The following is a 103,875-nucleotide window of genomic DNA, read 5'->3' on the forward strand; positions in this document are numbered from 1 at the left end:
GCTAAAAGATCATTACCTAAGCTTTCTATAGTGGGGTCAAACGTCCTGATTGGTCAAGTAGTTTTCGCGCTATGGCCGTTTAAAAAATGTCCCGATTTATGTGACTCACCCTGTATGTAAATATCCTAAACCAAGATGAACAAACGAACAAACTTTACTGAAATGTAGAGTAGCTATGCTGTTGTATTAAAATGTAAAACAAAAAGTTTTAGTTGATTTTTTATTTAATTCTTTTTGATATAAAAAAATACCTAAAACAAGGATGCCTTATGAATACGAAAATATAAATAATAACAATAATATTAACTTATTTCATCAATATCAGATACCTTATAAAATTAAGATTCACTTAGCTTTTTTATCTTTTACAAGTTTTAGCGCATTTTTTTGGTGTTTAACTTTAGAATAATGTCCAAAAATGACAACCAAGTGTATGTGCATTATAAAGCACATAAGAAAATCACATATAATTCTGTTAAAGTAACTATATACTCATAACAACTATTTAAATTCACCATTACATTTCATATGAAATATTTGACAATGTATCTTTTTATTTTTATCACTAACTTGAATAATAATATTATTAAATAAATGTGAATGAATATTTTATGCTTAATCATACATATCCTTGTAGAACTCAGAATAAACCTGATAATAAAAATGCATTTTTAACTAATTTGGGGGGGGGGGGGGTGGTGGTGAATGTCAATATCCCGTAAACTATACAAAGTCACCAGTTTCTGTTTTCTTCTGCTTTTCTTGTGTCATCAAAGTGCCTATCGAGCATTAAAAACCCCTTCTCAACTAATCTTAAAACAAAATTGACATTTTAGGTAGAGGGGGGGGGGGGGGATGAATCCCGATGCCTACTCTGCAGAGCCTGTATCTGCGGGGCACACCCAGAGCAGTACCCAATATAACCTAACCTAAACTAAAGTATCAAACAAACAAAAAACAACTCCCTCATTATTTTCATTTTTTTTATTATGATGGAGAGAGGGTAAAACTTCTTTCCCATTTTATCAAGCTGATTTGTTTATACAAAAAATGCTCTTAAAGGTCAGAATCTAGCCATAATTAAACTTTTTAATATCTTTAATATGAATGCATTTATATTCCTGATTATATTTCTCCATTTCTTCTGAGGTCATCTTAGCAATATGGTCTGGAGTAATATCTGTTATGTCAACCTAGTAATAGTAATAATTTTATTAGTTATCTTTACAATATGGTCTGGAGTAATATCAGTTATATTAACCTAGTAATAGTAATAATTTTATTAGTAATCTTTATAATATGGTCTGGAGTAATATCTGTTATATTAAACTAGTAATAGTAATAATTATTGTAGTTATCTTTAAAATATGGTCTGCAGTAATATCTGTTATATCAACCTAGTAATAGTAATAATTATATTAGTAATCTTTATAATATAGTCTGGAGTAATATCTGTTATATTAACCTAGTAATAGTAATAATTATATTAGTAATCTTTATAATATGGTCTGGAGTAATATATGTTATATCAACCTTGTAATAGTAATAATTATATTATTAATCTTTATAATATGGTCTGGAGTAATATCAGTTATATCAACCTAGTAATAGTAATAAGGGGGGGGGAAGTTTGTACACTTATAGGAAATGAAATTCAGTATCAAAGTTTGGGAGGGACGTGTTGGCTTGTTTTTAAAGTTATCAACCTAATTCTTTTTGTAAAATCTCTTATATGACTGGATGAACACGGAAAACTTTGAAAATTGAATTTTGGTACTTTCCTTCAAGGGGCCAGTGGAGCAAAAGACCCCCCAAAACACTAAAAATATGAGTTCTGAGCTTATTTTTAGAGATATCAACCTAATTTTTTAAATGTAAACTTTTTAAAAATAACTGAACTTAGTAACCATTACACATTTCATTTTGGGACTTTCCTTCTAGGGGCTTGTGGAGCAAGAGACCCCCCAAAACTAAGAAAAGGGGCTCTGAGCTTATTTTTGAAGATATCAACCTGATTTTTTTTCAAAGAAAACTTTTTAAAAATAACTGAACTAAGTAACTACTACACATTTCATTTTGGGACTTTCCTTGTTGGGGCTTGTGGAGCAAGAGACCCCCCAAAACTAAGAAAAGGAGTTCTGAGCTTTTTTTTAGAGATATCAACCTGATTTTTTTCAAAGAAAACTTTTTAAAAATAATTGAACTTAGTAACCATTACACATTTCATTTTGGGACTTTCCTTCTAGGGGCTTGTGGAGCAAGAGACCCCCCAAAACTAAGAACAGGAGTTCTGAGCTTTTTTTTGAAGATATCAACCTGATTTTTTTAAAGAAAACTCTTTTAAAATAACTGAACTACCTAAGTAACCATTACACATTTCATTTTGGGACTTTTCTTCTAGGGGCTTGTGGAGCAAGAGACCCCCCAAAACTAAGAACAGGAGTTCTGAGCTTATTTTTGAAGATATCAACCTAATTTTTTTATAGAAAACTTTTATAAAATAACTGATCTAAGTGACCATAACACATTTCATTTTAGAACTTTCTTTTTAGGGGATTGTGGAGCAAGAGACCCCCCAAAACACTGAAAATATGAGTTCTGAGCTTTTTTTTTATAGATATCAACCTTATTTTTTCAAAGAAAACTTTTTTAATGTAATTGAACTAAGTACCTAACTGTTACACATTTCATTTTGGGACGCTCCTTCCAGAGGCTTGTGGAGCAAAAGACTCCCCAAAACTAAAAATATTAGTTCTGAGTTTTTTTTAAAGATATCAACCAGATTTTTTATAAGAAAACTTTTTAAAATAACTGAACTAAGTAACCATTACACACTCTTGATTACCACTACATTATTGATATCTTTAAAAATAAGCTCAGAACTCATATTTTCAGTGTTTTGGAGGTCTTTTGCCCAACCAGCTCCCAGTAGGAAAGACCCAAAATGAAATGTGTAATGGTTACTTAGTCAACCTGATTTTTTTAAGAAAACTTTTTTAGACAGAACCGTACTAAGTAACCATTACACATTTCATTTTGGGACTTTCCTCCTAGCAGCTTGTGGAGCAAAAGATCCCCCTAAACACTAAAAATATGAGTTCTGAGCTTATTTTTTAAAGATATCAACCTGATTTTTAGCAAATCTGTTGTGGCTACGTAGTTCAGTTAAATGAAAAAAGTTTTCCTTAATAAATCAGCTTACCTAATATCTTTAAAAATAAGCTCAGAACTAATATTTATGGTTTTCAGGGGTCTTTTCCTTTACTAGCCCCTAGAAAGAAAGTCCCAAAATTAAATCTGTAAAGGTTACTTAGTTCGGTTATTTTAAAAAAGTTCCTTTAAAAAATCAGGTTGATATCTTTAGAAATAAGCTTAAAACTCCTATTTTTAGTTTTGGGGGGTCTTTTGCTCCACAAGCCCTTAGAAGGAAAGTCCCAAAATGAAATGTGTTCTGGTCACTTAGATCAGTTATTTTTAAAAAGTTTTCTTTTAAAAAATTCAGGATGATATCTTTAAAAATAAGCTCAGAACTCCTATTTTTAGTTTTGGGGGGTCTTTTGCTCCACAAGCCGTTAGAAGGAAAGTCCAAAAACGAAATGTGTTATGGTCACTTAGATCAGTTATTTTAAAAAAAGTATTCTTTGAAAAAAATCAGGTTGATATCTTCAAAAAATAAGCTCAGAACTTCTATTTTTAGTTTTTGGGGGTCATTTGCTCCACAAGGCCCTTAGAAGGAAAGTCCAAAAATGAAATGTGTAATGGTTACTTAGTTCAGTTATTTTTAAAAAGTTTTCTTTAAAAAAATCAGGTTGATATCTTCAAAATAAGCTCAGAACTCCTATTCTTAGTTTTGGGGGATCTCTTGCTCCACAAGACTCTAGAAGGAAAGTCCCAAAATGAAATGTGTAATGGTTACTAAGTTCAGTTACTTTTAAAAAGTTTTCATTGAAAAAAATCAGGTTGATATCTTCAAAAATAAGCTCAGAATTCCTGTTCTTAGTTTTGGGGGGTCTCTTGCTCCACAAGCCCCTAGAAGGAAAGTCCCAAAATGAAATGTGTATTAGTTACTTAGTTCAGTTATTTTTAAAAAGTTTTCTTTGAAAAAAATCAGGTTGATATCTTCAAAAATAAGCTCAGAACTCCTTCTCTTAGTTTTGGGGGGTCTCTTGCTCCACAAGCCCCTAGAAGAAAAGTCCCAAAATGAAATGTGTAATGGTTACTAAGTTCAGTTACTTTTAAAAAGTTTTCATTGAAAAAAATCAGGTTGATATCTTCAAAAATAAGCTCAGAACTCCTGTTCTTAGTTTTGGGGGGCCTCTTGCTCCACAAGCCCCTAGAAGGAAAGTCCCAAAATGAAATGTGTATTAGTTACTTAGTTCAGTTATTTTTAAAAAGTTTTCTTTGAAAAAAATCAGGTTGATATCTTCAAAAATAAGCTCAGAACTCCTTCTCTTAGTTTTGGGGGGTCTCTTGCTCCACAAGCCCCTAGAAGAAAAGTCCCAAAATGAAATGTGTAATGGTTACTAAGTTCAGTTACTTTTAAAAAGTTTTCATTGAAAAAAATCAGGTTGATATCTTCAAAAATAAGCTCAGAACTCCTGTTCTTAGTTTTGGGGGGCCTCTTGCTCCACAAGCCCCTAGAAGGAAAGTCCCAAAATGAAATGTGTATTAGTTACTTAGTTCAGTTATTTTTAAAAAGTTTTCTTTGAAAAAAATCAGGTTGATATCTTCAAAAATAAGCTCAGAACTCCTCTTCTTAGTTTTGGGGGGTCTCTTGCTCCACAAGCCCCTAGAAGGAAAGTCCCAAAATGAAATGTGTAATGGTTACTAAGTTCAGTTATTTTTAAAAAGTTTTCATTTAAAAAATTAGGTTGATATCTCTAAAAATAAGCTCAGAACTCATATTTTTAGTGTTTTGGGGGGTCTTTTGCTCCACTAGCCTCTTGAAGGAAAGTACCAAAATTCAATTTTCAAAGTTTTCCGTGTACATCCAGTCATATAAGAGATTTTACAAAAAGAATTAGGTTGATAACTTTAAAAACAAGCCCATACGTCCCTCCCAAACTTTGATACTGAATTTCATTTCCTATAAGTGTACAAACTTCCCCCCCCCTTATATTAGTAATCTTTATAATAAGGTCTGGAGTAATCAGGGCTGTGCAAAACCCGGGTTTTTTAAAAATACCCCGGGGTCGTGGAAAATAGGGGTTTTACCCGGGTTTTAGGGGGTTTCTTGGGGTATTTTGGGTTTTTATAGTTTTTATACTGTAAAAGCTTGAATAATATATTAAATATAATATATGTACAGGGTGAGTCAGAAAAAACTGAGTTTTTCGATTTTCAGAAACAACCAGAAGGAATACAGAAAAAATAATTATATATCCTTGTTCTTTGTACAAAAGCACATCAAACTTGTAAAAGGTGTTTTTCATTATCTCTAAAAATGCGGCCTCTATGATAGGTGTATGGTTTCAAAAAATGCCTTGTGTGAAAAATGTTGATCAAGAAAAATTAAGATAACTCATCTATTTTGTATTAAAAAATTTAAAAATTTCAATATTTATTTAGAAAAAGTTCTAAGAAAAGTACTTTAATGAGTTTTAAAGGTGAAATGCTTTTTGGCGCCTCACAAAAGCATTTTTAGAATACTGCAATTTGTCATTTTTTCATATTTCTTGATTGTGATGCATGTGGTTTAAAAGAATCTTCTATAATAATGTAGCTTATAGTAAAAAGAAGAAAAAACCTTTTTATTTGACAAAAAAATCTCTTAAGATAAAAAAGTTATCAAGATTTGAATTTTTAAAATGAAAATGCCGTTTAGAAACCCTACCCTATCTAAATGAAGTTATTATGATGTATTATAACACACAAGTATAATTTGTCAAAAGGGGCGGATATTTTGAAGATTAAATCCAGTCTTGCACCAAATTTAGAGGAAATTAAGGGAAGAGGGTAGGAATTTAGGTAACAAGATGAAATATTTCGGGTCATGAGCTGGTTTTCCGGTCATGGAGAATTAAATCTTAACAATAGATTACAACAAAACGTTTGATTTATAATGTGATAATTTAATTCAAATAAATTGTATTTTTAAGATGTTAAATATTTACAATTTGGGCTGCACTTTTTCGGGTCCTTTTGGGCAGATTTGGGCACCCCCCGTTTGGGGGGGGGGGGGGGTGAGAAAAAGGGGAAGAGGGTGAAAAAAGAGATTAACTTGGATATTATTAAAAAAACCAAAAAAACTGTTTTTTATAAAAAAAAAAATCGGTTTAAACCAAAAAAACAAACTGATTTGTTCTTTTTTTTTAAAAACAGTTTTTTTTTACCATCTCTGCTTTCAAAGCAAACTTTTAATAAATATTCTAGAGAAAACCAGAGACACTTTACTACAATCAGACAGACATAGTAAGGGAAGCTTTTAAATAAAAATTTTACCTCTTCTCCACAGACCATGACCGTGGGTATATCATCTTCATCACCAGATTCTTCCATCACCTCAACTACATCCTCATCCTTGGCAATATAAAACTTCAATCTTTTGCAAGAACATTTGAAAAATAATTGCTAAGTTTAGCCAAATGCCAAATATGTGCATTAAGTGTCATAATCCAGCTTATACCTACCAAAAATTAATTAATCCGAAAAAAAACAGGAAATCTATACGTGATTTTCATCTGTCGTTGGGTGGTAACACTCAGTAGAATTAAAGACCTTTTTATCTGCCCCCAATTATTATTATATAAGATATTTCTGGTCATAATGATTAAGAATACTCAGAACACTGTCTATGTGTCTATACCTTATCTTGATTAGCAAATGTTTGAGCAAGGAGCATGGCATCTCTTTCAACTGTATCTTGATCTTCAGGGTCACTCTCATCGCTTCTAAAAAAATATCATAGTTATTACACTTTTTAAAGACCCTTTTCTTACTTTGGAAAAATATTGAATTCTAAATTATACAGAAAAAAGATTTAAGGCTAAACAAAGCTTTCATATCATATAGTTTACATTACCCTCTCGTCCAATTTGGGAAATTTCAAAACCATAGCTACAACCGAAAGTTATTTTTCAATTCAATTCATTGTAGTTCTAAAAAGAAAAGGTTTGGATACCTTTGTAAGAAGGGAAAACAAGTTAGTCATAAAATGGCGCCGCCTAGCGAAATTTTCAACGCATTTTTTTGGTGATTTCTCTTGAGAGGGTTGTGGTACCCTCCTCTAAAATATCTATAAGCCTCCCTAGGACCTATGCAAAGCTACACAGTAAATGAGAACAATATATGTAAAGCGGTTAGCGATATCCTTCTGTATAGACAGAAAGAGATCCTGTTACTTTTATATAAGAATTTCATCTTTATGTTAGAATTGCGCTATTGATCCTTTGCAATCTATTGATTCTTCACTGACACAGCTGAAGCCTGACCTGGCATCACTATCACTGTCCTCCTGTCCAGGAACCAAGCTGGTTGCCTGCTGGGTGTTCCTACGCTCGTGTTTCAACAGCAGGTTGTTGATCTCGTCGTCAAGCATGTTAGAATCATCATTTAGGTCATCCTCCATAATACCAGTACTGAAAATAGTATGAATTATAATTTTTTTTATGCTAAGAATAACAGTTCTGTACTTTTATCTGGAATTAAACTTGTCAAATTTTAGAGTGTAATAATACGATGTTTTAAGCTACAAAATGAAAGAACTGCTCACGTCAAACCCATACATCTAGATTATAGGATGAAAATCATTTATTTTTTCTCCATTGTCCTATTCCTGTATTCCAGGATCTTGGTTCTTACCTGATTGATGGACCGCCCAAACCAGCAATAGCGGCATCTGCGCCAAAAGCATTTTCCTCTGTATTCAAATTTTAATCAATCAATAATTATAAAATTCTGTACAGTGTACAGTTTTTAAAATTATAGAAATGTTTTAAAAATTAAATTTTAGTAATATTTGGGATAAGGGGCGGGGGGGGGGGGAGTTTATAGTACACTTATAGGAAATGAAAATTCAGTATTAAATTTTGCCCTGGCATATTGGGCTTGTTTTTATAGTTATCAACCTAATTCTTTTTGTAAACTCTCATATATGAATGGATCTACCTGTAAAACTTTGAAAATTTAATTGTGGGCTTTCCTTTTAGGGGCTAGTGGGGCAAAAGACCCCTCCAAACACTAAAATTTTAAGTACTGAACTTATTTTTAAAGATATTGAGCTGATTTTTTTTATTGGAAACTAATTTCACATTACTGAAATAAGTAGTAACTACAGATTTTATTTACGCACTATCCTTCTAGCGGATATTGGGGTAAACCCCCCCCCCCAAATTCAAAATTGATAAGTTTTGAGCTTTCAAGCCCCTAGAAGTGAAGTGCAAAAATGTAATATGAGGTGGATAATCAACTCTTTTATGTAACTAAAGGGTCTATTTAAAAAATCAGCTCGATATCTTAAAAAATAACCTCATAACTTAAAATTATAGTGTTTTTCAATATTTTCATTTGATAGATTAATGCCTGCTTTTTTCTCCACAGTACTTTCTGATATCCATTGAGGAACTTCTTTTTTCTTTTCCTAAGAAATAAAATTAATCAATATGATTCTATTTACTTCAAAACATTGATGAATCACTATCACTGAGAAGTTTTCTTAATAATATATTTATTTCTAATAAAAAACAGGGACAAGGGACCAGGATTCTGACAAACAATTCTATATGAAAATTCCCCTCCCTATCTTACCCACTTTCCTTTAGTTACAGCCACAAAAAAATCCATATTTTCAGCTATTGGAATAAATTTTGTAAATTAACAAACATTTATGGATTATAGGTATCTAAAGTGAAAATCAGGTAAAGACACGTTTGGTAGATCATGCGAGCTTTACAGATTAATACTGCATCACAAGCAAATAATAGCTTCACTATGAACTCAATTTAATAAAGCAAAGCACAATTTCGTAATTACAGTTCTAACTGTAGGAGAAACACTATATTATATTTATATGGAATTACCGATTTTTACTTAAAACTATGTAATATTACATTGTGAAATATTAAGGATAAAAAAAAAAATTCTGAATTAATATTTAAATGACTCAATTAGAAGTATTCTGAAATATTAATGCCTAAAATCTCGCAACTATTATGCATAAAACTCATCCAAATCAACTCTTTCTGAGGTTGTCATTGTTTAAAGTTGGTATTTCCCCAAAAACAAATTTTTGTTCCCTCTTCAACTCATAAAATCGTTTTTTGTTTTATTTTGGTGGGAAAAGTTACTCAATAACTCACTATAGACTATAGCCTTTTTTTGAGAGTAAGAACTTTCAAGCGGATGTAGAGAAAAAAATTAATAGGTGGACATAAAATGCAGAGTAAATGCTCAATTCTCATAAGAATCGACACAAAAATAATAAATGAGGAGTAGATTCTAATGGATTAGCTGATTCTTCACAGTAAATTTGCCTTCTATTTTTCATAGCAGCCGAGAATTTACGGATTGACATCTTTAATTGAAGAGTAGATTTACAACAAACAAGGATGACAACATCCATAAAAGCGAAGCACTGAAACAGTAGGACAAACGGACATTAACACTTAATTAGTGTCAGAACTGAATAATCAGAATATAAATGTATAAGAGTCGAAGCAAAGTTGTAAGTAAATTTGATGAAAAACTGCTTTATACAGGATTATGTTTATGGACATACTTACATTTTTAGGACTTGATTATAGAGTTGCTTCGCTAATATCATTATACTTTGTTGTCCCAGGAATCAATTTACCAAAAATCAGATCAATCGGATGATTTTATCACATAAAAATTTGTTGTTAAAAAAGTAAAAAAATCAACATATTTAAAATGGACGTACGGAGATTATGGTAATGATTATAGAGTTGCTACGCTTTCTAAATCGTACCTAATTACTAAAGGAATCACCATGCAAAATTTGAAATCGATAGGACAATTCTAACATGCCTAAATTAACGAAAAAAGCTATCCGTTACGGACGGACGGACGGACCGACCCTAATTATAGAAAAGCTTCGCTTTTAAAAAGTACAGAAAATGTGATTGAATTGCATAATTATGACTCATCCTAAAATACCCATGCATTGATTTCTAGGGACACTTCTGGCTCTTTAACTGGGGGTAGTTCGACAGACAGAAATTCGCCGTCTGAATCATTGTTTGTGTACAACATCAATTAAAACGAAGCTTAACGAATTAGTAATACAAACTAATAAAAAACAATAACTAAGGTAATATATAACATTATTTAGAAGTTTGAATAAAAATTGCGTAAAAATCTGTCTTTAAATTAATAAAAATGGTGGTTTTTATGGAAATATTTAAATTTTAAGACTTAGAGATTCCTTGCTTTTTACATTACAAGTAATGGTCCTAGGTTTCAATATTTTAAGAATCAAGTGAAAAGGGTGATTACAATACATAAAATATTGTTTTACAAAGAGTAAAAATTCTCTGTTAAAAAAGGTAAATGATTATAGAGTTGCTACACTTTGTGCTTAAGTTACAAATGTCTATCCGTTACGGACGAAAGACCTTGATTACAGCTATGTTTTTTTTTTAAATCAAGAAGAACCACACATACTGACAGTGTTGGTTTATAGTTGCTGCTGCTCTTCGTCACCAAAATTGACTTTTTTTATTAACTTCAATTTCAAATTTTATTTCCTTAAAAAAGGTTTTCTTCCGTTCTTGCCCAAATATATTTTTAACGAGACTATTATTGAAGAAAACTGATGTCTTTTGAAATGAAAACCGGATGAACTAACAGACGGGAGCGGATGTCCGAAGAGTCCTATTTGTTTAGGCTTTGTTAGGCGATTGAAAAAAACTGAAAGAACCATGCTTTTAGCAGTATTATAGCCTATGTTATAGTTTTTATAAACATACTTAAACGGACGGATGGACAGACAAACGGATGGACGATGTTCAAAAAGTGATTCAAAAAGTGAAAGAACCATTCTTTTAGCCCTACTATACCCAAAGTTAGATTTTTTTGCTAACTTAGAAAGTCTGTTGAATTTTTGAAACACTACCTACAGTAACTAGTAAGCAGAGCGACCACACGCACACACTAGTGCAGTCACGCATATTGCGACTAGAAATGATAGAACCGGTTCTAGTAATACTACGTAATATTTAGTCAAGCCACTAGCGTAACAGTGAGAAAAGTTAAACATTCAAAATAAAACTCTTATCAGTTCAGTAATATTTAAGTATTTGTTATTATACTATCTTTTGTTAAAATGAATGATTTTAAATGTAAGGCGCAGAAGAAAATTATTAATGTAGAAAGTTTTAGTGATAAGACTAAGCTTATCATTCTTACTATATAGGCAATTAATATATCAATTTATTTTGATATGAAATTCTTGTGACATATTTAGTAAATGTTAATAATATTAAGTTAATTATTGTGAACTTAGCTGCTAGAGAGCAAAGAACTTTGTCTACAGGAGGGGGGAACATTTTACACCTCCCTTCCCCCAAGTTAGAAATAAACCAAATATTGCAGATTAGAATTTTCAACCCAGTGCAGTGGTAAATTTAACAAGGGGGGGGGGGGGGGTGGAGGTATCTAACCCCTTCCCCTTTTAGTATGAAATGTGAATTCACCTTATCTATAATACAAAGTAGCTTGATGTCTGTCCGTCATGAGCTTAAGATCTCGGTAACCGATTGGATTCTACTCTTCAGGGAATATGTCTACTGGTCCTTTAGTGGTTTTAGGCTAATTTCTTGGGGGGGGGGGGGGGCACCCCCAACTCCCCCAAAAACAAAAAATCCCTGACAATTTTTTGTAAGGCAGGTTATTTTTAAACATTGGTTCTTCAGCACCACTACTACGGTTTTTTTAAGAAGGTAATTATAACAGAGTGGTGCTGCATCACCACCACAACAGTTTTTTTTAATTACCTCTTGGGACAAAGCCCCTAGAGTCTTTGTCGAAGACGCTAGTATGTAAACAAGAATGACAACATCCAAAAGTAGCGAAGCTCAAAAATTATTAAATTATGAAATTTACTATAAAGCAGTGTCATACAATAAACAAAAATAAATAAGTTGACAAAATAGGGAAATTACTAAAATTTCAGCCTTCCATCCTAAAGAGAAGTTCAGAAAATCACAAAAACTTGAAAATCTAGGAATTGATCTAGCACCCCAAATGACAGACAGATGAACAAAACAATGTATAGACTAGATGGGCATATGTAATGGAAATCTTCACGAAAAATTTCAACTATCATTCTTGAATAGGAGCCGAGAAAATCACGTTTCCCCCAGGGCGTTACGGACTGACTGACGGACAAAGTGAATTATAGAGTGGCTTCGCTACTAAAAAAGAAGTACTATACCACCCCCAAATAGGGAGTAAAATTAAAAATTAAGTGAGTGAAACGGGGGGGGGGGGGGGGGGGTAAGTCTAATAGGTATATTTCAAAATATTATACCACCCCCCCCCCCCCCTAAAGACTTTAAAACCTGTTGAAACCTGTTAAAACCTCGCTGAAAATTGAAGGCGAATCCTATACTGCTTTGCGTATGTAAATCCAGTTTTTACACGTATGGATTGACTTACAGACGGCCATGCCATATTTACAGAGTAGACGCGCTATCAAAAACATCAAACAGCGCAGCTATTTAAAATTATCAGCAAAGTACCAAGGACGTCCGGGGGGGGGGGGGGTGAAAGGGGTGATTACCCCCACCCAAAAAAAAAAAATTTGGTAGTGCACAACCTCAAAATTATTTAAGGGGGTTTTTGGCTATTTGTATATTTTTCATAGTTTTTTCCCATATCCTCATCCTCCATTTCCCATATTCTCTTAACCTGCCAGTTTAAAATTCTCACCTGTTTAAGCGTATCTTCTCCAAAAGTGATGTTGACCGTTTGGTTGACCTCTCCGAAGCCGCCCTTCCTCTTATCCGTCCAGTTACCATCATTGACATCGCCACTGGCAGGTCCATGTGACCGAGCTTAGCAAAAATAATATGTTTATTTAGTGACTGAGCACCTACTCTACAACTCACTATGTCCGTCCGTGTATGTTATGCTATATTTGTGATTAATATTCTGTTGGGGAAATATAGTTGTTCAGAATTTCTATTCCTTAACACATCTGCTTGGCTGTTCTTTTGCTTGCTTCTCGCTTTTTATGTATGTTGTCATCCTTGTTTATTAGATTATTATAAATAAAGAAAAAAGACAAAATAACTACTTTCAATTGGGTCTTTGAATATCAGCCAATAGCATCGTAAATTATTAACACATCCAAGTCGCTACAAAAGAGCAGAAACAATTTGCTAGCAGACGATAAAAGTTCCCAAGACAGGGGCCAGGACGTTGTCTGGGTTACACATCTATACTCAATACATTTATTGTTTACCTGATTGCTGGCCAGGCATACCTGGCCTGGATATGTCAACAGGATCTGGCTCCAGAGCTTCTGGTGCCAGCCTAATGTCCTCAACGGCCCGCAGGATGTCAAATAACTTCTCCATCTAGCAGTTGGGGTTGATCATAAAATGAAATATCCACAGTATTTGGACCCCTTGCGAAAACAAGAGGAGGGGTGTTTAGAGCTCGATATGTACTTTCATGGAGAGAACTAGATTCATTGTTGGTAGTCAATCTAAATTTCTTTTCTTAAAGATATCTTAAAGGACAATTGAGAGCCCTCTCTTTCATATAACGCTGGAAAATTCTATTTTTGATACAGAGGTTATTTTTATGAGAAACTGGCCTGGTCATTGAATGTTGCCATAAGCTTGCGCGACTCTTTCTTAGGCATAGCACTCTCATCTTCGTCCACAGGCGCGCTACCAAGAGCAGGATCTTTAGCAAAATTATTCAAAAACTCATTTAGTGTAGGGAATAGAAAAAAAAGACATTCCCCCTTTTGCATATCGACCATAAACGAACCTTTTGAAGAAAATAGGTTAGGTTAGGTAAAGGTTATGGCTGCCGCATATGGTTTCAACCCCTTAGTGAAAGGTCTTTACAATGCAATGGTTAAAAATTTTTATTTGAAAATAAGTGACAGGGTTAGATAATAAGTAAACGTAAATTTTTTTTACAAATTTTCTTTTTTAAATCTGTGATTTATCTATAAGTTGGATTTATGTACTAATTTAGCAAATTTATAGAAAATAATAAAGGGGGGTGGGGGGGGGGGGGGGGGGCGAAAGTGACACTTTTTGAAACCAAAACTAAAAGTCAAAGGAACTCAACTAAAAAAAGAGTTACAGGTCTGACATTTTGCATGGCAGTTGCTTTATAGGGGTACAATATGGAACTGTGAAGAAACGGCGGCGCAACCGCCGAAAACCGCCGAGAAAAGGCAAAAAAATTTCGGCGGGAGACGGCGGTTTTCGGCGGTTGCGCCGCCGTTTCTTCACAGTTCCATATTGTACCCCTATAAAGCAACTGCCATGCAAAATCTCAGACCTGTAACTCTTTTTTTAGTTGAGTTCCTTTGTTGACCTCTAGTTTTGGTTTCAAAAAGTGTCACTTTCGCCCCCCCCCCCCCCCTTTGCTATTGATCTCTCCCTGCCTGCAAAAGGTACATTTAAACTCGCCACTCATGGGGTCAAAAAGCTGGTCTGCCTCTAGGTCTAAAATTACAAAAGTGGTAATTAAGTTTATTATCATCATAAATTAGCGTTACTGACTTATCCCACGAAGTCCATGTTGGGTTTAAAACAAATAGAACTGGACTTTACAGAAAGAAATAAAGGGAAAAAGGCAGAAATAAATGGTTTACCAGCTTCAAAGGCAGGATTGTTCAAAGGTGTAATGCTTGTATAACTATATCAAAGATAAATACCGACCTGAGAATGTTTTGTTACAGTTTGTACATTTGAAACTAGATCTTGCAGTCGCATCTCTTTCCTCTACCTAGGATAATATAAAATTTGAAATTTTCTGGGACGTTACTGTGCGAGGCGTGCAGAATATTTTTTACACTACTCCCACTAAATTTATTAACTCCCCTTTTTTTTTGTGAGTTGAGTAGAGGTGATAAATTATCCATATATTACAAGCCTACCCTTTAGAGGTCGTTGTTTTATTCATTTAGACTTTGCGTAAAGTTTTTGGGGACCATGGCTTTTGGTATGATTTCTTATAAAAAAGGTGAAATGTTGACTAATTAGGTTCTCCTTTCAGGGTTTTAAAATATATTATTGTTTATAGAGTAGTTAGATCCTAACAGAAAAATATCTGCTGGTTTCATTTTAAAATCAACCATAGATAAACGAGTTTTCGGTGCTTTCCCTCAGACATATTACATAACCACCTAACAACTTATTTTCAATCTAGGGAATTTTCTAGTCACTACGGGGCCCTACCCCCAATGAGATACTATCTACTTTCTAAACCTCTACTTAACCTATCATAACCTAAAATAAGTATTATCTATGCGTTTGTTTGTGGTCCAGGTGAATTAAGAGGTAAACGGCAAAGTATTTTGTTACCTCCATTTTTTTCCTCATCATATCCAACTTGTATTTGACAATGTTGACAAATATCTTGTAATTTATAAAGTAACAATTTACTTTCACAGCTTTACCATCCTCGCCTAAAATATATAAAATTTTTGGGGGCTTTGTATTCGAAGACTTTAATTTAGATATGAAACACATCCAACAACCCTTGGATCCATACAAAGCTTCAATAATAACCAGGGAATTAAGGAATTTGGACGGTAAATTGATGTAGAGTACAATCCCAATGATGAAAAAACAAAATTACCCCGACTTCCCTTGTTTGTAGAACATTGGGTAGCACCAGTGATATTTCCAGTCCAATGTCTCCTCCCTACCTGGTAAATTTAGTTCCTAACCTGTCTCAATCTTCATCTTAACTTGTATGAATCTGTCAGACTTGAGTGTTGCCAACTTTGCACGCAACACTTTCTTGTCAAACTTGAGCAGAGCACAAAGGTCGTCCTCTCTCAAACACGGGTATTTTACCAACATGTCTGTTTGCATTTGGGTCATCATAATTTGTAATTGAATAAAATATTTTCCCTTGAAGTGCCTACCGATCTTGTAAAAATAAATAAAATAACGGGGACGATAAGTTTAATTATTTTGTACCTCTGCGGATGGACCCCTAACCCTGCAGAGTTACCAGTTCTCCAAATATAACTTTACCTAACCCACTAGAAACTTAACCCTTACCCCCCCTGTCTTATTTTCAATTTGTTTCCAATTAAGCGTGGGGGGTAGAAGGATTTTGGCCGATAAGCACTTTGAGAAAACCGCCCCAAAAAATGTATTGAAGAAACCTTAAAGAAGCTCTTCTAAAAACAGAGAAATTAATTGCCACAACATTTCTAAAAAATTTAGCAATGTTAATGTTATATTGATAAACAATGCGAACTGTCCCTTAGTATCTATTACATACACAAGAGTGACTTGTGGAGTAGTTTTGCCGATTAAATTTTAAAAATATTAGCTGTAGTTTCATGATTTTGAGAAAATCAATTAGGGATTAAATATATAATATTATTCTAAAAGTTTAATATTTTTTTTCAAAAATATAAATATGAAGATTCCTATAATTAAAGAATATTCCAATTCATAGAAGCCACGGACAACCAACCTAAACAAAATATTACGTTTTTTTTATTCAAAAAAATTGTGCCTATTATTTTAAAGAGTTATTTCTTTAGGTTGAAATATGTCGCCCAAAAATTTCTTTGCTCTTATAACATAAATGAATTGCATGTAAAAAAAAATTTCGTCTACTAGAAGTTCCTTTAATTTGGACAGATTAATTCGTCTGACAGCCTATCTAGGCTGATAAATCTATAGTTTAGAGATAAGAAATTAGAGTAGAAATTTTTATCTTTAGTCAACATTAGTTTATTTTACCTAACATTGGAAATATGTTATTACCTTGACAGCTGTTTTAGGCTGCTTGGCACTTCAGTTAATAGTGGCTGAGCGGTTGTCATCTTGGCAGCTTTATACTTTTCTTTAAGCTGTTAACAAATGGCTTTCAATTTGAAGTAACTGTTTATCATAACATTTTTGTTCATGAAAGTCTACATTTCATTTCAATTATCTATCACATTTTAAAGGTTACATTTTATTTCTGAAATTTAATTTCAATTGTATAATACATCATTTTTTAGGAATTTGAAAAATATTATTTTTTTTGCAAGTGTTAGTTAGCCACAGAGGGTTAAAAAGACTCTTTGGTAATTAAAACTATATTAGATTATGCTTATAAGGTTTTTAAAGGAAAAAGATTCGAGAATAATGTACAAAAACGTCCATTGTGTACTGTGTAGGTATGCCAATCAAAAGATAAGACATTTAGCGTTTTTAGAAAAAACAATAGCCTAATCAAATAATATTCTTTATTTATTTCAGTTTTATCTTTTGGATAATGATATCTATTACAAAAACATTGCAGTAATATCCTGTGTAAAACTTTATGTATTTTGTTTCAGAAAATATTAAACAACAAGAGATAAGAAAATGAGTGCAGATGTTATTGTTGAAGGTGAAAACAATCCAATTCTTGTTTCCGATTTGGAGGACTGCAACAAAATTATACAGGTACAGGCTTTTTTCTCAAGCAAGGGAATATACAGTAAATTATTTGGATTAACTAAATAAAAGATAGAAAATAAAATTTCACAAGTTCAACAAAAATCAAATAATAGCTGAGAAGTATTAAATCAAACATTTGTCTCAATTATCTATAATCTAACCTTCAGCTAATCCAAGTCTTTTTCCTTATTTTCTGTAAGGATAAAATATGAGAAAATAATAATTACTTAGTGGCAGTTTCATTTTGAATCTTTTTAGCATATTTATTTTGCCACTATACCTCTTAACATTAATTTAAATTGATGATATAATTAATGTTAAGGAAATATTTGATGAAGCAGAAGCTGATAAAGACAATTCTGCTGTTGGCCTGGACTGTGAAGGTGTGGCTCTGGGTGTCCACGGAAAGTTAACACTGGTTCAGTTAAGCTCTTGGCAAGGAAATATTTATCTCTTTGATGTGCTAAAAAAGAAAGAATTGTTATCAGAAGACAGCTTGCTTACAGAACTTTTGAAGTCTGACAAAATCACAAAGGAATGGAATATTTAATATTGCTAAAACTCAATCAGTTGGTTTACTTTAATTGGTTTGAAAAAAAAATGGAATTTAGAAATGTATATTTTTTTCAGCCTATCTACATCATCTGTGAAAACAATGAATAAGTAGTTTATAAACAAGAAATCAATATTCAGAAAAAAAATTTAAAGAATAGGATTGTATTTAATAGTCTTTTTCTTAAATAATATTAAATATTTGGAGTTAAGTAATCCATTTGTTAAAACAGGTTCTTCATGCACCCCACAATGACAACCTGGCCCTGTATTTCCAACATGGAATTAATCTAAACAGAGTTTATGACACACAGTTGGCACATTCCTTAATTTGTCTAGAGAAAGGAGAAGAAGTCAGGCAAACTTCCTACCAAGATATGTGCAAAAGCCAGAATCTAGAACTGTCGCAAGAATCATTAGAAAAGAATAATATCTACAAGAAATACCCTAAAATCTGGGAAGAACGTCCTCTGAAAAGAAAGATGAAAGTAATTGCCGCAGATGATGTCAAACATTCATTGTCCATTATGAAGAAACAATTGGCAGAGAAGAAAGATGGAGAGAGTGTCATAGATGCCAAGTTATTTGAGTTGGCATGCCAAAATGAAATCTTTTATGCAATTAATCAACAAACAATAAGACAAAATTCTGAAATTGTAAAGTTGAGGAAAGCTAATGAGAAGGAGTTTCAAGAGAAAGATAAGATATTTAAAACTAAAGATAAACAAATGAAAACCAAAAGAGATGAATATGTTAGTTTGACAGAACCAAACGAAAACAGGACACAAAAATTAAGGGAAGGAAATCAAGCCCCTAAGGAACTTTCAGAGTGGCAAATCAAAATTCAGGATTTAAGTAAGGCAATAGCTTCAAAGACTGTAAAGGAAATTTCAATTAATACAAAAGATATCACTGATGAAATTGAAAAGGAAAAAACAACACTCAAAGCTAAGCATGAAGCAATGATGAAGAAAAAGGATGAGAAAATTAAGTATCTAGATGACACAATAAGTGACTTAAATGAAAAGGTGAAACATCTGAAACTCATTTCCAATAGTACGAGTAAAGAAACTTGAAGTATTAAAATATGTAATTTTACAAAATCTGTATTAATTTGTATGTGTTAAATAATTTTGTTTTGAATTAATAAAGTGTTTAAATTTTTAATTTGAATATTATAGTACATTAATATCTGAGAGAGGTTGAATAAGACGTATTAAAAAAAAGTCAGCGTTTAAATCAATCTACTAAATTCTTGATTATATATATCATTCAAGCTCAATGCATCTTTCATCAAGTTGCCAACTAAAAATCAAAACAAGTACATTTTTCTAATACTTTTCTAATTTTTAAACCTTCTATTAAATCTAACGAGTGATCTTTATAATAAAGTAATAGGATGTGTGTTTGTCTGTCTGTCTGTCTGTTTGTACCGAAAGATCTCGCTGACCGCTGAAACGATCGGGTTCTCCTTAACAGGGTTAATTCTTATAGGTCCCGGGAAGGTAAATAACTTATTAACTATTTTGTGGGAGATTGAAAAAAAAACAATTTTACGTGTCCCTAGAGGCCTCTAGGGGCGTATCCGCTAGTATTTAAAGATCCTGTCATTTAAAGACATGAAAGGTACAAATCTTATTTTCTTTTTTATTACTTAATGAAAAAATATTTTTATTTGATTTAAAGTTGGCAACTCAGCAAAATCCAGATGGCGGCATTTAACCAAATAGAATAAGAATTTAACTAGAATTAAAACGGTTTATAAAACCCAGGTCTGTGTTAATTAAAAAACTTGAAGCATGATATAATAATGGTGCCAATAGAATCCATTTTCTATTTCAATATTTGCAGTAGCAGGTAAAAGCTGGCAAACCTGATCCTCCAGACAGTCTGAGATTGGTTCTAACTGCTTGAAGTTCACCTAAATTAAATAATCCATAACCTTGAAAGAAAACCAGGCGTAATAATTGAGATACCTAATAATAATCAATCATAATTACAGACCTTTTATATACGTGTAGTTATAATATTTGTTTAAAATTACTAAAAATATACTCTACAAGTTCCTCTTAATTTTAATTATTTCTATATATCTTCATATTTTTTCTTATTACCTAATTTTCATATTAAATTTTACCTTTGTAATTTTGGGGAATAAATGTGACCATTCAGTAAGCTGGTACAATTCAAACTCAACTTTATCCAAATCAAGAATTTTTAAGGTTGAGCTGAAAGCTTTAAGAAGGCCAGCACCTGTATCAAGCTGACAATTATGAAGTTCCAATATTTTCACATTTATATTAGGCTTAACGTGACTTATTTTATTGAGAATTCCACTGATTGAAAGATGCACAAGTTCTGTACAGTTGTTGATAATCTAAAAACATTAACATTTTTTAATAAATCGTGACATGTAAGGGATTAGGTATTTATTACCATTTCCCTTTCTAATTATGATTTAAAGTCTTTTATTTTTTTTATTTTATTTTTTCATTTACAAGTTTATTAAATTACAGGAAAAAAATTGCAAAGAGGTTAAAAATTGGCAAACTCCCTTATTAGGTAAGTTTTTCTGATTATATCACTTTTGAAGTATAAAGAAGCACATATTTTAAGCCCCTGTTTATCCTTATCCCCAGGGGTTAATTTCCATTCGGGACACTTCTATGCCCGTGCCTTCGGCATCTCGGGTCTAACAAAACTGGTTTTAATCTTATATTTGTACATTTTTATATCCACGGAAAGCTGCCAGTGCATATATTACATGATGCGATAAACTAACTTTTAACATACTTAAACTATTTTCCAATTTGCTATCAAGCGTAAAATGTTGATGTTACACCTGATGAATATTTATGAAACCATCTCCAAATCCACTTGCACACAGCATTAGTTCTCTACAATTTTACAGATATTTGGCTAAGTTTATTTTTAAGAAAAACTTTTCAGGGATCATAAGAGATAAGACATTGGCCGATTTATTGATTGTGTATCTCCAATGACGATACACAAAATTACCCCTTTTGTACATTACAATTTGTAGTTAAAACGTTTAAAACCCTCAACTTAATGAATCAACCAATCAAAATTCAATAATAGTCCCGAAAGTCGTTAAGCAAACAAATAAAAAAACATTATAAAAACTTTGGGGACTAGTGTAATAAACAGCTTATTGTCCCCTTCATTCCTGGAATCTTTTAGATGTAGGTAATTCTTAAAATAAATTATAGTATTTGCAAATAGCAAAGTCAAAGAAAACAAAAGTTACGCTTTTAATATTGAGAATTTATAACGACTTTTGTTAATATTCCAATTTTATCTGTACCTAATGCAGAATGGTTGGTCTTTAAGAGCAGCAAAGTTAATTACACTTTCACTAGTTATATGAAGAACTTTTAAATTGTGCCAGCTATGAGCAATAATATTACATAGCCCTCCACTTTCTACAAGTTTTTTATTTGTATCATAACATTTAATCATTTTAATTTTGGGAAGTTACATTTTAAAGTTTGCAGGTTGCATAACTCATCATTTGCAAACTCAAGACTTTGCAATTTACTGAAAAAATATTTATGTGAGTTTAGTTTTTTTATGCTTTATATAACACTAAGGGCTAAGAGTTCCTTGAAACCCCTCCCCCAATTGTATTTTTAAAATGTTTTTTTTTTGGGGGGAGGGGGAGGTAATTTTCTAGGGGCGATTTTTCCTTGGTAGGATTGTGGTACCCTACCAAAAAAGTTGTAAACCTTCCCAGGACCCATGGGAAACAACACTGAAAAAGAGAAACATATCGGTTCAGTGGTTAGTGAGATCCTTCGGAACACACAGACACACAAATACAGATGCTGTTACTTTATTATCAGGATAAAACTCATGAGTAAGACTTTGTACCTAATAGGTTTTAAAGATATTTTTGCATTTTATTACAAAAAAGCATAAACTCACATTCCTGTGACAATAAAGTAGAACATTTGCTATGTCTAGTTTACAGTTGTGAATACTCAGTCTCTTCACATTTGTAAAAACTTCACTTTTAATAATTTGTCAATCAAATAAAACATCATTTATTTTGGCTTAACAAAATTAGGATTATGAAGTATGCAATATTTTTAAGATGCTAGCCTATGATATAAGTAGCAAGTTGTATTTTTTAAATAAATACTGAACCGATTAGGTTCTCCTTTAAAAGAAGCTTCAAATATGTCTTAAGATGGTTTTAAGCATTTTTATTTTTAGATTTAAGTCTAAAATTTTTTAGGCTATTTTGTTTCATTCCCTACCCCCTTCTAATACACCCCCAATCCCCCGATATATACATAGGCAATTTTGTATTTTAAATATGAACCCCAAAAAACAATGAAAACATTAATAATAACTTATTTATGATTGACAAACCTAAATCTGTTAAAACTTTGGAATGAGCCAACATCTTCGACATAATTTAACTTGACACATTCAAGATTACCAGAAGTACAGTTCTTACATGGAACCATATGATTTTGAGTTCTTATTCTCAAATGGAATAATAGTTTTTGTTATCCTTATATAAAAGTAACAGGGTGTCTATCTGTCTCTTTATACTGTATACCGATATGGTTCTCCTTTATAATGTGGCTTTTCATAGGTCATAGGAGGGAGGGTGTCAACACCCTCCCAAGAGAAATGGACCAAAGAATAAAAGACCCTACACCAAAAACAATTTAGTTTCTGTACAAAATACAAAGGGGGGAGGCGGATGTGCCACTTTTTGAAACCAAAACTAAAAGTCAACAAAGGAACTCAACTAAAAAAAGAGTTACAGGTCTGAGATTGTGCATGACAGTTGCTTTATAGAGGTACAATATGGAACTTGAAGAAACGGCGGCGCAACCGCCGAAAACCGCCGTTTCCCGCCGAATTTTTTTTGCAATTTCTCGGCGGTTTTCGGCGGATGCGCCGCCGTTTCTTCACAGTTCCATATTGTACCTCTATAAAGCAACTGCCATGCAAAATCTCAGACCTGTAACTCTTTTTTTAGTTGAGTTCCTTTGACTTTTAGTTTTGGTTTCAAAAAGTGGCACATCCGCCTCCCCCCTTTAAAAAGGGGGGTAGGGATGTCGACTTCCCTAGAGGCCGCTAGTTTTTAACAAGTATAAAGAAAAATTTATGCTTTTTTATTTCTTTTCTTTTTTAGGTAGTTTTGTTTAAGAATAAAAATAAAATGTCCAAAATCAAATAGTAAACCTTTAATATATTTGCAACGCCCAGACAATTGTAACAAGATAAAGTTTTTAAATTGTTCAAGCTTTCTCCATCAGAGCAGATTATGCTAAAAATAAAAAAACATAATTCAATAAAACTACCTAACTACCTTGTCTTATCGTAATTTAAAGCTATTTTTGAAACACCGAAAACCCAGCTCCCCAATATTATAATTTTTGAACAAAAATTCAGTGGGGCAATCTCCCACATTTGTACCTGTTATTGGCCAAGCTGATATTGCTAGGTTGGCAGTGAGTTAATAATCCTCTAATATTGACAGGGTATATAGTCTCATCCTCTCCATATTTCCCTGTAAACAAAGTTAGTTAATAATCCTCCAATATTGACAAGGTATAGTCTCATCTTCATATTTCCCTGTAAACAAAGTTGGTTAATCCTCCTCCAATATTGACAGGGTATATAGTCTCATCTTCATATTTCCCTGTATACAAAGTTAGTTAATAATCCTCCAATATTGACAGGGTATATAGTCTCATCCTCTCCATATTTCCCTGTAAACAAAGTTGGTTAATAATCCTCCAATATTGACAAGGTATAGTCTCATCTTCATATTTCCCTGTAAACAAAGTTAGTTAATAATCCTCCAATATTGACAGGGTTTTTAGTCTCATCTTCTCCATATTTCCCTGTAAAGTTAATAATCCTCCAATATTGACAGGCTATACACTGTATAGTATACAGTATCATCTTCATATTTCCCTGTAAACAAAGTTAGTTAATAATCCTCCAATATCGACAGGGTCATATTTGGGGGTCTTTAATATGATGTGTTTTCCCCCAAAATTCTTGAAAAAATCAACTTAAATTACCAATCTTTTTTCAATTAACAAAAACAAAATAAAAAATATATAACACTACCTATTTTAAGTTCTTTTAGGTTCAACCATTCAGGTTGTCTGATTATAGTATAAAAGCATTATAGTATTATTCTTATGATATTCCAATAAATATTTATTACTAGCGGCTAAGCCACTAAAGGGCTCTTGAAGAATTGGCACAAACAGAATACTTTCAATTTTAGGTTTCAATTGTCCTAATAAAATAGGTAAGAGGTTTTTTTCCAGAAAGGATGGAGCTTTACTGTAAAGACATCCTGTTACTTTTATAAAAGAATTATTCTTAAGGATCTGACGTAAAAACCAATAACACAATACAAGAACATAAATAAAACGAATCGAAATGTCGAATTTATTTCTGTTGCTAATTTTGTATTATTGAAAAAGTTGCATATCTTATTAAAATTAATTGGATTGAAAGGTGGCTATAAATAACACAATGCTTTATATCATTCCTGTTTTCTAAGTAATTTAGGATCTCCTTTTGAAAATATGGATAGAAAGTGATGCTTTTTATTCTTGTAGCAAATTTATCTATCAACCAGGCATAAGGTTCTGTAATAGAGCAACTTACATCATTCTTCTAGTCAGGGATAAGGGAAATAATAAGATTAAAAAAACAAGGATGATAATAATCATAAAACAAAACTTCATAAAGTTATTTCATAAAGTTCGAAGTTATGCGACAATCAGAAAAGATATTTATAATCAAAAGATGAAAATCGCAAAATTGCTCTCATAAGTACATACTACATACTACATAGTCCCCTTTACAAGCAGACCTACCAAGAGGGGGGGAAGTTTTGACACATTTGCGTTAACAGTGAGTATAGGCTTTTTCTTTGGACTGAGAGGATAGGTTATTAGGGATAAAATCATTCTCATATGATAAATTTTCCCAAGTTTTAAGCTTTTTTGGTTAGGTCTCCAGGTTCAGGAGCTGCAGTCTTCCAGGTTCAGGGGCTGCAGGCCTCCAGGTGGTCTCCAGACAGGCAAAAATGAAATTTTTTTTTAAAGAGTTAGAGGTCAACTTATAAAACAAAATATGCGTATTTTTGAATGATATTTCCATATCTAAAGATAAAAGATGCATATTTTCTTTTATAAGTTGAACTCTAATTCTTCAACAAAAATTTTTTTTTTTTATTTTTACCTGTCCAGATACCACCTGGAGACCTGCAGATCCTGAACGTATAGGCTTATCCAAAAAATCTTAAAACTTGGGAAAATTTATCATATGAGAATGATTTTATCCCTAATAACCTATCCTCTTAGACCAAAGATAAAGCCTATATTCACTGTTTCCGCAAATGTGTCAAAACTTCCCCCCCTCTTATTGACAGACAGATAAATCATCAATAATTAACGCTTCGCTTCTAAGAAACAAATGGATTAAAACTGCATTTTTTTTAGCAAGGATAGGCGTGTGGAAGATTAATTAAATTCCCATTCCTGGTGATGACAGCCAACTTGAATATGAAAATATTTATCTGAGTTGATAATAAATTGTGGAATATCCAGTTGTTTATTTGTTGGATCACTTGTCCAATCACAGAGGCCAGGATCAAAAGTCCATTCCTGGAGAATTATATGAAATTAGACTTATTTTGATGGTTCTAAATGCAGTTTTATAACTTGTTTAGATTTTTTTGGACTGGAGTCCCACACTCCTTTAGCAAAACTTGTAGGCACACGCATCCTCACAAAAAAATAACATATTGTGTGACCTTTAAACCGATATGATTCTCCTTTATAAATTTTTTAGTAGGTCCGGGGAAGGTTTATAACTATATTGAGGCAAAGAAAAGATATACCTCAAAGAAATACCCCTTCTTCCCCCCTACCACTTCCTTCTAAAGGCCAGTATGGGCGTATCCGCTAACGTATTTACAAAACAAAGTATTATGTTGATAACATGCCCTTTTTGATCTTGATATGGGATTAAAATTGACGAAAACTAATTGATTGTTTTACCAAGTCCTCTAGTAAAAATAAATAAGTAATTTATATTCCTGAAAATGTTGTTCTAGGTAGCTGATGTGATTATACAGACTCCAACAAACTTCTCTTGATTATTATTACAGTGTGCATACACAATACACATGGCAAAAAAAGAAGCAAAATAGAAATCTTAAACTTAATTATAATTTTCCGTTACTAAAAGACTATAGGTAAACGAACAAGATCAAGTGATTTTAAGCAACTTCCAGCAGTTATATCAAGCCTTAGCTAGTTCAAGTTTAATCACATTCAAAGAAAAAAATGAATTTGGCGCTATAGATCATCAATTGCTCAAACAAAAACTATATTTATAGGGATGGTAATAAATTTTTAGTTATATAACAGTCTAAACTCAACAAAACGTTTGATAGTAGTTCAACAACAATTCATAAAACAATAATCTAAAGGCAATTTTACGATGATTTTTAACAAATCTTAATCCTTAACGGCACCATATTGCAATTGTTATATTTATGAATTATAGATTTAATAATAAGCACATGTACCCTACCTTAGATTTTGTTTGTCCTGGTGGTCCAAGTACTTTATAATGCCTGATATTACCAACTCTGGTAGATTATCCAAGGTGTTCATTATTGTGTCAATCTAAATAAAAGTACATTACAAAACACCTTAAGTTAAATAATAGTGGAGCCTGCAAGAGTTAAATAGCTGCACACCTATCAATCGTTGACGCCATAAACCAACCTCATTGGTTCTAAGATTTGTAAAGTACTTACAGTTTTAATTTTATTTCGAAGGGACATTCAAACGGATGTGCAGTGGACGTCCGTAGATTTATACGACTTATTTTGAAAAATTAAAACTATTAGAACCTTTCTTCTAGCCCTAATATAGCCAATGCATGTTAGTTTTTTTTTAACATACTTGGACGGACAGACGTACTGGACGGGCGGCGGACGTCCTTGGTGTCCTTTATTAATTACTAGCAGCTGCGCCCCTAGCATCTAGAGGCTCTATATTCGAAGGGGAGAAAAATAGCCTAAAACCCTACCCAGACTTATTATTAAAAAATCAAATAGCCTAAAACCATCTCAGAGCCTATAAGAAGCTTCACTGTAAAGAAGAACCACGTCTGTTCAGCAATTAGCGAGATCCTTCACTACAGACAAATAAAAGCTTATTACTTTATATTATAGGATAATTATGCTCAGAGTTTACAGAGACCATCAATTTAGATGTCCCAATGGACAAATAAATGACGAGACAGCACTATTTTTTTAAATCAATTTGTGGAAAAAGTGAAAACTGTGTTTTTTCAATAAGACATAAAAATAAGGGTCAATGAGAAAACAAGGTGTACTTGAGACTGGCTTAACAAATCTAGAGAAATGGAGGAATAATCATAAAAGAACCTAAACCTTCCTTAAATCCTTATATTCAATTTATTACAAAAATAAGGGAAGGGTGGCAAGGGTCTGCGCTATGCACTAAAAGAGAAACACCGATGTTTCTTTAGTCCATTTCAATCTTACCTTCTTTAACTGCTCTATAACAAAACATATTAGTACATTTTATTCATCTGAAATATTTAATATGATAAACTAATAATAAGCCTATGTGCAATGACAATAAGTTTGGACTAAATCATAAGAAGAAATTAAATATAGTTTGACATAATCCTAGGTTGTCTTTCCAATGTTATACGGATTGATTTGGGCTATTCCCCTCAAAGCCTTGTTGAGCATGAAACCCCCTTCTCCCCTTAATTTTGTATAAAAAAACTTCCACCCATTCTAGATTTTATTTTACCTTTTTTTAAAAAAAAGGGACTGGGGGGTTCGGTGCTCGACAAACACTTTGTGGGCACCTAGAAGTGAGGTACGGCACTTAATTTGTTACATTAAAAAATATCATTAAGTTATTAATGTTTTTAGGTTAAAAATGTAGACAAATCGGAGGCCACACCCCATTATATTCCATTAAAAAAAATACTAATGATAGCTAAGTATAGAATAAGATAAATTAAATTTGAATATATTTATTAATAATGTGAGATGCAATGATATAGTTGTATAGAAGAATAGATAGATAGATAGATACAAAGGAGCACTTATCTAAAAAAAATGGTGGCCAAAGTGATTACAGATTTTCCCGCCAAATCTAAGTGTTATAAAGGGTGTCCAAAATATTGAATATCCCATTAATTTTTGTTTGGGGCAATTTTTAAATAAAGTTATACCTAGGTATCTATAACATTACTAAAAGCCACCTATTGAATCTGTGTATTTGTCGATTTTGAAAAAGATTGTCATTTAACCGAGGAAAACTTTTAATCAGAGATTATATAATCCGTAATACAGTTAGGATGTTGAAAGTTTTTTCCTTCTCATTGTAAATATCTTATTTTTATGTATATAAGAGTAAAACTGTTTTCAACGACTTGTTGTACACAATTACGGTTTCAAACTTTCTCTATATAAATAGAGAATGAAAAAATAGTAATATTACATCTTCACTGAAAACATACCTAATTAGGGCTTGAATAACAAATGGGTAGTTTACTATTTTGGAAAACTGTTTTATTTTCAACAACCTAACTGTAATTTCATAATTAGAAATTATAAAGAAAATAGGTTTGTTAAAGTTAAACTTAAAACAATCAATCGAAAGGAAAATTTAATCTCTTATCCACCAAATAAAACTAAACTTTTAAAAATTACAATGAATTATTTTTCTAATTACAACCTTATGATTAAGTATAACAAATGGACGTTTTTGGAAACTCAAAATAAAAATATATAGGTAACATTTTATCCAATGTGGAAAATTTTCTCAAGAAAGAAAAGCTTTGAAAAAAAAGAAACTGATAACGAAATCTATATATTTAAGTATATATCACATTAAAAATCTGACTTTAAATTAAGAGAGTAATAAAGACTTAAAAATTTTAGATGAATTAATGATTTTTATCTATTAAAATGGAATAAAACTAAAAAGTTAAAATTGATATTATTCTTATAAAAACATCTAGATAAAGAAAGAAGCAAGTCAGGGGTGTATATTCTGCACAAGATTCATTTTTTCCCCAGCTACTTTCCCCCCCCCCCTCCTAGTTTTTTTTCCAGCAAGAAAGGGGGAAAAATGGAAAAATACTTTTAGGACTCTATTTTACAAATTCAAATTATCCCCCCTCCCCCATATTCCTAGTTTTTTTTACCAAGGATATTTTCAGTTATCTTAATTTTTACATTTTTTCCCCCAACCACCTTTTCTTTATTCCTCCCTCCCCCTGTAGCAGGGTCAACCATGCAGAATATACACCCCTGAAGCAAGGCCTATGTAATATATTCTACTATGAGTCTAGCTAGATAATGATGCAAACTAAAACACACAACAAATTTACCTGCTACAAACAAGCATACCAATGTACAAAGTCAAATATAAGCGAAAATATCTAATGATTGATGGAAGGGTGGGTTTTATTTAACCTACCAAAAAACATCTAGGAGAATAAATCAAATAATTAAATGAATAGATACACAGTTTTATCACTAATTCAATTAATAAGATACATAAATATAATTAGATAATTACACGAATATGATATTTCTAATAAAAGAATTGAATCCTCTTACATTTTAAAGATTTTGTCGATAATTCTATAAAAATAAACATCTATTTGATCAAACTATTACAGTAAATTCCAGCATTTGTTTATTTTAGTTTAATTATTAAAGCCTTTAGTTTTTTATTATAATGAAGTAATTAAAGTTTTCCATTAGTATTTATTAACATTGATTTATTTAATCTTTAAAAATAAGTTCTGTCAATTTTATAATCAGATCTAAAACAACATTATGTATTTAGGAATTCAAAGAAGGAATAAAAACTTTTACTTGGAAAATTGTATATGATTTTTTTTGATAACATAACTCAATCTATTTTGCAATTTAATTTCCAACTTTTCTCTTAGGTAAAATAGCAATAAAACGAATAAAGCATTTAATGTATAGTGATTATGAGTGAAATAAATGTACAATCTTCAATGATTGGATAACGCTTAATAAATATTAAATATGTAAATATGATTATTGTTCTTAAAAATATATTATAACTCTTAATTGTATATTTGGATCTATTTAAACTTTCAAGTTAAATCAAATGTAAAAATCAAATCCTACAATATTAAGAGTGAATCAACCAACTGTAGGAAAAAATATTGAAAAGAACAAGACAAACAAAAAAAAAGACACCATTTCAAAATTTATTTACTATGAAATAATTTATTTTTAGTAAGCCTTGTTCTACTGTTTTTTAATACAAGTCCCTGTTCCTTTAAAAATTGTTAAACCATTCAAAAATAAAAGCATTAGCCGTATAAATATAAAATAAAATGGATGATGGCGTATGACAGGGGTGTATAACTGTATTCTCTGTTTTGATATCTAAGTTCAGAGGAAAGGATTATGTGGATTTGGAGCCGGGGTCATGTTCTGAGTGAACACGGGAACATTGTTCCAAGGATTTCCTAAAACATTTTTGAAAAATTATCATATTACCAGGGATCTAAAGGGATAAGACAATTAACGATTAAGAGATGTGTCCTGTATATACCCAATGATGATACACAAAATAACCCCTATTGTAGATTAAAATTAATGGTTTAAAGGTTTACACACAGCTAGTTTAAACCAACCAATCAGGATTTAATAAAAGTACCCAAAGTTTTTCAGCCAAACTTATTTAAAAACTATTGGAAACGGTTTAATTTACAGTCCAATTTACCCTCCATCCCAGGATTTTACTGATAAAAAATCTAATCCAAATTAATGTTCTTACAAACCGTAATAAGCATAATATTAATTCAAAGGTATAAACAAAATTGCACTTAAACTTGTTGCATAATTGCATAAATACAGAATTTTGTTTTAAGGGCATACTTACATTTTTTACATTAAAGCTGATTCGCTTAAAACATTGTACCTAAATCGTACCTATTACAGGAATCATCATCCAAAGATTGAAATCGATAAGATAATCTAACATGCCTAAATTAACGAAAAAAGCTAAATATTACGTACGGATGGACGTATTTACGTACAAATCCAAAGTATGGAAAGCTTTGATTTTAATAAGTAATTGCATCTACCTGATTTATTATTAAAAGGTTTGGGCGCAGCTGCAAACAGATCGTTGTTGTTTTCTAAAATATAAAGATTAATATACATAAGTATTTTTCAAAACAAGGATGTTCAAGGATTCGCATATTACACTATTTACTTTCATCTCATTAAATTCTTAGATCTACTGCAGTTCACGGTAAAATGTACTGAAAGTATATATTATGTTCACCCAAAATTTTAACCGACAAAGAGGCCTACTAATTATCTGGAACTAGCGGCTTCGCCCCTAGCCTCTAGGGGCTTTGCCCTAAGAGGTTTGATCAACCTAATTTTTCATATTTTAGATTTAAAAAGAAAAAGTAAAAAAAAAAATTTTGGGGGGGGTTATTTTTTATTTTTTTTTTGGGGGGGGGGGGGGTTGGGGGTTTCCCATCCCCCAAGAAAATAGCTTAAAACCATCACAGGACGAGTAGGTATATTCCCTGAAGAGTAGAGCCCAATCGGTTCAGTGGTTACTGAGATCTTAAGCTTCAGACGGACAGACAGACGGACAGACGGACAGACAGACAGACAGACATCGTTCTACTTTGTATTATAGATAGCCACTGTTTCAGTTTAGAGTTATCTCGCAGCGCACATATATGCGCGAAAAAGACTTATTTACGCATGTTTTCTTCAGATAACCTTTTCCTGTGCATCATTGGATATTGCATTTTCCAGATTATATATTGGCCTTTTTATGCTACTCATTACGATGTGCGGGCATAACATGTACGTTAAGCCGTTTGGCCGCTAACAGCGAAACGGCTAATAATCATTCATATATTTTTGGAGATAATCCTTACCAGAAACATTTTACCTACAGTGAACTGCAGTAGATCCAAGAATTTACTAAGATAAAAATAAAGAGTCTTTAAGATACCAGGCAATTTTTACTATCTCTAGTACCTAAAACTTATAAAATATTGACTATTCTTAAATGATTATGAACCTTACTTTTACATAAGATTTCAAAATCAAAAGTAATGGTGTAAAGTAAATACTGTTTATTACTTTTTTATTGCATCTTTGCTATTTTCTACTTTATTTACTTATACTTGTTTATATAAACAATATTTTACAACATTTACATTGCAACTTTGGCCTTTCTGACATTTTATCCAAATATAAAAATTTAGTAAAATAATATCTAAGCAATACTGAAAAAAAAGATCTAATAATTTAACATTTACATCTAAAACAGAAAAATCTAAACGGATATTTATTCAACAATACATATCTTATATTTTTTTATAATACGAAATAACTAGGCTGCATGTGTGTGTGTGTACTATTAGGATAAAGTATGAAGTTTCTTGTGTAATTCTACCCACATCTTCATAACATCCATGCTGTTTTGTGCATATTTATAATACTAAATCTTGAACCTTTTATAAACTGCGGAAATCAATAGGTATTATATTTGACGTAAATAATTAAAATATCCCATTCATTATGACATCAAGAAGCAAAGCTCCTATCCTATCACACTTTGTCGCACGCCATTACGGCTTTTAGTTTATGATTTTATAGGCTGCTATTAAAGGTATGGAATCTTGCAAATGAGCATGAAAGCTTTATATTATTTTGTTTATTTGTAATACAAAAATATTGTTTTTGGCTTCTATTTACGATAGAAAGCTCATTTTTGCAGTTGAGTATATCCTTAATCCTTATATAAAAATAACAGTATATGTTTTTGTGTACCGTAGAATCTCACTAACCGCTAAAACCAGGGTGTCGGAGCCGTTTAATTTTGATGCGGCTCCGGCTCCTACCTTAAAATTAATATATCAACTTTTGTTCATTATTGAAATTGATAAAATAAAATAAATAATATAAAATATTTTGCTTTTATTTGATTAAAGCTATATAAAAGTAGAAGGATGTGTGTCTATTTGTTAAGTAACAATAGTTTTTCAGTTTATTATATGGAAATAAACCGTAGCCAAATTATATTATTACTTTAAAAAATCACTTTTTGGCTAATCTGGAGCCGGAGCCGTTTTTAACGAAAAATACGGCTCCGGATCAGGCTCCACCAAAAATGTTGCTGCTCCCGGCTCCGGAACTCTGGCTAAAACGAAATGGTTCTCCTTTACAACGTAGTTGTTCATAGGTCCTGGGAAGGTTTAAACTACTTTGGGGAGGGTACCACACAGAGATGGAAAAAAAACAGGTTTTTTTAAAAAAGATCAAACCAGTTTGGTTTTTTTGGTTTAAACCAGGTTTTTTTTTTTTTTGGATAAAAAACAGGTTTTTTTTGGTTTTTTAAAATAATATCCAAATTATAGGCCTGCCCCCTCCCCCTTTTTCTCACCCCCGAAACGGGAGGTGCCGAAATCTGCCCAAAAGGACCCGAAAAATGGCAGCCCAAAACCGCCCGCCCAAAAGTGCCCGCCCGATTTGACAACCCTGACTGACAGTTATTTACTGTATTATTTACGTTATGAAAAAATATAACTGGAAAGATAGGCCTTTACATAAATATTAAAAAAAAACATTTAAACCATCCCACCTTGTTTTTTTTGGTTTTTTAAAGCTTTTTTTTTGTTTAAACCACTTGATTAAAACCACTTGTTTTTTTATGCCATCTCTGGTACCACCCTTCGCAACTAAAGAAATATTACTCCCTTCAAACTAAGGGGGGGGGGGGGTTAATGCAACCATCTCGTAATCAGTGAGCAAATGACACTTAGAATTCGAATTTCGATCTGAACTTTTGCATGAGTAATCCTTGGTAGGTCTATTTTCCCTAAATCGAAGAAAAAATTGGAAAATTAACGGCTAGCGGCTAAGCCGTTCAGCCGTTTTTTGCCTATTTTCAGGGTAAATCCATCATCAATTACGTAGGAATAAACTTTTTAAAACATATTTTTGGTTTAATTCATGTTAAATGATAGCAATAACCAATTTTAAAACTTCTAGTACCAACAGCTACCGTCTAGAACCGTTTGATAGCGTTTTGGAGTAGAAAAGAGTATTATGTTGAGAGAGGTTTCGTGACTAATTTGCAATATAGATATCAAACAAATGGCAAAACAGATGAGCCGCCAGCCGTTACTTTTTCAACTTTTTGTTCGATTTAGGGAAAATAGATCTACCAAGGATTACTCATGCAAAATTATAGATGGAAATTCAAATTCTAAGTGCCATTTGCTCACTGATTACGAGATGGTTGCATTAACCCCCCCCCCCTTTTATTCTTAAAAAATTGTATGTTAAAAATGAAAATCAATTCTACAAATGTAATCAAAATAGTATAGTATTAAAGGAATCTGATTAAAACGAATTTTTCAAAAGAAATATAAACACCATGAATGGTTGAAACAAGAAATTAATTAATATTATTTTCTGAAAAAAAAATAATTAAATTCTGCACTAAAATCCAAGTACTTTGATAATGAATAAATAACAAGGATGACAACATCCATAAGTAGCGAAACCTAAAAATATGGATGGACATAGGGAAAAAATGAACTATAAAGCAGTGTAATACAAATTAAACATCAAAATAAAATGAATCACGAAACCTTTTATGATTTATTATGTGAAAATCTAGGAATCGATCTAGCAACATGACAAATATGAAAATCTTAAAGAAACCTTTGTGAAAATATGTAAAATTTCAGCCGTCTATCTGGACTACGAGTTGAATAAAACATTGAACACTTAAAAACTAGGAATCGATCTAGCACCCCAATCAATAAGCAAATCTCAATGATAGAAGTATTCAGAATTTGAACTTATTTGATCTCTGAATCTTTCAGCCGTCTATCTAGAATAGTTGTGAAAATCATGAAAACTTAAAAATCTAGGATGAAAATTTCATGCGTCTATCTTGAAAAGGAGCTGAGAAAATACTTTTCCCCAAAAACGTTTCAGACGGACATATCAAACTAAAAAGCGTTTACGCCCCAAGAGGCATAGAATAGGGGGAGATGTCGAACAACCATTTAATTTTTTTGGCTGAGGGTGATGTAAATTTTTCTGGGGGGGCTATTACTCTTGGAAGGTTTCCCAAAAATAGTTAAACAAAAACTTCATACGCTACATTATACACATATAAAAGACAGGCGTTCTGTTGTTTGTACAAAAGGATTTCTCTCTGGTAAGAACAAAATTTTCTTGTTATATTTTAATCAATTAAGTAACACTCAAAAAAACGCGCGGCTAGAGCTATACTACACAACAAGAACAAACTTTTCATTAGAATAATTTCGCTTTATTCAAACATTCTCAATTATAATCGTTTGAGAGTTTAGCAATAAAATAATATATCTATCTACCTAATTAAAGATTAGTTAAAAATAAGTATATTCTATAGGTCTTTATGGAGTGCTTTACTACACAATACAATACAACAAAATACTAAACATAACATTAAAATATTAACTTATGCTATAGCTATGTATAAAAAAAAACGCTAAGCATATAATTTTTAAAATGGCATTTCATTTGAACAGCTATAGGGTTAAGATCTTTAAAAATAATAGGAGGTTTGAAGCTTTCTTGTAAAGTACTGAACCTACCCCCCCCCCTTATTTTGAAAATAAATTCAAATTAAGGAGTGTTAGTTTTTTGTTTGTTCATTATTTTAAGTAAGGTTAGGTTTATATTAGTTATTGGGTAGACTTACAGGGTACAGGAATAGGCCCTGCAGGGCTTATACAATAAAAAAAACACTTATATTCAATAAATATGTAAAAAAAAGGGGAGAGGCCAGGTTATCAGCACTGAATAGGCACTTTATTTGAAAGACCGAATATATTTAATAGTATAAAAGAAAGATAGTATTCCCCTAATTATTTATCGTAGAACTTAACCATATGTTGGTTCCTATTTAACTTACCACAGATGGACAGTCCTAGAATGACCAAGGGAAAGCTAGAGTAGGAAGGGAAACAAAAATATAATAATAATAATATATACAAATTGGGTATTTTAACCACTGATAACTAAATCTTATTAGCGTTGAAAGAATTATATAAGTGCAAAAACATTCAAAATTAAAATTGATGTTGAGTAAACTATTTTGCTGTAAGATTAATTTGCAAATTTTATGTATAAATGATGTATTTGTTTCTTAAAATATATCAACATTAAAAAGAGAGCAAAGGGAACATAAAAAGCATTATCATTCAAAAGTGCCATAAACATTGATTCATTAGTGTGTAAAAGCAAAGAAATAATATGTACAATCCTTAGTCCAATAGTTAGGCGTCATATATTTTTCATTATGAATAAGAGAAAGAAAATGTACGACGCGACAACGGAGTATCTTAATAATGTAAAACTTATGTTAGATAATAAAACACAGATAATGAATTAGCAAAATCAAAAAGGTAGGTGACATCTAGAAAAATAAAAAATGTGGAATGATTATCATATATAACGTATTAAATTATAAATAATATAGCAGAAAAAATATAAGTTTACCTGAGAAATTTGCACCTGCCAGTCCAAACCCATTGCCCGCACCCGCTGACGGCGATGTGCCAAACGGATTGGTGGAAGCTGCCGCCGATGAACTACCGCCAACAGCCGCCCAAATATCACCGCCACCTCCTGCTGTAGGTTGCAAAGTGTTACTATTTGCTTGCAACGACGGCTGTTGGTTCCAACCACCGTTGCTTCCGGCGATTGTCCAACTAGATGTGTTATTGGCAGCTGCGGAAGCTGAGCTGCTTCCGTTAGCCGAGGCCCACAGAGATCCAACACCAGCGGCAGAACTATTTGGGCTAGTGCTGACATTCCATGCGTTGTTTCCAGCGGCGGTGGCCCATGGGGCAGCAGCCGCAGTGACGCCCGAACTAGTACTGCTAGCCGCGGAGCCCCAAGCACCTATCGCCGGACTGAGGCGACCCATTTGGTGTTGTGTATCACTAGCGGCGGAAGACAGGTCGGCAAAAAGGCTGCCACTTGCGCCGTTAGATTGTCCGCTACCGCCAAATAAAGAATCCGCCACCTAATGTTTATGTAAAAGGTGCTAGGTTGAGAGATATAAAAGTGTGTGTGTGTGGTAATTTTTGTGTATGTGTAACATTTCCTATTTTTTTTAAAGTCTACTATGGCAACTAACTTTAAATCTTTTTGTTTCAAATGTGTATAAATGTAATTAAAATTATTACTGTAAAATATCGTTATTTGTAAGAGTTGCACAATTAAAAACCACACTAAAACTGCACATAGGATGGAAGCTCTTACTATTTATAAGCTTTCATTAATAACCTTAATAATAACAAGGATGACAACATGCATGAAAGTGGAGCTCAACAAATCAAAACGCCAGAAAAACAAACATTACCGTTAAAATAGATTAGCAACGCATTCAACATCCAACAACATTTCAAAAATAAGAATCTATCCCTAAATAACTTCAATACAGGATTCTTAAAATGGACAAACTTACATTTCAAGACTTAATTATGCTTCCCTCATAACATTATACCTAATGAAAAAAAATCAGACAAATAGGATGATTTTATTTTAAAATTACTTTTTTTAATCATCATGTTTAAAATGGACAAACGGGCTTTTGGTAAAAAGAGTTGTTACTAGGGATGGGAATCCGTCGAAATTTTGGGCCGGATTCGGATTCCGGATTCTGAAGGAATCCGTCAAAAAAAGTGACGGATTCTTGCGGATTCCGGATTCGGATTCTAGCAGTAATTTAAAAGGCCGTCCGTCACAGAGGGATAGCTTTTTTCGTTAATTTATCACTATGTTACTTGGTTGAAGCCTTGATTTGTTTAAAGTGTTGACTTCCAGCATAACTAAAACATTTACATCACATTAGTAAATTTAAAAATTTAAGTGCTACGTATGTCCTAAAAATGTGCTTGGTATTTTCTAACCTATTTAAATTAAATTTAGCCTACCAATTTAGAATCCGGAATCCGCTATAAAAAACGGATTCCGGATCCGGATTCGGATTCCGATATTGGCCGAAAATTGGGCGGATTCCGGATCCGGGTTCCCATCACTAGTTGTTACAGCAATTTTCATACCAAGTTTAAAATCAATTAGAATATTCTAACATGCCCAAATTGAGGTCAAGAGGTATCCTTTATGGACTTAGCTATTTGAACCGAGAGTAGTATTTCATAATTGTGCTATACTTACAAATTAGGATATTCTGGAAATATTGGATCATGGAAAGAAAACAAAGTAGCGGGTTTTATCGTATTTTACAGTAGCTCTCCTATTTCCTAACACTGCGGGGCAAACATTTACATAACCTACCCTGACCCAACAAAACCTAACGAAAGCTACTGTGAAAATACGAAGAAACGCGCTACTTCGTTTTCTTTCCATGAACCGGAATATTTGGCGTAAATACTAGTAAATTATGTGCGCTAATAATCTCAAGCATGCATCCCTGCTGTGGTTGTGGGTGTTGTTGTGGCTGTTGTGTAGCTGGAGGTATGTCTGCTGGACCTACAAATATCATGTTATCCTCTACAGGGTACATCAATAATGATGAAAAACAAAAAAACCTTCTGAGCTGTATGTTTAAATTATTTATTATAAAAAGAACCAAAAATTTTTGAGCCAACGAATAAGATAATATAATTTGATTAATATATCATAATTATTTTATTCCAGGGCAATATATTATGCATGGGTTACCCTGCTAAAGATGGGAGGGGAGAATTAAAATATGTGAGAAGGGGGAAAAAACATTTCCCCCATCCTTGGGAAAAAAACTATAAAAATATGTGGGAGGGGTAAAAAAGGAACAAGATCAGGAGTTCTGGAAACATTTTATATTTTTCCCTTGATGAAAAAGCTAGGGGGGGGGGGGGGAATGAAATATTTTACAGCCAGGGGAAAATAATGAAACTTGTGCAGAATATACACCCCTGTTTTATTCACTGAAAGTATGCTTGTTTGATGAAATTAATTAAAATAATTTTGCTTATGCTTCTGCATTATAAAAAAATATTTTTAATAAAGGGAGAGGTCATTTTCTAGTAAATCCCGTAAAGGTGTGTGTTATAAGGCCTAAAAATAGTAGTAGAACGATAAGGTGCTCTAGATATATGTATTCCCTATTGAATAGAACAATAGGGAAATTTTTTTTTTTTTTTTGATAACCGTACCTGGATTATCTAAAAAAAAATATTAAATTTCTATCAAACGCTTTGTTTGGCTCAAACTGACAAAAATTAAAAAAAAATATAATTATAATAATAATGTTTTCTATAGGTACACGGTAAAGGTTAAGAACAATCTATACCATTAAACAAAGGAAGAAGTCATTCTTTACAGGTTGATTTATTATAATTATATTTTTTTTATTTGTGTCAGTTTGAGCCAAACAAAGCGTTTGATAGAAATTTCAAGATATTCCAGGTACGGTTATCAAAAAAAAAAAAAAAAATTTCTTCCCTATTGTTCTATTCAATAGGAAATACAAATATATAGAGCACCTTATCGTTCTACTACTATTTTTAGGCCTTATAACACACACTTTTACGGGATTTACTAGAAAATGACCTCTCCCTTTGTGCGTAATTATAGCATAATGATGAAAAACAGAATTACCCCTTCTTTATAAATTTCTTAATTAAATCTTTTGTATTGTGCAACCAAAACCTGGTGTTTTAATATATATAACAAGGATGGATACGTCCATAGATAATACATATGCTTAGATATATGCATAGATTTAAAGGGATAAGACAATGGCCAATAAATTGATGTTTATCCCAATGATGACTCACAAAATTTTTCCTTCTGGAGATTACAGTTAGTGGTTGAAACGTTTGGACACTCAATCAAAAGTCAATGAAAAAAAATCTTCAAAATTGTTAAGTCAACTTTGGGGACCAGTATAAAAACCAGCCCAATGTCCCCTCCCTCCATGGATTTATGGATTTTTAGTGATATGACCAGGGTTGGCATTATAAAAACCACTTGGTTTAAACCAACAAGTTGGGGATGGTTTTTAAAAAATATTTATACAAAGGCCCATCTTTCCAGTTATATCTTTTTATAATGTAAATAATACAGTAAATAAGTGTCAAAAACCTAAATAATATTTGAAAAATTCACATTCACATTTCATATCACATATCAATCGTATTCATGTAAAATTGAACTTTTAATAAAGCAAAATTTTTAAAATATTGAAAATAATTCTAAATAAAACATCACATTTTATTCTCTGAAAGTATCAGGATGTCTATCCAGCTATACTCGAAATATTTCTCCTTTACAGTTAGGCTTTTTATAGGTCCAGCAAAAGTTTATAACTTTTTTTTTTTTTTGGGGGGGGGGGGGTGTTCTTTACCCTCAAAAAAGAAATCATTCCAAGAAAAAAAACACTTATCCCTCATTTTTAAACTCTTTCTTATTAAAACTAAAATTTAAAGTAAAGGGTTGACTTAACCCACCCATCAAATTGGTTTCCCCAATAATTCTTCAAAATTGTTATCTCTACTCTTTTCCTTGAAATTGGAGTTTATTTCCTCACTCAACTTAATATTGGTTTTCAAGAAATTGAAAATTATTTATTGACTTTTTTTTCAAAATATAAAATTGGATTTTTTTTTGAAACTTAATATTTTTATTTCTATGAATTTCATTCAGAGAATCAAGAAAGCATGCAAAAGAAGTATTATTAGCTATGTATAGCATTTGGATACTTCTGACAAACTCTAATCGGTTGGTAGTGGTACAAACATAAAGTGTCCAAACTTTTGAATCTACAGCAAGACTTTTGTTTATCTCACTTAGAGCTGTGTTATTGACTTATGTCTTATCCCTTAAGATCCCTGCACTCAAATTTATAGATAAACAAGTTATTTTTTCAATAAAATCTTACTTTGAATATTAGCTGACTTGAATAATTCATCCAACTCCTTCAATGCTGAGTATCGATCCTGCAATATAAAAATATGGCTTGCTCTATCTTTTTATATGCAATTTTGAGTAGCGATGCTACTCTATAATTCACAATGTCCGTCCGTCATGAAGTGATGGAAACGTGATTTTCTCGGCTTCTAATCAAGATAGACAGCTGGAATTTTTAGTGAAGATTCCTATGACATATGCCCATCTAATCTATACATTATTTTGTCCATCTGTCTGTTATTTGGGGTGCTAGATGATCGATTCCTAGATTTTCAAGTTTTCGCTATTTTCTCAACTCCTTTGCAAGATAGAGGGCTGAAATTTTCAGGGGTTAATTAATTTTACATTCTACATAATTCCACAAAGTTTTAGTAAGATTTGTCTTTTTATTGGGGTGCTAAATCGATTCCTAGATTTTTAGGTTTTCGTGATTTTTTCTATTCCTAATTAGTAATCAGGATTGACAGCTGAAATTATCAAGGATTGAATATGATCATGTTCTACATATTTCCATCAACTTCATTAAGATTTGTTTATTAATTGCGGTGCTAGATCGATTCCTAGATTTTTAAATTTTCGTGATTTTAAGGGTTGCGTGATTTTCCTATTGACCAAGTTATATGTTTATTGTCAGACACTACTCTATAGAATTTTTTTCTTCCGATTTTCATTCATAATTTTGAGCTTTGCTACTTATGAATGTTGTCATCCTTGTTTCATTATAAAGAACATTAAAAACATGGGTATTGAAGAAGTTCCAAGCCTATTGAACAAAAAAAAAGGAAAAAATAAGTGGTCTTCAGGTGGTGCAATATATTGGGTCGAAGCAAAGGAAGCATAGTAGTGTTGCCGACTAACCGATGCAACAAGAAACCCGCGAATAGCAGCAGTAAATATTTATCAATACTAATGTCTAACTCTAAGCGTAATATTTTGTGAAAAATATCATTATATCATTTTATAATTACCCGATCACTTTGTTGTTTGTTAGCGGCTGCAGCGGGGCCAGATAATTTAGCAGCCTAAATGAGAGCAGTTAGAAGCTAGGACAACATTACTTACCAAGATCGTAAAACCGCCACCAAATAAAATTAATTTCAAGGATAAAGGGGATAAAGCAGAACAAATTAAGTTTTTGTTTAGGTTTAAGGAAAATAAATAAGGATGCAGAATAATTTTTTTTTTAAAGATACATTGTTACTAAAGAAAAATACGGGCAATTCTCAACCCTATGGCCTATCCCTTTTATCCCTGAACTTACCATAAAGCATCGATTCAGCATTTTAAATAGATTGCCAATAAAAATTAAAGCTCCAAAAAGCTAAAGCAGCTGAAAAAAGGCCTTGAGTATCTCACCTCAGCTTGAGTATTTGATGGTTTACTATTGGAACCTGGGGCTAATGGCTGAATTCCACTCCCTAAGCTTCCCTGAAAAGTTATGCCAAGATATTATTTATTTGTAAAAGCAAAATAAAAATCTATAAATACAAATAAATTTAGCTAAAACAAGATTAAATTCTTAGTTTTCTGAGATTAATTTTAAACTTTTTATTCATTTATCCTTTTATAAATTATCCATGAATGGAACAAACGGGATGTTAGTCTGTGTGTGTCTGAGGATCTCGCTAACCACTGAACCGATATGGTTCTCCTTTTCAAGTAGCTTCTTATTGATCGTAGGAAAGTTTTAACCTCCCCAAGTTGCTAGTGTCCAAGCAAATAGTAAAAATCAAGAAAAAAATCACTTAAAAATACTGGAACTGAAAGGATAGAGGAGCTGTGCTATCAAGACTAAAATATAACCTGACTGATTTTCTTGATGGGTGGTAGTGTATCTGATGGAAAGGCTGAAGGATTGGACAGGGGGTCTGAATTATTGTTAGTAGTCACACAAGAGGTAGTAGTTAGTGATACAAAATTATTATTAGCATTATCATCAATCAAAAAACACTCAGGTTTAACATTATTATTTATATCTTTATTATTATTATTGCATAAACGAGCACACTCAATCAAATCTTTAAACAAGGCCTCCCCCATTTTTCTGTATATGTCATTGGGGTCAAGGGGAGGCATTTTAGATAAGGGCACACGGAAAGGGTTAGTTATGGGTGTTAGTGAAGCAATAGGTGTACTAGTAGTAGAAGCTGAAATATAAGAAGATGCATTGGAGCTCTTTTTAGCTGTTAGTGTTGGGTTAGTTTGGGGCATTAGAGGGTGGGGACGGTCTTTGTTTGAGGTGGTTGTCAGGTCTTGCATTGAATAACCTAGGTTATTAGTCATAGGATAACCTTGGGAAAAGTTATTTGTAGAATAACCTTGAAAAGGATTGTTATTATTGTTATTCAAAGCTAAAACACTGTGCGTCTTGCTGCGGGTTAGGCTGTTGAAAGCAAACTGTGTGGCTGGCTGGGTTGTGGGAGACAGTGGATCTGAGGCTAGGCTGGTGTTGCTGAGGTACTGATATATACTGTTGCTGGGGGGCGAGCGTGGCGACGGAAAGGAGTAAGGATTGGTACGGGGAGCAGTTGACTTTTGACTTCCCGCATTTGTAACTGGTGATGGTAATATAGGCGGTGATGTATTTGGCATTGAATTTGAATTTGATTCTGTTGCTGGCGTATTAAGAGCAAGTTGATTTGGTCTGGGAAGGTTTGTGGTCCGAGGAGGTGACGCAAGCTTTGGTATATTAGGCGTAGCTGGAGGCTGAGAAGCAATAGGTGGTAATAACTTAGGTGCAGCTGTTAAAGGTAGTGTTGTACTAGTAATTGGTGGTGATAACTTTGGTGCAGTAGATGAGGGTAAAAATGTAACTGGCGCAGGAAATTCTTCCTGGACTGGCCATAAATCATTTGTTGAACCAAAGGTAATATCAAACTTTGAATTGTTATCAAGTGGCAATGCTTGGTATCTATATGACTTATTATTTGAAGCATTAGTAGATTTTGGTGGGGTAGGTGCTGATGTAAATGGTCTCGACAATGATCCTCCAAATGATTGAGTGCTTGTAGGAGGAAGAAAAGGTTTAGTAATATCATCTCCGTCTGTTTCACTATCATCAAAAGACAACATTGTCAAGGCCTTGCTGCGTCTATTTAAGCTTGGAGTTGTAAAGGAGGAAGCTTGGGAAGAAGGTGGAGGTGGTGGGGGGACAAGAAAACTGGAAAAGCTCTTTTGTTGACTGAGACTAGAGAAGTTGGCAAAGCTTTGACTTTTCATTGGCCGCTGCTTAAAGCTGTCGGCAGCTGTTGATGGCGAGTCTGTGGCAGCATATTGACTGCGACGTTGCAGTGAGGTTGTCATAGAATCTTCAGCAAGATACAAATGGTCAAAATACGAGAGAAAAAAGTACTGTGAGATTTTACAGAAGTAGATAAATGCAAGAAATATTAGGTTTGCTCTTAAATTTTTTTTTCTGAATAAATAAAACTTCAGTATGTACCTAGTTAAAGTTTATATATGATTTGTAAGTAAACCTAAATATTACATATTGCTTCAAAATAATGATAATATTATTGTTCTCGTCATAACTATAAATTTTGTAATTTCAAGTAATAAAAAATAAAACTTAGATTTACCTGATGGCAAGCTGTCGAATGCTGCCGTGTCAAAGTTAGCAAAGTCGGCGAAGGCTTCTGATGAATTCTGAGTGTTCTACAAACAAACAAAAAGAAAATTAAAGTCTTTCTTAGTTACAAAGAGAGGGGGCAGCGTTGTTATATCGGGCGGGCGCTTTGGGCGGGCGGTTTTGGGCTGCCCTTTATCGGGTCGTTATGGGCAGATTTGGGCACCCCCCGTTTTAGGGGGTGAGAAAAAGGCGAGGGGATAAAAAGAGAGGGGGACGGGACTATTTTTTGGGTGATATTCAGGGTTGTCAAATTTGTCGGTCCTTTTTGGGCAGATATAGGCACCCCCAGTTTTAGGGGGTGATAAAAAGGGGGTGGTATAAAAGAGGGGGGGGGCCTATTTTTTGGGTGATATTAACTATTATATAAATTAATAAGCTTTTTTTGTATCTAGAGAAGGATTTCGCTAACCACTGAACCGATATGGTTCTACTTTCCAGAGGAGCTTTTATAGGTCCTGAGATGGTTTTAGGCTATTCTATCCTAATTGTAAGTCTCGGTATGGTTTTAGGCTATTTTATATCCTTTTTGCGACATTTGCCTTAAAAGGGTGCCCAAAACCCTTTTGGTCAATTGGGCGGCCCGTTATTGAAAAAATGCCCAATATGACAACCCTGGGAGGGGGTGAGGGAGTTTGTACACCTTTTTTTTATTTGGCGGTTTGGTTTGGCCAAACAAAAAATCAAAGTTTTGCAGTTAGATTATTTATACCCATAGCAAAGAGTTTCAGAGCTCAATCTTGTAGTGGGGCCTTAGAGCTCACTGTTTACGTGAAAGTGTCAAACTCCCCCCCACCCTATTTTTTTGGGTGAGTAAATATATTATTTAGGCATCAATGCCAAACAAGCTTTAGTTGTATTTAACCCATCTCATTTTAGCCTTCTACAGTCTTACTGTTTAGGTTCCATTCATTAGGTTGCATAAAAGTAGAACATCTGCCATATTCATGCCAGGATTAGGTAATAATTATTAGGAATACTGGCCATCCGGCGCTAAATCATTTATCTGATGTCAGGCCTCCTTTCCTTTACATTCTATGTTAGTGTTTCATTCCTATACATGAGAACACTAGTCAACACAACAACAACAAAAAAACTACAACTAACAAATGAATGTAACTTTAAGAGAAGCTGTGCTTCTAAGAAATATTGAGGTGTACCTGAAGTGTAGAAGGTATTGTCTGTGGTGGTTGCTGGAAAGCTGGAGGAAGTGGCTGGGCAGGTCTGGCTGGAGGTAACATCTTATCCTGGTAAACACCAAGGTGAAAAATCGTAAAATTAGGTTGTTTAAAAAAATAATCCAAACAATTGAAAAATTTGAAAAAAGAAGTTAGCAGATTTCTTCTATGGAAATTGAATAACATATACTTCTCCTCGCCACCTTTTAGTCCTCATCTTGCATTAAATCGTTATACTGGATGAAGTATTTCTTATAAGTAATATCATTTCAACACATAGTAACTTTTGTCGCAAGACAGTTATGTCTAGCAAGCCTTTCTTTCATGTTATTAAATAGTTATATGTTGCGCCTGTTATGGATTAAATGTGTGATGCTCTTGACAGGTTGACCCACCTGTGGCCTTGGAACGGCTGCAGGAACCGTGGAGCGGGGAATAACAGAGGAAGAAACAGAGATATGGCCAGCACCTCCATGATGGGTCATATGCGCTTTAATTGTAGATCCTAAATAAAATATATATTCAATTTTCTTACAAAAAAGTAAAAGGATGACTATCCACAGTTATGGAATCTCGACCACAAAGATTTTTTTATCCAATCTTGACAAGTGAGGTATTTTTGGAAAGAGGAATATACATAGAAAACGCCTATGTAAATTAGAAAATCCGCAGAAATCATATTTGCAAGTTATTTGCAAAAATCTGCAATGTTAATTTGCAAAATTAATTTCTTGCCTTAAATGACTTATATATAAATAAATCTTTTATGAAATATGTTTATCTATAAGTTTAGAACATACTTAAGGCAAAAAAAATTTCTTTTGTGTTACTTTTTTCACCCTATATATGAAAAAAGCAGTTTCTCACAATTTATGATAAAAAAGGTATAGGAACAAAAAAATATGTTTTTTCTTGATGTAAACAAAATAATTGGCATAAAATCTATCATCCTAAATGTAAAAATCAGATATAGAATCCTTTTTAGAGGAAATATAGTGCAAAAAGTAACCAAGACATTTTTGCAAAGTATGAAAATTTAAAGAAACTAGTTCTTTTTAATTTTGATATACATATCAGATAAATGGATATGAAATTAGTGATCAAAAACTATAAAATAAGTTATAACTTTTTTCAACCCTATCATTGATTAAAATGCACTTTTAGGTTTACTCATTACCAAAGTTGCACATAAAAACTCTTTTTATTAAGTTATTAAACAAAATAAATTCAAATCAACAATTAGGCGTTTTTATGATGCAGTAGACCATTACATAGTTGTTTTTTGGCATTTATTTTGTTTAATTACATCATAAAAAGAGGTTTTATGCACTACTTCGGTAATTCTTAAACCTATAAGTGCAATTTAATCAATGACTGTGTTGAAAAAACTTATAACATGTTTTATAGTTTTTGATCACTAATTTTATATACATTTATCTGATATGTATATCAAAAGCAAAAAGAACTATTTTCTTTAGATTTTCATACTTTGCAAAAATGTCTTCGTTACTTTTTGCACTATATTTCCTCTAAAAAGGATTCTATATCTGATTTTTACATTTAGGATGATAGATTTTATGCCAATTATTGTGTTTACATCAAGAAAAAACATATTTTTTGTTCCTATACCTTTTTTTATCATAAAATGTGAGAAACTGCTTTTTTCATATATAGGGTGAAAAAAGTAACACTAAAGAAATTTTTTTTGCCTTAATTATGTTCTAAACTTATAGATAAACATGTTTCATAAAAAGATTTTTTCTAAATCTGTCATTTAAGGCATAAAATTAATTTTGCAAATTAACATTGCAGATTTTTGCAAATATCTTGCAAATATGATTTCTGCGGATTTTCTAATTTACGTAGGTGTTTTCTATATATATTCCTCTTTCCAAAAATACCTTACTTGTCAAGATTGGATAAAAAAATCTTTGTGGTCAAGATTCCATACCTGTGTATCAGTGCAGTGTGTGTGTTTGGCAAAGGATCTCGCTATCCACTTAACCGATATGTTTCTACTTTACAGTGAAGCATTATATATGTTTAGGAACGGTGTACCTCCACCCTCCTAAGAGAAATAACCCTAGGGGCCCAAAATAAATTATATAGTTTACTTTGTCTTTTTAAACCAAAAGTCGCACTTCCGTCTATTACCTTTTGTAAATTAAGATCGATAATTGATGTTAAATACCTACCTATTAAACTAGATAAAGGTTTATTGTCTTGTGAAGAATTGGAACTAAGACTTGAAATAGAAGGAGAGGATCTTGCCGCTCTTTCTGCCGCCTCGGAATAGTACCTTCGCTTCTCATACTGAAATATCAAAGGCTTTTGAAAAGGAAACAGCAAAAACTAAAGCCTCAGTTTTGTGAATTAGGAGTAATAAAAATAATAGGTACGGTGGGGGGGGGGGGGGGGGGGGGTAGATATACCACACTTTTCTGGGATCTTGCTGAGTCAAGTATCAACTGTTGGGAATATCAAAGGATGACTCCATGCAAAATTTGAGCCGGATCCGGCCAAAACCGGCCGTGAATTTTATGAAAAACCGGTTTTTTCCGGTTTTTAGGGGGTATCTGTAAATCGATTCAGCTGGAGCAAAACCGGTTGGAGGTACAAAAAATTTTACTTCACATGAAATTTAGCCAATGCACATTGGGGCATATCAGACAAAAAGGGGATTTAATTATTTAGAGCCCGAATTTCTTGTTCAAAATGTCAAATTAGAATGTTTGAGGTCAGGGAATGCATTTCTTAACTTATCAGAGTAGTATGAAAATTTTTCAGTAGCGCAGCTACTCTATCACTAGCTTTTTGGGCCCTTTAAAGTGTATCTATGTCAATTGTAGTCTGATTTTAGTGTTGAAAGTGTCAAATTAGGGGTTGTTGGGGCCTGGGAATTCATTTCGGTAGAAGGGGAGGGGATGGTGTAAAGGGGGTGGATGGGAAATCCTTATTTTAGTCAGCTACAAGTTTGTTCAGTGATGATAAATCCATTATAAATGTAGGCATGATTGACATCAATTTTTATAAACTAATATCTATATTTATAATGAAATTATGATTCTTGTTTACTGTTTATCTGTATATTAACCCTTAACAGTTAGGGGGAGGGGGTCATTTCCCAACCCTCATCCCCTTTGTTTTTTCTATCATATTTTCTGTGTGTGAAAGATAGAGGGCTATAAATGAGTGACTTCTTAACTATGGCTATGCCACATAACTGAGAGTTGGAATTTTTTGAATATCTCCAGCCTGGCGGGCACTGCATGCCAGCAAACCTGACAGGTTCATCCAGATAAAAAGCAAAACATTTTTTCTGACTTAAACAAAGCCTTTTATCTTACTAAAATATCATCTAGTAGTAAACCCTTATGTAAAATATAGGTATTCAAGTCAATTTTAGGTTCCAGGTATGATCTTGAAGGTCCTGATCCTCCAGGTCTCTAGAAATCTTTAAAAGCCTCCTGTGACCGCAATTTTTTACTTCAAATTTTAAATTTAAGCTTTTCTTGTATGTCTACATAACGTATTAAAATTTCCTAAAGATCCGCCGTCGTTTTCCCCCCACCCGCCGACTGTGGCGGCTGGCAGCTGCCAAGTACAGCTGCAGCCGCCAAAATTTATGTTTTGAGATTTATAATATAAAATTTACATAAAGATAAACATTTTCTGAAAAAATTGTATTTGTAGCTTCAAAAAAAGAAAATAACAGCTTTTTGAAATTTTTAAGTAAAAAAGGACCTAAAAACAAAGGTTGTTGAATAAAAGAGCGAAGTAAGCGAAAATTGACTTTGAATCACTTGTAGTCGGAAATTCATTATCAATCAGGGGACCTGCAAAAAGAACCCCCTCCCCCCCGACCGATAAATGTGCGACAAGGGGCCCAACTGTTAAGGGTTAATTAACAAACAGGGATCTAAGGGACAAAACAATGACTGATTAATATATGTATCATTGTATATTGTATATACCTACTACATAATATTGATACATCAAATTATATTACGAAATTGATTACTGTAGATGACAATTAGTGATTAAAATATTTCAACACTCTACTTAATGAACCAAGCAATAAAAAATCAATAAAACTTCCTAAAGTTTTTAGGCCAAAAAATATAAAAATTTTATTTTAAAACTTTGGGGACTAGTGTAATAAACAGCCCAATGTCCCCTCCCTTCCTAAATAAAACTGCAGATTTTAAAATGAAGACCAAGTAATTACATAATTTAAAAACAAAGCATTACCAATAGACAGACACATAACACTTGCTAATTCCAATTTCAATTAATTATAAGAGCACCACGTTATTTGGATATTAACTTAACCTTTGGGACATTTGGCTGTTTATAACACTAGTCGCCAAAGATTTACAGTTGTGTGTTAAAATGTTTTGAGTACTAATTTTTATCTATACAAGAGGTAATTTTGTGTTTTATAATTGGGAATGTACATCAATTATATTGACCTTTGTCTTATCCCTTTAGATCATTGATAATGGTAATAATCCTTAGAAACAATTATTTAGTTACATTAAAACTTTGAACATAAAGAGCCCCTCCCCACCATTTAGTGCAATATCTATCATCTATCCATCTATCTAGTGTGGTAAATTGCAAAATCCATCTATCTATCAATCTATCTATCCATCTATCTATTCATTTATATATCCATCTATTTATCCATCTATAAACCCATCTATCTATCTATCCATCTATCCATCATCCAACTATCTATCTATCTCAACCTCTAAGGAAAACAATAAGGATGATACAATTCATAAGTAACGAAGCACAAAAAATCTACTGTGATAAATTGCGAATATGGTCAATTAAAGAGCAAATGCCTAAATTTAATAGTAAATTACATACTGAATAGCTTTTATAGTGTTTCCAATTTATCTAAACACTCTAAAATAATAGACATAATATACGTGGATATTATAACTGGGTAAATTTTGTTGTCAATTTAGGTTGCTAATTTAGTCCTCATTTATTGGTCAGTTCTTACGTCCAGTATGAGGGGAGGGGATATCGTTATATTAGCATGCTGGAAAGACCATTTCATTTTAGTTGGAGAAAATATGGTGCAACATGCAAGTAATTATATATCCCTTATTAAGATTCTAATTTCGGGTTGTTACAATATTGACAGGAAGTATTATCTAATAAATTAGCGCAGCAATATCAAACTTGAAAAAACCCATATATTTTAGAGGTAAAATAAAGCAGGGATTTAATGAAATAAAATAACTATGTTATTAAATTTTGACTTTAAAAGCGCCTTTAAAAGCATTTTCTTACAAAGTTTTTGTGCACCCACCTTCAGAAAACAGGCAAAAAACCCCTACGGGGGCGCGGGGGGGTAAATGAAACCAGTACTGGCGATTATAATATGTCTTTTGGTAATCAAATATCGCTTTTTTAGCCGGTGGCACCCGGTGAAAACATGTTTCCTGATACTGTCTACTTAAATGTTGATTTTAAAACAAACAAAAAATAACTAAAATCTTGACTTCAACTAGAATTATTTAGGACTAATATCTTCAATTCATAGAGAAAATAATAAAAGAGAGAAATCGAGGTATTTGAAGGACTAAAATAGGCAGTGGGCCTAGAGGCCTATATTGAGCAATTGCCGCGCTGAATTTTTAATGTTATTCCACCACTTTTCAAAATGGGAATATCTTAAAATTAAACATAATTTCAAGACGATTATAGTTGCTGTTTGAAGCATAAATCTAATTTTTAAGGGATGATATAGAAATATTTTGAATTATCATCCATTCTGATGAAACCTAATGAAAGAATATAAAATTATCATTATTAATTTTTCATGACTTTGCTACTGACTTTAATCATAACACTCATTATCAGCTTATAAGATTTATATTGCAGTCTATCTAACTTATATTTTTTAATAAATAAACGTTTTTACAAATGTAATATGAACATTTGATTGTAAATTATAATAATCAGTTTTTCAGTGCCATCTAGCTTTGGATATAGAACTAGAATATCAAAGCGTTCATCAATTTTTATTTTGCCTGTATTTTTCTTGTTTTGGATTTTTGTCACTAAAGGGCCAAACCCTGAGGGGTAAATAACATCACTTGAAAATGTTAAAAATATTGTAAAAACGAGTATTGTCTGAGAAAGAACATAGATAGCATTACAGATTATTCACTTATTTAGATTATTCAGTTATGAAATTTTTTATTTAATATTTAGCCTTAGTTTTAATGTATGTCTTTGAAGTAGACAACTAGCGAACCTGGTGGCTGAGAGCTAAACTATTAATTTTTTATTAGTAAACATTTAAAAGTTTTATCATGTTAATCAGATTTAAATATTACATTTAGGCTAATTTGAAAAAAAATAAATTTTTGATCATAAAAGGTGAACCCTCCTATTTTTAAACTAGGCGAAACATACTTTTCTGCTGCACTAAGACCGTCCGCGGCTGTTTGTTTTTTAAGATTCTAAATCAAATTGTATTTTAAATATTTTCTTTAATTTTTTTTAAAACATAATAAATTACAGAAAAATAATAATAATTAATAAGATAAAAATTTTTTTATTTTTTTTTACATATATAGAATAGGTTATGATTAAGATGCAAAAAGCCGCGGACGGTTTAGATAAATAGCAGACAAATTATTTTAGTAGGGGGGAAGTAATATTTTACAATGAAATTGGGGTGAGTATTCATCCTCTTATCCTTTTTCCTTATGCTTCAATTTGTGCTTTTTTCTTTTATATTCTCAATATACATGTAATGCATGACTCAACAAAAGTTATTTTGTCTAATTACGTTAATTCTAAGAGATTTTATAATACTTTTAAAATTGTTGGTGAAACACACAAAATATGCCTTTTTCTGTAAGAATTTTTTTTGCATTTCTTAACTTCCAGGCATTAGAAAGCTTACTTAAAAAGCGTAATTTTACGATTCCTTTGAAATCTGATGTAATATGGATATAATAATACTCATAGAATGATTAAAACTTGATTTGGGGGTGGTGAATAAAATCCCCTGGTTGCCCGTATTTGCAATGCAATTGCCTACAAAAATGTACTTCATCATCAACTTGATTGGACAACTCTTTCCCCTCCTAAATGTCCATTAAAACCTCGGAAACGGCAAAAATCGCCAAAAATCACGCCTTCGGCGGCAAATAACAGCTAAACGGTCAGCCGGAGGCGAATGAAACATAAATAAAGAAATGTCTGCCTCAAAAAGTTGTTCAACATCAAAGAGATGCTTGAAGTCTCTAAAACGACTCCTTCCCCTCCTTTAAGGGGAAAAACTGAAAAAACGTGATTTTCAAAAGTATGCCCACTTCGTGGGTGTGGGGGGCACTGAACCCGTCACCCCAGGGTCACCAAATATAAAGTCTAGGCGGCCCACAATACTGAATTTTCACCAAGTGAAAGTCTTGTGTCATTATCTCTTTAGAGAAAAAAGTTATTAATTAATTTAAATTTCAAATTGTGATTTTTTAATGGATTTCTTTGATGAAATGACAGGCCGGTCAATTTTTAGGCCATTTTTTGCGGTTTTTAGGCCGTCACGCCCAAACGGTTTGAGATAATCTCACGGGACCTTTTGCCCAACCTAAGTCTGGTTATTTGTGAGGTCTAGGAAAAAAAAACAGACTTACGCAAAAGATTATAATTATAATCTTTACACAGAAAAATGGCACGAGGTGAGGGTTTGAGGGGGCAAAATGAGCCGACCAGCGATTTTTGACGGCGCGCAGCGACGTCGTGCTTCATCCAATCCGGGATTTTTTTTTCTTAGACCTTACTAATAACCAGGCTTAGGTCGGGCAAAAGGTCCCGTGAGATTATCTCAAACCGTTTGGGCGTGGCGGGCCGAAAACAGCAAAAAATGGCCTAAAAATTGACCAGCCTGTCATTTCATCAAAGAAATCCATCAAAAAATCACAATTTGAAATTTAAATTAAGGGGGGGGGAAGTTTTGCCACTTTCGCTTACTCCGTGATTATTGGGCTAGGTATTTAAGTTAGACTATAGGTTATTTGGGATAAAAGTTTACTTTTGGGTAGTAGCTCACGTATTTTTAATCATTTTTTGGATAACCCCACCCCCTAGCCCCCCGGGGCTCAAAAACCCCCTAAAAATGAACCTAACCTTAATTTTCTCAGGAACAATTTGACCAATAGAGATGATTTTTTAAACTTAAGCTTTTATGCTTATAAACTAACTTTTAGTTAAGAAGTCACCCCCCTGCCGCCAACCCCTAGCCCTCCGGGGCACCAAAAAAACCCTAAAAATAAACCTAACCTTAATTTTCTCAGGAAACATTTGACCAATAGAGATGATTTTTTAAACTTAAGCTTTTATGCTTATAAACTAACTTTTAGTTAAGAAGTCACCCCCCTGCCGCCAACCCCTAGCCCTCCGGGGCACCAAAAAAACCCTAAAAATAAACCTTACCTTAATTTTCTCAGGAAACATTTGACCAATAGAGATGATTTTTTAAACTTAAGCTTTTATGCTTATAAACTAACTTTTAGTTTAGAAGTCACCCCCCTGCCGCCAACCCCTAGCCCTCCGGGGCTCCAAAAAAACCCTAAAAATGAACCTAACCTTAATTTTCTCAGGAAACATTTGACCAATAGAGATGATTTTTTAAACTTAAGCTTTTATGCTTATAAACTAACTTTTAGTTTAGAAGTTTCCCCCCTGCCGCCAACCCCTAGTCCTCCGGGGCTCCAAAAAAACCCTAAAAATGAACCTAACCTTAATTTTCTCAGGAACCATTTGACTAATAGACATGATTTTCAAAACTTAGGCTTTTATGCTTATAAACTAACTTCTAGTTTAGAAGTCATCCCCCTGCCGCAAACCCCTAGCCCTCCGGTGCTCCAAAAAACCCCTTAAAAATGAACCTAACCTTAATTTTCTCAGGAACCACTTGACTAATAGAGATGATTTCTTAAACTTAGGCTTTTATGGTTATAAACTAACTTTAAGTTTAAAAGTCCCCCCTGCTGCCAACATCTAGCCCCCCGGGGCTCAAAAAAAACCCTAAAATGAACCTAACCTTAATTAAAATTTCTTATTTGAAGAGTTAGAGGTACACTTATTAAACAAAACATGCATCTTTTTGGATGTTATTGACATATCTGCTTAAAAAATGAGAATTGGCCTCTAGGTTCATGTGCTGCAGGCCTCCAGGTCCACTCTGGAGACAGGTAAAAATTAAAACTTCTTATTTGAAGAGTTAGAGGTACACTTATTAAACCAAATATACATCTTTTTGAATGTTATAGACATATCTGCTGAAAAATGAGAATTGGCCTCTAGGTTCAGGTGCTGCAGGCCTCCAGGTCCACTCTGGAGACAGGTAAAAATTAAAATTTCTTATTTGAAGAGTTAAAGGTACACTTATAAAAACAAATATGCTACTTTTTGGATTTTATTGACATATCTGCTGAAAAAATGAGAATCGGCATCCAGGTTCAGGTGCTGCAGGCCTCCAGGTCCACTCTCGACAGGTGAAAATTAAAATTTCTTATTTGATGAGTTAGAGGTACACTTATTTTACCAATTATGCTTCTTTTTGGATGTTATTGACATATCTGCTGGAAAAATTGAAATCGGCCTCCAGGTTCGGGTCCTACAATCCTCCAGGTGGACACTGGATAGGTAAAAATAAAATTTCTTATTTGGCGAGTTAGAGGTTAACTTATAAAACAATCTATGCATTGTTTTTGATGTTAATAACATACTTGAAGATAAAATTTAAATCGGCCTCCAAGTTCAGGTGCTGCAGGCCTCCAGTTCAACTCTAGACATGAAAAAATTTAAATTCTTAATTTAAGAGTTAGAGGTCAATTCACAAGAAAATAAGCATCTTGTTGGATAATATTACCATATTTAAAGAAAAAAATAAAATCGGCCTCCAGGTACTGCAGGCTTCCAGATGGCTTTCAGGGGATATTTTCAGATATTTTCGCTGTTTTTTTTAGACATGTTAGGTATCATATTCATTGATACTTTTTGATATGGACACTTTTACCTGCGTCTTGGTGACCGCTGGTTGCAGCTGGCCAGGTGAATATCTAAACTTGGAGCCAATTTAATATTTTACTCCAGAAATAGTAATAACAGCCAAAAGATCCATATTCTGTTTTATAAGTTGACCTCTAACTCTTCAAATAAGAAATTTCAATTTTTACCTGTCCAGAATAGACCTGGAGGCCTGCAGCACCTGAAACTGGGAGCCGATTTTGAATTTTTCAGCAGTTTTGTCAATAACATCCAAAAGGATGCATATTTGGTTTTTATAAGTGTACCTCTAACTCTTCAAATAAGAAATTTTAATTTTTACCTGTCTCCAGAGTGGACCTGGAGGCCTGCAGCACCTAAACCTGGAGGCTGATTCTAATTTTTTCTGCAAATATGTCAATAACATTCAAAAACAAGCATATTTGGTTTAATAAGTGTACCTCTAACTCTTCAAATAAGAAATTTCAATTTGTCTCCAGACCGGACCTGGAGGCCTGCTGCACCTGAACCTGGAGGCCAATTCTAATTTTTTCAGCAGATATGTCAATAACATCAAAAAAGAAGCATATTTGGTTTAATAAGTGTACCTCTAACTCTTCAAATAAGAAATTTTAATTTTTACCTGTCTCCAGAGTGGACCTGGAGGCCTGCAGCACCTGAACCTGGAGGCTGATTCTAATTTTTTCTGCAAATATGTCAATAACGTTCAAAAGAAGCATATTTGGTTTAATAAGTGTACCTCTAACTCTTCAAATAAGAAATTTTAATTTTACCTGTCTCCAGAGTGGACCTGGAGGCCTGCAGCACCTGAACCTGGAGGCTGATTCTAATTTTTTCAGCAAATATGTCAATAACATCCAAAAAATAAGCATATTTGGTTTAATAAATGTAAATCTAACTCTTCAAATAAGAAATTTTAATTAAGGTTAGGTTCATTTTTAGGGTTTTTTTAGCCCCGGGGGGCTAAGGGTTGGCACAAGGGGGGTTGACTTCTAAACTTAAAGTTAGTTTATAACCATAAAAGCTTAAGTTTAAGAAATCATCTCTATTGGTCAAATGGTTCCTGAGAAAATTAAGGTTAGGTTCATATTTAGGGTTTTTTGGAGCCTCTGAGGGCTAGGGGTATGCGGCAGGGGGGTGACTTCTAAACTATAAGTTAGTTTATAACCATAAAAGCTTAAGTTTAAAAAATCATGTCTATTGGTCAAATGGTTCCTGAGAAAATTAAGGTTAGGTTCATTTTTAGGGTTTTTTGGAGTCCCGGAGGGCTAGAGGTTGGCGGCAGGGGGGTGACTTCTAAACTAGAAGTTAGTTTACACGCATAAAAGCTTAAGTTTAAAAAATCATGTCTATTGGTCAAATGGTTCCTGAGAAAATTAAGGTTAGGTTCATTTTTAGGGTTTTTTTTGAGCCCCGGAGGGCTAGGGGTTGGCGGCAGGGGGGTGACTTCTAAACTAGAAGTTAGTTTACACGCATTAAAGCTTAAGTTTAAAAAATCATCTCTATTGGTCAAATTGTTTCTGAGAAAATTAAGGTTAGGTTCATTTTTAGGGGGTTTTTGAGCCCCGGGGGGCTAGGGGGTAAGTTTATCAAAAAAAGGATTAAAAATACGTGAGCTACTACCCAAAAGTAAACTTTTATCCCAAATAACCTATAGTCTAACTTTAATACCTAGCCCAATAATCACGGAGTAAGCGAAAGTGGCAAAACTTCCCCCCCCCTTAATAACTTTTTTCTCATAAGAGATAATGACACAAGACTTTCACTTGGTGAAAATTCAGCATTGTTCAACATTTCTATATTTATGTTTCATTCGCCTCCGGCTGACCGTTTAGCTGTTATTTGCCGCCGAAGGCGTGATTTTTGGCGATTTTTGCCGTTTCCGAGGTTTTAATGGACATTTAGGAGGGGAAAGAGTTGTCCAATCAAGTTGATGATGAAGTACATTTTTGTAGGCAATTGCATTGGCTAAATTTCATGTGAAGTAAAATTTTTTGTACCTCCAACCGGTTTTGCTCCAGCTGAATCAATTTACAGATACCCCCTAAAAACCGGAAAAAACCGGTTTTTCATAAAATTCACGGCCGGTTTTTGCCGGATCCGGCTCAAATTTTGCATGGAGTCATCCTTTGATATTCCCAACAGTTGATACTTGACTCAGCAAGATCCCAGAAAAGTGTGGTATATCTAGGGGGGGGGGGGGGGGGGCCCGGGGGGGTATCTAAGCCCCAAATATCATTTTAGATTTATTTCGCTTGTTGGCTATAGCTTATTCCTGCGTGATAAGTAATTTACCTTTGCTATCATAAAGTCTTTGACTTTATCGTCATCCCTGAAGTCAACGGGCTGGTTGACCGCATCCCACCTTGCCAGCCAGGTGGCGCTGCACCAGGCATTTCCTCGGGTTCGCATAAACTCTACCTCCTCGGGGGTGAAGGTCGACATGGAGATTGACTTGATACGATGGGGTGGGTTCATACCCCGCCTAAGAAACAATAGAATTATATTAAAGAATTATCATTCTATGCATAGTTAAATATCACTCACATATCATTAAACAAGAAGTATATCATACTTTAATAACGTTTTGAAAAATATAATATACGCTGGAAAACTAAATACTTACAGCATTCCCGAGCATTTTGTACAGACAAAACTGCCGACAGTGATATTAACATATGTTGGTCCCCGCTGATCACAATCAAAACATTTCTTATTTTCAGGAGTCCATCCTTGCACCTCTCTAAATGTTTAATATTGTTATTCATTTATCATGCTAATTCTAACAAAATTGAATAACCTGGGGGAAGAGATGGGGGATTGGGGTTTTTAGTATTACGAAGAGGTCTCCACACAACAAAGACTTTTTAATTTACTGAGAAGTGAGAAGTCATTCCTTTTTAGACCCCAAAGAGTTTATAAAGCCTAAAAATACACCCCTCTTGTAATCTGTAATACAACCCCTAAAGCTCACACCCCCTTGTTTTTAGCTCTTGCAAAATTCTGTGCACGCCACTACTTCCCTTTAAAAATTATGAATTTGAAGTAGATAAAAATGAAAGTATGGATGTTGGATAGCTAGCTAAGTCTTTTTGCTAGAATATTTTCTTTGTGACTTACGATGTGCCATCGAAATTTCTCTTTTAATGCAAAACAGCTGCGTACAACCTCTAGTTCAATTTAACCCATATTTTTTCAAATTAGGTTGCTGGAATTTAGATAAATGAATAACAACTAATTTCCTGATGGCTAAAGAAAACTTGTCATCTTGTTTTCCCTTCCTCACAGTTGTCTTCGACATTGTGGCAACACAACTTCATTCACACACACCACACACACACGCACAACTCTTGTTCTTGTTCAATACAAATATCTGAAATTTTTACAGGTCCATTTCTATTATTCAAATACACAAGACAAAAATAGGGACTCATTAAAAAATTGTAAATATTAAAAAAATTTCAAATATTTCTGAAGTTACCTTGACCTAATAAAAAATTATTAAGTGCTAGTTTTATATTTAAACAATGTTAATCGAATTATTAGGAATCTTTACTTTTATCCCTATAAAATATGAAATAAAGGACAAGAAAAAAATTATATAACATACAAGACTGAATTGGACAAAATATAAAACTTTTTTTCAAGTATTTTTTTAACAAATCTAGAACATGAATAATACACACTAATAATAAGAGAATTCTTAGAAAATGATATTATTTCAGTAAATATTATGCAAAATTCATAAAAACATTGAAAGTTTTCAACTTTACTTATTAATTAGACTTCAAACAAAATATTTAAAAATTACACGTAAAACTTTAAACAAAAATTCTAAAAATTCAAAATTTATATAAAAATTGTGATTTAATCACACTGCAAATAATAGTATTGAAAATTTAGCATTAATATGTGGCAGTAATAATAATTTTATTCTATTTTCTCAAATTATATGACCTAAACCTAAAAACATAACAAAAAGTAACTAAAATATCAACGTAAAGAATACAAAGATTTAATTTAAAAATATTGAAATAAAATAAATAAATCATTTCCAGTTTGGCTTCGTAACCGATTAATATCCGCTGGATTAAAACCAGTTCTCAGCCATACTGAAAAATAATGTATAACATCATAATACAGATAATTTTCCACGAAGATTAAGATAAATCGTAAGATAAATTTCTATTTTAATATCCGCAAAAAGCTGTCTATAATACTAAATAAATATAAAAGTTTTCAAATAAATGTTGCTACCTATCCAAATTTTTAAAATCAAATCCTAATAATCTTATGAAATAATTTGAGTTAATAGAATAGAACGCTATGAAGAATAGGTCTGCTGCACTTGGCTTCAAAGTCTTGCAGTAGCTCATCTATTTCATTGTCGATATCCTTGCTGTGTACTAGTAGAGAGGCCAACTCGTGGAATAGAAAGGCGCCTGCAAAAAAAAAATAATAGGAATAAATGTTGATTGTCATGTTCTTGTTAAAAAGTGAAGCTTTTCTATAATTAGGGTCTGTATGTCCGTTAATTGTCCTTTAGATTTAAAACTTTTCATGATGATTGGTAAAACAGTTAGGTACTATTTAGAAAGCGAAGCAATTCTATGATCGTGAACAGAAAGTCCATATGTCATCAAAAACTTTTTTGACATCCCTTTTTGTATGTTTTAAATATCCTACCCAACTAATTCTTTAAACATTAAATTCCTAGGACAATAAGGTACAATAATTTAAGCAAAGCATCTCTATAATCAAGTCATAAAAATGTAAGTTTGTTACAGGGGTGTATATTCTGCACAAGATTTATTTTTTTTCCCCTGCTACAAAATTTTTTATTTTTTTCCCCCCTAGATTTTTCTTATAAAGTAGGGGGGGAAATAGAAAAATATTTAAAGAACTCTATATTTTATTTATTTTATCCCTCCTACCACACATTTTTTTAGTTTTTTTTACCAAGAAGGGGGGCGAAATGGAAAAAATGTTTTCAGTTTTCTTAATTTTTACATTTTTTTTCCCTCCAACCACTTATTTTTTATTTCCCCCCCCCCCCCTGAGCCGGGGATCCCATGCAGAATATACACCCCTGGTTTGTTATTAAACAGAATTCTATATTTACGCAGACGTGCAACAAGGTGATGTTCAATGTTTATGCTCGTTTCTTAAATTCTATCCTTCGCTTTTATGGATGTTGTCATCATTGTATTTTTTAATAATTCAAATGCAATGAGAGTGGAGAAAACTGACTAATCTTGCTTAAAAAAAAAAATATTACAACAAATAATATAAATATGAATTAAGTAAAAAAGTTCATAAAACTAGGTCTTGACTATGAATTATCCTAATTCAACAATTAAATGATAAGAGTAGCCGCGCTACTACCCACAAGACTAACCTAGCGTGGCTTCTTCTTGATTATCTTGAATATCAATATTGATAACATGAACTAGGTTATTATCTTGGTTACCGTTCAATGAAAAATGTTCTAAAACCTGAAACATTTCACAATTTTATACCTACATAAAAGATAGAGAAGATTTTTGTTGTTTACATCTAGCTATAGATGGAGTAAAAAAAATGCTATATATCTAGATTTGTTCTAATTACCTATAGAATAGTTCGTACACCCAAATGTTACACTTCGCTTTTATGGACGTTGTCATATTTTTTATATATTTATAATCAAAATCTAAGTTCATTGAATACCTGATCATAAACTCTTTCTTCCGCCGTGATGATAACATCAAACTGTTCCTTAGTGTTCTGAAGTCTTTCGGGTCCCTCCTTTATCTTCCTGTTACGGTCGAGCATATGGAGGATACCGTTGGATTTATACATGGCCTTGTCTTTTCTAAAAATAAAATGTTATTTTAGGGTTAAAACTTTTCTATAATTAAGTTGGTTAGTAAATGGTTATTAGTTTATTGGGGGCAAAATCTATGGCCGATTATAAGGATATTAAAATTGCTAAAATCACAATCAACTTACTTAGATAAATCTTGATGGATAAACTCGTAGCTGGTTCCGAACTCATAGACATTGGGTTGATTAATTGAGGGTCCTGGCAACTTTATCTTGTCCCCAGTACCGAAACTTCGCACATTGAAGCCCTTGTTCTTTAATCTTGCATGAGCTTCCATGGACCTGACCAATAACATTAAACATTAGTAAGGGGTTAGAAGTAATAAATAAAAAGAGGATGGGAATTTTTAAACATTAATCTAATATAAAAACTTTTTTTCTAAAGGAGACAGGATTGATTTCGCGTCCCCGTTATTTAAAATATCTAGTAACTTTTAAAATATCCTAGAAAACTATAAATTAATGTAAAATAGGCCTAACTTTTTAAAATTTTCATCATTATCGTAAATACATCACACCTTTTTTTTTATAATTTTTATCAATTTACATCAAACGTTTTAGAAAGCCAAAACTATGTTTCAGATATTGACTTCGATTAAGCTACCTAGAATTACGATATCACTAAATATCTTCTGGCCCCCTTTTTTTTAGAATTATCAAGAAATGAAAAGTAATGTTGCGCAATACAGTTGCAAAAGTGTATCAATAAATTATAACTTTTAATTAGTTTTTATTAGCAAGAAAATAATATTAAAGGGACTGTGAACGTAAATTTTTCTCATCTTAATATCAAATCTTAACATTATCTCATTCATAATATCTCACAGATAGAGCAAAACGCGCTTTTGTTTGCTTAAAAAACGGCTTTTTCCGACGATTTTTATAAGGTACGGGGAAAGGAAGAAATTTTCCGTATTATATAAAATGTGCATTAAATTGCTTTTTTCTCCCATTATAGCTAAAATTAAACTTTTTCACATAGTTCTAGATTTTTCCTAACAGTTAAGCTGACTTTTAACATAATCCTTGCTTTAATCCAATGTATAGTTACTTAGAAATTGATAAAATAAGCAATATTTTTTTATTGAAAACCAAATACAATAACAAAGCCAGAAACAGGTTTTTTATTAGTATCCAATTAACTTTAAATGGCCCATCTCTCGCCCACCTTTAATTACAAATTTGTAAATAATAAAGACGCAATATTTCTTTATAAACAGTCTGATAATAGTGTAAACTAATTCTCCAAAGTGGGTTATTTATTGTTCAACACAATAAAAAAGGATATTATTATTTTATATAACCTATGAGATTCAACCCTTTGTAGACAGTGAGGTATTTTTTTTGTCAATAATACGAATTTAAAATATGTCTTTATTACCTAATTACTACGTTATAAAAAAATGAATTGGCAATTTTATATCATAAAATAAATCCTTAACAGTAAGTAAATTGTTTTAACTATATATGACAAGTTAAATATCCCTACAAACATTATAAGAAACAAAAACGTTCAGATTTTCCCTGTTTTTTCCTTTTTCCCTCTCAAAATACCATAAAATCAAGGCATTATTTCTGGATATTTTTGTGAATAGGACATTTTTGGTTAATCAGTGTAGTGAAATGTGCTAAGTAAATGTTAAGATTTGATAATCAGATGAGAAATTTTTACGTTCACACTCCCTTTAATTAGAAGCGAGACAAAAAGTAATCTTTTGCGTGGCAAGTTAATGGAAACAAAATATAAAGAATACCTAATGTGATGATTTGTAGAAATACATATTTTGTTATTATTTAGACCATCCTGTGATGTGGCCATTAAAAGATCATATACCTACCTATGGAAGGAGTTCTACATGTTGAAGAGGCCGACGTTCTTGTCCAATATGAAGGAGGACTCTTCAATATAGTTTTATGTTTGTTTAAAAGATCAAATATTTAATACTGTGTTTTATATGTCTTAATTCAATATATCATGTTGCTAATATCTTTATCATTTATATACATTTGGTTTATTATTCTATACCCATTACAGAGTGAGTATTTCTGGGGTTTTAATTATGTTTAACTGAAGATCTCATGTGTATTTTAGAGTGGGTAAAATGGCATTGATCCTGTCTACCTGATCTGTTGATTACACTGTTGTTTGGGTGAGTTTTAGCTACTTAATTGAATATTTCAATGGTAGCAGCAAGAAGCAAGAGACGATCTACGGCACGGTGTAATTAAAAGTTCAGCTTAGGCATATCAATCACTCTAAAAATTAAAAGATTTGACCAAGTCCAAAAGCAGAGGGGTATTGGCCAAGATCAAAGTCAGAGGTGTGGCTAAGGTTATGTTAAATTAAAAGAATAAAAAACCCCAGAAATAAAAATGGATGATAATAATTTTGAAAAATCCGGCGCGGTTGGCGGAACCGGGGAAAACGACGGCGAAAAACGTACTGATAATGTTCTTGAGGGAGGATTACAGTCAAAAAGTAGCGATACAATGGATAAAGATCAAACCGGCCGTGTTGACGGCGGCTTGACAGATGACAGTGAAAACAATAATAATAATGGAAGAGTAGAGGGCGGAGGCATCGGTGGGGGTGCAATGCCTAAAATTTATAATACAGCTCCTTATACGGATAACCCAAATACTTATGAATTTGATGAATTTCGCATGCAAAGATTTCTTGAATTTGAAAGATTTTGCAGACAAAGACCAATTGAGCAGGATCGTTATGACAGACAAAGACCAACTAACTTTAATGACCAAAGACCAAATGAGCAGGATAATTATAACAGACAAAGACCAACTAACTTTAATGACCAAAGACCAAATGAACAGGATAATTATAACAGACAAAAACCAACTAATTATAATGATCAAAGACCAATTAATCATTATGAACCTATTGGACAAAGACCAAATAACTATCAAGAACTTCAAGGACAACAACAACATTCCTATGATGACTATACAAGACAGAGACAGGACGTAGGTAACGAAAGACAGAGTTACAGACAACCTACAGAAAACGACAATTTCAGACAAAGACCATATGATTATTACGACAGTCCTAGAAACAGATACTATGACAGCTACGACAAGAAAGGTAGAAACACTGTCCCTGTGCCGCTTCTAAATGAGTTCAGTGATTTTAACACTTGGGTATCTTGTGTTAGGGCATGGTCCAACGCAACGGAACTTGCCAAAGACCAACAGGGTTACCTTCTTGCGTCTGAACTGCCGAGAGAATCAGATAATACAGAAGAAACCGTAATACGTGGCGTATGCAATTTTTTGGCGCAAGATGGCAAACGGTACGAAACCGTTAAACGAAAATTACGTGAAGTCTGTTCGAAATTAAATGATAAAAATGACAGAATTAATGAGGAAATAAACCTTACTCAAAATTCTAACGGAGAAGACGACATTTCGAATCATATCGAAGAAGTCTACATATCCAGAGGTTGGAAACCACCAACCCATTATCAACAATACCAAAACTCCTCATATAAGAATTCACGAGACCAAAATAGGAAAACATGGAACAAAAACAGCGGAAATAACACAAAATCCGGCAATTTCTCTCAATTAAGAACAAAAAAGAGAAATCCCTTGGGCCCAGATGGAAAACCAATGAGATGTAAACTCAGTGATTCAACCACACACTTTATGGCAGATTGTCCTGATTCCGTTGAAAACACGAAAAAGAACGACAATAAAGGGAATAGGCAAGGAAAATATGAGAAAGTGTACTTAACCAGAGTAAATGAACAAGGTATAGAGGAAGAAAAAGAGCTACTCATGGAAAGAACAGATGAAGAAAGTGGAGAAGAAAGTGTAAATTGTACTGTGCTTTGTTCTGACAACAAAGAAGAATTGAATAATTTTACAGCTGAGGCCATAAACATGGCTGCCCTGGACACCTGCTGCACTGCAAGTGTGACAGGAGAGAAATGGATGAGAGTATATCTACAAACATTACCAGAAGATTTGAAGCAGAATGTACAAGGACCTATTGAATCAAAGAGAACATTTATCTTTGGAAACCAAGGACGACTAAAGTCAAAGGCCAAATACACTATTCCAGTAAAGATTGGAGGGGAATACAATGAAATCACTATTGATGTCATTAGCTCTGATATTCCTTTACTTCTCTCCAAAGCTGAAATGAAAAGGTTAGGAATAACCTTGGACATGAGAAATGATAAAGGATCCATTAATGGCAAACCACTTGATCTGCACACAACAACAGCTGGTCATTACATAGTTGACCTTCTGCAAAAGAATGAAGCTCTAGATGAAGTCAATATCACCGAATTGGAAACAGATGATGAAAAAGAACAAATTAAGAGATTGGATAAGATCCATAAACAATTTGGGCATAGACCAAAGAAAGTGCTTGTCCAAATTATCAAAGATGCAGGGAAATGGAATGAAAAGTTTGACCCTATGATAAATAAGATCATGGAAAAATGTGAAGGATGTCTATTGCGCAAGAGAGTACCAGATAAGCCAGCAGTTGCAGCACCATTATCCAGTGACTTTGGACAAGTGTTAACCATTGATCTAAAAGTATGGAATTTTCACAAGGGCATCTACATTCTGTACATGATTGATCATTTCACGAGATTCCAAGTAGCAACAGTTGTCAGAAACAAAGAACCGGAGACAATCATAAAGGCCATCACCACAAAATGGCTACCTATCTTTGGTAAAGTTGACAAGATTCTGAGTGACAATGGAACAGAGTTCTCAAATGAAAGCATGCGTGAGGTGGCAAGCGCGTTAAACATCCAGCTTCTGACTACAGGGGCACACAGCCCCTGGCAGAACGGATTAAATGAGAGAAATCATTATATTACAGATAACATAGTTAGGTCAAATATGAAAGAATATCCTAATATGTCACTGGAGGTCGCTCTAGCATGGGCCATAACAGCTATAAACTCCTTGTCAAATGTGAGAGGATTTTCCCCTTATCAGCTTGTGTTTGGGAGGCAAATCAAGCTTCCAAACATTCTGGATGATCCCCCGCCAGCCTGGGAAGAGCCAGAAAAGAGCAAATCACTCTTAGAAACACTTGAAGCCTTGCATGCTGCAAGGAAAAGCTTCATAGAATCAGAAAGAAGTGAGAGGATAAGAAAAGCACTAAAGGCAAAGATAAGGATTGCAGACACAGTCTATGAAAATGGAGACATTGTGTACTTTCACAAGGAGGGAGAAGACAAATGGAGAGGACCAGCCAAGGTGGTCTTCCAAGACAGCAAGGTGATATTTATCAGATTAGGAGCCTCATACTACAGAGTTAGTGCTAATAGACTGCTCAAAGCAGGACCTGAGTTGGCCAAACAGATCAAAGCCAAGGAGATCATAGAATCACCTGTCTCAGAGAATGAAGGAAATGATAGAACTGAGAGCACTGACAAAGATGATACTCAAAGAGACAACAATGAGGAGAAAAGCAGACAATCTCAACTTGATGAAACTCTAAATGAGCATGAACAATGGATACAACAAAGAATGGATGAGCTACAGATTGACAGGCTGAATCGAATTGACAAAGAACAAACAGGAAACAACTTTCCAAATGAACAGCCAGAAGAACCAATGACAGCTGACAATGACACAAATAAAGATCATGTTGTTGAATCACAACAAAACTTACATGAACAGCCAGAAGAACCAACAACAGCTAACAGTGATACAAACAAAGGTAATGTTGTTGAATCACAACAAAGTTTAGACAACAGCAAGAACAGGACCATTGAGAATGCAGCAAAAACTCGAAAAGACAGCATAAGCAAAGGCAAGAAAAGAAAGAAAGTCAATCAAAGACCAGCACCAGCTTTCAATGAAGATGGTACGATTCAGAATGCGAATCAAGTGCTCAAGAGGAAAGACAGAATTGAAATTTTTGAAAATGGAAAGTGGGAAAAAGGATCCATATTGAGTCATGGTGGAAAAGTTGGAGGTAGAAATGCTGGCTGGTTCAACATAGAACTAGACAATGGAGACGTATTCCATGACGAAGTATCCAAACGCCAGATAAGATATGAAGAAAAAGAGGTGCAAGAAGAAGACGAAGTATTTTTCATCATCAAGTTAGACTCTGGAAAGAAGATGGAGGTAAACAGAATAAATGACAGAAAAATAAGACTTGAGGATGAGGAAGAAGCAGTTTTCTTGACTTTACCTGAAGAAATTCTGGCAGTAATGATTCCCAAAGAACAAAGGAACACACCAGAGGTGATGCAGGCAAAGTTTGATGAACTCAACAAGTTGAAAGCTTTTGACACCTTTGAAGAAGTAGATGATGTAGGTCAAGAAAGGATAACTACAGTATGGGTTCTGACTGAAAAAGGTGATCAAAAAAGAGCAAGATTAACAGCTAGAGGTTTTCAGGAAACTGGAGAATTCCCAACTGACAGCCCTACTGTGCAAAAAGGATCAGTTAGGCTGATACTGGCCCTTGCAGCAACCAACAGTTGGACTCTAAAGACGGTTGATATTTCAAGTGCCTTTTTACAGGGTGACAAAATGGACAGAAAAGTGTTTGTCAAACCTCCAAAGGAGGCAAATGCTTTAGATAAGCTGTGGAGGCTAAACAGATGCCTATACGGACTGAAAGATGCCAGCCGTAAATGGTATTTCAAAGTACTAAACAAGCTCAAAGACAAAGGCTTTCAAAAGTCTTGCATGGATAAAGGTCTGTTCTTTTTGATAAAAGATGGTGTTCTGATTGGAATCGTAGGCATACACGTCGATGACTTTCTCCAAGCTGGAACTCCTGAATTCGAGAGGATTATGGAGGAAGTGATTAAAGAGTTCAAAGTGGGCAAGATGGAGTCTGGAGAATTCATGTATACAGGCTATTACATGAAACAAGCAGCTGATGGTATAACCTTTCACCAAAACAAGTACGTGAAAGATGCAAAGATTCCGCAACTTGATGTAAAAAGCATGAAAGACAAACAGAGAGATATGACACAGGATGAGCTGACTCAGTTGAGGCAGATTACAGGTATGATCAACTGGGCAGCCAGAGCAACCAGGCCAGACATTGCTTTTGATGCCCTAGAACTCTCCACAAAGTTCAAAGGAGGGAAAGTAGAGGATCTGGCAAGAGCTCAAAGTGTAGCTCTAAAGATGAAGAAAGCTGAAGTGACAGTAAAAGTGTCAAACCTACTAAGTTGGGAAGACTGTCAAATCTGGGTATTCACAGACGCAGCTTTCAGAAATCTGAACCAGAAAGTTGATAGCGCTGGTGGTTATATTGTGTTCTTAGTCAACATCAACACTGGACATAGTGCTGTTATTGAATGGAAGACAAACAAGCTCAAGCGCAAAGTTCACAGCACCCTAGGGGCAGAGACCCAGATTCTCTATAATGGAATAGATGCTGCGCTAGGCTTCAAAACACAGATCAAAGAAATGACAAAAGGAGTAGTGGATCTGAAAGTGAGGGCAATCACTGACAACATGTCAGCAAAAATTGCTGTATACTCCGAATCAGATGTTTCAGAAAGAATGCTCAGAGCTGACATAGCGATTATCAAAGACATGATTGATGATGGAAGAATACTAGAGGTTTGCTGGGTGGCTGGAAAGGAGATGTTGGCTGACATACTAACCAAACGGGGTGTCATCAAGGTTCCTCTACTAGAAGCCTTAGAAACTGGAAAACTGAGTGAAAATACTCTGAATGCGGTCTTAAATAGAAACTAAAGACCAAACACAATCCTTGTAAATATGTATATAACACAATCACCCAAAAATTAACAAAAGAACAAACACTATGTTTATTGATTTATTTAACGCGCATTCCCTTGAAGCTTTGTTGTGGTAAAGAAAAGTTACGATGATTTGGCAGATTCGTAGAGTAAGAATCAAATGCAACACAAAAAACGGAACGCGGCATTTTGTGCGCATTTCACAGCGATCCCGCGAACCCGGAAAAGAAATAAAGTGACAAAAACCAATTTTTGTAGCGGACGTGGCTTATTTAGTACAATTCATAACAAAATTCCAATTAAAAATCACACGTAAGAATAGGATTTCAACAGTTAAAAAAGGTCAAAGTTCATTTTTACTCATCAGTCTATATAAAAATTGCAAAAACAATCCAATCAAAAATATTACTTCCATCCCAAAAATCATAATTCCAAACAAGTTTCCTGCTTATTGTAAGAAGTTATAGAAAATTTTTTTTTTGTGCTGATGACCAATATTTCATTTCAGATAAACGATTTTTCTTTGACCGCAATGGCGAGCAATGCCCAAGATATTGTGTTCGCGTATCACGCAATGCCACAGCGCATTTCTGACGAGGAAAAGACCAGGATTAAATGGTTCTCACTATGGAATTATGATCTCCAAACCACAACCAAGACAATCAAACAAGCAGTGGCAGATCAAACCCAAGCTAAGAACATTGTTGTGTCTGCGTACCAAAAGTATGCGGCCACCATCGACAACGAGGTCATTTTGGACCACATCTTTCAAATTCTGGAAGTCTGGAGAGGTCAGAAAAAGAACAAAGTTCTGTTTGGCACATGCCTGTTTGAGCCTGAATTCTCACATGCATGGGAAAAAGTGGCCAAACTCAATGATGGAATCAGACTCTACAACCTGTGCATGGGCATGTCGCCACTAGACCTACATAAAATGGCCATGACCACAATTTCTGAGACTGATTTCTCTCTGAGAACAAAACCAGGATGCTACGCGGATTTCCAGCTGGGGTTGGGTGTAGGAAAGTATCCATCCCCAGAGATGTTGATCAGACTCAAAGGCCATCTGATAACAGTGTTTGATAATGCCTTTACGGGCAAGAAGGATCCAGATGGTGCAATGGCCAAAACCGTCAGAATTAAAATTCCCCCTCCCCTAGCTGCAACTCCAGGGTACATGATTAATCCTTTTTTTAAGCAATGTCTTCAAGACAGAAACCTTGTCAGCAGAAATGAGGAGGAAGCCTTGGCTGAAAGACTGACATTTAGTCAATGGAAACCCACTGGTTGGAAATATTGGTATTTATACAGGTATGGACATATGGAGACCAAGGAGGATAGAGAAGCTGCGCTACAATATCACCTGGAAGAAATTCTGCAGTCTTCTCCAAGACCAACCTGGGGGCAAGAGGAAATACCGATGGAAAATCTGGTCATTGAAGTTGACAACGATGCCTGTGTGCCAAAGAAATCAACCTTGGAGGATGAAGAAAGAGTTATCCGGGCAGTAAACGAATCCAGTGATAGCGAGTCCAGCAGTGACTCCAGTGATTCCTCTGATGAGGATTCTGAGGACAGCTCTGATGAGGAGATGAAAGCTCCAAAGGAGAAAAAGAAAAAAGAAAGTGTAATGAGAATCAATTGTTGGCAGAATATAAACGTGCGGCTGAGGTCAATGAAGAATTGGCTGATCAATACAAACAGGAATTAAATATTGTCAAAGTACAAGTCCAAGAACAAAAGGCAGCAGCTAGAGAATGGCGTAAGCAGGCAGAGCAGGCTGAGCATGCCAGGAAAGAAGTGTTTGCGAGTAACAAGGCCATGGAAAGGCAAATTTCGGTTCTGGAAGAACAAGTGAATAGGATGAGGAAGGAATATAAGTTTTTGCGTAGTTTGTATGAGGATGGCTCTAGTAGACGTATCACCGGTCGCCGCTATGCCAAGGAGGAGGATTGGGCAATGGATGATAAATAGGCTATTCATAGTTTTGACACTGTCTATGCGGTCAGATAAGTTTAGTGATAAAAAGTCCAAATGATTTTCACAAGTCTAAAGTGCAATGATAAAAAGAACAAAAGAAAAAACAATTTGTAATTAGTGTGATGATTTGTAGAAATACATATTTTGTTATTATTTAGACCATCCTGTGATGTGGCCATTAAAAGATCATATACCTACCTATGGAAGGAGTTCTACATGTTGAAGAGGCCGACGTTCTTGTCCAATATGAAGGAGGACTCTTCAATATAGTTTTATGTTTGTTTAAAAGATCAAATATTTAATACTGTGTTTTATATGTCTTAATTCAATATATCATGTTGCTAATATCTTTATCATTTATATACATTTGGTTTATTATTCTATACCCATTACAGAGTGAGTATTTCTGGGGTTTTAATTATGTTTAACTGAAGATCTCATGTGTATTTTAGAGTGGGTAAAATGGCATTGATCCTGTCTACCTGATCTGTTGATTACACTGTTGTTTGGGTGAGTTTTAGCTACTTAATTGAATATTTCACCTAACATTATTAGATGAGACTTAAGCAATTTAGCGATGAGGCTAGGTTTAATATTAACAAACGATTAAGCGATGATTTTGGTTATAAGTTGGTTATTGACTACTTTTCAAGAAGCATTTGGGTGCATGGGCCCATCCCATATGCACAAGCAAACCTACATACTTATTTATATTTTAAGAAATAAATCCACCGACCCAATAACCATTCTTATTGGAGAAAAAAGAAACAGTACCCTACCTTAAAGTGTCTAAAAGCTCAGACTTCCCCCCTTATCTTTGAATAAATGAAAATGAGGAAGTGGGATGAATTTTTTTCTATGTGTATAACCCCTTCAGGGGCCCTTACTCTGTGGGGCTACTATGCATCCAATATAACCTAACCTAACATAACATAAAGTATAAAAAATACCCGAATTATTTTCAATTTCTAAAAATAATGGGGTATCTGTGCTTGAACCACTAAATAACCCTACCTATTCATGTTAGATGAACATACGACTGCAATTCTTAAATCCATTTTTTAAAGTTATCACAAAAAGTCTTCTTGCAAAAAAAATCACTTGTTGAGTGTCTTCAAATTTAAGTCTTCATTCACTAGATTAGATGAATATATTGCAACAAAATATCACTAACAGTTAATAAATCATTGTTCACTTTTTTTCCACAATCACTAGCCAAAAGAAACGTCCTCTATTTCTTGTAGGGAAAGCTGAGACAGGGATTCGTCAACTGTGGATAAACTTGATCTAGAAAAAATTATAATAATTTAGATTTTAGAAAAATTGTAAATGCCCATCCCCATTTTTTTTCACTTATTCCGTTAAAGCAAAAAAATAGATGGTCGGCTTTCCCACCCCATTCCTTCAAGTACAACTTGAGGCATTTAGGGGTGTATCTGCGTGAATTACATGTAAAGTAGATGACAATTTGTAGCTATTGTAAACTAAATAATCTAGTGCTTAATATTAATATCAGAGAAACCTATATTCGTAAATGTTTTCCTAAAAATAACACCCATTAATATTAATATAGATGATATCTATAAAAAAAAAACTCTTCTTCTATTACGAAAACTGTCCATAATAACACATCTCCCTTCATTATTTATTATATGAAAGATATTTCTTTAAAGTTCACATACAATAGAACCTTGTTAAATATACCTTTTTGTTGTAATAAGCTCACCAAGGCTAAGCCTGTCCCGTTTGTTAGAAGCAGCCAGGAAAGGGCTGTCCTGTTTAGAAGTCACAAGGGCAGAAGCTGACCGAGAACTGTTCAGTTGGGATGACCTTAAAATTAATCATATAAATATTAAGCTTACTATATGGTAGAAAACATTAAATTAACTGAGTCTTGTGGTCGATTGTGAACCCCATTTTAATTAGGAAATTAACTAGATGCTTGTGTTATGAGAAAGTTTAGTAATCCTTTTGCTCCTTATTACCAAAAATATTGAGGAATCATTATACCTGGATACCAGATCTGGTTGATAGTAGACAATATCTGTAGGTAAATATTATACCTGGATACCAGATCTGGTTGATAGTATACAATATCTGTGGGTAAATATTATACCTGGATACCAGATCTGGTTGATAGTATACAATATCTGTGGGTAAATGGTCAGATAAGATTATCCCCTTCTCTGTATTCTGATCTAAACAAATATTCATATATAATCTTTGTATCTTAAATGTCTAAGTTAGTGCTTTCCTACAAAGTGCCTGTCCAACACTAAAAGGTTTCTCCAGGTTTAAAAAAAAAGTTGAATACAATGTAGTGCCTAATCCTGTGGTTCCTTAACTCTGCATGTGTCTACTTTGTACCCAATAAACCTAACCTAACCTGTTCTAAAGCAAAAACAAATGGAAAACTACCAAACCTCTTATTTACAGGGAGGGAAGGTTCGGTGCTTATCGAAGCAAAAAGCTACACTTCTTACATTTAAAATTATTTAGTTTAGTACCTAACTGAAATACAAAGCGTACCTAGCTGTTTGATATATCCAAACCAGTAGATAACCAGTCCAGCTCCAAATCTATTCCAGTAGGACCAGAACTGATCCTTCAAATACCCCTCGTGACTCTCACGATCTCCAAATAAAGCCTTAATTTAGAATTTCTCTATCAAATATTGTAAATGAATTTTTTATCTAAACTATGATTTATGTTTGTTGTACAGTAATAGATCCTTCTTTATGATTTCTTTCAACTGTTGGTTAAATGTTTTGAGGAATTTCTTATCTTAACTTATGCGTTATTTTGATGAATTAGTAGAAAAATTGTTCTTGAACCAACTGTATTAAAACTTAGACTTTATTCTTTTTTAAAGGCTGAAAAAATGCTGTATTTTTTGTTTTTAGCATACCTTAGACTCAATCCAGTTGATTACCCTTCCATTTACGGCCACAGGTACTTCTAGTTTCACATCAGGAGTCTTGTCACAACCCCGGCTTCGTAAAACGTGCTCGTCACTAAAAAAGAAAAATTTTTAAAATAAGAATAGGTATTATCTTTGTACTTTAAGTTTTCAAGTTTGTTATTTTACAGATCATCTGGTATGTATGAATTAGCTTTTTATAAGATTAACATATCCTCCCACACAAAGAAAAAAACTAAGACAAAGATCAAACTAAAGCAGACCCCTTAAAGAAAATAGATTCAGAGCTTCGGTCAGCGAAATCTTATGATACAGACGAAAATAGTTATGTAAATGTATAAATATGTACTTTATGAATGTCTAAATCTACATGCCAATATAAAAAAGGTAAAATTCCTTACCTAAACGGGATATTAAGTTCCGTTAGCTTGTCTTTGATTCTTTGTTCGTGCTCTTCCCCTAAATAGAAAAATATACAACTTTCCGCATTTTATATGAAACCATAGCGCCAGAATAGCACTGATACTTGACATTTTTAGTATTTCAACTAACATGGTTGATAACCTCTAAGAAGACATATTTCGACATAAGTTATTATTTGGCGTATCTCTGAACCAAACCTGAAACAAAAACATACCTACCTATTTATTTGGGCAATAAAGTTTCAAAAAAGTAATAAAATCAAACATACAAAAGTACAAAAAAATATTATTAATGAGTAACTATGAATAGAGCACTACAAATATCTCTATTATGCCTATGAAATGCTCCTTTTATTATCTAATATTTAATGCTTGAAAGGAATTTGCAGGTTAGGAAATAAAGTATAAATAAACCTACCTATGCTTTGTTTGATAGATTCCGCTATCTGACCATAACAATGGTCTCTCAGTTTGGCAAGCAAAACTTCATAGGCTAAATCAGCATCTTCTATTAATGCATGATTCTTCAATAGCTGAGTGGCGCGTAATCTTAAAAACAAATAATAATTACATAGGTAGTTATTTATAGCTACCTTAAACTTATTGATTTCTAAATTTATGGGAATACTTATTTAATACCTATCCGGTAAGGTTTTAGGATAAGGGGGGGGGGGGGAAGTTTTGCCACTTTCACGTAATCCGTGATTATTAGGCTAGGTATTGATGTGAGACTATAGGTTATTTGGGATAAAAGTTTACTTTTGGTTAGTACTTCACGTATATTTAATCATTTTTTGGATAAGTCTCCAGGTTCAGGTGCTGCAGGCTGGAAGGTGGTTTCTGGACAGGTAAAAAAATCTTAAAATTTTAGTTCGAAGAGTTAGAGATCAAATTATAAAACAAAATATGCATCTTTATGGATATTATTGACATATCAGAAGAAAAAATTAGAATCGGCCTCCAGGTTCAGGTGCTGCAGGCCTCCAGGTCCACTCTGGACAGGTAAAAAACCAAGTTTTTTATTTGAAGAGTTAGAGGTTAACTTATAAAACAGAATATGTATATTTTTTTATATTATTGACATATTTGAAGAAAAAATTAAAATCGGCCTCCAGGTTTTGGTGCTGCAGGCCTCCAGGTCCACTCTGGACAGGTAAAAAACCAAGTTTTTTATTCGAAGAGTTAGAGGTCAACTTATATACCAGAATATGCATATTTTTTATATTATTGACATATTTGAAGAAAAAATTAAAATCGGCCTCCAGGTTCAGGTGCTGCAGGCCTCCAGGTCCACTATGGACAGGTAAAAAACAAAGTTTTTTATTTGAAGAGTTGGAGGTCAACTTATAAAACAGAATATGTATCTTTTTTGATATTATTGACATATTTGAAGAAAATATTAAAATCGACCTCCAGGTTCAGGTGCTGCAGGCCTCCAGGTCAACTCTGGACAGGTAAAAAATCTTATTTTTATTTGAAGAGTTAGAGGTCAACTTATAAAACAGAATATGCATCTTTTTTGATATTATTAACATATTTAAAGAAAAAATTAAAATCGACCTCCAGGTTCAGGTGCTGCAGGCCTCCAGGTCAACTCTGGACAGGTAAAAAAATAAAAAAAATCATTTGAAGAGTTAGAGGTCAACTTATAAAACAGAATATGCATTTTTTTAAATAATTGACATATTTGAAGAAAAATATCCAGAAAGGTAATTTTTGAATTTAGATGAAAGGTATGTATATAAAAAATGGTTAAAATAAGATAATATAGTAGAATTGATCATGTAAGGCTTCAAAATGTGTGTCCAGACAGGCTCCAGGTCCTTAAATTTCACTATAATATTATATTTGAACCTTATTTTATTTCAAATTCTTTCTTCTAAATTCCAAAATAACAATTTGAGATTTTCACCTGGCCAGCAACAACCAGCGTTCACCAGGATCCAGGTAAAAGTGTCACTGTCCATATAAAAAAGTATCAATGTATATGATACCTACCATGTTTTAAAACCTCATAATAGGAAAAAAAAATTTTAAAAAAAGCAAAAATACCTGAAAATGAAAGCCTGCAGCACCTAAACTTGAAGGCCTATTTTAATTTTATCTTCAAGTACATTTATTATATCCAAAACAATGCATATTTTGTTTTATAAGTTGACCTGTAACTTTTCAGATAAAAAATTTAATTTTTACCTGTCCAGAGTGGACCTGGAGGCCTGCAGGATCTGAACATGGAGTCCGATTTTAATTTTTTCTTCAAATATGTCAGTAATATAAAAAAGAAGCATATTCTGTTTTATAAGTTGACCTCTAACTCTTTAAATAAATTTTTTGATTTTTTACCTTTCCAGAGTGGACCTGGAGGCCGATTTCAATTTTTTCTTCAAATATGTTAAAAGATGCAGCACCTAAACTTGAAGGCCTATTTCAATTTTATCTTCAAGTACATTTATTATATCCAAAACAATGCATATTTTGTTTTATAAGTTGACCTGTAACTTTTCAGATAAAAAGATTTAATTTTTACCTGTCCAGAGTGGACCTGGAGGCCTGCAGGATCTGAACATGGAGTCCGATTTTAATTTTTTCTTCAAATATGTCAGTAATATAAAAAAAGATGCATATTCTGTTTTGTAAGTTGTCCTCTAACTCTTCAAATAAAAAATTTGATTATTTACATGTCCAGAGTGGACCTGGAGGCCTGCAGCACCTGAACCTGGAGACTGATTTTATGTTTACTTCAAAAATGTCAATAATTTCAAAAAAGATGCATATTCCGTTTTATAAGTTGACCTCTAACTCTTCAAATAAAATTTTTTGATTTTTTACCTTTCCAGATTGGACCTGGAGGCCAGCAGCACCTGAACCTGGAGGCTAATTTTGATTTTTTCTTGTAAAATGTCAATATTATAAAAAAAGATGCATATTCTGTTATATAAGTTGACCTCTAACTCTTCAAATAAAAAAAAATGATTTTTTTACCTGTCCAGAGTGGACCTGGAAGCCTGCAGCACCTGAACCTGGAGGCCGATTTTAATGTTTTCTTCAAATATGTCAATAATATCAAAAAAGATGCATATTCTGTTTTATTAGTTGACCTCTAACTCTTCAAATAAAAATTTTTATTTTTTTACCTGTCCAGAGTTGACCTGGATGCCTGCAGCACCTGAACCTGATGGCCGATTTTATTTTTTTCTTCAAATATGTCAATAATATCAAAAAATATGCATATTCTGTTTTAAAAGTTGACCTCTAACTCTTCAAATAAAAAACTTGGTTTTTTACCTGTCCAGAGTGGACCTGGAGGCCTGCAGCACCAAAACCTGGAGGCTGATTTTAATTTTTTCTTCAAATATGTCAATAATATAAAAAATATACATATTCTGTTTTATAAGTTAACCTCTAACTCTTCAAATAAAAAACTTGGTTTTTTACCTGTCCAGAGTGGACCTGGAGGCCTGCAGCACCTGAACCTGGAGGCCGATTTTATTTTTTTCTTCAAATATGTCAATAATATCAAAAAATATGCATATTCTGTTTTATAAGTTGACCTCCAACTCTTCAAATAAAAAACTTGGTTTTTTACCTGTCCAGAGTGGACCTGGAGGCCTGCAGCACCAAAACCTGGAGGCCGATTTTAATTTTTTCTTCAAATATGTCAATAATATAAAAAAATATACATATTCTGTTTTATAAGTTAACCTCTAACTCTTCAAATAAAAAACTTGGTTTTTTACCTGTCCAGAGTGGACCTGGAGGCCTGCAGCACCTGAACCTGGAGGCCGATTTTAATTTTTTCTTCTGATATGTCAATAATATCCATAAAGATGCATATTTTGTTTTATAATTTGATCTCTAACTCTTCAAACTAAAATTTTAAAATTTTTTTACCTGTCCAGAAACCACCTTCCAGCCTGCAGCACCTGAACCTGGAGACCTATCCAAAAAATGATTAAATATACGTAAAGTACTACCCAAAAGTAAACTTTTATCCCAAATAACCTATAGTCTCACATCAATACCTAGCCTAATAATCACGGATTACGCGAAAGTGGCAAAACTTCCCCCCCCCTTAATTCTAAATCTTAGTAATGTGATGTTTTTTTTCTGTTTACTATATGTCATTTGTTTTCTAATGATATAATTAAATGAGGAATAGTTAACCTGAATCTAATATACTTATACCTGATAGAATTATAAGCTTTTTTGTCTCCTGCTTGATATTCTTCTAATTCATCTGGTTTTAAATCCTCCTGACAATCAAGGACAATAATGACTGTTCTGATTTTAGTGACTTTTTAGTGAGGCAGTGAGCCAAAAAAGAATTCACCTCAGGACTACTTTGGTCCCAGGACTAAGAAATTATGGCTAATAAATCAATCAATCAACAACACTGAATGCTTTTAAAATCTATTATCCTTGCCTTGAGATATTCTTCAACAATAATTTTAGCGGCTAAAGCTGGTGATGTTTTGTTTTCTATAGCTAGTCTTATTATAATACCCTGCTCACTTCCTAAAAAAGTAGAAAAGATATTTTAGGTCAATATTAATCTCATAATAATTTATCTTCCATAGGAAAGTATTAATTTTCCTACAAAAAAACTTATCTTAAAACTGTATAAAAAAAGTAAATTCTGGGATAAAATCTGCAAAATAATATAATAGAGAAATTTTATATGTGACATCATTGGGTTTAAATGCCAGACAAGTGTAAAACGGTGATGCGAAACAAGTTTACTTTAAGTACATACAAACAAAACAAATTTGAGGAAAGTTTCGCTTTAAAGTAAACATGTTGAAAGAGTCATACCAGATTGTAAGAGAGACACAAATTCTTTGTATATCTTCCTTCTTTTCTCTCCAGAGTGAGCCACTCGATAATTTAATTTGATAAATCTCTGATACAGCTGGGCTAGAATACTCCTCAGCGATTCTGGTCGCACTGAAATAAATAATAAAATCTTAACACAACAATTAAAGGGGGGGGGGGGGGCGAAAGTGACACTTTTTGAAACCAAAACTAAAAGTCAACAAAGGAACTCAACTTTACAGAGTTACAGGTCTGACATTTTGCATGGCAGTTGCTTTATAGGGGTACAATATGGAACTGTGAAGAAAAGGCGTCGCAACCGCCGAAAACCGCCGAGAAAAGGCAAAAAAAATTCGACGGTTTTCGGCGGTTGCGCCGCCATTTCTTCGCAGTTCCAAATTTTACCCCTATAAAGCAACTGTCATGCAAAATCTCAGACCTGTAACTCTTTTTTTAGTTAAGTTCCTTTGATGACTTTTAGTTTTGGTTTCAAAAAGTGTCACTTTCGCCCCCCCCCCTTTTTAAGATTAGTTTTAAGCACAAAATGTAATATTACACACAAGAACATTAAACTATAAGATTATATACCAAATAAAAATGAATTGAAATGTTAGTTTAAAAAGAAAAGAAAAAATATTTTTGGCGGTGTGTATTTTTTCTTGGGAGTTATGGTACTATCCCCCAGAGTTATTAACCGTCCCAGGACCTACGAGAAGCTTCACTGTAAGCTTCACTGTATTTTTACTGATGAGAAATTATGATGAGAAACTGATCAACACAAGCATACAAAAAGCCTTAAATCTAAAAAGGAGTGAAGCCCTTCAGAAAGTGATAAGAGAGAAGAAAAACAGAATACCCTTTGTTGTATCCTAACATCCATCATTGCCCCCACTGTCAAAAATACTTAAGGATGCATGGAAATTTATGACATTGAATGACCAACGCCTACAAGAAATTTTTCCCCACTCCCCATGGTTGCTTACAGACAGCCAAGATCTGCTAGCTTAAGAGCACGCCTTGTAAAGACAAAATTACCATCAAGAAAACAGAGATCTCTACCTGGCCTCAAAAAATGCCAACAACCAAGATGTAATACCTGTAGCTATATTCAAGAAGGTAAAAAAGTTGTTAGCTCAAATAACAAGAAAATTTACATCAACCTACAAGAGAGTGTTACCTGTGAAAGTAAAAATGTAGTTTACTGCATTTCCTGTGACAAAGCTGCATGTAATTTTGTTCAATACATCGGTGAAACACAAGCCAAACTAAAAGTTAGGTTTGGCCAACACCTTGGCTATGTCAGAAGCACAGATCATGACAAATACCCAACAGGAAAACATTTTAATCTACCTGGACACAGCATGACCAACATGAAGCTTTCAGTCTTAGAAAAATGCAAACTGGACTCATCAAACTACAGAAAAATTCGGGAAGCTGAATACATCAATAAATTTGACACACTAAGAAATGGATTAAATAAAAAATTGTAATTTTACTTGTTTTTTTATCTAAATATAAATTTACATTTGTTGCTTTGTTGTTAATCATTACTAAAAAATCTTTTAATACTTTATTGTTTAATTTATGACATTTTTTCATACACTGTCATGTAAAATTAAAATCTTTTCAACACATTCACTTATTTCTGTTTTGCTAATTGCACAGGGGTGTATATTCTGCACAAGATTTATTTTTTTTCCCCTGCTACAAAATTTTTTATTTTTTTTCCCCCCTAGATTTTTCTTAAAAAGTAGGGGGGGGAAATAGAAAAATATTTAAAGAACTCTATATTTTATTTATTTTATCCCTCCTACCACACATTTTTTTAGTTTTTTTTAACAAAGGAGGGGGGCGAAATGGAAAAAATGTTTTCAGTTTTCTTAATTTTTACATTTTTTTCCCCTCCAACCACTTATTTTTCATTTCCCCCCCCCCCCTGAGCCGGGGATCCCATGCAGAATATACACCCCTGTAATTGCAATATTTTTTTAAAAAACAAAAGTTATACAGTACAAAACTTTCATTCTTTTGAACTTTGATTCTTTTAAACCCCCATCCCTTCTACCCCTTCCCTTTACACCAAAACCAGCGGTTAAATTACTCAGTTTCAAACAAACCTTTGTACAGTAAAGAATAATAGAAGGGATAACCATATTCATTATAATACATTTAACTTTTTCTTTGTATTTTCTAGCACTTTTTCATTATTTTGTTGTTTCTTTCCTTTAAAATAACCTAATATTTTTCAAAATATATATCTGATTTTACTATAAATATATGAAATATGGTTAATTTTGTGCAGGTTGACAAGGATTAGATGTGATTTAATCGAAATATATTCCTACAAATTGAGCTGTGTGTTTTTCCTTGGATAGTCTCTTTTCAACATCGCTGCCGTGTATTATTCCATAAAGAAGAATTATATCGGTTCATCGGTATTTCGAAATCCTTCGGTGAACACAGACAGACGAGACTGACAGATAGACATCCTGTTGCTTTAATATAAAGATTATTTACCTTGGGGAAAATGATTAATAACTAACTGTATAGCTTTGTCAAAATCTTTCAGATGTGGTTGCACAAAGCTTTCTATTTGCAGATAGAGGGATAAATCCATACTGCTGATAATCTATTTTGATGTCGGTCAAGAAATTTTGTTTGAATATTTAATAGAACACCTAAAATATGCACCATGTCTTTGATTCTTTGTCTTTATGTTAATTAGTCACAATCACTTTTATTATTAACGATCACTTTTATCTACTTATTTCATAGAAACTGTTGATTATTGGTTTGATCTATCCTCCATACGAACAGCTCTGTAGTATTTAAGCTCACTTGGAAAGACAGCACTTAGTTCTACCAACAGATGAGCTTTAAACATTCTGAAAATATGATACACATAAATGTACGTGAATGATTCCTGAACACTTCTACATATCCTTTTATGTAAGCAGTAAGGTTTTTGATCTGAAGCTAAATACTTTGAAAAATGCTGGTCCGACTTGGTGTACTTTGCAGGGAAGCTTAAAGCGTGTTTTTATGCTTCTATCCAGACATTTCTCGCCCACCCTTAAAGGCTGGGAGCGAAGGAACTAGTTAAAACCAGAGTAACACTTAATGCTACAATACAAACGTATTTATATTTAAAATTGCTACTTTAATTCTAAAAAAGAATGGAGATACAATGACAACAACATACCTATAAGCATTGATTTTTCCTTTTACTTCCTCATTCTTGGAATGAGCCTTTTCCATACAATCCTTGGTAAACAATTGAGGATTTCTGCCAGCGTCTATGTAATCAAACACTTCCAAAGGTACCTAAAATAATAATAAGTTAGTTATGTAAGCAAAAAGTTTCACATTGACACTCATATAAAGCAACTGCCATGCCTAAAATCAGTGCTGTAACTCTTTTTTAAATTCTTTTTTGGTTGTTTTTCTTTGTATTTTATGTGTGGAGTCTAAATTGTCTTATCCGTCCTCCCCCTTTTTTGTCTAAGTACAGTATGGGAAATTAAAGTTGACATGCTTGGTTTTTAAATTCTCAGCACACTCCTGTGCTTTTCCTCCAAGTGCCAATCAACCCCAACCCCATTCTAACTTTTACTGCCAATGTCATTTCCCGCCCTGAGTAATATTACCTGAATATCCTGAACACTTGGTCTGAGTTTATCAATCTCTGCCAGATCCCTACAGATTTGTTGAAGCTTCTGATTCAGAGCAGGTTGGCCTTGAGGCTGAAAGTCACTTACAACAATACGAACCTAAACATATTATTCACCGTTGGTCAAAACCATAGAAAAGAAAAAATAAAATGGTTGGCCAAAACAAAACGGCAGAGCAAAACTAAACTAACACGTTGAAAACCTGCCTTAATGGAAGAACTTCAATTAGATATAGCTCATGCCCCCTCTATTCTTTTACTTTAATAGCAGAACCACTGCAGTCGTAACAATTATAGTACAAGTTTTGTATATTTATGCATAAGTAACTTAGGCGGATGGACAGCCGATTGGGGTTTTTATAAAGATTTTAATCCCAAGAAATATTTCATCCCCACCTGTCTAACGTTTTCAATAGCACGTTCAAGTTGTTGCTCCAATTGTTCCAGCGAGGCACCAGAACCAGACATTGTTAACTATAATCACAGCATCACATATAATCTGAAACTTATTTAAAATATATTTATAAGGTTTTAGATCTTATTGAATTACACGAACTATGCGACGCTATTAAGTAATTTGGTTTGTTGTATATTTTATAACTTTTCATTTGCTTTAAAGTCATTTGTTTATATACAGGCTATTGAAAAAATTCAGGTTTGAACGTTGTAAGCAGCATATTTGGCTTTGATTGAATGGCTAGTTTTATCTTTGGTCCAACCCCCTTCAAAGAAACCGTACCAGAAGTAACAAAAAAACACTTAAAATGCAAAGAAAACTACTAGTCGTTTAATTTTTTCATATCAACAAAATTAAATTAAATCAGACAAAAAAATAGTTAGTGCAAAATTTTAAAAATATGGGAAATACGATGCGGAAAATCCATGTAATTCAATAACTATCATATCTAAATTGATTTATGCATAATACAAAATTATGTATAAAAATGCGAATTAAGTAGAAAAAAACATAATACATAAAGGATAAGCGTAATGGGTTACGATACAAATTCATACATTTGTTCACAGGTGTTTTGAAATACTTTTTTTCTTTTGTTTTAATATTCTTTAAAAGTATTAAAATGCTTGGTAGGTAATTTATTAACATGAATTTTTATATGTTGCTTTTAAAGCTATAAAATAAAGACGATCTTAATAATAAAACTAATGTTAACATTATACTTTACCCATTTTAAGTTTTTTATATCTCGTCTTTTAATTTTATTTTTCAGATGAGGTATCATGAATTCAAGCAACAGTGGCCAAAATCTGCATGATATGTGTGGTCACATCCATCAACTGCAGATACTCATCCGCCCCCTCAATCAGTCGGTGCTCGGCTACGGCAAGCTTCTCAGCTAGGGCCGATTTCTGTGTGTCGGTCATACCGCCGTCGTTCATGATCAGACGTTCGTGCAGTTGATTAATCAGTTGGCTGATAGAAAATCCTAAAATAAGTGAGGTTTCAATAACAAAGAGACAGTAGGGGATAAAAAGAAAAGACAGATATTAAATTAAGTAAGAACGGGGTATTTCTACTAAACGCATTAGAAATTAAATTAGCGTTTCAAGTATTTATATCTGTTCAATGACAATGTCTGCATTTATTAGTATCTTAATATATTATCAAGTAGGTACGATTTTAACGTTTCTAGTATGACGCGGTATGGTCCAGACTCGTACCTGAAGACCCGCTATCATTTACGCTAATTCTTCGTTCTTTTATAATAATAATGAATAAAAACCAGTAATCAGTAGGCTATTAACTTCAAGATTAAAATTAGTTATTCATTAAACGAATAAATGGATGTAAAAAAGGAAAATTGCAAAGAAAATATAAAAATGAAAATAAATAAAATGAAAATAATTTCATGCATCTCTGATTTTAATAAATTAAAACATTTAGCTGCAAGATTTCCCCCTAACCTAATGTTCATAACTTTCTCCCATAAACTTGTTGATACCCCCCCCCCTCTCTTCTGAAATTGCTTTCTACAGATAAGAACAAGTATCATGAAAAAAAAAATTTGTTTATAGATAAAACTAATATTACCGACTCTAGTTTAGAGTTAAAATAAATAAAATATATATCAGGGTTCCATTTCTATATGTATGGAACAAATAAAAGCATGATATTTTTTTCTTTTCTTGGAACTTGTAATTATCTATGATCACTGCTCACCCTAGAACCAGAAAAAAAACTTTTAAATGTGAAACGAAGCAGAAAATCTTGTCAACTTTAATTTCCCTTGCTGTAATACACAAACAAAATTCGGATCCTGAAAAGAAAACGAAGTAGCAGGTTTCGTCGTATTTTGACAGTGGCTTTTCTCTAATTTCTAGCTCCTGCGGAGGCTCTAACCCTGCGGGGCAATCATTAACATTTACCTTACCTAACCTATCAAAAGCTCTTGTGAAAATACAACGAAATCCACTACTTCGTTCTCTTTCCATGATCCAATATTTCAAGTAGGGATGGCAATCCGTCAAATTTTTGGACCGGATTCGGATTCTTACAAGAATCCGTACAAAAAAAGCGGATTCCCGCGGATTCAAGATTCATATTTTTTGCGGTTTCCGGATTCGGGATTCTAACAATATTTTAAAATGCTTTTTTTAAATTTAAGTGCTACATGTGTCCTAAAAACTAATGTTCTTGGTGTTCTCTATAATTCACTTCCGAGAATCAAACCAGATTTTAAATAATGATAATCTTTGCCCCCAGAAAGGCGAAATTAAAAGAAGAAAAAAATCAAGACGCTAATTTTAGCCTACTAATTAAGAATCTGAATCCGCTATTAAAAAACAGATTCCGGATTTGGATTCCAAAATTGGGCGGATTCCGGATTCGGATTGCCAACCCTAATTTTAAGTCATGTAATTCTTTTCATTTAGAACAAGGAGAAAAATATTAGGGTAAAGAGGATTCAAACCTATCCATATACTTGAAATTTAGAATAAAACAACCTAAACCGATCTTGGATTGAAAAGACAAATAAAACCTTACCACTTAACATAAAATTGTTGGTTTCTTAAATAAAAAATAAATAAAAAAATATTCTTTAACTGTTCAAATAATAAAATATTACATTTTATGAAAGCTTCATCTTGGTGATAGTAAGTTTACAGTGATTGTGTTTAAAACGCAAAAAAAAATAATTTACCTTCGCACATAAATTCCTCAACTTGAGTTTGAAGTCTCTCAAAAGAGTTTAGCTGGCAAGTATCCAGAAGTCCATCTATATACCTAAATTATTAAATACATTTTATCTTTAGAGTCATGTCATAAGTTTATTATTAAAGTATAAGAGTTGTACAGATATCATGCACGTGACAATTAAGTATCGAAACCACTCAATAATCTCCCATCTTACACAATCAGGGAAAGTTGCGTGAATGTTTTCAACTGAGAAATTCGAGTTGCCACATGGGGACTTGAACACGAACTATCACCACCATAACTCAATGCATTGACAGTTCACGGTTGGTTTTTTATTAAATGAATAAGTTAGGGTACAATGTTTGGCACTTTCGATATAAGTAAATGATAACAACGAAGCCACAGAATACGATAATACCTTCAGAAAAATCGATGAAAATAGTTTTCATACTAAATTTTGTTTTTTTATATTTTTTCTAAAATGTCATGACAGAAGATGCAAAATGTCGTCTTAGTTTTTTGAAAGGATTAATCTTCTCTGAAATCTAAATTATCAAAATATTTTTTTTGGTAAATGATTATACGATATATGTCAAACATTTTATCAGAAAGAAATATTTAAAATTGTGAAGTAGAAACCTGAATAATTTTTCTTGTGGAAATAGTTTTCTGCAAATGTTGATAAACATATGTCTGCTAGCATTAAGATGTTTGTACTGCCAATACACGTTGGGTTTTATTTAAAGAATTTCTTTAAAATGTTTTTTTTTACATTGTATACCAATAACGCAATATTTGCTATCAGAAAACCCCTGACTAAGACTCGCCTACGACCCGATCTTTTAGGATTGCTTTGTAATTTACATTTTTGAAAGTCTTTCAACACTGAACAGTATACACAGCAAATTCTCTCTTTTTTAACTAACTTTCCGAATAATATACCTAAAGCATTTGAATTGACAAAGGCTATGCTAATATTTTTACCATTCAAGTTTATTTAATATTCTAATAAATAGCGCAACCCTCCAAGTTTATGACTACTTTTCATGAACATATGATCTAAAGAATAAGCTCTGACGCAATGTCATATAAGGATATTATAATATTCATTAAAAAATTGTTATTTTTGCATATATGTTACATTTTACAGTGTTTTGTGGCTCAAAAGAAAGACAATTAAAAATTATTTCATATTATATAGTTTAAATTACATAAGATAACCTAGAAATAGTAAAAAATTCCCTTTCTTTTTTTGTCGCAAAAGAGAATTCAACAAAGATTTTCATTAAAAAACACCTTAGTGTAAAAATTAAAAAGTTTAAACATGGTCACAAAAAGATTCAATTAGTTTATTAAATGTTTCATTTTCAGCAAATGACGATTAATCTCTATTACAAAGAATAAAGTGTAAAAAGATATTCTCGTTTTAATTTTAAGCAACTTAAAATGCATTTTAATACCTTTTAATGATTTATTTTTTAAAACATCATTTTATAAAATGTTATTGATTTTTAAAGTTATAAATTAGAATGTTTTTAAATTTTGTTAACATTTTGTTTTAAATGTAGAAAATTGGTAATTCTAAACATTCAAAAAATGATTTTATTAAATTTTCATCACTTAAATTGCATGTTTGATGAAATTTTCAACTGATAATTCAAGAAAAATCGTTTAGGTTTTATTATATTTTACTTTGAAATGTTAAAAAAATATATTATTGTCAAAAATGTGGAAGTTATACTTTCCTCAAAAAAAGACCTAAAACATGCAAATTAACACGTGTAATGAGATTTTTTTTCTTTCAGGTTTAATTTTAAGTAATTATTGATATTTTTTGTAAAAAGGATTTTATATAAAAAGTTTTAAAACTCGAGTTATGTAGTGGTTCTAAAAAAGGTTGCGAATTTATGCAATTTTCTTGCAAAAAAAATTTTCTAGGATTTTAAAAATAGCAAAGGGTGTTATTAGACGTACTTACAGATACAATTGCTAAGTCATTTTGGCCAAACACTAAAATAAAGTTTTGACATCTGAGGGTCCAACCGTGAGTTGACACTGAGCTACGACGCCCCTTCTTTCATTGACTTAATTTAAGATTAAAGTAGGATAGTTGTTGCTGAACAATTTAAGGACAATGTACATAATGGTGTCCTTGTTATTAGTTTCCATGGTAAAACTTGTACCTGTCAGGAATGACTCCAGATATCTCGTACACGTCCTCCTGGTGGATTTCAGAGCCTCCTTTCAACCTGAATATACATATGACTAAAATAAAAGTAGCAACTTTACAATCAGATGTTTTTTTTCTCGAAGAACGAATTTTTTCTAAAATTGGTTAACAAGTTATTTTATCAATTTCTGACATTTGGAATTTTGTACATATAAATTCTAGATTTAATTTTTGGAATGTACCTATAACAAGATTGAAGGGTAGTTATGGCCTTCCTAAGATCTCCCTCGCTAGTTTTAATAACTGCCTCAATGCCACGCTCAGTTATGTTCACATTCTCAGCTTCTATGATCATTTTCAACCTTGTTTGGAGAATGTCGTGGGCCAACGGCTTAAATCTAAATTGTAAAGAAATTAAGAAATAATATTAGAAAAACACTGCATTGTTTCTGAGCTTCACTGCAATAATATTTTAACTCTTGTTAACAAAACAAAATATGCATTTTAATTAGTGTTTATGTTTACCTAAACTTAGCACATCTTGAGGTGATTGGTTCAATAATTCTGCTCACATAATTACAAATCAAACAAAACTTTGTAGTTCGTCCCTCTTTCTCCATGGTTCGTCTAGAATACATATTAACAGATTAATATACAAAACATAATACATATGTTTAAGTATTAGTAATTGAAAAAGATTTTAAATGTTAAAACTTGCAAATCTCAATTTTAAGACATACATATAATAATACAAATTTTAATTAAGTCTCAGTATGTATCATTTATTGCCTTGTGAAATATTAATGTTACAAGCAGCTACGCCCTTAGCATCTTTGTAAAAGGCAGAGTGGCTAGAAAAATTGAAGGTTACCTAAAATAAAGAACTTCAGTTCAATAGTTATTGAGACCTTAAGGTTCAGACAAAAACCTCTTAGTACTCTAAATAATAGGAAAAAGGATTTCTTGTAACACATGCAAATAATTTTTTCTTCTTCTAATTTTCGTATAGGCCCATATTTATATTTTCCTGCTAAAACATTACATTATAAAAAATTAACTTTACAAGGACATTTCATTGAACCATCCCTGTTTACCTGAGCGCACTCTGAGCATCCTTAGTCATACTGTCAGCCTCGTCCAGAATGATAATCTTAAAGGCCGGACAAGGTTTTCCATCAGGACGAGTACCAGATGCAGATAGCTGGGCAAAGTTCTTTACTTTCTCTCTATATAAAAGAGAAATATGTTTTTTTTTGTATTCATTGACATGTTTTCTTTTCGAACATCATTGATATGTTTTAGCAAATTGTTTGAAGTAGAAATTAATAATCTTTTACCTGACAACTTGTATACCACGTTCATCGGAGGCATTCAGTTCAAGAATCCTTTCTCTGTACATATCACCAAACAGGTCCCTGGCGGCCGCTAGAATTGTACTTGTCTTACCAGTACCTGGAGGCCCATAAAACAACAGGTTTGGTAGATCAGCTCCTAAAAAGACAATTTTTTGAATATATTTAATAATATAATGCATATAATTTCAAGAAAATAATTATAATACAACATAAAGTCTCATGATTTTAAAGTAATAAATACCTTCCAAACTTTTCTTGAGAACTGAAACGACTTCATCCTGATACGCGACATCAGTGACAGTCTTGGGTCTGTACTTTTCCACCCACGGTACTGGTCCTTTCTTCTTTTTTACAGAAATCTACAAACACAAAAATAACTCAAGTAATCATGTCATTATCAAAAATAAGGACTAAGGTTTTTGGTTAACATTTATAAAGATACAAGGTAATTTAGATCTTTTGAAAAATGCTAAATCCATTATCTGTTTTGGGACCCTACCGGCAAATATTAAAAATGAACATTCATTTACTAAATATTTTCACCCTTAATCTGAATATGTACATTGTACAATTACATATGACACATATTTATAAATGGCTTTACACTTTGAATCTTTTCTTATTATCAAAATAAATATAACTATTTTTAAAAATGGATTTTTTCCTAATTACCACTTAAATTAAAACAATACCTGCTTAGAACCCCCTTCTTCCGTTTTCTCCTTCCGTTCAATTTTGCCACCTTTCAAGAATGCGTGCATTTTAATAATGTTCTATTTTACAAACCTGGAAATTGAAGAAAACAAAATTTAAATACCTTGAAGAAAAAAAACATATAAATAAAAGAAAGTAACCTTTAAGAACTATTAAGGGCGGGGGGGAGTTCTGACACATTTGCGTAAACCTGGTGTATAGGCTTTATCTTTGGACTGAGAGGATAGGTTAATAGGGATAAAATCATTCTTATAATATGATGAATTTCCCCCAGATTTAAGATTTTTTGGATAGGCCTCCAGGTTCCAGAGCTCCAGGCCTCCAGGTGGTCTCTGTACAACTACTGGCAAAAAATTAAAAATAAGATTTTTTTGAAGAGTTAGAGGTTAACTTATAAAACAAAATATGCTTCTTTTTAATTATTTTTCACATATTTGAAGAAAAAGCATACATATTTTGTCTCAAAAGCTGACATCTAACTCTTAAAATTTTTATTTATATTTTTAAATTGTACAGAGACCACCTAGAGGCCTGGAGCTCCGGAACCTGGAGGCCTATCCAAAAAATCTTAAATCTGGGGGAAATTCATAATATAAGAATGATTTTATCATTAATAACCTATCCTATCAGTCCAAAGATAAAGCCTATACACCAGGTTTACGCAAATGTGTCAGAACTCCCCCCCACCGTATCACACATTAAAATAAATTTGACCGGTGAATATTGAATTAAAATGCATATTTTTGTAACAATTAAAAACTCACGACATAAAATAACATCTAAAACTTAAGACATAATAAAACATTTATTTGATTTTAACAATAAATTAATTAAAAACTGAAATTGAGTTTTAAGTATTTAAAATCATGTACTCAAACAAATATTACATGATTCAACATTTTAAAAATATATATATATTATATAGTATGTATGTTTCTTTCTTAATGGAAATTGTAGTAATTGAAATAAAAAGACTATATTATATTTGCATTTAGTATGGTGTATTATATAATTTTGATTATAGGAAACAATTTTAGCATTATGAAATCACTGAGTTTCTAAAATTCTATCCCATTTTCAAGTTGAGTGAATCCTTCCCAGAAAAATTAAAATGGCAGAGTGACCAACTAATAAACGCATACATTTTAAATTATACATTATTTATTTATATTCACATAAAAATATTTTTAAAATTACAAATAAACAATAAAATGTGAGTTTGAATTCAATTTCATTGGTTAAATTGTCGACAAAATATCAAAAACAATTATAAATATCAAAAAGTGAATAATTGAAATAAAAGTTTGTTAACTCTGTTTTCAACTCTAAGCACAGAAATGCCGCGTATAACTTCTCACGAAAAGATTATTCGACAGCAACTGGCCGATTTGAATGTAAAAAATAATTGAACAAGGCGATTTTAGTCTCTGAATTCGATTCTAAATGAAAGAAATACATTTTTATAGGAGGTTGTGAAAGTTTAAGTTTTAAATTAGTGTATAAAAAAAAGAAAACTAAACTAAAATGTTAAATTTGATATTTTTGTTTCCGGCGAACTTTATTTTGTCTGCATCTTGGCGCAAAACACAAATGTAAACAAAACAAAATAATGGATTGTGCCAATATAATTAAACTTTTAATTTTTATTGAAAGCTAAGCTTTCCTTTGATTAGGCTCTGTATTCGTATGTTCGTCCGTACGCCACAGTTAGTTCTTTTAGTTAATAATAGGCATATTAGATTTGGCCTATCGATCTTATACTTTGCAGGATGATGATTCCTTAATAGTTCGGTACAATCTAGGAAGTAAAGCAGGAACCTATAAATAGTAAGTAAAACCTTTACACACCGTTTGATTTTAGAGCTTTGATGTTATTATTATCACTTTTTGAAAACATCCATAAAGGCAAAGATCATACGTTCAAATGCTCGCTATTGAAATGTTGATACTTTTCATGCATATTGTCTAATGCCTGCGTACGTAAGATGGGTTTGATCGTCGTAGGAACTGGAAATTCAAAAATCACTGTATTATGACATCTAGCTGCATCACTTAACTATTTATGTCAAATATATTGTATCATGTTTTAATAAAATTAACATTACCAAACCTTTTCTTTAAAGAACATTAAATATGAATTGCTCCCAAATGAATTATTTTTTTTATTAAGATGAAAAATGGTTAAACTAGACCACCTTCCAGTTTTGGCTGTACGAGTTGTATTTGAATACCTGCCTTTTAGAGATATCAAGCAACTGAGACTTGTCAACAGAAGGTTTGTAGATATTATTGTTTAATCACGGCATCTAAACCGACTAAACCACCCAATATACAATAGTAACCGACCGTTCTAAAAATTCCCAGGGATGATATTTGCTATTGGTCGGAGAAGAGGTGCATCAATATTTATGATAAAATAATCCCCACCCCCTTTAAACAAAAACAAAATTTGCGAAGCTGTAGATCCTAGGGGGCGCAGCCACCGGTGTTAAAAAATATCTATCAGAAAGTTTCTACCCAATGTATTTTCCACGAATATGCTTAACAAAAAGGAATTTATTTTATGCTTTTTATTACACATAAATTCTTAATCTGATCCCCGGCTGGCTCACTGTCTACAATGGAACTATGTTAATGAAAAGCTTTTTTTCCTGAAATTGTGTTTTAATCGATTGCATTAATGGCATTTCAGAAAAATCAATATGATACTATAACCTTTGAATTATTTCCATGACATCTTGAATTAATGGAAATAAACTTTCAGGTTAAATGATCTTGTAAAGAAACTGAAGTGGGTATGGACCATAAACGGAACAAGAAATATTCGACAAATTCCAGACTTTGTTAAAACCTCCAGCCACAACATATCTTTACAATTTTACGAGAATTCAAATGAAGGAAAGTTTGTTGAAGTGGCGAATATGTTTGGGGAAAGAGTAACAATTATTAATAGAATATATTCGGAATCAAAATATTCCTATGATGTAAATTCCAATCTGAACAATGTGAGACATATAGATTTGTGTACAAAAGGCAGGCAAAGGTACAAAGTGAATGTTCCCTGGCTTTCAACAATATTTATGAATTCGTATTTAATATTACAAACATTGGATTTATCCAATGTTAAACTGGACTTTATGTATGACATCGATGATGGCATGGTTCTACACAACTTGAAATATGTGAAACTAACAACTGGAGTTATTCCTAAACAATTTTTTCTTACATCAATACCGAATCTTCGTGTATTGACATTAAAGATGTGTGATATTCCATTAGATTTGAAAGAACTTGGCCTAGGATTTAGCATGGTCAGGGAACTATGCATTTATGAATGTACAGGGAATGTCGTTGCTTTAGTTATGGAGATTTCTAAGAGATCTCACAATAAACTTACGTCTGTAACATTAGAATCAATTTCACAACCTATACCTGCAGAATTCTTTGAATTTAGATTTTTGTCAATGAGAGAACTTGTTTTGCAAGGCCTGCAATTGCCTGAAAAGATATCAACTATAGACACAAGTTTTTCAAGAATTCAAGACTTTGGCGTATATATGTGTCAAGGCATAGCAACGCTAAATACTTTGCTTGATTGCTGCCCAAATGTTGATATTGTGCAAAATCACTTGTGATTTATTAGTTGATATTTATATTTGATGTTTATAACATCCATCATTGAGACTATGCATTTATTTGTTTATAATTTTATTTTACATTTCATAGTGTTTTTTTTTGTAATTTGTTTTATTTATTACTTAAATAAAGGAAAAGCTACAAGATAAAAATTTGGTTATTTATTAAACAAATACCTAAATAAATACATTCATACAAATAATATATTTGATTACTAATTTGTTTCTTACTAACATGTTAATCTATTACAATTTTAACAATTTTACTAATAATTACAATATCAATATTAACTGATTGTAAATATCCTTTTACGTTTTATTAGTTTTGTTTTGTAGAATATTAAAACTTTTTCATCCGTCAGAAGCCAAAAAACTGGTGTTAAATAAGATTCAAGTCTTTTTAGTAGAACTAAAGCTTTGCATGGATCTGAACTGGAATCTGAAAAAGTATTATTGAAATGTAACAAAAGAAAAGGGAAAATTGTCAACTCTCAAATTAGTCCTACTTTATATAGTTAACGTTTTTTGAAAGTCTCACTAATCACTAAGGGGGGGGCCCGGGGGGGGGGTAAGTTCTGACACTTTTGCCTAAACAGTGATTATAGGCTTGGCTTTGTCTTTGGAGTGAAAGGATAGGTTATTTCACAAAAAAAGTTTCCTTTTGGGATTTCGCTTTCCTATTTTTCCAAAAAAATTTGGATTTGCCTTCCAGGTTCAGGTGCTGCAGGCCTCCAGGTTGTATTTGGACACGTAAAAATGATTTAATTTTTTTTTTTTTGAAAGATAGAAGTCAAATTATAAAACAAAATATGCATCTTTTTGAATGTTATTTAAATATTTGAAGATAAAAGATGCACATTTGTTTTATAAGTTTAAATTTTTTTTTCGTCTTTACCTATCCAGAGACAACCTGGAGGCCAAATCCAAATTTTGGTAGAAAAAGGAAAACTACATCCCAAAAATAAACTTTTTTGTTAAATAATCTATCCTTTCACTCCAAAGACAAAGCCTATAATCACTGTTTACGCAAGTGTCAGAATTTACCCCCCCCCCCCCTGATTGAGCTCTATGTTTTAGGTAAGTGTTACAGAGGTCCCTTTATGATTTTCTTAATACGCCATTTTCTCTTTGATTACATATCTTTTGGTTGTTTTAGGCTATTTTTACTGACATCACCCCCCCCCTAGATGCATGGGGCGCAGCCGAATGAATAGATATCTGATCTACCTTATGGAAAATGTCCTTTATTGACAAAATTATTGTCTTTCTGCTTATAATTTTTATTATTAAACGGAGTATTTTACCTTGTAAATGTTAGTTTACCTGAAACTGCTAATATTGTGGCAACAGCTAGAAGTATTGACCAAGTAGAGGTTCTTAGTACCATTGTTTTTATACTCTCCCTGATGGAGTGCAGGAGAACTTTCATCCAGGGTTTGGGTGCTGGTTCTTGATTAACATTTGAGGAGCTCGGATTTCTTAAACAATTCTTAAGTCAAAAATTTTGTTTCTCATATACTAATATAATAAAAATTAAGATGTTGCTATACTTTGTTAAGCATTACTGAAAACTATTTAATCTAGTTCTTTTGAAATTATTTTTTTCCTAACAGTTAATTTAACTTTCCTTTTCACGCAATGATGAAAAATAAACCTTACCTATTTTTGTTTCCCTTAGTATTAGACCCACTTGCTGTTATGTCATAAGCTTTTTCAGTAATAACTTGTTTGTTATTATTTTTCTTGATGTTTGATTGGTGTTCTATTTTTCTAATTGTGATCGGACAAGATTGAATATTTACCTCATTTGACTCAATTGTGTCTTCTTCAATCACAGCTATACTATCTTGGAAAATATCTAGAATATCGCTGGAATCTTTATGTTGAGGTAAAACATTTGATTCATCTGTGGCTTCAATATCATCAAAATTATTTTGTGTTTCTTCATTGTTCTCTTTGATCTTAAAAGTTAATTCCTTTTCTTGAAATCCTGTAGAAACAAACGAGTTCTCTTTGCTAGCTAAGATCTTTTCACTTGGGTTTGAGATCTTCTGATTTTTTGAATTTGTCATGGCAGTAGTGTTTGACTCTGCAGTACTGGAGGAAACCTTACCCTTTCTATCATTATTGATTTTCTTTCCATACTTTTTCATAATTCTAAAGAATCCTAATAGAAATTTGATGGTTTCAAAAAGTAGGATAGCAGCCATAATAATGCGCATGGTAGGGTAAGAAGCACATCCCTGACAACCAATAGGATACACATTATCCGCCTGATCATAAGCTTCACAGAGAGTCATGTTGCCCACAGTTGAGTTATTTAATTCTGGTACACAAAATTCTCTTTTAAACTCAGCTTGATAACATTTTAGTGATGTTTCGTCCCTGCAGCCACCAAACACAACAATGTTAATTCTTATAATTAGATCCACCAAAATAAGACAAATAACACTAATTGTGGCAATATTGACTGTAATGTTTGAGTTTAGTTTTACATAGAAGTCTATCCTCCAATTAAGAATGACTTTGGCTAAAGAGGTGCAGAGAAAGGTTGTAGTGTCAGCTATAATAAAGAACCTAGTAGACAAAGTATATAAAAGAAACCATGGAAAATTGACAAGTTCCAGGCATTCAGTTGTTATTAAGTTAGCCAAGTAAAATGTGTAAGTTTGACATGTAAAGAGTAACTTGGCTACAGAGTTCATCAATACAAATCTGGTCAAAATTCAAACAAAGATGATTTATCCAAAAGATCAATAATTATATTCAAATGGTAAAATAGAAAAAAAGTAGAGCCCTATGAGATAGTTAATTCTGCATGGCAGAACAAGATTTGTACAGTCAGTTTACAGTCCTTAATAAACAATTCACTTCTCAGAGGTAAGGCATAGATGAATGTCAGTTTGTATGCGGTAGCTAGGAAGTAAGGAAAGTGTCGCTTACATTCAATAGCAATAGACAATAGCCTCAAAATCGATGCACATCCCCAATATGATAAAAAAAATTGCCCCTTCAATAGTAAATGAACCAAATATAAAAAGTAATGAACCAACCAATTAAAATTCTCCAGAAGTCCCCAAAGGTTTTAAGTCAACGAATAAGAATACAATAATATATTGTATGTCCCCTTCCCGCTCCCTGTTTATAAAATGCAATTGTTCTTGTTCTCATATTTTGAAAACTATGTACAGGGTGCGGCAAATAAGACCGGACAAATTCTAACTTCAAATGAACATAAAATCGTCAATTTTAAAGATTTTATTGAATTTTAAAAACTGGCAAGCAAAATAGGTATGTGACTATTAGATTATTCAATAAAATCGCCGCTAGCCCTAATTACCGCCTCCTCAACCGCCGGCAGGTCCAGGTCAAAATGTACCTGTCCAAGCTGGCGTAGTTCTCCTTGATAGTGGCAATTAGGGAGGTCTTTGTGGTATGGGCACGTCTATTGGTGCATGCTTCAAAGTAGCCCCAGGCCCAAAAGTCCATTGAATTAAGATTGGGCTACTGGGAGGCCACATTTCCTTAAGAACTTGAGTAACTGCAGGATCCAAATTCGCCCAACTTTCAAGCCACCCTTATACACGGAGGCTCTTATTTGGACCACAGTTGAGCTAGAACGACGTTCTTTACCTTTTTAGAAATGGCATGAAGTTTCAGCTAGGGTTGTCAGTTCAACCCATAGTCTAAAATGCGTTTTAAAGTTCAATATGTATCCCTAAAGTCAAGAACCGAGAAATTTTCACGATTTTTGACGTTTTTTACATTTCAAAATCTGCCCCGTTTCACTTTGCTGGAGTACTACGGCCAAGCCATTTCAGATAGAGAGCTCTAGTCATTTTTAGTGTCTTACTTATGTATCTAACAGTATCCCCAGCAAGTTGCATAACTCTAACTCACCTACAGATGGGCTGAGGTTAGATTTAGTGGGCCCTAGTCGAGAATCCAGATTAAACCACCGGCGCATTTGGAATCTGCCTTGTAGAACTTATGCGCGGCCAGCTCGTTGTACACGTCCATCTACGTCCAAAGATTTTTATTTGCTAAAAGGTCATTACCTAAGCTTTTTATAGTGTGGTCAAACGTCCTGATTGGTCAAGTAGTATTGTCGCTATGGCCGTTTAAAGTTTGTCCGGTCTTATTTGCCCCACCCTGTATATAGTAGAAAAAAATTTATTCTGCGAATTATATGCTATAAATGTCCTTGTAGAATAGGAAAATAAAGCTTGGATAACTTTAAAGTTTAATACATTTCATAGAACTACCCCTTCCATTAAAATGTTAACTTTTGTTAAAATTTAATTTCTTTGTTTTATTCCTGTCCAATATTGTAAGCTCAATAACACTTCTCGTTTTTATATAGGAAATATAACAAGCTGAACTAAAAACTGAAATAATCCAAAATATTCCATCAAAGATAATAACATAAGTGAGAGACATAGTTCCAACAAATATGATGAAAATTGCATAAAAAGCTAGAAAAATCTTTAAAAGTAATGAGGTTATTGTTTCCAATTTCTGAACTTCTTTCATGATTTAATTCTGTAATAAAATACAATAACTTTATAAGTTTCAAAAATTTTATTCTGTATACTAAATTAACAGGGTCTGTCTGTGCGACTACGATTGTGCATGTCCGATAAGATCTTATAAACGGATTGACCGACTTTTTCACAATTTTTACGTCTTTCTTGGTCAAGAGAATATGTATGGGCTATTTGGGGTCGGGGGACAGGGTGGTGAAGAGAGTGAGACAACACCCCCCCCCCCAAAAAAAAAAAAAATTAATAATCAAAACAAGGATGATTATGTTCAATAGTAGAGAAGCTATTTTAAATTATAGGAAAAATATAAGACCAACTCGGCTGATACCAATAACAAAATTAATTCGAAAAAAATCACATGACCTATACACAATTTCAGCTGTCGTTGGGGGCCATCACTTGGGAGAATTGACGACCTTTACATCTGCCTCCAAAATATTATTTTAGATTTATTTCGTTTGTTGGTTTTACCTTATTCCTGCGCAGGATTAAAGGAAGATTTTGAAAATTAAGAGGGGAAAAGGAAAATGATATAATTCATTCAAAGGCATGCAGACGTTGGTTGTATAAAGCTCCTGGCAAAATTAAGAGAGGGGGGGGGGGGGCAATACACTTTGAACGCCACTGCTGATTCATTTTATATCAGTGCAGTGCAGTAAAAGTTATAATTTTTATTTGTATAGGGGGGGGGGATTTATTTTCTTGGGGTGATATTCTTTGAGAGGGTTGTTTTTACCCTCCCCCATTAAATAACTGTTAACTTTCCTAGGACATATGAAAAGCTACATTGTAAAGGAGAATCATATCGGTTCAGCGGTTTGCGATATCCTTCGTTACTCACAGACACACTGAAATCTTGTTCCCTTATTATCAGAATTAATTTAACAATTTGTGAATTTGTTTCGATGAAATTAAGATGATTATTATTATTTCATAAAGAACTTCTCTATAGTAACTGCTCGTTCGAACTTTTTTGTTAGAATAACTTATCAAAATATTTGATATTCCTTTTATACAATAATTATATTTTATTGTGATGGGAACAATCATACAATTATTAGATTTGTTAACTGGAACAATCACTCTAAAAATATTTTTAAGAATAGAATAGATGAAAAATATTTTCAAGGTGGCATAAACATCTTCAATGTAAAGGATGTTCTTATACACTTTTTGAAGCGAAGCTTTTCTATAATAAGGCCGGTCGGTCCGTCCGTCCGTACCGGATTGCTTTTTGTTTATTTAGGCATGTTAGAATTGTCCTATCGATTTCAAAATTTGTGTGATGATTCCTGTATAAGTTAAGTACGATTTAGAAAGCGTAGAAACTCTATAATCATTACCAGAATGTCTGTACGTCCATTGAAACATGTTGATTTTTAAAAAAACAATAGTTAATGTGAAATAATCGTCCGATTTTCGGAGTACTGATTCCTATTACAATAAGGTACAATATTATAAGCGAATCATCTCTGTAATCAAGTCCTAAAAATGTCAGCATGCCCGAAACAGAATTCTGTATTTAAGTTGCAACAAATTTACGTATAATTTGGTCATAACTTATTTATTTATATTTTGTATATTTAGTTCTGACACTCTACAAGAGTTAATGTTCGTCTGTCAAACCTTTTCATAGCATCGCTTTTATGAATGTTGTCATCCTTGTTCGAACACAAAAAATTACTTAAATCTTTAAATCTGAAAAGCTGTCTATAGTTGTGGATTGTTAGGTAATTTAAAATATATTTTATTTATTTACACTCAAATATTTAATTTTAGAAAAACTTTATTGTTTTAAATAATCAGCCCACACAGTTATTGATATTTGCTAATTAAATATATTAATAACAATATATAAAAATTATAATTCTTTTGCATCTTAATATTGTTATATAAATATTGTACCTTCTGTTCGCGTGTACACACTGCATATAGATTTAACACAACTCTAAGGTTTGAAATGTTCCTAAGAAACGGAGTTTTTTACTCTATTACTAACTTGGTTCGTCTGTCTGTCTTTAATGCTCTAGAATGTATCAATTGTTACATGAAATATTCTTACTTTTTAGCTCTTGTTAAAGATAGACTGCAGATTTTTGTTAGAAGATTCATTTGACAGATATCTGGACTTCAACTAAATAACTTAAATTCTCTCTGTCTGTATGCATTTGATTGAAATTCTGTTGTGGAAATTTTATAGTTCTCAGCTGCTATTAAAGATAATGTATGAAATTTTTAGAACTATGACAGCTACTCTCTAAATTTTTTAGCAAGAGCTTCGGTAAACCTTGTTATTCTGTTGTCAACCTTGTTTAAATTATAGAATTTGAATATTTTATTAATTGTATTTTTTGGCTTATGACATGTTATTTTAGAGATTTATTTGTATTTATGCATGGAAAGTTTAATTAAAATATGAACGATTTCTTATCACCTTATTTACCAAGTAACTTTAGTTGTTTAAGGGTCGTAGTACCCTCCTCCAAAATAGACCTTCCTGGACCTATGACAAGATACCCTGTAATTGAGAACCATATCGGTTCAGCGGTTAGCGATATCTTTCGGGGCAGACTGACACACAGATATCGATCCTGTTACTTTTAAATATGGCTAATTTTTTTTTTTTAAATTGTATTATTCAAAATTTTCGATAACGTCACATAAAGTTTATACATTTAGCTTAAAAATATAAAGCAACAATTATTTCTGCTGGATTTTTTACTAGATATAGGTTTTGGACAGCTGGGTGTGGTCAGTTTTACGATGGTGACATTCTTTATGTAGTTCTGAACTGGACGAGGCTTCTCCGTTCAAACGCCTAATGCCCTCTGAAATAAACACATTTGTATCTCAAGTAGCATGTCTCTTTGTCATCTGATACCCAGAAACTCTAAACTCAAAAAAATGCAGAGCCGTCATGTCCCTGTAATTATCGGGTCTGTCTTTTTGACGTCAAAATGGATAGGATTGAGTTGAAAAACTGGCTAAAGTATCTATAGAAAGGTCTGTAAATGCCCAATAAAAAAAACTCATTATTCATTCATGCTTTTCACAAGTCACTGTGTCAGTGTGAGAAATAAGTACTCAATGTAATGCAGATACTATGACTTACTTCCTAACAGGGTTTATTTACTATGATTGAGGATTATCCCATCCACGCCTATTTAGTTATGGGACCTAATCAAAAAAATTACCTAGATTTTACAGATAATTTTGTTTTAGCCAAAGGATTTCTAACTCTAAAGGCAGATATCAAGATTGTAACTTTTTAAAGGTTTAACATTGGCTGTAACTTTTATAAGGGGAAAGGTGTCCTCCATATTAATAGTTATGAATCCTTCCTAAACCTAAGACCCTGAAGTGGGCTTAAAAAGCTGATTACAACTTATTTCTTGAATATTACGTTAGGTTGTTAACAATCAAAAAATTCCCGAATTTTATCATTCCTCATCTTGAATCTGAGACAAGAGTTTGTTCACTTCTTCAACAGTCAATATCCTTTTCTTGCTATCTGCACACACACATCAAACATCAAGATTAAACAATACAGCAATCGGTCATTTCACGAAAAGCATTTACATTATATAGGAAATTAATCTTTACTTAAACAAGGATGGCAACATCCATTAGCAGCAGTATGTGAGACAAATAATGCAAGCAAGTTTTATTATTCTTTGAACTTTCCTATTCTTGACTGGGTTGTTTAGATGAAGGGCAGCAAGAAGAAATGGCAGGCTTGGTAATCAAAATCTGAACTATGGGCAACAACCACCATTTACAAATCAAAATCTAAACTATGGGCGGCAAACGCCGTTTTCAAATCAAAATCTTGACTATGGCAGACAGCAACCGCAATTTTCAAATCATAATCTGAGCTATGGAAAACAACCACCAAGTACAGATTCTTTCTGGAAAAAAAAGTTTTTCTTGTGTACCTACTTTTAAAAACACGAATTAGGTATTTTAGATAAATTTCTTTAGAAATTTATAGATTTTCATTTATTCAAAATATTAGGTAGTAAAGCTTGCTTTCTATGAATGTCCTTTAAAATAAAATTTGATATTTAATTTAATTAAATATTTTAATCTTGGATGTTCCTGTAGTGTTGATAATATTTTGTTTAGCAAACAATACACTGTGATAACTAAAAAAGACTTTTTTAAAATTTCGTCAGCATAAGTATAAAGTTAACTCAATATCTAGGTATAGACAAAAATTTTCTTTGCTATAGATTCCTTTTTGTGTAGGACGTAATATTGTATCAAATCTAGGGTAATATATGAAATATCTATTCTATCAAAATTAATAGGACAATTTTCTCCATAAATGAAGCCTGCAAGAAATACACCGCTCTTACTGCTGAAAGAATTCCAATATCCAAAATTTGAAAAACTTTCAAAATTTTCATATACCTAAAGTGTCATTTTAAATTCACTAACTTTTTTTATTGAAGCTGGAGGCTTCAAATTTCGGATATTGGGTCTACTTGTGGCAGTCTTTCAGCAGTCAGAGCGGTGTTAAAAAACTATTTATGAATGAACAATTTTAAAAAAGTCTTTCCTGACTGATTTGACAATTTCCAAATATTTTATCCTCTGGAGAAATTTGATTCTCTCAAGGCTCAGGTTTAAATCAACTGAATAGGTTAGACAACAAAATAATACAAAAAAGGATGGGGTGGGGGTATCCAATCGCAGCATAAAGTACCAACTAATTTAGGTTTTGTTTAGCTTCTCTCTTGGTTTTAAAGATAATTGGGTGAGACCTTTTTAAATTGACCCAACTGGCCATATCTTTCAACAAAACTGAAACAGCGTT

At 32.9% G+C, this 103,875-nt stretch overlaps 9 protein-coding genes and 1 long non-coding RNA gene across 16 annotated transcripts; 2 read left to right on the forward strand and 8 right to left on the reverse strand.

The window, feature by feature from the left end:
* Positions 1–536: 536 nt before the first annotated feature.
* TfIIEalpha (transcription factor IIEalpha) lies at positions 537–17,452 on the reverse strand. Of its 2 annotated transcripts, XM_080150815.1 has the most exons (16): positions 16,941–17,452; positions 16,598–16,644; positions 15,881–16,018; positions 15,513–15,616; positions 14,868–14,934; positions 14,591–14,651; positions 13,781–13,856; positions 13,424–13,538; positions 12,889–13,013; positions 8,521–8,578; positions 7,801–7,858; positions 7,431–7,577; positions 6,806–6,890; positions 6,442–6,519; positions 1,121–1,193; positions 537–650 (listed from the first exon to the last, which is right to left on the reverse strand). In XM_080150815.1, the coding sequence occupies exons 1-16, from the start codon at positions 16,997–16,999 to the stop codon at positions 616–618; spliced, it is 1,326 nt and encodes a 441-aa protein (XP_080006941.1). In that variant the 5' UTR covers positions 17,000–17,452; the 3' UTR covers positions 537–615. The 2 variants fall into 2 exon arrangements, with proteins under 2 accessions (XP_080006941.1, XP_080006942.1); XM_080150816.1 differs by lacking the exons at positions 537–650; positions 1,121–1,193 and adding an exon at positions 1,445–1,533.
* A 40-nt stretch (positions 17,453–17,492) lies between these two features.
* On the forward strand, positions 17,493–19,328 carry LOC145311824 (uncharacterized). The gene is made up of 3 exons (XM_080150817.1): positions 17,493–17,609; positions 17,926–18,136; positions 18,387–19,328. The coding sequence occupies exons 1-3, from the start codon at positions 17,529–17,531 to the stop codon at positions 19,229–19,231; spliced, it is 1,137 nt and encodes a 378-aa protein (XP_080006943.1). The 5' UTR covers positions 17,493–17,528; the 3' UTR covers positions 19,232–19,328.
* A 550-nt stretch (positions 19,329–19,878) lies between these two features.
* LOC145311827 (uncharacterized) lies at positions 19,879–27,799 on the reverse strand. Its single transcript, XM_080150821.1, has 13 exons — positions 27,751–27,799; positions 26,766–26,860; positions 26,262–26,320; positions 25,706–25,827; positions 24,709–24,836; positions 24,276–24,313; positions 23,613–23,706; positions 23,379–23,463; positions 22,551–22,633; positions 22,101–22,185; positions 20,998–21,052; positions 20,293–20,532; positions 19,879–20,076 (listed from the first exon to the last, which is right to left on the reverse strand). Exons 2-12 carry the CDS (start codon positions 26,846–26,848, stop codon positions 20,477–20,479), a joined length of 888 nt encoding a protein of 295 aa, XP_080006947.1. The 5' UTR covers positions 26,849–26,860; positions 27,751–27,799; the 3' UTR covers positions 19,879–20,076; positions 20,293–20,476.
* On the reverse strand, positions 27,797–28,904 carry LOC145311830 (uncharacterized). The gene is made up of 2 exons (XR_013876801.1): positions 28,488–28,904; positions 27,797–28,332 (listed from the first exon to the last, which is right to left on the reverse strand). It is a non-coding gene; the product is annotated as an uncharacterized LOC145311830 (long non-coding RNA).
* Positions 28,905–30,552: 1,648 nt separating this feature from the next.
* Positions 30,553–59,461, reverse strand: drongo (Arf GTPase activating protein drongo). 2 transcript variants are annotated; one of them, XM_080150813.1, is made up of 15 exons: positions 59,331–59,461; positions 58,715–58,831; positions 58,384–58,573; positions 48,240–48,357; positions 46,440–46,549; positions 46,027–46,113; positions 44,820–44,895; positions 43,045–43,109; positions 42,598–42,669; positions 42,210–42,263; positions 41,213–41,270; positions 38,761–38,820; positions 36,820–37,347; positions 31,368–31,421; positions 30,553–30,746 (listed from the first exon to the last, which is right to left on the reverse strand). In XM_080150813.1, the coding sequence occupies exons 1-15, from the start codon at positions 59,387–59,389 to the stop codon at positions 30,670–30,672; spliced, it is 1,725 nt and encodes a 574-aa protein (XP_080006939.1). In that variant the 5' UTR covers positions 59,390–59,461; the 3' UTR covers positions 30,553–30,669. The 2 variants fall into 2 exon arrangements, with proteins under 2 accessions (XP_080006939.1, XP_080006940.1); XM_080150814.1 differs by lacking the exon at positions 42,210–42,263.
* Positions 59,461–72,811, reverse strand: LOC145311828 (RNA polymerase II subunit A C-terminal domain phosphatase SSU72-like). Of its 4 annotated transcripts, none has more exons than XM_080150822.1 (6): positions 72,672–72,811; positions 62,080–62,235; positions 61,798–61,942; positions 61,487–61,583; positions 60,412–60,530; positions 59,461–60,004 (listed from the first exon to the last, which is right to left on the reverse strand). In XM_080150822.1, the coding sequence occupies exons 1-6, from the start codon at positions 72,713–72,715 to the stop codon at positions 59,960–59,962; spliced, it is 606 nt and encodes a 201-aa protein (XP_080006948.1). In that variant the 5' UTR covers positions 72,716–72,811; the 3' UTR covers positions 59,461–59,959. The 4 variants fall into 4 exon arrangements, with proteins under 4 accessions (XP_080006948.1, XP_080006949.1, XP_080006951.1 ...); XM_080150823.1 differs by having other exon boundaries at positions 59,461–60,023; XM_080150825.1 differs by having other exon boundaries at positions 59,461–60,051.
* LOC145311825 (CDAN1-interacting nuclease 1) lies at positions 72,808–82,467 on the reverse strand. Of its 2 annotated transcripts, none has more exons than XR_013876800.1 (11): positions 82,329–82,467; positions 79,812–79,943; positions 79,423–79,514; positions 79,185–79,252; positions 75,418–75,548; positions 74,979–75,036; positions 74,566–74,671; positions 74,187–74,304; positions 73,721–73,855; positions 73,362–73,487; positions 72,808–72,944 (listed from the first exon to the last, which is right to left on the reverse strand). XR_013876800.1 is itself a non-coding variant. In XM_080150818.1 (11 exons), the coding sequence occupies exons 1-11, from the start codon at positions 82,426–82,428 to the stop codon at positions 72,869–72,871; spliced, it is 1,089 nt and encodes a 362-aa protein (XP_080006944.1). In that variant the 5' UTR covers positions 82,429–82,467; the 3' UTR covers positions 72,808–72,868. The 2 variants fall into 2 exon arrangements, 1 of the variants encoding a protein (XP_080006944.1); XM_080150818.1 differs by having other exon boundaries at positions 73,774–73,855.
* Positions 82,468–82,558: 91 nt separating this feature from the next.
* Positions 82,559–83,998, reverse strand: MED10 (mediator complex subunit 10). The gene is made up of 4 exons (XM_080150826.1): positions 83,878–83,998; positions 83,459–83,581; positions 83,014–83,135; positions 82,559–82,696 (listed from the first exon to the last, which is right to left on the reverse strand). The coding sequence occupies exons 1-4, from the start codon at positions 83,947–83,949 to the stop codon at positions 82,597–82,599; spliced, it is 417 nt and encodes a 138-aa protein (XP_080006952.1). The 5' UTR covers positions 83,950–83,998; the 3' UTR covers positions 82,559–82,596.
* Positions 83,987–91,000, reverse strand: LOC145311826 (replication factor C subunit 4). Its single transcript, XM_080150819.1, has 9 exons — positions 90,856–91,000; positions 90,405–90,522; positions 90,146–90,299; positions 89,903–90,034; positions 89,334–89,435; positions 89,051–89,206; positions 88,822–88,887; positions 86,643–86,725; positions 83,987–84,926 (listed from the first exon to the last, which is right to left on the reverse strand). Exons 1-9 carry the CDS (start codon positions 90,922–90,924, stop codon positions 84,727–84,729), a joined length of 1,080 nt encoding a protein of 359 aa, XP_080006945.1. The 5' UTR covers positions 90,925–91,000; the 3' UTR covers positions 83,987–84,726.
* A 1,555-nt stretch (positions 91,001–92,555) lies between these two features.
* Positions 92,556–94,665, forward strand: LOC145311808 (uncharacterized). Its single transcript, XM_080150796.1, has 3 exons — positions 92,556–92,704; positions 93,048–93,152; positions 93,642–94,665. Exons 2-3 carry the CDS (start codon positions 93,055–93,057, stop codon positions 94,510–94,512), a joined length of 969 nt encoding a protein of 322 aa, XP_080006922.1. The 5' UTR covers positions 92,556–92,704; positions 93,048–93,054; the 3' UTR covers positions 94,513–94,665.
* The last annotated feature ends 9,210 nt before the right edge of the window (positions 94,666–103,875 follow it).

Source organism: Acartia tonsa, chromosome 2, assembly GCF_053477335.1.
Source record: "Acartia tonsa isolate MP-2025a chromosome 2, ASM5347733v1, whole genome shotgun sequence".
Taxonomy (NCBI): domain Eukaryota; kingdom Metazoa; phylum Arthropoda; class Copepoda; order Calanoida; family Acartiidae; genus Acartia; species Acartia tonsa.

Excerpts from the sequence above, each read along its gene's own strand:
- TfIIEalpha (XM_080150815.1), bottom strand. The coding sequence starts at position 16,999 with ATGACAACCGCTCAGCCACTATTAACTGAAGTGCCAAGCAGCCTAAAA. Across the intron at positions 16,019-16,597 it reads GGAATATTCTTTAATTATAG|ACATGTTGGTAAAATACCCG; the intron begins GAATCTTCATAT and ends AAATGCAAACAG. Across the intron at positions 7,578-7,800 it reads TTGGGCGGTCCATCAATCAG|TACTGGTATTATGGAGGATG; the intron begins GTAAGAACCAAG and ends TACTATTTTCAG.
- LOC145311824 (XM_080150817.1), top strand. The coding sequence starts at position 17,529 with ATGAGTGCAGATGTTATTGTTGAAGGTGAAAACAATCCAATTCTTGTT. Across the intron at positions 17,610-17,925 it reads ACTGCAACAAAATTATACAG|GAAATATTTGATGAAGCAGA; the intron begins GTACAGGCTTTT and ends ATTAATGTTAAG. Across the intron at positions 18,137-18,386 it reads GAAGTCTGACAAAATCACAA|AGGTTCTTCATGCACCCCAC; the intron begins AGGAATGGAATA and ends ATTTGTTAAAAC.
- LOC145311827 (XM_080150821.1), bottom strand. The coding sequence starts at position 26,848 with ATGAACACCTTGGATAATCTACCAGAGTTGGTAATATCAGGCATTATA. Across the intron at positions 26,321-26,765 it reads CAGGACAAACAAAATCTAAG|AGAAGTTTGTTGGAGTCTGT; the intron begins GTAGGGTACATG and ends ATAATAATCAAG. Across the intron at positions 25,828-26,261 it reads AGAACAACATTTTCAGGAAT|GGACTTTTGATCCTGGCCTC; the intron begins ATAAATTACTTA and ends TTCTCCAGGAAT.
- drongo (XM_080150813.1), bottom strand. The coding sequence starts at position 59,389 with ATGTCGAAGACAACTGTGAGGAAGGGAAAACAAGATGACAAGTTTTCT. Across the intron at positions 42,670-43,044 it reads CCATCAAGAAAATCAGTCAG|GGAAGCTTAGGGAGTGGAAT; the intron begins GTTATATTTTAG and ends ATAACTTTTCAG. Across the intron at positions 41,271-42,209 it reads ACAAACAACAAAGTGATCGG|GATCGATACTCAGCATTGAA; the intron begins GTAATTATAAAA and ends TTTATATTGCAG.
- LOC145311828 (XM_080150822.1), bottom strand. The coding sequence starts at position 72,715 with ATGGATTTAAGAATTGCAGTCGTATGTTCATCTAACATGAATAG. Across the intron at positions 62,236-72,671 it reads TGTTCATCTAACATGAATAG|GTCCATGGAAGCTCATGCAA; the intron begins GTAGGGTTATTT and ends GTTATTGGTCAG. Across the intron at positions 61,584-61,797 it reads AAGAAAGAGTTTATGATCAG|GTTTTAGAACATTTTTCATT; the intron begins GTATTCAATGAA and ends GAAATGTTTCAG.
- LOC145311825 (XM_080150818.1), bottom strand. The coding sequence starts at position 82,428 with ATGGATTTATCCCTCTATCTGCAAATAGAAAGCTTTGTGCAACCACAT. Across the intron at positions 79,253-79,422 it reads TTGTTGAAGAATATCTCAAG|GAGGATTTAAAACCAGATGA; the intron begins GCAAGGATAATA and ends CTTGATTGTCAG. Across the intron at positions 74,305-74,565 it reads TCAACTGGATTGAGTCTAAG|GCTTTATTTGGAGATCGTGA; the intron begins GTATGCTAAAAA and ends TTCTAAATTAAG.
- MED10 (XM_080150826.1), bottom strand. The coding sequence starts at position 83,949 with ATGTCTGGTTCTGGTGCCTCGCTGGAACAATTGGAGCAACAACTTGAA. Across the intron at positions 83,136-83,458 it reads CAAGTGTTCAGGATATTCAG|GTACCTTTGGAAGTGTTTGA; the intron begins GTAATATTACTC and ends TTATTATTTTAG. Across the intron at positions 82,697-83,013 it reads GGAAAAATCAATGCTTATAG|AATGTTTAAAGCTCATCTGT; the intron begins GTATGTTGTTGT and ends TCATATTTTCAG.
- LOC145311826 (XM_080150819.1), bottom strand. The coding sequence starts at position 90,924 with ATGCACGCATTCTTGAAAGGTGGCAAAATTGAACGGAAGGAGAAAACG. Across the intron at positions 88,888-89,050 it reads ACCCTTCAATCTTGTTATAG|GTTGAAAGGAGGCTCTGAAA; the intron begins GTACATTCCAAA and ends ATGTATATTCAG. Across the intron at positions 84,927-86,642 it reads TGAGGAATTTATGTGCGAAG|GATTTTCTATCAGCCAACTG; the intron begins GTAAATTATTTT and ends CACTTATTTTAG.
- LOC145311808 (XM_080150796.1), top strand. The coding sequence starts at position 93,055 with ATGGTTAAACTAGACCACCTTCCAGTTTTGGCTGTACGAGTTGTATTT. Across the intron at positions 93,153-93,641 it reads CTGAGACTTGTCAACAGAAG|GTTAAATGATCTTGTAAAGA; the intron begins GTTTGTAGATAT and ends ATAAACTTTCAG.